The sequence below is a fragment of the Ochotona curzoniae genome, unplaced genomic scaffold, assembly GCF_017591425.1.
Source record: "Ochotona curzoniae isolate NIBS_2020 unplaced genomic scaffold, NIBS_Ocur_1.0 contig_2723, whole genome shotgun sequence".
Taxonomy (NCBI): Eukaryota; Metazoa; Chordata; class Mammalia; order Lagomorpha; family Ochotonidae; genus Ochotona; species Ochotona curzoniae.
In genome coordinates this window covers 29335986-29480164 of record NW_024465573.1, presented here as the reverse complement: position 1 = coordinate 29480164, position 144179 = coordinate 29335986, and the positions used below count along the sequence as shown (strand labels likewise).

The following is a 144179-nucleotide window of genomic DNA, read 5'->3' as shown; positions in this document are numbered from 1 at the left end:
CCACCATTCCACTTTTCATTACCTCCAAGTCACTGGTCCCTACCTTTTTTCTCTAGGACACAATGTGTCCCTTGACTCTTCCACATTTCACAGAAAGAAACTGTGTCCAATGTGAAACCTCTGGCTCATTCAAAGGACACCCAAAAAAGGGTGAATGAGGGTTGAGAGCACAAACTGTTTCCATATCTGATAGAAACAAGCACAAGGATCAGGAGCCCTCTACCTCAGCCACAGATGCACTTCTGGCTTTTTTGGACTGGAGACACACGTGCTCCATTTTTTCTGATCATCCTCAGTTGGGCAAAACCCACAAGCAACGATGTGGTTGCAGCTTCACTAGATGTACTCTTGGCTCTTCCTTTTGCTTGCCCTGGTCCCAGTGCAGAGCTTCCCAGACCTCCCCAGATCTACCTAGCAACTAAGGGTAGCGCCTGCAGCAATCCCACTGGTGTTGCAGGTACCACAAGAGAGGAGGAGATGGATGCAGAGCTGAGGGTGGGTCCTGGGGTGCGGTTTCCAGGCCACTCAGCTCCATTACAATCTAATCCATCCACGCAGGGTCTGAATGGCATGGCACTCACACTGCTCCAGGACTCTGCCTGGAATCTCACTGTGCATCGGGGGACAAATCCTGAGAAAGAGCAAAGTCAAGGAACCTGTTGAACTAGTATCTTCCCAGAAAGACCTGCCATTCAACAACTAATTAATTCATCCTTTAACTAAAAAGGCAGGTTCTACTAAATCTACTAAGACCTGCTGACTTCTAGCTACAGAGTTTGGGAAAGAGCCTCAAGGGTACCAGCTGTTGAGGTCCGGAGCACACAGGGTTTCTTGCAATGCCATAAGTCAAAGACATTTCTACCTCCTGAAGGACCTCTCTCTGAACCTGTTGAAATTCCTTCCATTCTCCAGACCATGCTTATTCCTGCAAATTCACCCAGGTGATGGAACCAGAAGTTTCTCCATCTGTCTGCCAACTCTGCTGAAATGTAGTTTTTGGCGGATCAGTGCCTGCCCTGCTCCCTAAGTTCCTGGTCTGTCCCAAGCCCTGCCCTTTTGTGCTCATATCACAGAGGCAGCCTCTCTGAAAACCAAATTTCTGGCACAATCCTCTATCTAATTTTTGCTGATACTTTAAAAGGTTTATTAAGAAAGAGAAGAAAGTGTAGAAGGCAGGAGCAGAGAAAGTATGGAGGAAGGGAAATGCTGTTGGAATTGTGTGTCAATAAGTAACTAAGGGCTGCTACAGTGACTTAGTTAGCTAATCTTCTGCCTGCCACACTCTGATCCTTGTTGGTGGAATGTGTCTCATGAAAACAGCAGACAGATGGGTTTTGTTTTTCCATCCAGTCCTCTAATGAATGGCATTTGATTGATGAGTTTAAGCCATTTACATTCAATGTTAATATAAATAGGTGGCAGTTTGGGCTTGTCGTTTTTGCAATTGGTCGCTCTTTTGTTGAGTCTTCTGTTATTCATACAGTGGGATGTTCTCCACATTTACTTTTAGTTTTGGTAGCTGCTCTTTCTTTCCTCTTCTACAAGAACATCTTTGCGTATTATTTGTTGGTAGGTTTAGAGGAGGCAAATTCTTGAATTTTTCTTTATTGTTGAAGAATTTCATTTCATTTTCAAAGACAAAAGAGAGCTTTGCAGGATACATTATTCTAGGCTAACAGTTTTCCCTTTTAGAGTGTGGAAAATGTCACTCCATTCTCTCCTGGCTTGCAGTGTTTGCTCTGAGAGGTCAGATCTGAGTTTGATTGGAGTTCTTCTAGAGGTCACTTGATTTTTATCACATGTACATTTTAGGATTTAAGAATTTAGTGGAAACTGAAGCTGAAAGTGTGGCTATAGCTATTCTTAGATGATATAAACTTTGGTGTGAAAAACATCAAAAGAGATTAAGAAGGATACCAGGATCCATTCAGCAAGAAGAGATAATCATAATGAATATATATGTGCCAAATGCAAGGCATCTAGTGATGTGAAACAACAATGGGTTTAAAGGGAAAAATAGACTCCAATAGCCTTAGTAGCCAAGTAACATCAATGGACAGATCAAAAAGACTAAAATTAAATAAAATTAAATAAAGAAAAAATAGTTTTGCTCACCAAAACTCTAGAGCAAAAGGACTCAGTTGTTATCTACCAAACCTTTCATCTTAAAGACAGAGAATACACTTTTTTTTCATCTGTACACTTTTTTTTTTCATCTGTACATGGAACCTTCTATAGAATCAGTTATGTTATAGGCAACAAAGCAAGCCTCAGCAAATTTAAAAAATCAAAATTATACGATGCATACTCTCAGAAAATCTAGGCTTTCATATATAAATAGGTTGATTATTTTCTTGATTAAGTATGATTGGAAAAAGCAACTGGAATTCATGAGGTCTCCAGGGAACATCAGATATTTGGAAACGTCTTTGATAAGATTTAAAAGTGAGGTGGCATGGGGTGATGTTTAACTGTTTTTTTTATCCCATCCTCATTTACCTCACTAGAAGATTCAGAGAAGTCTTGGGATTTTGCTGTTTTAACATGGGATTCATTAGTTTCTTTTCTAGCCACATTACAATGGTATCTCTCATTAGGGGAATCTCTCCTGAGCCTTCTTTTTCTAATTTCCACATCTGTAGTATAAGGCCTATCTGTTTTAGCTGCATTACAGTGGTGTATCCTTGTAGAATGGTCTCTCACACGTTCTCTTTCATTTTCTTCATCTGCAGTATAAGTCATTTTTTTCCTAGCCACATTGTGGTGGTATCTCCTGTTAGGGAAGCCTCTCACAGGTTCCTCTTCGCCATCCTTCTCATCTGTACCATGAAACATTTCTTTTTTAGCCATATTATGGCAGCCTTTCCTGTTAGGTAGAACTCTTAAGCGTTCTCTTTCTCTTTCTTCCTTGTCTGTATTACGAAATTTTTTTTTTACCTACATTTTGGGGGTGTCTCCTCTTAGAGGAGTTTCTTGCAGATTCCCCTTCAAAAATTATAACAACAGCTTTAATTAAAGCCTATGTAATCCAGAAACTAACTTGAATATCTTCTTCCCTTCCAGCCTTTTCATCATTTTTACGAGTAAAATTCTTAAATGCAGTTTCTAGTGTCCCTTCATCTGGAGACCAAGAGTTATATTCACAAATAAGCTCTAAATAAGAACGCAATTGCTACCTAGTTACCTTTGCTCCACTTTTCACTAAAACTTTCTGCATAAGAGGGATAAAAAGCTGTGCTCTAACTGGTTCTGGCCCATTTTCCTACGCACCACTTTCTGTGGGTGTCTCCGTCAATGCTTTTCTTCTTTCAGGTCCCTGTCCAGGCACCACTTGTAGCTGTCATGCAGCAAAGGACTTGGTGCATGGAGATGATAATAATATGCATGGACTCTGACTGATGGTCTAAAGGCAAAGTTTATTAATAGCGCCAGAGATTTTTAAAAAGGTTGTCATGTAGGCATCCAATGAAGAGGGGCTTGAGCCATTTACATCTCAACAGCAAGGTAAGTTTCCCAAAACACAGCTTGTTCCTTTAGCGGGTTGTTTATTTGAGCCTGTGAACCAGGATATTTCCTGCCCATTCATATCCATATCAATTGCTCCTGGCACCTTCATGGGAGATTCAACTGGCTATGTCTCCCACAATAGCAAAGATTCTGAATGGCCTTCTACACCCAACCATGAAGAGAACTGCGAGTTCCAAGATCTGACTGTACAGTGTGTATGTGTCAAAGCTGAGCCTCCTCTGTGGCTCATACAGAACAGTGGACAGCATATCCAGGTGCACATGGAGGATATGGTAGTACATTGGAGCCTACAGAGGACAGCTGGTATCACAAGAGATAACAGAACAATTTGATCAACAACCCCAGCCAAGTGTTGGCAGTGAAAATCTGATAAATGGAGACTCTAATGTGAACTATATCAACCAGTGGATTCTGAAGGGATTTCATTGTGCTTGGCATGGCACGATTGGCAGCAATGCAGAACAGTTCAACTATTGAAACCACTTGAGCAGGACCCTTGCAACATGCCCCACACTGGGGACCCTAGGATGGCTGGGAGGGTGTGTGGCTTCTCCCTTTGTCTCTCTCTCCCCCAGACACAGGAAGCAAAAAAGAGAATGTGAAAAAAATGGTCCTGCCCACTTTCCTATAGCTCTTGACTGTTTGAGCCCTAATGAACTTTGTAAAGATCATCAAAGTAAAAAATAAATTAAAAAAAAGAAATGTTAAGTGATGGAGAATATAGATACATTGATTTGCAATAAGTTACAAGTTTGGGCATCCATTGAAGGTTCACCTACTACAGTATATGCATCAATGTTTTTTCCGAGATCAGTTAAAATACAAACAAAAACAAGCAATGCTTTCCAAATTTTGTAGCAAAATGACAAAGGTGTGTCTTCTGAAAAGAAAGCAGGAGGGAGATATTTTGGGCTATAATTGTGAAAGAGTTGTCACTGAAATGAAAGGCAATTTCATCATTTGTGATGGTGTCAATTTCATAAACTAAGGGTGAAATACACATTGACACTCTCGAACAGAAAGCCCTTGGAGGGGTCAGTTAGGCTGTAAGCCAGACTTCTCTCATCTCTGGCAGCTGTGTTCAGGAGTACTAGACATGCTCTTGTGAGCAACAGGAAATCTAAGGCCATGTTTTATAGCCAGATGATTGTCAGGCCAGAGGAACGGGCCAGGGAAATGAATTTATGTCTGCACACTTTATATGCTTTTTGCCCTCACACAGTTTTGTGCAAGGCCCCCATCCTGGGACCTCCCCAGTGGCACAACATGCAAAACTTTCAACTGCAGTGTCAGCATCCCATACAGGTGCTTGTTCAGGACTCACATGCCACATTTCTAGAGCCAAGTAGCAGAAATCTAACTTGCAAATCTCTTAGCTGAGGTATTCAATTATGTCCTGAGTGTCTCTCTCTTTCCTGAGAAGATTCATTTATTTATTCATTTATTTAGCTGAAAGGCAGGGTTTCTGACAATTGGGAAAGGGAGAGAGAACTGATCATTTCACTGGATCACTCCCAGATGGCCACAGCAGCCATGACCGAGCCAGTCTGATGCCAGGTGTCAGAGGTTTCTTCAAGTCTCCTAGTGAGGTTGCAGAATGCCAACCACATGTACTATATTCCATTACTTTTTCCAGGCATATTCAAGACACAATCAGGCACCCATATGGATGCTGCTTATCCCAGATGGTGAGTGTACCACTACCCCACAGCCTCCTTAGCTGTACAGTGAACACTGGGACAGAGAGAGGAGAGAGTCAGGCTCTGAGACACCAGGAAAATATACCAGTAGGAGAACCATAAGGAAAGATCCCCATTCGTAGGATCCCTCCATTTTTGCAGAGCAAGGTACTTCTAGATGAGACACCTCTCTGTTATCTGGGAATATAGTAGGTTCATAATATGGACTATTAGTAAACACACACACACAATCGGGGTCGGCATGGTGGCACAGCAGGTAATATTCCATCCTCCACCCTATGTCTCTAACATTCCATATGCACGCTAATTTATGTCCCAGCTGCTCCACGTATGATCCGGCTCTCTGCTAATGCCATGACAAAGCAATGGAAAATGGCCCAAGTCCTTGGGACCCTGCACCCATGTGGGAGACCTGGAAGAAAAGACTGCCTCCCAATTCAGATCAACTCAGCTCTGCTCTGACTGTAGCAGCCATTTAGAGAATGAACCAGCAGAAGGAAGATCTCTATATCTCTCTATCCTCTCTATAAAATTTGCCTTTCAAGTAAATAAATAAATACATAAATATTTAGATAAAACAAATAAAAACTAAATAACATGATGATTATGAGCCTCAAAAACATTATACCAGTAAAAGACATTTTAAAACAAAGGATGACATGTTGCAGAATGAACATGCAGCGTCCCCAAGGCTCTTTCCTAACTTCTGCAGCTGGAAGTCTGCGGCTCACATAAGATTTGGTGGAATATGCCTTTTTCATTAAGTGGTGAATTAATCATTAGTTTTTGCCTGGCAGGTATTTCCGGGGTGATCCTAGTTATGCAGGTTCCCTGACCTTGCTCTTTTTTTGGAGTTGGCCCCTTTTGCACAGTGAAATTCCAGGCCGAATTAAAGGCACAGAGCGAGTTCCATGTAGCCCACTCTTCCCAGTGGCTGGGTTGGCTTGGGATGGAGCTGGGAGGTCTGAGAAGCACGCCCTGGACCCGCCCTCAGCTCTGCATCCATCCTCTCCTCCCTTGGACTACCACAGGCGCCTGTGGGATAGCTGCAGGAGCAGCCCTATACCGCTAGATGGAGGTGGGGAGGCCAAATTGATTATTTTGGTGATCAGATGATATTTTGGCGTGAGGGTTCTCCTTATTCCTGTATGGGCTTAGCAGAATGCCTGATCAATTTGTGACCTAAGTAACAAAAATACTACGAAAAAAAAAAAGAATAACTACATCTAATCATTCAGGAATATCCCTTGGGGAGGAAACTGCCCCAGCTGGTATTGCTGTACTATCCACTGAAGCTAAGCAAAGAACATTTCAGATGGCCAAAACTGTTTGGGCATTGCCATCTGATACTTCAAATCTAGATGCACATATGAGCCGGTAATACAAAGATCATTTGTAGACATATTTATTAAAATATAAGTGTAGCAGCAAATTAACAACATTGTGAAAGAACACACAAACCAATCAGCTGTAACCTAGACAATGATTTTGTAGGCATAACTACCATTTCATATGTACACTACACAGAGTTCATGATGTGTTTAATGATATGAGGATAAGGGCATCTGTAATCATCCAAGCTCTGTTCTTACCAGGTGGAGGAAGAGACCCACAGACGCATGAGCAATGAGATGATATTCCTCTGCACATCTGCAGAACCTGCTCCTGCTCCAATGATTAGCAGGTTAAGCTGAGTCACGCTATCACATCCCAGCATGATCCCTCCTCATGTGTGCTGTGTGAAAATAAAAGGCCTGACAGGGAAACAGAGTGAACCATCGGGATACCTCCATATGAGAGAGCTTCTAGCAACATCCACAAAACTCACACTTCCCCTCTCAAAATCAAGGAACGCACCAACTCTGCTCATAGGTTTCTCTACATAGTGAGCAAACGTGGGGGAAATGGTTAGGAGTTTGTAACTTCTCATCTCCTTCCAACAAAGAAGAAGAAATGAGCCCTCAGAATGCATCGGTGTGCCCTTGTTCCTGATGCCAGGATCCTTGCAGACCCCTAGAGCCCAGTCCCAAGAGTCATTCACGTCCAGCTCCCAGTAGTGTTTTCCACAGGAGAAGTTCTGCATTGCCCAGGCAGCAGAATAGCTATAGCCTTCAGAGTTCAGCCTTGAGCCTTGGTGGTCCAGCCCAAACATTAAATTTTCGACATGGCACAAAAGCAGGAAATGGCTGGTCATTTCATAATTGAAGGAAATTTCCACTGTAGAAGGAACAGAAGAGATCAAAGTCAGTCTTAAAATGTTTTCTAAGTTAAGAATATACATAGGGAATTATCAGTGATGATCATTATCAGGAATTGCATTCTATCCCACTCTAACAAGAATATGTGATTAATAATAAGGTATAAATACACCTTTTGAGAAATGGATTCCCTCTAAGAATGTTCTGCCTGTGTACCTTGATGCAAGTGCTCACTAGTCTTCCTTCTAATGAATGACCCTCCAGGTTGAGGTCCGCTGTGGCATTCTTCATATTGCCTAAGCAGCAACAATTTACTTTAGTGATGTTGTCCTTGGAAGGGTTTTCTATGACTGATCACTTTATGTTTCTTCATGTATTGTTACCATGTTCAGTCTTATATATGTTACAAATGCAACTGCCAATGAACAGTACATTTTTAAATATATTTTTTAAGTATACAGTTAATGACCCTGTCAAACCAACTGCGTTTGATTTTGAAACACTGCGGCTGACTTTCCAATAGTTTGACTTTCTGACAATAAACAACGTCTGTGATCATTGTTGGCTCAATGAACCCTCTTTTGAATTTCTTTCCCTTTAAGAGAAGACAATGTTATCGTGGCTGCTTAATGTTTAGTGGTACAGCAGCACTCATTGTGTCTTCTGTTAGGATCCTGAGGGCCACAACACCATATGTAATTATAAATGGCAATTAAGATTCTATTCCCTGCTCTGGATGAAGGCCTAAGAGGGGAAGATTGCTGAGAGATGGCATAAGTGAGCTGACCCTCACCTTGGAACTGCCTCAGTCAGTCTATCAGGCCGGGTATGGACTGGGCAGTGAGCTCTGGGTGCACAGGCTGGGGCATCTCTTGCTGCAATGACTCACACCTGCAAGAAAGAAGAAGATACTGTTGTTTCAGGTAGCAAAGCCTCCATCTGAACTTTTAACAAGTATACACTCAAGAGGTAAGATTGTGCCATATCCAGGAAGTTCTATATTTCTCTATTTGCTACTTCCCTCAGTGCTATGTTGGAAAATCGAATCCAATTGAAGCTACAACAAAATTGACTGTATTTCAACGTGATTGAAAGTTCAAATGTTAAAGCATGAATACTTTTCTTCTACACAGAGGAAAAAAGCTTTTTTTTTTTTAATTAAACATTTTTATTGTAAAGTCAAATAGAGACGAGTAGAGACAGAGAGAAAGATCATCAGTCTGCTGATTCACTTCCCCCAGTGTCCACAGAGATGGAGTGACTAGACTCAGAGCTAGGAGCCAGGACCTTCTCAGTGTCTCCTACTTAGCCACAGGGTTCCAAGACTTTGGGTGTCCAGCCTAAATTATCAGGACACAAGCAGGGACCTGGATGGGAATCAGGGATACTGGGATATGAAAGTGGACCCAGATTGGATTCCTGACACATGCATGGCTAAGACTTATACACTACAATTCCATGCTGAGCATGAAAGCTTATTTTTTCAAAGCAAATCTCATCAGCCAAAAAACAAATTGGAGTATCTTTGCTAAGGTTGTTTTAACTGTTAGAAACAGCTTGCTCTCTCATAATGCTGCAGTAGCCACATTTTTTTTTGAAGGTGAAACTTACCTTTTCAATAGGCCTCCAAGTTCCTGCAATGAAAAAAAGAGTTTATTAGGAAAAGGCTATTCTGCCCACCCAGGCCTTGGGTATCACAGTCTATCAATCAACTTCACCCCAAATCCGTGCTACATTCATTTTCCTTTTCATTCATAAAGATAATTCCCTTCCAATATATTATGTAATATAACCAAACTGTAATGAATTTATAACCTGCTGTGAGAAGAGAGAAAGACTTGCGTAGTAAGTGGCTTGCTGGAAACCCCTAGCTGTTTCCAGTTTCTTCCCAGTTTCTCCCCAAATGTTAACACCCTTCAGATTAATAGCAACTGGAATGTAGAACATTCTATAAGAAAGGGGAATGTTGGTCATTTGCAGATGTCTCTGATGTTCCCAATGAAGGAAATACAGACCCTCTGTGAGTAAACAATTCCTCATTCTCTTTCTCAAGAATCAGTCACAAAAGACCAATTCCAGAAAGAAGTGTCTTTTGTGATTTAGAACTGTTTTTGAAGTGTTAGACTACTGTAAGTATATAGGGATAATCAGCGGAGGTAGGGGACTTTGGGAGGGATGAAGGGAGATCCCAAAGCCTATAGAATTGTATCATGCACAAAGATTTAAAAAAAGGCAAACTTCAGAAGGAAATGTTCTTTGTAGAATCCAGAGTCACAATCTCATACTACTGGCTTGTTACAAATAGGCTGGGGTGAATAGATCTCGTTGACAAATGTTTGACTCATAATCTAAGCTAGGCTAATAAATGTGATGTGCATTCTGAAATACACATTATTCATCACTTACTATATGCATTTTTACATATAATAATGAATAATATGATCAAAGGTAAGGCACAGCACACTTCATGTCTTACCTGGAGCAGCACCATGTCTGGTTGATGGTACATTTTCATCAACTCTTTATATATTTGTATTAGTTCTTCCTTCTTTCGAACCATTTTAGCTTTGATTATCTTAAGTTGCTGGAAAATCCTATCCTGTTGCTTTCGCAGTGTGTCCATGTGTTGTTTTTCATCCTGATGTGGACCTGGATGCAGCATCTCATAAGACGCCCTGATATTCTTTCTCTGCCAAAACATACGCCACTGTGGGGACACAGATTTCCTAGGTCACATATCCAGGCCAACTTCATCCCTTTCCACTTCAGCCTCTCCGAATTAACTTTAACTAACACCTTCTGACAGTAAGCTGCTATCACTCGATTTCTCATAAGCCACACATTATTCTCCTTGTTTTGATTCATTCTCTACTAATTTTGAACTGGACAATGAGCTCATCCCACTCTTGTTCAAACCACTTTCATTTACTTGCAGTTCTTGAAAGACTTTGAGAGAACATTTCATTGCTAGTGTCTTTTCAAAGATGATCTCTCATGCCCAAAAGACTTCATGTGAATTTTTTTGATTTAGGCAACTCTCATATGCTGGGACTAGTGGGAAAATTTCATATGAAACCTTTCTGAGTCAGGCCACAATTTTTTATCTAAACATCAGGCTACTCTTAGCATCATATTCCATGCAAACAGCTATTAGAAAATCTTCCCTGTGAACCCGAGTGTTGTGGCTCTGTTGGTGAACGTCCACTGTCTATCAGGTCTGTCTCGGGCTGCTGAGAAGGAAACATGGTCTCCTACTCACCGTCCATTCAGAGAGTGTTGTGCTCTGCTCATTCAGGTTCCTCTGGTTTTCTTGCACCTGTCTCCATAATGATCTCATTTGCTTCACCAGCGTCTCCTGTAAAAGATCTCAATTTGAGCAACAAGCAAGCTATAGAGTTAGATTTGGGATACACTAGTGATTGAGAAAAATAAGACTTTTGAGATTAAAAAAAATATCCTTATATGTAGAATGAACCTATTTCCCTCAGTGCCATTACAATTATGTTTCTTGCAATGCTTCATAATTTAGATACAGCAATGTAATGCAATCATATGGAAACTAATTTAAAGAACAAACATGTTTGACACTGATTGTATGTGCTACTTTACAACAGAAATTGGTTCTGCTGATGTTGTTTCCCCATGACTTTCAATCCACCTGATTCTGTTAACCTGCAGATCTAACAAACATTATACTCTATAGCATCTTTAGGACCTAGCCTTAGTAGCCAGACATTCTTTCTGATTTTGAACTCTTTCTACTAATTTGTCCACCACTATTACGTTGAATAAAAATGTAATCATTATCAATTTAATCATTCTCCCTGCAATCTAAAGAAAGTATATTAAATTATTTAAATTATTCTTACATAAGACATGCTCATATGCATTGCTATATACCCTCAGCTGCCCAAAAACCAACAGGGCCTCATTTGGCAGCAGCTGGAAACCTGGGATTGAATCCCTCTTTCCATGTGTGTGGTAAGATTCTTGCTACTTGAGCCAGTATGGCTGCTTTCTAGTTTCATGCTAACTGGATGCTGGAATTAAGGGACAGAATAAAGAATTGTATACAGGTGCTCCCCGCTGTCATGTAGAGGTATTAATACACACCAGTAAGCACAAATGTTGATTTTGATTTCCTTGGTGTTACCTGGAACCGTTCCTGACTTTCAATGCAGAATGCATTCATCATCACCAGGATGTTCTTCATTAACAGCTTGAGCCTATGATCCTCCACTACTCAGTGGTCTCAGTCTCACTTACCCTGCTATTCTCTGCAGCTATGTCAATGGCACAGTGTTTGTGACCAGCATGCTCCTGAGGGTCAGAGCAGAGCACACAGAGCAGGCTCTTGTCTTCTTCACAGAATATCTTCCTGGTCTCCTTGTGAGTGCCACACATGCCCTCCTCAGAGTTCTGGGAGTCCTTTATGCTGGCTTGTCTGGCAATGGAAACCAAATTCTTCAAATGAACATTGGTTTCGAAGTCTTCCTTTCGTGCTGGTTTTCTGCACACTGGACATTGGACAGGCGATTTGGCTTCTTCCCAGGCCAGGCAGACACAGGGCCTGCAAAAGCTATGCCCACATCTTATGGTGACTGGGTCCATCATGTAGTTGAAGCAGATGGCACAAGAGAGTTCTTTCTGGAACTCGTGTGAGATGTCCAAGTCCATTTTCCTGAAGGAAAAGAGTTCAAAGTTGATTCTTATATTCTGCCACACAGAGGATCAAGCAATGATTTACTCAGGGATCAACTCAGTCACCAAAGACTTTGACTGTTGCCTATGGCAGAGTACCTTCTAATGCATAGGGAGAGCTGCCAGGTCTGTAAAAGCCTTGATGTTGCCTAAGAACAGGCACTGTGAATAGTACTTGTCCTCTTGATTAAAATAGAGCTCAGCTTGTTGATAAAGACTTTCCTTCTAATATCCTGAGGCTTTGTAGAGTGACCCAATGTTCAGTTTACAGAGCGGATTTAGAATGTAGCACAAGTGAATGCATGCCCACTGTCAATGTTAGGATTGTTAGGGGCTAGGAACCAAAAATTCTCTTTTTTTTTTTTTAATGTCACTTGATTACTTGATTGTTGGGACTTTTTACCTTTGTGTCATTTTCAGATTTCACAATCCATATCCCAATGCACTAAACCATTTCTGAATTTGACTAAATGATTAAGCTAAACATTTGGTTCATATATCTCATAGGATTTATTAATATGTTTATAGCAATGTGTTGAGCTTGCTTTTTTGTTTTTTTAATCAGTTGATTGATTTCTATTTTGATTTGAAAGTGAATGATATGGAGAGAAAGAGGAAAAGAGAGAAGAAATATTCTACTTGCTGGTTTACTTTTCACATTGCACCCAAACCCTGAGACTAGATCAGGCCAGTCCTGAAACAAGGATCTTCTGGATCTCCTAAATCCTTTGCTTCCATCCTGGTCATTGCCAGAGAGCTGAATTAGAGTGGAGCAGTTGGAAATTTAAGTAATGCATGTCTTGGCTATTGACATTTTTTTAAAAAGATTTATTTTAATTTTATTGGAAAGGCAGATATACAGAGAGGAGAGACAGAGAGGAAGATCTTCCCTCCGATGATTCACTCCCCAAGCGGCCACAACGGCTGGAGTTGAGCCAATCCGAAACCAGGAGCCTCTTCTGGGGCCTCCCAGGCAGGTGCAGGGTCCCAAAGCTTTGGGCCTTCCTCAGCTGCTTTTCCCGGGCCACAGGCAGGGAGCTGGAAGGGAAGTGGGGCTGCCGGGATAGAACCGGCACCCATATGGGATCCCGGGGCATGCAAGGTGAGGACCTTAACCATTACACCATCACGCCAGGCCCTTGGCTATTGACTTTGTAAATACGCTAGCAGACAGTAACTTACATATTTAAAGTTTGAGCGTTGTTGTAAAAACTAAGTATACATAGAGAAGAGGCAGAGAAAGTAATATCCCATCAGCTGTTTCTCCCCACAAATGGTCACAATCATTGGCGGTCATGTAAACCCAATCCAGAATCCAAGATACTCTTCCAGGTTTCTGTAGTATTTATAGGGTCCCAAGTCTTTGGGCCATGCTACACTGCTCACCCAAGCCACAAGGAGGGAGCTAGATGGGTAATGCAGCAGACACAGCAAAATCCAATAGCTATATGGTATGCTAGCACTTGAAGGATGGGGATTAGCCAATTGAGCCATAGTGCCAGCTCACAATACTAACACATATATTTACAAAGGCAACATTATATAGAGAGGGATAGACATAAAAATCTTCCATCTGCTGATTCACTCCGCAGTTGGCTCTAACAGCTAAGACAAATTCATAGAAGTCAAGTCAGGAACTTCCTCTGGCCTTCCATGTGGATCTTGGAGCTTAGCATTGGACCATCACCCACTATTTTTTCAGGCACATTGCATGGAACTATATCTGAAATGGCAATATAACCAATATAGGATTCTGCATTTATAGGCAGCAACTTCACCACTCTGGGAATGGGAGGTCTCTTTGGTCCCCTCTGTAGTTCTGTCTTACAAATAAATTAATGCAGTTTTCACAGAAGCTCTACGTGAGCCCGGTACAATAGATTGGAGGCTAAAGTCCTTGTTGCATGTGGCTGGATCCCATATGGGTGCCGGTTTGGGCCGAGCAGTCCCTTTTCCTTTTCAGCCAAGCCTTAGACCCTGCATCAGCATGGGAGACTTTGAGAAAGCTTCTGGCTCCTGGCTTCAAATACGCCCATCTCCACCCTTTGCAACACTTGCAACCCTTGCAACTCTTGAGTGAGTCAGTAAACTGTATATTTGAGTTTCCAATAAAAGTAAACATATCTTTTTTAAAAAAGTTCTGCACATGTGACAATCATTTCCTGAGTCATTATGCACAGAAACACCCAAGCACTGAAGTGGTAGAGGTAAAAATAATCACCACTTTAACCCCTAAGCATACGGCAATAAAAAATAAAAAGGAAAGAAAAGGTATGAAGTGAATAATTTTCCTAAATAGGCAAGCAGCATCCCTTTACAGACTCTAGCTCAGCATTTTGACAAGTTGAATTTTTGGGGGGTTTAGGGAAAGTAGCAGGGCTGTACTTACTCAGGGAGTCTCTCTGTGGTCCTCCAACTGCTTCCTGTACAAGTAAGGAGATGAAGTCAGCTCCAGGCACCCCGGCTGGTGGTGGGGACTCTCAGAAGTCTCTGGAGCTACTCCTAAAGCCAGCCTGTCACTTGTGGAGAACTGTGAGCCTATCTCCTTGTGGCCTTTATATAGAGCCTTTTAACCACATCCACACTGTCCTATTGGTTGTAATTCCAGTTAGAAAGAATGAAGAGATTGCTCTGAAATCATGCAGGAGGACTGGCTTAACAGCCTCCCTGTTTTGCTTAAGCTCATCCCATCAACTGATATTCACTTCACATTACACTCCAAAACATTAAATTCATATCTAAATTTTCAGCTTGTGATGTGTTCTTACAAATTTACAGAATTAGGTTGTCATTCATTTACTATATTCATGAAAGAATCAGAAAAGCTGGAACACTTTTGCTTAAGCTTGACTTTAATTCTATTCTGTCATGTGGATAATGGTCATTTAGTGATTTATTTTTGGGTGGAGAAGTGACAACAGCTTCTACTTCCAATACAAATATTACTGCCCCTCAAACCAGATTCTGTTTTAAAAAATTTATTTATGTATGTATGTATTTATCTATTTATTTCTCTTATGTAAAAAAGACAGATTTTACAGAGAGAAGGAAATTCAGGGAGGAGATGAGAAAGAGCAAGAAGGAGAAAGTGATTGAGAGACCTCCAATCTGTTGGTGAATTCCCAAAATGGCCACAACCACCAAGGCTGAGCTGATTCCACTTCAGGAGCCAGGAGTGTCTTTTTGGCCTCCCATGAGTGTGCAGGCAGTAAAGAACTTGAAATTTCCTCCACTGCTTTCACAGTCTGTAGGAGGACATTGTGACCCTAGAAGGTCAGCGAGCACAGGACTATGGTTGATTGGATAATATTTGCATGAGAACAACAGAATGGCTACCTTTTTAATATCTGATTGGATATCATTTGTATAAGAACAGTATGAGAACACGTGATGGAATATACAAGACAAAAGGAGTTCCATACAAAAGCATAGAAACAGTTGATGGGTTTTGTTGATGAGCTCAATACTTCCTCCCTTATCCCATATGACGCTCAGTGTATAAAGTCTGATGCCACTAATAAACTTCAGCTTTTGACCCATCAGTCAGAGTCCATGTTTGCTATTATTGGCTCTGTGCGCAAAGTCCATCGCTGTGGGACAGCGACAACAGTCCATAAGCAGTTCTGACAAGCATGAAGCTGGATCAAAACTAAAGTAGTCTGAACTACAATCAGCACCCACTCAGGGACCAGATCAGTTCCAATTTGAGGGAAAGGGTGAAATCAAAGGCAAAAATCTCCCCAAAACTAGACCTGTGTCGTGGAGTGTTGTGAAGTCAACAGGGCTCAGTCCTTGAACTCCAGGTTGGCCCTTCAGGTCCTTCCTCCTTGAGCTTTAGAATCCTCAATGGATTTGGGAGAAAGTGCTTCATCCCTGGCATCCTTGCTCAGGCAGGGTCTCTGCATTAACTTTGATCATGTACTTCTCTGCAGTCTTCCAGGAACCTTATTTTCCAACTCATTTCAAAGGAAGTTTCTGGGACCCAGCGGAGCAGCCAAGCAGCTAAAATCTTTGCCTTACATGTGCAAGGATCCCATTTGGGTGCAAGTTCTAATTCTGGTTCTAAGCCCTGCTTCCCGTCCAGCTCCCTACTGTAGCCTGATAAAGCAGTCAAGGACTGCCAAAGCCTTGGGATCCTGCATCCTCAAGGGAGACCTGGAAAAGGCTCCAGGCTGCAGGCTCCTGGCTCCTGCTCTCGGATCAGCTCAGCTCCTGCTTAGAGAATGAATCAGCAGACACAAGATCTTCCTCTTTGTCTCTCCTCCTCTCTGTATATCTGACTTTCCAATAAAAATAAATAAATCTCTAAAAAGAACTTGCAGGATCTCACTGCCTTGCTCTTGATATCAGTAGTCACAACCTCTTGCCTCCCTTTCCTAATCTCAGCACCCAGTGAGTCAAGGATTTCTGTCTCATTTCTAAATAGGCCTAAATAGGGGTGAATAATTTTCCTGCTAGTCAGGAAGATTACCCCAGAAGCCCTAAGAGTATCAGGGAAATAATTTTGACAGAATCAGGAACACAGATTCCCCAAAGAACATAACCCTGATCAGCCAGCAAACCCAAATGATCTGACACTTTTCTCATTTTCTTCCAAGGAATGATGCAGGCTCGCCTGACAATGCCCTGTCACAGAGGCCTTTCTGGGTGCCTGCCATAGGCTTCAGCAACTAAGTTGAACTGGTGAACACTTTCTGACTCTTCCCACACTGGAACTCCAGGCACACCTCCGTGCCTTTTGAGAACCCAGAGACACCTTCTCCAGCTCCTCAGAGCCTCACAAAACCCTTCCCTGCCTGTAGGACTCTCTGTGTTCCAAACATTAAAGTTCTGTTTCTCCAGTGATCTTGTCTCATTGTGAGCCATGGTAACTTGTTGCCTTGTTGGTAACTCTAGCCTCTGAATCAGTACACTTGAAAATCCCAGCCTAGACTGGCATGATAGCCTGCTGCTGGGACCACACCCTCCACAGTAGTGTGTGCACCTGCTCCTGATAGGAGCTTCTCTGAGGCTTCTCTGTTATGCAAGCATCTCCTTTTGCATGCTATGCCTGGACAGCACAGGGCTCCCTTTCTAGTAGCTGGAGAATGAATGCTCAGGATAGTACCAGGCGGAACAATATGGGTTTAAGTGGCATAGGACCCAGGTAAGTAGGTCCCAGGATTACAGCCTCAAAAGACTCTCAAAACCTTTCCTCAGTGTCTACACGGAGGGGTTCTTAGCTCTTATCAGGATCCCACTGAGCTCACGAAAGGCGGCAGCATACACCTTCTCTCTTCTGGAGCTCACCCTCCAGTCTCCAGCATCCATATATTATCAGATGCACAGGACCCCTTGTCACATCTAGGAGGAAGATTTCTAGAAAATCTCCACATGAATTTTGAGCACACCTCCACAAACCACCACACATTGGACCGTTTTCTGCACCCTCCCTTTTCGAACAACCTACCTGGCAGAGGCCAGGGCGTTCTTGGAAGAAGCCATGATGGAAATCCCAGATTTCCTCCTGCCATGCCCACCTGGTGTTCCAGTTGATGCCCCTTTCCAGAGCATCTAACTGGCCGGTCACACCCACTTTGTCTGGGCAAGTGTCCAGTGAAGTTGATTGGCCCTGCTTTGGATGCTTTGAAGCCTGCGATGTTGACACAGTGCTAAAAATGCATGGTATCCTCTCAGGAAAAGCAGGTTTCACCAAAGAAGGCTGCTTCAAACTCAGCTGTCTCAAGCCTGAAAGGCGAGCTTCTTTGTTTTGTATTTGCTGGAGCCTGGGGCAGTCAAGGAGCCTCATTGAGTACCCAGGCATTGTCCCTGAGCAGAGACTTAATCTAGAGGAACATCTGGCTGGAGTCTGTACATCTGCAAGGGCTCCAGAGGTCTGAGGTGGAACTCAACGTGTGGCTCAAACTAAGGTCCATGGACTTCTAGGCTTTGTCATGTCCCAGGACCTAAATTTGCTGTTCCTTGCTGTTATTTACTCAGTTTTATTCCAACAGTGGAGTTGGTACTTTTTTTATTACATTTATTTATTTATTTATTTATTTATTTATTTATTTATTTATTTATTTATTTCTAATGTGTTCAGATGTTGCAAATTTCCCAGTATTGATTTCGACGCATATGAGTCGCCCCTCCCCCTCCTCCTTTCCTATTTTCCTCCACCATTTTTTCTCCTAATGAGTACAATGGCAGCTTCCTTTCACTTCACAAGTTGAATACTCCAAAGGCAAACATACTTGATATAAGAAGTAAGGGGGGAAACCGGATTTAGTGCTTTCCACTAGTCTTAAAAGAGATTCAGTGGTTCCGTCCTCAGCCTGAAATGGACAGAAAAAACTAAGAAGGAAGCACTAGCAAAACAGAATCTTTGTTGGAAGCAAAGTGATATGAAAAGTGCTACGCCATGGAGAAGTAAGCAAGTGCAGTGTCGGAATGCACACTGGCTTTAGGGAAAACGGCTCGGGCTTTTTACATTTGTCTTTTTTTCCCTCATAATCATGAACAGCGGGAGGGACGTGGGAGATCCAGATGTCTGGGCTGATAGAGAGGTGTCTTGAATTAGAGCATGCAAGTGACAATCTGGTCCTGTTCTGGGAGCACAACCCAGCCTCCTCCTCCTCTCTTGTCTGCACGGAGAAGCAGAAGGGAAGCTCCCTTGCCCTGGCTTCCTTGGCAACCCTATGTTCCTGCTTTGCACTGCCAGACCATCCAGACAGTGACCTGTGAGATACGGGCCAGAAGCTGCCCCTGGCTTTGGTTCAGGCCAGCTCTGGCTATTGAAGCCATGTCAGGAGGAAACCAGCAAATGAAAGATTTCTCAGTCTTTTATTTTCTCCTCAATGAGTTTTGTTCAGATTTCTAGACATTTGTAGGACACAAACCTCAAATTCCTTAGGAAAATCTACTCTATGCAAACTACACAAAGCCGGATATAGAAAGCCATGTCAAGCTGAGCAGAAATTTCCACTTGTGTGATTGATGTGTGAAGATAAATGCCGTTTGAGCAGGAAACGTGCTCCAGCTCCCCTGTTCTTATACCATGGAAACTTCTTGACCCCTTACTACTTTACTCTCTAACAAAAAGAGTCAGTGCAATGGTGTAGCAAGCTACAGCTCTACTTTAGAGCCTGCATAACCTATGTGAGCATGCTTGTTCCTGGCTCTAGCACTTCTGATTCAGCTGCCTATTAATGTGCCTGAGAAAGCAACAGAGGATGATCCAAAAGCTTAGGCCTCCACACTCACGAGGGAGATCCAGAAGAAAAGCTTCTGACCCCTGTTCTTGGAACAGCCCAGCTTTGGCCATTGTGGCCATTTGATCAGTGAACAAATTGATGGAAATATCTCTCCCCCCCCCCCCCGATATATATATTCTTTCTGTGTCACTCAAATTAAAAATAAATTTTAGGGCCCGGCATGTTAGATCCTCACCTTGAATGCACTGGGATCCCATATGGGAGCCGGTTCTGATCCCGGCAGCTCCACTTCCCATCCAGCTCCCTGTTTGTGGCCTGGGAAAGCCTTGGGACCCTGCACCCACGTGGGAAAGAAGTTCCTGGCTCCAGGCTTTGGATCAGTGCACCACCAGCCATTGCGGCCACTTTGGGAGTGAATTATCAGACAGAAGATCTTCCTCTCTGTCTCTCCTACTCTCTGTACATCTGCCTTTCCAATAAAAATAAATAAATCTCTTTTTTTTAAAAACAATCAAATTGTTTTGTCTTTAAAAATGAATAAATACATAAATTTTTAAAAAATCATAAAGGAAAAAAAAACTTTCTTGCCATCTGCTTTTGAGTCAGGCAGTTTCTATAGAGAATTATATTTCCTTACTGTCTCCTTTAATGTCACATGTATAATAATAATAAGTATAATAACAAACAACTATTGATGTAGTTAATCCTCTTAGAGGTGATGGTGAAAGGACACCTTCTATCTGCTAACAAAATGGAGAACAGATCATCTGTCCATACTTGTGATCAGGACAACTAGGGGGTTGGAGTAAAGCACTTGTGAGTAGCAGCTCATCCAGGGCCGACTCAGTCTTAGGAGATGGTTGTCCTGTCTCACCATCATGGGAGATATTGTGACTGTGGTCCTAATTTGCTGACAAACACACAGAGTGACTGACAGGAAGCACCTGTTCACTGCACTTACCAAAATCAAGAAGTCACCTATATACCTTAGGATTGTCACCCTGATAGTTTTGGGTCGCAAAAGTGAAAGGAGGGACTATAGTTGTGTTGTAACAAGTTAGCTTGTCCATGACTGCCAGAGTCCAGCTCCAGCTGAGTTCGGAGCTCAAGAAGGGCGCGTGAAATAGGCGTAGAGAGAAAAACGGACCATTACAATTCCAGGATCATCTTGGACCATGCGAGAAAGCTGTCCACTTTATTTATACAGAAGCAGTCACAAGCTCTGTCTCAGACCTTTTACGTCATGGTGTTGCATCCACTTGACCACAGAGTGTGGCCCCAGGCGGTACAATTACAAGATTTTCTTTAAGGGCAGTTTAACATAGCTTCAGTTGGGCACAATTTACAGCAGCTTGAGAGATGAATGAGGGAGGATTACACATTCCTTGCTTATTTTGGTTTTCCAGCCCCTACCTGCTCTCCTCAAGTCTGGTCTCTAGCCTTGGCGCTGCCTGTGACAACCAGGCCCCTATCTTGAATTATGTGTGGGTTAAAAGGTCTGGGGCCTTGGTTTATGGGGATTAAGGTCATTGACATTAGTTGGCCATTAGGCCTGCAAGCCCAGCCTTTAGGGTCATAGTAACAGGATGGCCTTTAGTGTCACAGTAACAGGACATCCTTTAGGGTCACAGTAACAGAATAGCCTTTAGGGTCACAGTAGCTATATTTTTTGTCATAGCAGTTTCAGCCCATACTCCCATCACTTCCATTAGTTTCCCAGAAGGCATGCTATATGTCTGGGCCAGATTTCAGGGCAATGGGTAGGCACACAATAAGTTGTCCAGAAATGGCATGGGTTTAATTGTATTCCTGTGCGCAGTTAAAGACCCACTCACTTAGACATTATCAATAACATTGATTCTCAAGCTCATGTTGGTTGCAAAAGCCATCTCACAGGGGCAAACAATGCCTCAATAGATTACAAAAATTCTTTGTGGGGTGGTTTAGTGTCCCTGCAAAAAGGGGGTAAAACTATGTCAAGGTGGTCAGAGAGAAATCCACTGGGCCCTGCCAAACAGCTGGAAGCTCCCCGGGGCCATGCCAAGCAGGGAGCTGTTCTCTTCCCACCTTCGTGCCATCCACACCTACTGCACAGACCCCAGCACATGACCATGCTGGTATCCCATGCAGGAGTCCTACTTACAGAGTCAGCTTCTCAACTTAAATCCAGCTCCAAAGTAATGAAACAAAAATAAATAAATAAATAAATAATCAATACATGGCCCAAATACCTGGACCCATCCCAAACTTGTGGGAGAAGCAAATTAGTTACTGAGTCTTGGCCTCTACCTAGTCCAGTTACGGCGATTTGGGCCATTTGGGGATTCATGTAGCAGAGCGAACTAATTTTTCTCTATCATTTCTACTCATACCCCACACTCCTCTGTGTGTGTATGTGTGTATGTATGTGAGTGTGACTGTCTTTCATATAAATTTTTTAAAAGTGAATCTTTCACGCGAACAAGTGAAGCCAGGATAAGAAACACAATGTCAGGAAATGCACCAGACAGATAAATCTGATAAAGGCACTGAAGTGATGTGTGGACCTTCTCTCTCTCTGAGCTGAGGATACCAAACAGAGTACCTCCAGCTTGGCTGCAGCTACTGAGTGATTCCCTCTGTGTTTCGCAAGTGTTGTCCCAATAAAGTTTATACATCTGTACTAGGAACAAGTAGGTTAGGGAAAATTACGCTCAGAAATAGATAAAATTGTGATGTGCGAGTTTTCCGTTCACGGATTTACGTTGCTGTTTCGACGACTGTGCTGCTCCTTGTTCATGCATAACAAGCTGACTCATTGTCAGTTTCCCACTTCTACCAAGTCATGAAAACACACCACATCCCCCCCACACAAACACACACTTGTTTTCACTGGTCAACACTGGAGCATCATTTTGCTAGTGGCAAGGTGTCAATGATATTGACACAAAGATTCATGAATTGTAACTTCCTAGGGATTCCTTCCAGTGCACTCTGAGATAGGTCAGGCAGCACCAAATAGAGACTCATGCCTTCCCTCATTACTGGGATTTTTGGGAGCCCGGATCTCCAGTGTGAGAAACAGGACAAACCTCCCTTCCAAGGTGAGGCCACAGGACTTGTGACGTCACTATACAAAATAAGCAATGCCTACTGAGAGAGTTAAGGCTACTTCAGACAAAGATATCTCAACTATTCTGACAACTATGCTGCAATTAATTGTGTCATGCTTTCTATCATTTTCAAAATAAAAATATTCTAAATGCTTATCTATACTGTTGGGGTTATGGCTTTACATGTGCGATGAATGTCTACTTTAAAATAAAGCAATTTAAAAAATGGAAGCTTTGTCTCTCTCTGTAACTCAGTCTTTTTGTTTTGTTGTTGCTTAAATAATTATTTATTTTTACTGGAAAGTCAGATATACAGAAAGGATGACATATTGCAGATGTCATCCATGCAGCGTCCCCAAGGCTCTTTCCTAACTTCTGCAGCTGGAAGTCTGCGGCTCACATAAGATTTGGTGGAATATGCCTTTTTCATTAAGTGGTGAATTAATCATTAGTTTTGCCTGGCAGGTATTTCCGGGGTGATCCTAGTTATGCAGGTTCCCTGACCTTGCTCTTTTTTTGGAGTTGGCCCCTTCTGCACAGTGAAATTCCAGGCCGAATTAAAGACACAGAGCGAGTTCCATGTAGCCCACTCTTCCCAGTGGCTGGGTTGGCTTGGGATGGAGCTGGGAGGTCTGAGAACCACGCCCTGGACCCGCCCTCAGCTCTGCATCCATCTCCTCCTCCCTTGGACTACCACAGGCGCTTGTGGGATAGCTGCAGCAGGAGCAGCCCTATACCGCTAGGTAAAGCTGGGGAGGCCTGGCAAGCTCAGTCCTTGGACCAGAGCAGGGATAGGAAAGAGGCAGGAGTCCAGGGAGGCTGCCCCTGTGCCCTGTTCAAAATCTTGGATTTAGAAGTTCCTTGTTCAGAGTCTTGGATTTACAGGTTCCTTATAACTGATAATGCAAATTTGATTTGCTTAAAATGTGATTCCTCAAAAGGACAAAACTTTAAAAGAAAATTATTTACTTTTATTGGAAAGTCAGATCGACAAAGAGGAGGAGAGACAGAGAAAAATATCTTCCATCCGATGATTCACTCCCCAAGTGGTCACAACGACAGGAGCTGAGCTGAACCAAAGCAAGAAGCCAGGAACTTCTTCCATGGCTCCCACATAGGTGCAGGATCCCAAGGCTTTGGGCTTTCCTCAATTGCTCTCCAAGGCCACAAGCAGGGAGCTGGATGGGAAGTGGAGTTGCCGGGATTAGAACCGGTGCCCACATGGGATCCCGGTGTGTTCAAGGCAAGGACTCTAACCGCTATACTACCACACTGGGCCAGTTATGTTAGCTTGTATATGACTACAGGCCATATATTGTATATGATGTAAAGAATAATGGAGGGGAGAAAAAGCTCTCTTCATCCATGTCTTAAATCCTCACCTTGCATGTACTAGAATCCCGTGTAGGGGCCAATTCATGTCCCAGGTGCTCCACTTCCAATCCAGCTCCCTGCTTATGACCTGAGAAAGCAGTCAAGAATGGCTCAAATCTTTGGGACTCTGCAGCTGCATGAGAGACCCAGAGCAGGCTCCTGGCTCCTGGCTTCAGATCAGCCCAGCTCCAGCCATTGTGGCCACTTGGGGTATGAACCAGCAGACAGAAGACCTTTCTCTCTGTCTGTGCTTCTCAAAGTAAATGTGCCTTGCCATTACAAATAAATGAAAGGAAAAGAAAGAAAGAAGGAAAGAAAGAAAGAAAGAAAGAAAGAAAGAAAGAAAGAAAGAAAGAAAGAAAGAAAGAAAGAAAGAAAGAAAGAAAGAAAGAAAGAAAGAAAGAGAAAAAGCGATATCTTCTACGTACTGGCTCACTTTCCAAGTAACCTTTGTGGCCTATGTTAGACTAGATTATTACAGGGAACCTGGAACTCTACCCTGGTCTCACACATGGATATCCGTGTCTTAAGCCGATATGCTTTGTTCTGCTGACCTCCCAGGTGCCTTAGCAGGAAGCTATAACAGAAATGGAGCAACCAGGACTCAAACCAGTGCTCACATGAGGTGCAAGCATCTCAGGTGATGCCTTAAACAGCTACAACATAATGCTACTTACTCATTTGTTAGGGGGTTTATTTTATTTATTTGAGAGGGATTTTGACAAACAGAGAGAGAGAAAGAGATCTTCCATCTGCTGAATCATTCCCAGATGGTTACAAAGGTCCCAACTGGGCCCAGCCAAAGTAGTAGCCAAGAAGTCCATCCTGGTCTCCTATGTGGCTTGCAGTGAACAATCACTTGAGCCATCTCTAAATGTTTTCCTATGTTTGTCAGCTAGGATTTTCATCAGAAACAGAGTAGCTAGAACTCAAAATTGCAATTCAATATAAAATGTCCATGTCACAGGCAGAAACTTAACTCACATTATCACAATGCTGGCCCCAATTCCCATTTCTTTTTAAAGTTATCTTATTAATAAATATAGCTTTTTATACATTATAGAAGTAGAAGCACTCATTTATTAATTGGAAAATAAAACCCTCAGTTTGCATTTGGCCATTGTGGGCCCCTTGAGGAGAGCAGTTGTGCTTTCAGAATATAAGATTTTTCAAAAAAGCATGGTAGTCAATATTTGCCAGTTCATCCAAATGGTATGTGTATATACATTATTTTGGAAAACTTCAATATGACACAATAATTCTGTCCCCCAAAACAGTATTCCCAAACCTCAATCTGTTTGTGTGAAACATATCAAGAAAATAAGGCATTAAGATGTAATGATCAGGCCCGGCGCGGTGGCGCAGTGGTTAAGGTCCTCGCCTTGCACGCCCAGGATCCCATATGGGCGCCGGTTCTAATCCCAGCAGCCCCGCTTCCCTTCCAGCTCCCTGCCTGTGGCCCGGGAAAGCAGTCGAGGACGGCCCAAAGCTTTGGGACCCTGCACCCGCGTGGGAGACCCGGAAGAGGCTCCTGGCTTCGGATCGGCATAGTATCGGCCCATTGCGCTCACTTGAGGAGTGAATCATCGGACGGAAGATCTTCCTCCCTGTCTCTCCTCTCTGTATATACGCCTTTCCAATAAAAAATAATAAAAAAATAAATCTTTAAAAAAAAAAAAGATGTAATGATCACCATGGGCACAGTGGGAATATGAGATTTTTGCTTTCCAAAATGCCCTTTCTCATATATTGCCATCTGTATCTCTGTTTTGTTACAATGCAAGTTTTCAGTTTTATCAACACAAGAACTGATGATCTGGAGGCTTGATCTGGAATGTGATGGGCAGGAAAAATCTCCCTCCTATGAAAGAGGCCAGGGATATTCCACTATCAAAATACAAAATAAATTTACAACCAAACCACTCTGTAAGCGACAAAATAGGACTAATGCCCATCTCAAGTAAAGCCATATGCTATTCCAAACATTCTGGCATATTTTCTAAAATCATAAAAGAAATTAAAAAAAATAAGATATAAGTATGTGCGGGTTTACTTGTTAAATAAATAGCTCTTGACAGGATGAAGTTTGTAGATGTTTGTTTATGGAAACTAGGCAAGCAGTTATCCAATCTATTCTTTGAATTTTATTTCATTTTATGACACAGTTTCATAGGCTCTGGGATTCCTCTAGCCCCTCCACCTGCCCTCCACCCATGGTGAATTCCTCCACCTTGTTGCAGTTTACAGTTCAAATCAAGTCATGATTCTTTCTTTGCAAGCATGTACCATGCATAGAGTCCAGCCTCTTATTGTCCAGTTAGATCCAACAGATTCTTGGGGTGACCATCTCTGGTCTGAAAGTAGAGCTGGCAGAGTATTATCCCATCCAATAAAAAGTCACAACATAACATTAACAACAGTTTACATCATTAAGGGGTTAATTGACATGGTTTTGAGTGACCAAATGTTAGAAAATGCAAGTTCTTAACCACAACCTGTGACTACTTCATTGACTTTTCAATTTTAGTTTATACACATCCAGCTGCTATACACCTTAAAATGGTTATAGGGTACTGTTTCAGCTGTCTCAGGTGTATTTTCATTTTTATATTTAACAGCTTGTAGTATTGAAGCATGATTTAACTGAACTTGGAGAGTTTTAGGTTAGTTCAAAGGGGTTTATAACTCTAACAAGGCATTTGTTAACAATTGCGGTGCAAAACAGTTTTAGGTGGGGTGTGCAGAGAAATCTTCAATACCTTAGTGAGGAGTAACTAATCTTTGTGACCTGCCTAGTTAGGTATATGTGAGTCCAAGTTGACCTTTTCTTGTCAGCTCTAAGCTTTCCTTATTAGTCTCTATCTAATTTGATTTTGGCTGGAGGGAGGAGAAGGGGACATCCAGAGTAACCCTGATGGTCATTGCTAGAGAGGGTGGGGATCTAAAGTTGGAACTAAGTAACGACCAGAGAAAGCTCCCCTCCTGGGATCCAAAGGAGGTTTCTCCTGTTTCTGAGGACTGCTCAGGTCTCCCAGCTGTTATTCCGATGTCATGAGATCCTGTGAGCAAGGATCAGGGCTTCTTCCATCCCGTGTGGAAGATTTGCTAGAGAATGGATGACCTCAGAGTTCTTGGACTGCGAGGGCACTCCAATTAACCAATCTATTTTAGAAAGGCTTAATCATCCAAAGTCTATCCTATGCTCTGGGAAATGCATAATCTAATTGGGTGTGGCTATTTTTTAAAAGATTTGTTTATTTTTATTGGAAAGTCATATATATGTATATATAGAGAGAGAGAGAGAAAGAGAGAGATCTTCCATTGGCTGGTTCACTCCCCAAGTAGCTGCAAGGGCCGGAGCTGAGATGAACCGAAGCCAGGGGCCAGGAGCCTCCTCCAGGTCTCCCATAAGGGTGCAGGGTTCCAAGACCTTGGCCCATCCTTGACTGCTCTCCCAGGCCAGACAGGAAGCTGTAAGAGGTGGAGCAGTCGGGACATGAGTCAGTGCCCATATGGGATCCCGGCACAAGCAAGGTGAAGACATTAATCAGTAGGTTAGCAGGGTGGGCCCTGGGTGTGGCTTTAAGAAATAGTATTTAAAACAGCAAGCGACATAGTCAGTCTTCAGAAAGGCTGGGTAGCTTTGGAACTGGCTGGACAAACTTCTGAATTCTACCACCTGGAATTGCCTGCATGACTTCGTATCCTTATTTCTACAGCAAGTAGTGGAGAGAGCACAGGCTCCTTAGGTGAGTAATCCTACTTTCTCAAAGCAAACGAAACTTCCTACATTTAATTTGTCAGTACACTAAGCTATTATCTATGAAATGATGCAACTTGCTTACTTAGAAAATGTCATTCCACCTCCTGCTTTTTTAGAAAACTTGTTTAAGTCTATGCTTTAGAATTATTGTGATAATTAATTTCAGTTCTGTCATTACTGCGGTCCTTAGATGTTAATGAATCATAAATTTGTTGCCAGATAACATGTAATACTTTATTTATTATGGCTTTAATTTTCATAGAAAATATCTTATTCTATTTGAGATGACCATGCTCTATATGTGTCCACCATACATTACATCCTTTAGAGTAGATGCTGCTTTTGAGGTAGTAAATGCTGAGCTTTCAGAAATCTCTAGCTGGTAAATTCGCTTAACCATTAGAACAAATATTAGCCATTCCTTGTAAAAATATATTTGACTTATTTAAAAACTCAGTTCAGGTCTCCTATATGGGAATCAGAAAACCCACTTACTGAAGTTATCACCACCACCTCCTAAGGTCAATGTTAGCAGAGAGCGGGAGCTGATATCTGGAGTCAGAACTAAACCTAGGCACACTGGTGGAATGTGGGCATAGAAACAGCAGGACAAATCCCCATTTTTTTTTAACATTTTATTAGTAGTATCATTTTATGATACAGTTCCATAGACTCCTGGGATTTCCCTTATCTCAGCCCCAATCTCCCCTCCCCCCCCCAAGCCTAGTTCCCCTATATCATTACTGAAGTATAGTTCTTCAGACACAGTCATATGTCCATCATTGCGGGCATGGACAATGGCAGAGAGTCCAGCATCCTATTGTCAAGGTATAGTGAACAGTTTCATTGTAGTAAATCTTTCTCTGAAAGTAAAAATGCAAACTGTGCCAGCTGGGATATCCAGTACAGTACTGAATTAACACAGTTATACTGAATGCCTTTCTCATGTCTGGTTTTGAAAAGAATATAAGAATCCCCCATTAGTTATATTTCTTTTCTAGAATTTAAATTCCTTAATTTAAAAAAACTACTTATCAACTTATTTGAAAAGCAGAGTAACAGATAGAAGGAGAGAGGAAAAGAAAGGAAAAGAGAGATCTTTTATCCACTGGTTCACTCCCTATATGGCTGCACTACCAAGGTTGGGCCAGGCTGAAGCCAGGAGACAGGAACTATATCTGGTTCTTCCATTTGAGTTCCAGTGGCCCAAGCACTTGAGCCATGTTCCAATGCTTTTGCACATGCATTAGCTGGAATCAGAATTGGAATAGCCAGGATTTCAGCTAGCACCCATATGGGATGCCAGTGTCACAAGTAGCGGCTTAACACACCACACCACAACATTGACTCCTAAAGTGCTATATTTGTAGTTTTCAAATGTTTTCATTGTGACGTTATTTTGCTTTGTGTTAGACTTTCTTCAGTAATCCCCTTACGACTTTCATAACTGTTGAATTTGATGTCTCTTAATGTAGCTTGGTCTTCTGAATCCCTGATATTTTTGTTAATGTCTGTTGGCTTGATTTACCCGCACGATATAGTATATTATCTTCCCTTATACAAGAGTCAACTTGTCAATGTACTCTGTTTTTCTTTCAATTTTTGGCATTTAATTTTTAGGCTGCTTTTCAGGATTCTAAATGATTAGGACATTTATTATATCATATGGTATAAATAGGGGTCAACAAATTGGCCTTACTGGCTAGTCAAGCACCAGGATCCCCTATGGGCACTGGTTTGTAACCTAGCTGCTCTACTTCCATCCCCCTATCTTCTGCTTCTAGAGAGTATGTTCTGGTCATTGTTGCGCTGAGCTCCATTTAAACAGGATATGGTGAGATTGGGTAGAAGGTAGGTACTGTGACAGAGACTTTGAACAGTGTAAATATAGCATGTGATAGGCAAGAATAGATTCCATTTCAGATGTAGGCAATTTTCCAGATATATAGCAGGGGCAATGAATTGTGTGAAGGACATCTCCTGAGTGAAGTGTGAATTCTCTGCTTATCTCAGCTGAGGATAATAATGTTCCTTCTCCTTCTCCTCAGACACCCAGAAAAACACTGTGCTGATCTCGTGAGTCAAGAATTAGGAATCCTGTCAAGGTCTCCACACAATCAGCACCTGAAGATTGGATCTTTGAGCCTAAAATCAAAATGACATTACTTCATGACCAAGGATATTGATCCTAAAAACAGCATTCTGCAGATACTAAAATGCATGGAGATCAATCTGTTATCTGCTAAAATCTTAATATCAGCAGCAACCCAGTCACATCTTCAGTGAAAAAAATAATAGTAGCTTTGGAAGAATTTTGAGGGGGGAAATACGCAAACTGAAATCAAGAGATCTTCTCACTTCAGGAAGTTCCATAGACTGATAGAAATAGTCCCGGGGACAATGAAGCATGCCAAAGAGAAAACCTACAAAGGACACCCCGACTTCCCAAAGAAGCCCCTGACTCCCTATATCCGCTTCTACAAGGAGAATTGGCCTGAGTATTCCCAAAAGTTCTCCAAGATGAGCAACCCGGAGCTGACCAAAGTGCTGTCTGAGAAATACAAACAGCTACCAGAACACGAGAAACAGAGATACAAAGAAGAGTTCCAGAGGGAGAAGCTGGAATTTGAGGAGAAACTGGCTCAGTTCTACAAAGATCACCCTGATCTAGTCCAGGATGCTGGAAAATCAGCTTTGCTCAAGACGCGCCAAGCCAGGGCCTCCAACAACATTCAGAGAAATCAGAGAGAAATGAGGTCACCTCCAAAATGTGTTGGAGTTTACAAGAAGATTATCTTCCTTGGAGAGCCCAAGAAGCCCCCCATGAACGCATACCATAAATTCCACCAGGACTTGTTGTCCAGTGGGGAGCTGAGAGGCCTGCCCCACAGGGAGCGCATGGTAGAGATTAGCAGGCGCTGGCAGCGCATTCCACAGAGGCAGAGGGAGCACTTCTCCAGGCAGGCCGAGGAGCTGCAGAAGCAGTACAAGGTGAACCTGGACCTTTGGCTGCAGAGTTTGTCCCCAGAGGAATATGCCTTATATAAAGAAATCAGCTGTGGCAAGGGTAGGAATATGCGCATGACAGGCGGCCCAGACCCCAACGCCAAAGAAGCCACTGTGCAGCACTCAGCAGCAGCGAAGTGTCTACAAGAAGCACCGGGAGAGAAGCAGAGGATGCAGATCTCAGGTCCCTCTGAGCATCTTGAGATTATATCTCACACCTCTCAGGGAGCAGGAGTGGACATGAGGGAAGATGTCGAGGACACAGACAGTGACTCCTCTAACTCCAGCAGTGAAGACAAAGATGAGCATCAAGATGCTGATACTGAGGACTCTTCCTCTAGCTCATCCTCCTCAGACTCCATCTGACCCCTTCAGCGCCCAAAGGCCCACGCAGAGACAGAGAATCCTAGCAAATGACCTGAGTGTTCTTAAAGTTGTCCCTATAGACTTTCACAGTCCATACAATCAATGCCTTGTAACTTTAAACTCTGCTTTTCTGTGGGATATCCTCATTTTCCTTGAATACTTCCCTCTCTGGGCAAGTGAATCTTACCTTTGAAAATCAGCATAGATGAGGATATATAAATACTTCACTAACCTAGAAAAATACAAACATAAATACATTACTCTGCTTTTTCAAGTTCACATGGAAAATAGTGCTTTAAACTTTTATCTGTAATGGTGTTTCTGAAAACCGGTTTTAAGTTATTTCTGACCATTCTGTATCATTTTGACTATTTTGTGCTAATGAATATTTGCATTACATTTATAATTGCATCTTTTATGTATGTCAATTATTTTTTAGTGTTTTTTTATGTTCTGAGAAATCTTACTGAAGTATTATTATAGTATCTAGGTCAAAAGTGTCAGATTATTTACAATTTTTGTGACCTAAGCATTTTTTTCTAAATATGCTTACTGGAAGTGTCAAACAATGATAAATAATATTGTAATTATTTGCTTTCAGCAGCCTTTTGGCTTGGAAGTTAATGATCACAATATTTACAACTGTAAACACTGTGCAACTATGACATTTGAAATAAATAAAGTATAAAATCAATATCTGTTTATGGAATTAATTTCTTTTTCTAATATTTATTTGACAGGAAGAGTGACATGTAAAATGAGAGGTAAATCCTGCAAATGTTAATTTACTCCTCAAATGATTGCAATGGCCATGGGTGGTCCAGGTCACAGCCAGAAGCCTGGGACTCAATCCTGTTCTTCCACACGGGTGGTAGGGATCTGCTGCCTTCCCAAGCACTTCACCAGGGAGGTAGACCAGGAGCAGAATATCTTGGACTCTATCAGAGTTCCACTATGGGATGCTAGCAGCTCAATCAGCTGTAGCACAATTCTGGCCCCAGTATTAGTTGGTTTTGTCCATAATATTTAGGAATTTTGTCAAATCTCCTTTTTTTATATACTAATTTTCCTAAATGGCTTAGTTAAGAATATCCATAGAAACAAGACCACAGAAAAGTGTATTTGTGTTTCATTATGAATAAGTTTGTGGAATCGTGGAAGTGGGAAATCTCAAAATATGTCATCTGAAAGTGAAATATCAAAACATAAGCAGTGGCAAAACTCAGTCCTTGTGTGAAAGACTGAGAATCAGTGATGCCAAAGAGATAAAGGCAGGAGAAATATGAGACATTCAATCCTAATATTGAGGCAGGGAAAATGTGGGACTTATCCTATCTGCTGCTTTTTGCTCTATTCAAGTAGTCAATGGATTGGATAATGCTGATAGATTTAGGAAAGTGGAATCCACAGTAAATCCAATAGTGAAATAACAGTCTTCTAAAACCTTCACTAATCCACCCAGAAACAGTGTTTAATAGTTGATGATCATATTGAGACAGAATTTATCATACTTAGCCTTAGTAGTGAATGCATTGAATTAGTAACTACCCAATATAAAGCCCACAGAGCTCTCATCTGTAGTTTCATTCCCCAGGCAACCAGGCCTTGGCTAGGACTAATGTAGGAGCCAGAAGCATATTCCTGGATTTCCCAGGCAGATGTCAGGAATTTAAGTACCTGAGTCATCACCTGTTTCCTCCCATGGTGTCCATGATCAGCAGGAAGTTGGAATGTAAAGCGGTGTAGGGTATGTTTCCAAGTACTCCAATAGGAGATGAGGGCATTGCAGGTAGCACCTTAACTAAGCCAACAACCATTCCATATTTCCATTATTTCCTTATTTCCTTATTTCCATTATTACAAATTATTTTGTAAATATTTTTACTTGTTTTTCAGTGCACTCATTATTGTATACTATTTTCTAAGCACTGAAATGTGTAATAGCAGTATAGCAGCAAGTAAGGCTAATTCTGCAATTTCCGTCTTGGAATTTGCACTCGGTCATCAGTAACTAACACCAATATAATCTTTTGCATGTCTGATGACGTAGTATACTATGAGTCTGTAATAAGAGAAACCACTATGATCTATGTAATCATAGAGGATATCAGAAACAAATAAACAAAAAACAGAGAAACTTGAGCTAAGGTGTATTGGATGATCAGGACTTAGAGAAACGATCTCCTGTTAGCTACTTGCATCTACCCAAGAAGGTCAAATCTGAAGAACAATTTAAACAGCTTTGTGTTATTTTTTTTAGTAAAAACAGTCATAATCAAAAAACACCCCAACCAGACCGACAGGCCTCTCTACATAGAGAATTAAGGCTGAGGAACTGGTGGAGAGTATTTGACAATCACCATATTTCAGCTAATAAAGAACAAAAACATTCTTGGAGTTAATAGCAATGTTTGGATTATCAGTGTTCCAATCATTAGAGTCCCAAAACACAATTGGAGTGTGATACATCCACCTCGAAGTAATGCCTGCCAGAGTAGAAGGTCGGTGCACCCCATGCAACAAAACTCTGTGCTTTCTGGACTTGTCTAGAAGCATCATGGTGTTCTCCAAATATTACAGATCTGAGATCATCAGTAAAGTCCACATAAACTGGACAGTTCTTTATGCAAAGCACAATCCACTTCAGAAAGAGAAAATTGGGTCATTGAGGGATATTTTCATATCCTGAACATAAAGATTTTCTTCTCATGAAATTATCTCTCTTGCCCTCCTTAGAAGAAACTGAATAAAAGAAACAAAGGGACTTCAGACCCCTACATCTGCGAACCATGAAAATTATTATGACCTTGCAGAACAAAAACAATGTAAATAATGGAAATGACAAAAGAATTTGAACATATTACATACTGTGTGATATAGGTATTTTTGGTTGGTATCTAGAGTGTAATTTTTTTCAATGCTTTTGAATATATATTTCTCTGAAAGGTGACATAGACAGAAAAAAAAAAGATCTTTCATCTTCTGGCTGGTGTTCCCAATGCCCACTTCCAGAGCTTAACCAAATCTAAGCAAGGAGCTGGAAATCAGCCCTGGTCTCCAACTTGGTTTCAGGGACCCAGGTAGCCAGGACAAAATCTGCTGCCTTTCATTGGTGGGCTGGGAGCTGAGCTATGACTAAATCCCAGGTATTTGGATGTGGGGTATCAGTGGTCCAAGTTCCTGTGCGATCTGCCTGCCTCTACATACAGTTGTATTGAGATAAATCTACACTTAATCTATTCATTAATACAAAAATTATTTTGAGTTTATACTTTAATACTGTTAATAAGTAGCTACTACTTTGAAATTGTATAGATGCCTAGTGAAGGAAATAAGCTATACATCTTAATATTTTCAACATAAAACAAAAAGAATGTTCCAACTTCATCTTATCAGTCTAAACCATAGATTGAGCCTAATCTGGATTTTAGCACTCCGTTCTACTGATCTGTAGCATAGTGAATACCAACATGGAGGGGCTGGGGGCACAAATCCCCCACCATTTAATTGCTTTCTTCTAAAAATATCGGAATGGATCTGCTTTTGACAATTTTACTCTTTTATTAAGCAAATCAAATTTTTCTGGCTTTGCAAACTAAAATAGTTATTTTTAAATATTTTAATTTATTATTATTATCATTTTATGATACAGTTCCATAGATTCCTGGAATTTCAATTATTCCTTCCCCAAACCCCGCATCTAGTTTACCTATATCATTACTGAAATATGGCTGTTCATACACAGTCATTTGTCCACCATTGCAAGCATGATCAATGGCAGAGAGTCCAGCATCCTATTGTCAAGATACAGTAAACAGTTTCATTGTAAATCCATCTTTGGAAGTAGAGATGCATACTACATTGTATCCTCACATCTGGATATGATAGTCTCCATTTCACAGCTACTGTACATCCCCTTAAATGAAAAGTCACAGTACAAAATCAACAATAGGAAGAAAAACAGAAATTTACAATGCCATGAAGTTGAATAACATGTTACTATATATGACAGTCTCCATTACATAGCTACTACACATTCCCTGAAATGAAGAGCCACAAAACAAAATCAACATCAGGAAGAAAAAAGAAATTAACAACACCATAAAGTCAAATAACATGCTACTAAATGACTAACGTGTAGCTGAAGAAATGAAAATCAAGAACCTTCTTGAAGAAAATGATGCTACTGTATGATCTATGAGTCACTGAAGAATTTAATCAGAAGTGTTTTGAAGAGATGAAACTAACAACAAAAACATTAAAATTCATGAGATGTAGTTTCTGCTGATTTTTGTTGGTGAAATGTGCCTCTTCTAGACAACAAATAGATGGGTTTTGTTTTTTAATCTAGTCTACTAATCTATCACATTTGATTGAGCTTAAGCCATTTATGTTCAGGGTTAATATGTATGGGTGGTACTTTGGTCCTGTCTTTTTAGGAATGGGTTGTTCATTGGTTTAGTCTTCTGTTGTCATTTTACAGGGATGTTCTTCCCATTTGCCTTTGGTTTTGTTGGGTGCTATTCCTCTTCTGTGTCAAGAGAACATCTTGAAGTATCATTTGTAGGTCAGGTTTGAAAGAGGCAAATTCTTTTAACTTTGCTTTGCTTTGCCAAAATTTTAATTCATTTTCAAAGACGAAAGAAAGCTTTGCTGGATATGTTATTCTGGGCAGACAATTATTTTGCTTTTAGAATCTGGAATATGTCATTCCATCCTCCTCTTGCCTGTAGAGTTTCCTGTGCGAGGTCTCCTGTGAGTTTAATTAGCATTCCTTCATATGTCAGTGATTTTTTTTCCACATGCACATTTAAGGATCTTTTCCTTATGTTCAATTGAAGAGAGCTTGATGATCATGTGTCTTGGTGAAGATCGCCTTGCATCAAGCCTGTTGGGAGTTTTGTGCCCCTCCTGGATCTTGTTGCCCAATTCTTTCTCCAGATTAGGGAAATTTTTCCTTTATTATTTAATTAAACATATTTGTAAAAACAGTTTCTCTTTCTGCACCTTCTAGGACTCCCTTAACTCTTATAATAGGCCTTTTAATAATGTCTTTCAATTCTTTTCAAAGATTTATTTATTTTTTATTATTTTTTTTTATTGGAAAGGCGGTTATACAGAGTGGAGAGACAGAGAGGAAGATCTTCCGTCCGATGATTCACTCCCCAAGTGAGCACAACGGCCGATGCTATGCTGATCCGAAGCCAGGAGCCTCTTCCGGGTCTCCCACGCCGGTACAGGATCCCAAAGCTTTGGGCCATCCTCGACTGCTTTGCCCGGGCCACAGGCAGGGAGCTGGAAGGGAAGCGGGGCTGCTGGGATAGAACTGGCACCATATGGGATCCCGGGCGTGCAAGGCGAGGACCTTAACCACTTGCGCCACTGCGCTGGGCCCCTGTCTTTCAATTCTTGAATACTGTTTTTGGCCTGATCCAGCTCTGCTTCCAGCTTTTTGTTTGCTTCTCGCTGATGACAGGAAATATCTTCCAATCCTGAGATTATTTCTTCTGCTTGCTTCATTCTACTTTGGAGGCTCTCCACTGTACTTTTACTTTGCTCTACCATGTTCTTAATTTCTGATATATCAGTCTTGATCTTTTATTGCTTTATTGCTGATATTGCTTGTATAAAATATTGCTTCCTCAAATTCTTTGAACTCTTATATATGGTTCTCATTGTTGATCAGAAGCTTCAAAATGAGTTTTCTGCATTCTGTGTCCCCCATTTTCTTGATATTTTCCTCAGTCAACTCTGAGATTGGCATAGGGTTTTGCTCCTTTGCAGGGGAGTTTTCAGTAATATTCATTGTGCCTTTGTCTCTTGTTCTTGGTCATTGTACTTCTGGCTAGCAGAGTCTTCCCCTTGGGGAAGGTTTCTAAGCTGTGTCACCCACAGGTCTACAGTTTCATTTTACTTATTGCAGTTGGTACCCAGCTCTTTGCTTGCAGCCACTGTGTCACTCCCTCCAGCAAGTTCCAGATCTGGGTTCTTATGTTAGATTTCCACAAAGAATTCTGTAGCCCCAACTCCTGGCTAACCAATCTCTACCTCCTGTGCTATTGTGCTGAGGCTGCACTGTTGCCTCTGCAACCTTTCTCCCACTTATGGTTGAAGCAAGTCCCAGGATTGGAGAGACACCAAGTGTCCTATATAGCTAGGTTGTTGGTTGTGCTGATCTTTCCAAAACCTGTTGAACATTAGGTCTAGTGCCACATGGACCTATTTTAACCCATACGATGCCACAGTCGGTATTATTTTCCTGTGGGACCAGTGCAATCCACTGAACTCAGTGAGTTCTCATGAGCTCAGCACATGTGCTGTTCACTGTTGTCCCCTGCAGTCCTAAAACTTTTGCCACAGTGTACACAATGGCACCTACCGTGCCTCTACTAGAGCTCTTGATCTGATGGCCATCAGGTCTGAGGGCTATGCAGACCTGTCTTGGGTGGAACCTGTAGAAGGCCATGTTGCTGCGGTTCACTGAGTTTAAAAAAAAAGTGTTTACTCTCAGTTTGGCGTATGCTCAGTCCTTTCTCTTGTCTTTGCTTAAGCAGAATGGCTCCCAATATGGCTCTAATGGGCTGACTGGGCTGTGAAACCCACCCTCTTCTCACACTGCCCATCTGGGATCTGCTGTTCTCTCTCTGCTCCTGGTCAAATCAAACGGACCAGCAGGACGGACAGTTCTTTGTCTGGGTTTACCTCCTAAGCTCCTAGAGAAAGTCCCTTCCACCTGGTTGCTGGTGGAGTTCCAGCTGCTGGTGGAGTTCAGATTGCCATTTGCTCAATGTCTCTGGATTATCAGTCACTGCAACACCACATCATTGTTTTTGCTGCTTTCCTGTGTCTGTCAGTCTCCAGGTACCCCTGTGCTGTTGTTCTGTCCCCTCCTATTTTCTGGAATGTGTCCTCTCTGCTTCAAACTGATTAAATTTTTCTCCATCCATTGAGACATGTCCTTACCATATTCCACCATCTTGATTCTCTATAATAGTTATTTATACAATAAATGCACTAAAATGTAGAATAAATTAAAAACCATCAGTGCCATATTTAAGCTCTAAAAATGACAGTAAATTAAGTAAACATATACTTTTGGCTGATAAGTGAGCATTGTATTAAAATAAAGTTTATGAAAGCAAGAAAAATGGAATAAAATGGAAATGCCTTACACAAAAATAACAAGGAAGGGGCCCGGCGCGGTGGCGCAAGTGGTTAAAGGTCCTCGCCTTGCACGCCCGGGATCCCATATGGTGGCCGGTTCTAATCCCGGCAGCCCCGCTTCCCTTCCAGCTCCCTGCCTGTGGCCTGGGAAAGCAGTCGAGGACGGCCCAAAGCTTTGGGACCCTGCACCCACGTGGGAGACCCGGAAGAGGCTCCTGGCTTCGGTTCGGCATAGCATCGGCCGTTGCGCTCACTTGGGGAGTGAATCATCGGACGGAAGATCTTCCTCTCTGTCTCTCCACTCTGTATATCCGCCTTTCCAATAAAAAAAATAATAAAAATAAATCTTAAAAAAAAAAATAACAAGGAAGAAGGAGATTGGGGCTACATTGTTGTAGGCTGATTTGTCACTGCTGAAGTTGTTCAGTAGCTCCAGGAATCCACTCACGCACCAAGAAGTAAGCTCTGGGTTCACTACATGGGCACTGTTCATCTGCCCCAACTTCAATCTCTGAAGAATGACACCAGTAGGCGCTTACAGAATCAGGATGGTGTGCTATTTTGTGTCCCAACCATTTTATTTTGTATCCACCTCCTTTTATGGTCTGAGAAAGCTAGAAAGGATGGCCCAAGTTCTTTAGCCTCTGCATCCACATGAGAGACCTAAAACAAGATCCAGGCTTCAGATCAACTCTGCTTTGGCCTTGGTGGCCATTTGAAGAGTAGATAAAAACTTTGTCTTGACTGAACCAAATGATGGAAGATCTCTTACTCTGTTCTCACTCTACAAAATCTGTTTTTTACATAAAACAGATGTTTTTAAAAATGACACCAGTGATACTCTAGCTTAAAGGGCAATCACACAATCAAGACAAACATCTTGAAATGTTGATCCAAGACATTTCACCAGAATTTTTCCATTTTTTGGCTAACAGTGAATAGTGGCACTTTTAAATTTTGCAACAAATACAATTTTTTTTTTTGAGACATTGTCCAAGCTCTGAAATGATTGTCATTTCCTCCCTGGCTGTCTTACCTAGCAGAAATTTCAGGGGTAATCTATGGAAATTCAGTCAGTGTCCCCAAGGGGATATCTACTAAGTAAAGAAATTTGGACCTTTTCTGCCAAACAAAAACAAAAACAAAATCCACCTTTGTGCATTCAAACATATAGAATCATGCTGCAAAGCTTGGCCAGAACTGTCCAACCTGCTCTACTTTCTCTTCTCTGACAAGATAGTTGATGCATTCTGCTGTCCTAAAAGAGCTGGTTGTCATGTCCCCCATGTGCATCTGGACATGCTATCCACCTCACAGGCATCAGCAAGAAGGAAACCCAATCCTGCAGCATGCACTCCAAGGCTATACTACACATTCTGTAATTTTCCCTGTGGCCGTGGTCTGAATCCAGTTGTCTCGTCTAGGAGTTCCTCAATAAATCTCATCTGGGGTCACCTCAGATTTGACTCTTTCATATACCAGTGCAAGAGTCAGAATCAGTTTGTTACCTGTGTCAGCCACTGTAGATAGCAGTGGATTCAGCTGCTGGATTGTTCTGCCCCAACCTCACATCTCACTCAAACCCATAGGATCTGTGGCCCAGTACAGCCAGCCTTCCACAGACCTGGTCTTCACACACCAGTGGATGTTGCTGCTTAGTGGGAGCAACCCCTAATAAACCCAACTAGACCAGCTCCCAGGCCCGATTTTCATGTATACCAGCTTCTGCTGCACTCTAGCCTGGCCCAGCCTGTATCCCATCTGATCTTATGCATGCCTGTGGATGCTGCTGCTTTGCTCAGCCTGACCTGCTCTCAGACCAAGCCCTCATGTGTGCTAACAGATACCCTCAGCTTGAGATATTAACATTAAAAGGACTTAATGTTCATGCTCAACATTAAGTTGAAATTGCCAATATCATTTCCTGAGTTGTCTGAGATGACAATATTATATATGAACATCTGTTCAAGTTCCTGTTGCTACACTTCCAATATAGCACTTCGCTAATGTCCTAGGGAGAAAGAAGGTAACCACCACAGTTGGCACTCAACCACCCATATGGGAATCTTTTTTGGCGGGTGGGGGCAGGGAGAGCGTCTTTCATCTGATGGTTCACTTCCCAAATGACCACAATGACAGGGAAGATGGACTTATCTAAAGCCAGGAGTTGGGAGCTGCTGGGACATATGGGATGTTGCCACTGTAGACTGGCTTAACTCACTATGCCTATTTTTAAGTCAATTGGCTTTATTCTACGCATTACAGTGAGTTCAGAAAGGCCCATTTTAACTTTAAATAAATAGAAGTTTAGCTGGGTAATCTGATGATGGGATTAATACATTACTGCCATCTTGTGGACATGTTTTCTTAGTATTAACTATTCCAATAATCAATGAGAATGGTGTCAAGGTTATGCACAGCTGGTTAAGTTGTTGCTTGCCAGGCTGTTATACTTTATCAGACCACTGGTTTGAATCCTGGAGAATCCACTTCAATTCCAGAACATTGCTATTGTTTTTTCTCCTAGACTTGCCAGAGAGTCCATGAGCTACTAATTCTTCTCTCCTCAAGTCAGCCTACTTAATATATGTTGGTTGCAAAACACAGCCTCACAGATGCTAACACAGAGAACAAAAATAACATAGGTTTCAAATAAGGCAGTTCTGAATGGAGTTGTCTTAAAGATTGGGGTGGGTGGGGCTTCTCCATTAATATTCCCCTTTACCTCAGATTCGCTGCCGGGCCTGATGTTCCACCTTCACTGTAGCTCCCTGCTTATGGCCAGAAAAAGCAGAAAATGACTCAAATAATTGTGCCTCTATACTTATGTGGGAGACCCAGAAGAAAGTCCTGACTCTTGACTTTGGACTGGCCCAGTTCCAGCCACTGGAACTATTTGAAGAGTAAACCAGCACATGGAAGATATATTTCTCTCTTTCTTTCCCCTCTTCTTTTCTCTGTAATTTTGTCTTTCAAATAAAAATAAATCTTAAAAAATTAATATTCACATGGCCCTTAGAAACAGAAAGTTACCCACTCCTTCCACACCTTAGATAAGTCTGGGATTTGGTTTTACCAAAAATAGGCTGGAAAAAAAATCAGAGCAGGTGATTTTTACAACGTTCTCACTGTTCTTACTCCATTTCTGGGTGTGGGTTTTCTCTGCAGGCCAACACATTGCAAAGATAAGATCTTCTCTAAGCAATCCAGAAAAGTCAGTGCTTTGATGTACTGTCTGTTTTAGAGGAAGGCTGCTTAATGACCAGATTAGTCTTTATCTTTGATTGCTGCTTAGACTTAGGTGCTTTTAAAATCTTCTTAAAAACAAAAACTAGTGGGTCTCAGGATGGGGCGTCTCATGCCTGGATCCCGGAGGGCCGCCATGGGCACATGGTGAGCCGTTCCCGGGCCTGTTGGGTTCCGGGGGCTGCTTCCTTCAGGGTGAGTAGACCAAGGGGGTAGGCCTCTGGGACTGGGCAGGTCTGGGATCCACCCGCCGCACTCATTGGGCGGGGAATGGGATTTGGGAGGGGTGTGACCTTGGGCCTGGGAATTTAAACCTCCAGCAGCCTCCAGGCAGCTGGTGGGTCTCAGGATGGGGCGTCTCATGCCTGGATCCTGGACAGCCACCATGGGCACATGGTGAGCCGTTCCCAGGCCTGTTGGGTTCCGGGGGCTGCTTCCTTCAGGGTGAGTAGTCCGAGGGGGGAGGCCTCTGGGACTGGGCAGGTCCGGGATCCACCCTCCGCACTCATTGGGCGGGGAATGGGATTTGGGAGGGGTGTGACCTTGGGCCTGGGAATTTAAACCTCCAGCAGCCTCCCAGCAGCTGGTGGGTCTCAGGATGGGGCGTCTCATACCTGGATCCTGGACAGCCGCCATGGGCACATGGTGAGCTGTTCCCGGGCGGCCAGTGCGCCATTGGTGCCAGGCTCTGCCTGCTGGCCGCCCGGCTGGGGAGCTCTGGGGATTTGGTTCTTTGAGTCACTGCTTAATTAGCTCCAGGTTGAACCCATTGTGATTCTCGGACCTGAAACAGGCAGTAACTCTTCCTTTGTAAAACTTGTAATCACTAATAATGCTGAGCACCAAATACCAGTCCATGCAGAAGCCTGGGCTTGGGGCTTGTCCTGCAAAAGTAGCTCCAATGGCTGGCTAATGTGTCAACTGGTAGGGAACAGAGTAGATCTGGTATGACTGAGCAAACCTTAGCCCACAAGTAAAACTAGAAACCAGGAGGGAGCAAAGGTCATTCCAAGCTAGGCTCTTGTACCTACTGGTCTGCGGGAGCCAGGGACACAAAGCCACAGTGTCTAAGGCAGAGGTTGGGACAGGTGAGGAGCTGTGCCAAGCTGAGTCAGAGCAACCACTGGCATGCGAGTGATCTATGGCTGGGAACAGACCCGGTTGGGGAGCAAAGGGGACAACCCTAGCTGGGCTGAGGTTCCCACCAAGAGGCATGTGGCCTGAAAGGGGGGCTGCATTCTGATCTGGATACAGTGGTAGTCTCCCTTGGCACAAGTGTGGACTGGGATTGGATGCACTGAACCGGGCTGGACCCTGACTCCCCCTGGTGTTCTGGAGGACCAGGGCAGATGTGCAATGGACTAGGCAAGGTCTCAAACCCCTACTGAGCCATGTGTGAGCCATACGTGGGTATGGACAAACCATGGCTGGGCTGGAACATCCAACAGCAAGAACCAGATTGGGTGGAAGGCCAGTCAGGAAAATCCACAGTTCCTGCTAGGACAGGAGGTGGACTGAGTAGGGTTGGCTCATGGACCCACTGGTAAGCATGAAACCTGGCATTGGGAGAGGTTCTGATGGAGGAGCCTGGGCAACTCCTCTGGCAGGACACAGACCCGGCAGGTCAGCACAAGAAACATGATAGGAAACAGCCCAGAAAAGGCCATGGAAAGCTACCCACTGGCATACAATTGGCAGACATGGGGGCAAGACCAGGCTGAATCTGTCCACGTCATCCACTGGCAAATCCAGGCACCAGTATGGGTCGAACCAGGTTCGGTCGCAACAAAGACTAGTGCACAATATGGAATGCCGAGGTGAGGTTGCCTGTACCGGAAGGGACCGCAGCGTCCAACCAGCCTGAGAACAAGAAAGGAAGTGGGCAGAGCCAGCAGGGGAATAAGGGAGGGTTCCTTTGCAGGACAGCTACTTCCGCAGGAGAGCATGGGCTGGGATGGGGGCAGACCAGACTAGGCAGAGCTACCACACCTGTGTGCCTCACGTGGACTAGATCAGGGAAAAGCCAGGCTCAGCGGATTATTCCTACTGGTGCAAACAAAATTAAAGTGGGCAAGGTTTGTTTGGGCAGCATCAACTGAAATCTGGGAGTGGGAGAGGCCTGGGAGGGAAATAGTGGGCTCATCCCTCTTGCATTACCACTTCCACGGGAGGACATAAAACTAAGACAGCGGCTGGGGTGGAATGGGGTGTGGGACAGACTGGATTACTCCTACACTTACTGGCAAACCAGGGTAGGGGGTGGGCCTGGTGGGGGTTATGTGGGTCGCTCCAACTAGGCTGCAGCTATCACTGGTTTATGTGAGGGCCAAGCATGTGCTGGGCAGAACCAGGCTGGACTGCAACACCCATTGGTTCCAGTGGAAGTCGGGAGTGAAAACAGAACCAACCCAGCAATTACAACCACCAGCTGATTGGAGCGATGGATGGTGCCAGGCCCTGTACTTGTTAGCACATACAAGAAGTTTCTTTGCAGATCTTCCTAATCTAAATGCTGGAGTCAGAACCCCAACGAAGAAAAGAGAGAAGACAGAACAGGTCAACCAACCATCTAAGCTATGATGGACTATGTCAATCAGTGGATTTTTCAAAGACCTCATAGTGCTTGGAGTGGCAAGATTGACAGCGATTCATAACTGTGGCAATATCAAAACCACTTGAGCAAGAACCTCAGAGCATGCCCTACATCCGGGACCTGGGGAGGGTGGGAAATTGGGTGGGCCTTCTCCCTTCATACCCCCCTTTAAACATGAAGGTAACAATATGGAAAACATACTAGTATTATCCACTTTCCTGTAGCCCTTGAACCTTCTTACTCTAACTATGTAAAGAATGTCAAAATAAATTTTATTAATAAAAAGACAAAGAAAAAAAACTAGTGCAAATATCTTTAAATGGCAATGAGAGAATGAATGAAAGAAGTTTTCAGCTGACCAATGGATGATATTACTTCACCCTCTGGTTGTACCTGAAAAGAGTGAAAAATATCAAGAGACAAAGGAAAGATCGGTCCATAGGGATTTGAAATTGCTGTTTCAACTAATGTTGTCTGGTACTCACAAAAAAATCAAAGCTGTAATAAGCTATCAGAATGTCCAAAGCACATGGAACTTACTAACATGAACCTTCCTCACTCCTCTTAGAGTCTCTTCTCATAAATCAACAAAACAGTCTGGAACTGGAATTTGTTCATCTGTGAAATAAGACATAGAAACAGAAGTATTGTATGGTTTAACTTTTATTTGGAATTTAGAGAAATTGAATACAATAACCAAATAGAATAGTGTCAGGGAGGAAATTGGGAGAAAAAATTACAGAGTAAAAACTTCTAATTATGTATGATGACTAAATCTACTCTTAACACATACACACACATACACAAAACTGTGGGAGGTGACAGGCTAATTTGTTTGACTGTAGTAACCATTTCACTATGTAAGTGTATATCAAAACATGACATACATCTCAAAATATATAGAATAAAATTTTCATTAAGGTAGTTCATAAATTATTTCTTCAGATAAAAGAATATGATGCTAGTGTATCTAAGTAGAGTTTACATATTGGGTGAGGTATAAAGGCCCTACACACCCAATAAATAAACCTGAGTCTTAAGTGTATAAAAATTAGAGAATGATTATAGTCATTAAAGAATAGAGAGAAGGGCTGGTAAATATCTAGAGTTTTTTTGTGTGTTTTTGTTTTGTTTTGTTTGAGGATGGTCTGAAACTTAGCAGGGAATAAGCACTGAGACCCCTGCATTCACCCTCTAGTTTAGAAACCGTATGGTTGATCTTTATTATGGATATGGTTTGCAGAACAGGGATTATATTTCCACTGTTATGAATTATATTGTACTTGATTAGTCTAGCTGCTCAGACTAGTTACTAAAGTATATTAACTCACTAGAGTATGAACATAAAATAGTGTTTAGATTTTCCAAAAGTTGCCTCGAAATATAGTTGTTGAATACTCCCTTCTTATTATATTTGCCTCATTAGGAATGCCCGGAAAACACTATAGAAGGCCAGAGGTTTTCTATATCAGCCTTGTTTAACAATGCCGCCTTCATCTGTAAACATACGGACTTAAACATCTATAAACCACCACTAGAAAAGCATAGTATTGCAAGGTCTCCCTTTGAGTCTGTCTGGTTCTTTGTGATGCTGATGATCTGTGTTGATGTGGTTTTACCTGGTCCCCATGTAATTTGTTGGCCTGTACTTCCTTGGCGGGACCATCTCTTGAAGGGAGGTGAGGTTTAAAAATTACATTATATACCCTTTGGTAGCCATTCTAACAGTTGTGGATCTTATTTTTGCATTTAAAGGGAAGGATCTTGGGATTTTAAATGATAAAATGATTTGACTGTTGCTAGAGGAATAACTATCCATTGAATTAAATATACACTGTGTAGCAGCAGAATTGGAGGGAGAGAGACTGGTTAAGAGGCTCTGAATAAATGAAGATGTGTCACGACCGTGGCTAAGGTTAGAAAAATGTTGGTCAAGTTGGAAAGCAACTGAAATCAAGATACATTTTAATGGCAAAGCCACTGATGCCTGCCTAAGTTTTTGATACAGAACATATGAAGTATCAGCAAGAAGTTAAGGGCCAAAGGATGAAGTCGGGCTCAAATCTTTGAGGAGTCTTTAAAACCATTGGAGAAGTTTGCACACTATCTTGTTCAACTAGAGACAATGATCAAAATAGGAACTAGCTGATACAATCATAAGGAAGTGTTAGAAGAGGATGCATAGTGCAGTCATGGAAGGATCACACAATTCTATCCTTCCTGTCTGACTTCAGGAGTCAGAGGAGAGACAAGAAAAGGAAGTCTACATTTAACTGATTTTCAGAGAAAGTGGAATCACCAAGACAAAATAGGAGTCAGAGAAGATAGTTATTATTACAGAGAAGATTTATCACAACCCTGCACTACTGAAGCAACATCAGAACTGTGGCTGTAGGATAAGCATTGGAGCACAAGATTAGAAGAGAAAGCATTCTGAGCGCCCTGATCCTGCCACTTTTAAACTAACACATGCAAAGCCTGATGATAAATATTGAGAGATGAGCAAGCTGAACAGGCAAGTCTGGCTTGAAGTATAATTTATAAAACTTACCAGTGTTAAGGTTTTAACTGGGGTGTCAGCACGGGGTCAGAGTATCCTCTCTCCACTTTATACTTTAATTTGGTGTGTCTTTCCTAATTTCTACATTTATGGTTGAGTAGAGTAATTGTGACATCAGAAGGAAATCATCCAATCATGGCTTCTGCTTTTAAAAAACAACTTTTTTGTTGTGTTCACTGAACTACATTTCTAACATGTTACTTTATGTTTGAAGCTAACTTCTAACAAGTTTGAGGCCCAAAATCTCAAAGCTACTAAATGTACACATCACAGCTATTATGACATCAATCATTCACTTTCGTTTCAGAAAGTAAACATTGCAGTCTTGATGATCGTATTATGTGACCCTATTATTATTTCTCTAGTAACACCACTTTGTGACATAATGTATGGCATGATATCTGCATGTATACAGTGAGCATCTTAGGAAAAACAGGGAAATATCTGAAAATGAATAATGTATAACATGAAGCTATAGGTCTAACAAATATCTATCCATTTTATCATCTTGCTAAACATTATTTCTTCTTTACTAAAATTGGGTATTACTATGCATATTAAGGAATCTACACATACATGCCCTTTAGTATATATATCATCTTTTGCTTTCAAACTCTGCCATAATTTCAGAGTTGAAGGGACTTGGAGTTAGAAGATTGCCTGTTTTATGATGTGAGAATAAAGAAGGAAAAGGTTGCATTAGAAAAATTAAACTGATGACTTGAGAAAATGATGAGTTTTGTTATGTTAAAGGCTCATTGAATCATGAACAGGTCAAGTGTACCAAACAGGTTTATAGAGAGATCAGTTTGCCAATACCAAACATTTCTTATGTCTTTTAATTTTGAAGATAAAACAAAAAAGTTAGCATAAATCAACAATGCTTCTCAAAGTACACATTGACAGTTGTAAGTATCTACCGGGCTTCTAACAATTGGGTTAGGTAGTTGTGTTTTGATAGTTGTTTTTTCACAACGGAAGGCAACAGGTGATGGCTCAGTTAATTGGGGTGGCCCAGGTGATAGAGAGACCTGGACTAAGTTCCTGGCTATGGAATGGTCCAGCCCTGGCTGACAGCAGGCACTTGAGCAGTAAACCAAAAAATGGCAGTGCCTTAGCCTACCCACCTCCCAACCTAAGAAAATAAACCAATAAATTGGTTTTTAAAGATATACTAATTATTAGAAACATTTTGATGGCAGTTTTCTATCAAAACTGTTATAATGTTAACTAAGAATTCTGAATGCTTGCAGCCTCCATATATTAGAAAAGAACAAAGACTTGCTGAATCAGCTAGCTGGTTTTCTGCAATGGATTGCCAAGACACAGATTGCAGATGCCGCCTTTTGGGGCATCGACAACGTTCCCATTTGAGGTAATTATCTGTCTTTTATGAAATATCTACATTTAATTGATTAACATTGTTTGCTTTTTCATAAGGTATTATAGGCTTCCTAAAGTTAAGGGTCAAATCCTCATAATTTCCTAGGGATGGTTCTGACCTACTTTTATATATATTATATACAAATGATCCCATGGATAGCACATTTTTTAGAAGCTACAGATCTAGAACTTCACAAATTACAAAATAAATTTTCAAAATGTTTATGTGCAACACAAATATTTGGTATTGTGTATAGCATGCAGATCCTTATTACCTGTTAATTCAGATAGTACATTATGAAAAAATCCAATATTATTTAAGAATACAACATATAAAATAACTGTGGATGCTCTAGAGAGGTCCTCTTCAAGATGTGTTGTGAGACTTATGGTTACTCCACTAACTACAGTACATTCTGAGAATTAGTTTCTTAATCGGCTAAATAAAATATTTTTTTCTAAATATCGGCATAAGAATCGAATTCGCTTCATCCATCACATGCAAACCTGTTAAAGTCTCACCTCTTAACATCTCCATCCTAGGGATCAAGTCTCTAACACTTACATTTCCTGGGAAACACACTTCAGTTATATCCAAGCCATAGCAGGATCACAACTGAAAAAAGACCTGGATTAGTTGGGGCTTTAATGACACAGAAACTATTCATGACTGCAGATACCTCGACCAAGCCACCAGGGGTAGTTGGTTAGAAATTAGAAATTCTACAAAATTTCCAAGCAATATTCATCAACAATTACACCCCAGAAAATGAAACTAGACTCTTCTCGCATCTTGCTAGGAGCAAGAAAGGTGCTCACCTAAGCCACCAGGGCTGCAGATAACACAGCAGATGCTGGAGTCTAACGCCAACTGTGTCATCTCCTTCCAAAGACCATTCAACAATTTTGCTTGGGCTGCAAAGTTTTTTGCTTAATTAAAGTAAGCCGATCAAAGATTGTTAAAAACAATTGGAGGCAGGAGTTCTGTCCAAGAGCCTTTTTTTTGTTTGTTTTCCCAAAACTGAACAGTTTTAAAGAGAAATGCTTTGTGGAAATCATGATGAGCCCAGGACAGAATGAATGCTATTTGAGTGCAAGGGCTTTCAATATTTAATTTTACTTCTTTGGGCCTTCAACAATCTAGTCAGGTAGCTAAAAGCACCAGTTCAGGGAGGCGAAGCAGGGTCATATAAATCTGAAACCTTGTTTAGGGAAAGAAGAAGCAAGGCATAAGTATTGATGCTACCTCCCTTGCCAGTGACGATCCAGCAAACAGAAATTCTTGAGTCTGACTAGTTGGAAACTGGGACAGACTAATGACAGCCAGGAACGGGGGAAAACAGTGCAGACATGTACTGCAGAGGTTCAGCGGTTCTTGGGACAGGGCTAACAGAGGCCCTAGCTGAGTTCTTTAGGAAATGATAGGACATGTTCAACAGTTCCTGCCCGCTTTTCAGAGTGAAAGTTGCCTGCCTACAGCACGAGCTCCTCCTCCCCCTGCAGCACTTTCTCTTTTTCCTGGGGACAATTCCAGCCAGGCTGAGGTTGGCCACAGCTCTCTGCTTTGCTTTACTTTCTCTGCACGGACTGGGAGGGGTGGAGGCGGGGTTGACCAAGGTCAGCGGCCTCAACTTGGGAGCTCAAGGCGTTCTGGGCGCTCAGGCTCACGCTCCTCTGCAGCCCCCAGGTTCCCGACAACAGCAGGCGCTCAAGGCTCCGCGCAGAAGAAGCCATGGCCAACTCCAGGGGCCGTCTGTACCTTTCGATGTGCTTGGCTGTAGCTCTGGCGTCTTTCCTGGCAGGATTTATGGTGGGTAAGTTGTAATCCCCCATGCTTCATCTCGGACCGAAGGCTGGCTAGCCTTGGCACAACAGCTGCAGGAGGCAGGTGAAGTAAAAAAGCGTGGAGCTGGAAGGGCCTGGGCTATGGGCTGGGTAGCAACGGCTAGTGACCTCTTATGTGGCAAACCCTGCGAATTTCAGCAAAAGTAGAAGATGAATGCACCATGTTAATGCTCCGGGAGGCTCCTCCTAGGGGCTTTTCCGAAACTGCTTTAAAACTGTCCCTCTCCTCTGGAACGGGAAAAATGGTTTCATTTCCAAACAACACTGAATCAGAATTACCAAGGTATGCGACAGAGCTACAAGAACTGAGCTTCTCTGATTCTTAAAGTTGTGGAAGGAGAAGCCTGAGTATGGGTGTGTTTGAGGGTGTGTGTGTACTAAGAACTACTGTCTTAAAAACTAGATTCACAGGAGAAAACAAGAAGGCCCTGGCTTTAATGTCTAACATGTGAGAAAATCTAGAACAATCACTCAAAGTCAAACCTTTTAATATATGCGCTGCTGGAGCAAGCACTCCAAGAAAGCCTTTTAACCAACCCAGAAAGATACTCTGTATTTAATGGGGCCCCTTTGTTTTTAAAGTCCACAGTGATCTGGGGCAGAGTGGGGGACAGGGGCTTTTTGCTTGCATCTACTTTTCAAAATATTAAAAGCAAAATCTGTGCGTGCTTACGTATCCATATATATGTTTTTTTCCTCAGGCTGGTTTATTAAGCCTTTCAGAGAAACAACCACTTCGGTGCGCTATCGTCAAAGCCTACGGTGGAAGCTGCTGTCAGAGATGAAAGCTGAAAATATTAAAGCATTTCTTCGGTGAGTTTCTGTTCTCTTATTCGTTCTTAAAAATAGTGTTGAGAACATCACTGAGTGAGAAGTTGATTGAAACTGGCTACATGCAGTCTTTGTATAAAACTATACATCACTCATTCATGTTGTTTAAAGTGTCTCTTTAACCATTAGTAGGTTGAAATCCATCCCCGTTACAGAAATAGAAATTTCTTCCCTAATTCCGTATGCCAAAAAACACCTGGTAGTCTTACTGAGCGGTGTTTCAACTTCATGGCTCTTGACTGCAACTGAATGTGACTCTTTATTCTTCATATTTTTTGAATCGGCACAGCTTTCTTAAGCACACCAAAATCTGTCAGGAAGAGTTACATGGTATTGACTCAATGATTTACTGGAAAGAAGGTAAATGCCTGCCACAAGTTAAACAACTCTGTAAAACTTACAGATATAGAGTGTTCTGGTAGATTATTCTGGACTCGGCACACATCCTCCACCAAAATGCAAATATATATTCTTTTTGAAGTTCATTCTGGAATTTATTCCTGACCCAAGGTAATCACTGATTACCTAGATCACCAGAAACATTTGTATCTTATAGAATTTTAAGTAAATGAAATCATATATTATGTACTCTTATAATGATTTTCTTTATTTAGAGTAACAGTTTTGTGATTCACTCAGGTCATTGTGTACTCCAGTAGTTCGTTGTTTTATTGTTGTATAGTCTTCCTTTGTATATATACATACATATATTACGTGTGTGTGTGTGTACACACTGCAGTGTACAGTTGAGGAATATTTGAATTGTTTTTAATTTTATTATTGTGAATGAAACTTCCATGAATGATGTCTTTAAGTGGATTTGTTTTTATTTCCAATGGAATGACTGGGTCTGAAGAGCTGAGTTGCAACAGGCATATGTGTAACATTTTTTAAAAATGAGATTTCTTAGGGAGATATAGAGAGATCTTCCTTACGCTAGTTCGCTCCCCACATGGCTGCAATGGCCAGGGCTGGGCCGGGCTAAAGGCGGAAGTGAGGAGCATCATTCATGTTTCCTAAATGGTTGGTGTGAGTTTAAACACTTGGGCCATCTCCTGCTGCTTTTTCCCAGGCCATTAGCAGAGAACTGGCTCACAAGTAGAGCAGCCAAACTAAGAAGTGGCACTGATAAGGGATGTTGGTATCACAGCCAGTGCTTTCCCTGCCATATCACAACTCTATTCCCACAATAGAGAATTCAAAAATGACTTGATGGTGTTTTTGAAAGGCAATCATTTAAACTTTTAATAAAGGCCATTTACTGTGTTTCAGTCCACCATGCCTATGAGAAGATTGCAAACATCTCCCTTCAGTTTTATTCTTTGGTGGTTTTATAATTTACATTTGTATATATAGGCCAAAGATCCATTTCAAGTTAATTTTTGTGTATGGTGTGAAGTAAGGATTGATGATACGTTAAGACATGCCCACGGACACAGAGAATAAGAGAGGGAAAGACGGGGTGGGAGAGAAGGAGAGAGAAAGAAAGAGAGAGAGAGAAAGATGGGGCCCACGTCAGGGGACCTGGGGTGGGTGGGAGACTGGGTGGGGCTTCTCCTGTAATATCCCCCTTTACCTCAGATACATGAAGGAAACAATGTGGAAATAACAGTCTTGCCCACATTCCTGTAGCCCTTGAAACTTTTTAGCCTAATTAACTATGTAAAGATTGTCAAAAATATAATTTAAAAAATGGAAAAAAGTTATACTGCTTAATAATAATAATAATAATAATAATAATAATAATAATAATAACTGCTCTACAGATTCCAATGGAAGATGGCGTGTAAAAATGTTTTTAAAAAGTATTTACCTGGACCCAGCAGGATAGCATAGAGGTTAAGGTCCTCACCTTGAACGTACCAGGGTCCCACAAATTCTAGTCCCAGTGGCCCCACTCTCCATCCAGCTCCCTGCCTCTGTGGCCTGGGGAAGCAGTCGAGCACGGCCCAAAGCTTTGGGACCCTGCACCTATGTGGGAGACCTGGAAGAGGCTCCTGGTTCCTGGCTTCAGATTGGCTCAGCTCCTTCCAGCCGTTGTGGCCACTTGGGGCGTGAATCATCAAACAGAAGATCTTTCTCTCTATTTCTCTTCCACCTCTCTGTATATCTGCCTTTCCAATACAAATAAAATTTTTTTAAAAAAGTATTTACCTGATGGAAGATGAATCTTCCTAATAAATGTGTGTATGATATCACATCAGAGCTACAAGTCAGTTACACACAGAATTGCAAGGACATTGCCCAAAGTCAGCTTAGCAAGCCTGGACACAGGCGGCAGCCTCAAGAGGAAAAATCAGCAAGTATAGCTATGGTATGAGATAAATATAAAAGTATTGTTCTGGCCCTGGAGTTAAGGTTATTTTTTTTCTTACAAACTGCCCTGTATTTGTGGATGAACAGCAAGAAGGAGCACCGTGGGGATAGTAGCATGACCTTCTTCCTGGGTGTGGTCCTGTTCAGATTTTATTTACTGTAAAATGTGTTCTTTCCTGAAGGAGCACAATAGGGAAACTGCTGTTACACTCTGAATTTTTAGAAAGGTATATATATATACATATATGTATATACAATATATAAACAATTATATATAATTATATATACAATTATATATATACAATTATTTTTACATATAATCTTTATGTAAAGATTATATCTTTATCTATATAAAGATTTATCTGTCTTTATTTGAAAGGTAGATTTTACAGAGAGAGAGATACAGAGAGGTCTTTCATCTGCTGCCTCATTTCCTAAATGGTCACAATAGCTAAAGCTGAGCTGATCAGGAGTCAGGTACCCTAAGCTTCCTTCTGGTCTCCCACATGGATATAGAGACCCAAGGACTTGGGTCATCCTCTGCTGATTTCTGAGGTTGTAAGTAGAGATGTATTGGAAGCAAAGCAGGAAGGATACAAATCAGAACCCGCATAGGATGCTTGTGCTAACAGACAAAGAATAGGTCTGTTATGCCACCATGCCAGGCCCCAAATTGGCATATATCTAAGTTGTTATTTCTGGTTGGGCTTTTATAAAGCTCTGATATGGATATGAAAGCTTAATGCTTAAAGGATCAATAATGCAATCAAAATAGGCACATCAGCTGAAAGCAGTTTTTAATTCTTACTTGTGTTTTATCTTTGTTTTAGCTCTTTTACAAAACTTCCTCATCTAGCAGGAACAGAACAAAATTTACTGCTTGCCAAGCAAATCCAAACCCAGTGGAAGAAATTTGGACTAGATTCAGCCAAGCTGGTTCATTATGATGTTCTCCTTTCTTATCCTAATGAGACACATTCCAACTATATATCAATTGTGAATGAACATGGAATTGAGGTGATATAGAATTGTTTGTACTTTTCATGTTTTATAAACACACCCTTTTATGTGGATTGGAATGTAGGTTTAAGTAAAAATAGAAGTTTGTCAATAACACAATAGATCTTAAATTCTAAAAGAAAAATCAACGAGGTTCAAACTAAATATTAGGAGTCTACCACACATTAGGCATGAGGCCATCAGTAAATTAATACATGGTTGCTTTGCTCAAGTAAGATGAGACTATCAGTGGAATGCATTTCATCCAGTTAATATGGTAAGTGTCATGAACAGTGTGAGTAAGGTAAGTGTGATAAACAATGTGAATAGGGCTGTTTTTCAAAGAAACACCACCAAGTCCAACCTGTGGGTTAGTTTAAAACTTTCTAAGAGTTAATATGTTATGAAAGCACACAAGGAGTCGATCACATGAGAAAGCAAGACAAGAATATTCTAGGCAGGAAACAAAATACTGACAAAGCCTCGGAGACATAAGCTAGCCTAGTTTTATTGATAGAACTTAAGATTTGCATTTCAAGAATGTTAAATTCAGGGTAGACTGTGATTAAAGATTACTGTACATCTGTTTTAGAGATGGCCCTAAAATGACTGACATGCTTTCCTAAGGATTTCTGTCCTCAGGAGCCAATGACAAAAGTGGCTAGAGGGTCATTTGAGATTGACAAGGATGCCTACAGATTACAGCTAGACCAGACAAGCAACTAAAGCCGCAGTCTTAAAACAACAATTCCAGTAAAAGATGTTACTTAGAATGGATTTAAGAAATAGGGAGTGTATTAGTAGAACTTCATTAGCGATTGACTGGAGAAAGAAAGTAAAATGTGAGTTTAGGGTGACTCTGGATTAGAAGCAGACCTGGGATTGGGGGTGGGGATGGAATAAATTCACATTTTAGTATGTTCAATTTGGACACCCAGTCTGAGATAACAGCCAGGCTCTTAAGTCTGAGTATAAGGGTCTTAAACCTGGGACTCATAAGCGTATCAACTGTTGGTGAAATTTTAATGATTAACCAAATGTCAGAGGAAAGGAACATAGAATGAGGGCAGTAGTGTTTTAGAGAGAAAATATGGGTGATTTTTAAATGAAGATAATAGAAAAGGGTCCCACAAAGGAAGCTGGGAAAGCAGTAAGACAAGGAAAACTCAAGAGTGTGTCACCTGCGAAATTCTGTGTTTACACTTGGTAAGGGTACTTTAAGTTTCCTAGAATCGCTAGCATTTGTAAAAGTTCTGTTATTCTGGAGAGAAAGTTCTTTATCATGCTCTACCTAGTTCCAGAATGTGTCAGTGCCCAAAACTGAATTAAGCTTTTCTAATAACCTGAAATTATTCTCTTCAATTTGAGTCTTTCTATTTTTGCTAGATTTTCAAAACAACATACCTTGAGCCACCACCAGATGGGTATGAGAATGTTACAAATATTGTACCACCATATAATGCTTTCTCACCACAAGGCACGCCAGAGGTAAAACAAAGTTGTTTGCTGGTTCTAGTGTTTGAAACTTTCCTGCTAAGTAAAACCTGTGTGTCAGATTAAAATGAAGGCAGTTAGTGAGTCATCCACACCAATCTGTTATTCAATATTGAGTACTGTGAACACATCCCCTAAAAGTAAAACCAATATGATTTATAAGAAAAATCATACCAGGAAAAGAAAGAAAACAAATACATTGAAAACTGACCCTGATGAAGAAATACCACTCTGACATAATAAAACTAAATACGCTTCCCACTCACTAATGGCAGCAGGTGCTTTTGTAAGTTCTGTTAATTGGCTATAGTCTCAATTTTTCACAGTTCATATGTTTTGGTAGATCAGGCCACTTAAGTTCTTGAAATAACATTTCTTCATTTCTCGTTATCAAGAACATACTGGAAATTTCATGCAGAATATGCTGTTTAAATATATCTCATTTGTCACCATAATTTTTAACTTCTCTGAATCTGTAAAAATCTAAAAACTACAAAATCGGCATGAGTCTTTTATGAATTGCAAATAAGGAAAGAAAACTTTGGATGATGCAATATTGTGAAGCAAAGTTTCTTTTCTTTTTTTCTTTTTTTCTGGTTTTCTCCTTAATTTCAGCGGTCTTGCATCTTTCCCTCCTAGGGAGATCTTGTATATGTGAATTATGCTCGCACAGAAGATTTCTTTAAACTTCAACGAGAAATGCACATCAACTGCACTGGAAAGATTGTTATTGCAAGATATGGGAAAATCTTCAGAGGAAACAAAGTATGGTGTTATTTTTTGGAGGAAAGGAGAGTGGATATATCCTGAATGTAAATGATCAGCCTGCTTCATGATTTCCAAGGTTTCTTTAAAAATCACCTCTTCACCAATTTTAAAATGATTTTGGAATGTGGCCATTCATTCAGCTACCGATATCGCTGGCTAGAGTCGCCATGAACGTCAAATTTACACTTGCTACACTGTTCCCCTTACCTGACAATGGGCACAGTTCGGCAAGATCTGTGGCTATTTTCTATGTATACAGAAATTCTTACTTTTATGCAGCATGAAGTTTACATGAGGGGAAATAATTTTAAATTATTTTATTACAAAGTAATATTTGTTATTAAACATTTATGAAAGGAAATTTATATAAACTAAAACACAAAAAACCCAGTCCATTATGCAAGTTTATTGTTCAAATATAATCAATCTTAGTAACTCTTTTTAGACTCAATTTCTTGAATTGTAAATATATATTTGTTGATGTATATGCATACTTTACATATAGATTTTTAAAACACAGATAATGTTTTGCATTAGGCAATTTATTTTTCACTTGGCCATATTTTTAATGTTTTTTAAAAATATTTATTTATTTTAATTGGAAAGGTAGAGAGACAGAGAGGAGGAGAGACAGAGAGAAAGATCTTCCGTCTGATGGTTCACTCCCCAAGTGACCACAACAGCTGCAGCTGATCTGAAGCCAGGAACCAGGAGCTTGTTCCAGGTTTCAGACACAGGTACAGGGTCCCAATGCTTTGGGCCGTCCTCAACTGCTTTCCCAGGTCACATACAAGGAGCTGGATGGAAAGCAGGGCTGCTGGGATTAGAACCTGCCACCATATGGGATCCAGGCACGTTCAAGGTGAGGCTATCGCACCAGGCCTGGTCATATTTTTCTATGTCAGCACACTGAGAGTGACATAATAGTAGTGAAGTTCGTTGATCCGTAGATTCTTATCAACTACCATTAGGCTAGTCCAGGATTGTTCTCTAGATTTTTCATTATAATTTATGTGACTCAATGACTATGCCAAAGCTCCCCGTGTATAACATGTAAATGGTAATGACAGCAGCCTCACAGTGTCCTGCTTAGGATTAAATGACTTTTTATCTGTCAGAGAACTTAGCATCATATCTGATGGTAGCAATTTGTTAAATACTTCACTAATAATTCAAATGATGGCATATTTAGCAGAACTGACAAGCAATGTATTCAATCACTTCTTTGTTGATGAATTATTTGCTCATCTTAAATTTACCAATATAAGTAATTCTTGTATTGGTAAATTCATGTGAACATCTATGTCCAAATTTGTGTTAATTTTGCAGAATGAAATCTTAGAAGAAGTGACTAAACCATAATGTACATTCTATCAAAAGTTTGATTGGCACAACCTAATGTTCTTTCAAAAATTTATGACAGGTTATGTTTCCACTGATACATAACAAAATTGTTCCTGAATATTAAAAAATGTGTTAAAAATCTTCAGTTACAATACTTTTTGTAATGAAGAATTCAGTTTCTCACAGAGTAGATTGTTCTTTTTTTTTTTTAACATTTATTTTATTTTTATTGGGAAAAAAAAAAGAAGAGAGACAGAGAAGATCTTCCATCCAATGATTCATTTCCCAAGTGGCAGCAACAGCTAGCGGGAGCTGAGCCAATCCGAAGCCAGGAGCCAGGAGCCTCTTCCAGGTCTCCCATATGGGTGCAGGGTCCCAAAGCTTTGGGCCATCCTCGACTGCTTTTCCAGGCCACAGTCTGGGAGAAGGATGGGAAGCAGGGCCTCCAGGACTAGAACTGGTGCCCATAGGTGATTCTGGCACTTGTAAGGCAAGGACTTTAGCCACTAGGCTACCGTAGCAGACCCCAGGCTGTCTGTCCTATTCTTATCCAATTTGGATTGTTAGGAATATTCTTATTAAAATACCCTAGGCAGTTTTTCATATAGTAAGACTCTTCTCAATAAAAATCTGTATCAGGTGAGTTTCACACATATTTTATAACATGCTTATTATTTGGTGTGTGAGATTTGGGGTAGAAAATATTTAAATACAAAGAATACATAGGGCATTGTCTCAATAAAACTGTCAGTTAGGTATGAGAAATAGACATAAAAGACTAGTAACCTATAGCATGTTTTGTCACAGAAATTTAACAAAACATGGAAGTGCAAAGAAGAAAGGAGACGTTAATTTTCAGTTTGGAAATAATAGGAATACTTCATTGAAGAGATGATAACCTGTTTCATAGAATAAATAGGCATTGGTCAGGGCACCAATAAAGGAAATTATATTCAAGGCAAAGGTAATTGAATGTGTTAATGGTATAATAAAAAAAAAGTAATGTTTGTTTCCTTACATTGTTAGGTTAGTGCTTTTAAAAACAATAAGCTAATCGTGCCATTCCTGTATTATCAGTCACACGCTTTCCCTACAGGTTAAGAATGCCATGCTAGCGGGAGCCATAGGGATCATCTTGTACTCAGATCCAGCTGACTACTTTGCCCCTGAGGTACAGCCATATCCCAAAGGATGGAATCTCCCAGGCACTGTCGCCCAGAGAGGAAATGTGTTAAATTTGAATGGTGCTGGTGACCCACTCACTCCAGGCTATCCAGCTAAAGGTAATCAATGAACTTGTCTGTTCACTGTTTTTGCAAAAGTATTTCTTGCCGTTTTGGACAGACAAAAGCAAATATCAAAAGAATAACGTTCAAACTAAAATTGTAATATATCATTTTGGCATACCATTGCTAGGAAGTTAAAAGCGTATCTCTTCCACTAGTTTAGCTTTAAATTTTTGTTTAGTGTGGGCTATGGGCTGTGGGCTGGAATTCGCCTACCTTTGGCAGAGTAAAGGTCAGACACACAGCTCCTCATACCCCAAGGAATACTGCTCTTCTCAAACTGGAATTTAGGTTTCCTGAACTTCCCAGGAATTGTCTTCATCGTTAGGTAATACACCAATTTTTAAGATGTCAAAAAATTTTCTAACAGTGTTATTTAAAAAACAAAATTGGAATTTTGGTATATATTGAAACCATCTCTTACAGCCAAAATTAAAAAAAAAAAATCCATTTCCCCCAAAATGTTTTCTCTCATCCTTTCAGAATTCTTTCGTTTCAGCTCCTCCAATGCCCTGATCCTGCACTGCAATCCACACCGTGTCTATCAGCGGTTCATTATGTCATCATTGCTGATGGGAATTCCCTTGAATGTTGACACCAAAGCTTGTCTGTCCTTCTACTTTTTGTACATTTGGATCATTCTCAGTCTGGGAGCTATTACACATTAATGTGCTATATGCATTTGTAAAAGTTATGTATGTACATATACTTCCATTTTTCCTGAGTAAATACTTGGAAATAGAATCACTGGATAATTTAGTAAATGGATTTTCAACTTTCTTTGTTTCTTTTTTTTTAAATATTTATTTTTATTACAAAGTCAGATATACAGAGAGGAGGAGAGACAGAGAGGAAGATCTTCCGTCCGATGATTCACTCCCCAAGTGACCACAACAGCTGGTGCTGTGCTGATCCGAAGCCAGGAGCCAGGAACTTCCTCCAGGTCTCCCATGCAAGTGCAGGGTCCCAAAGCTTTGGGCCGTCCTCAGCTGCTTTCCCAGGCCACAAGCAGGGAGCTGGATGGGAAGTAGAGATGCCGGGATTAGAACCAGCGCCTATATGGGATCCAGGCGCGTTCAATGCAAGAACTTGAGCCGGTAGGCCACTCTGCGCGGGGCCCGGATTTTCAATTTTCTAATAAGAAGGCTCCAAGTTGTTTCCTGAGGCAATTGAACCTTCTTACGTTCCAGCAGTAGTGCATGAGTCAACCCTTAGTACGACAATCTTTATTTTCATCATTTGTAGGGCAAAAAGACCGAGAGAGACAGAAAGAACTCACTTTTGCTGATTCATTCCCCAAATACCCACAGCAGCTGAAGGACAGACAGACTGAACCCAGGAGCTGACCGCTCAGTGCAGGAGTCCTAACAAGGTGGGGGTCTTAAACTACTGAGGTGTCATCTGCTGCCTACTAGAGCATGCATTCACAGGAAGGTGGAATTGAGATCGCATTTGAACGCAGGCATCCCTAAACCTCATCCAATGTCCTAAGCATCATCTTAGTTGTTAGGTCAAAGACCTACCCCGATGTGAGCATCATGTTGCTGGACTAGAATTCCACTGAATTCCAATCTTCTAAATTTTTTTCCAAACAGGCAAGTCTTCAGACTTACAACGTATCCCTTTTCAAAATGTTTGTGGTTATTCTTGATCCTTTCATGAGAATTTACACCAAAAAGCACCTTTTGAATTTAATGGATTAAATTAAATGTCTAGCTAAATTTACTGAAAATTGATCTCTCAGAAACATTGATTGGAATATACTGGATCAGAAGCAGAGCCACCAGGACTCAATTCAGAGCTCAGTCATGGGATGCAGGTTTTGCAAGCTGTGGTTCAATCTATGCATGACATAGATCCAGCAGCCAGTTATAAAGTTGCTTATGGGGCCTGGCGCGGTAGCGTAGTGGTTACGGTCCTCACCTTGCATGCATCAGGATCCAATATGGGCACCGGTTCTAATCCCAGCAGCCTTGCTTCGCATCCAGCTCCATGTATGTGGGCTGGGAAAGCAGTTGAGGATGGCCCAAAGCATTGGGACCCTATACCCACATGGGAGACCCGGAAGAGCTCCTGGCTCCTGGCTTTGGACTGGCTCAGCTCCAGCCGTTGTGGTCACTTGGGGAGTGAACCATATGACGGAAGATCTTCCTCTCTGTCTCTCCTCCTCTCTGTATATCCGCCTTTCCAATAAAAATAAATAAATCTTTAAAAAATAATAAAGTTGGTTACAACCACCTTTCTGTTGATATGCTTGTAAAGGCGGCAGAAGATGGTCCAGATGAGGGCCCCCCTGCCACCCCGGTGCCCACTGTGGGACACCAGGATGGAATTCCAGGCTCCTGGAAGACCTGGCCTAGCCAGGATGATAGCAACCATCTGGGGAGTAGGTAGATGGATCTCTTCATCTTATTATCTGTCTCTCTGACTCTCCGTTTCTATTACTCTGCTTTCCAAATAAAAACCAAAGAAATACATATCTTATGTAAAACTGCAGTTTCATATTTTCTATCATTACTATAATTGTAGATTGCTGCAAATGTGAAGCTAAATCCTGTCTGTTTTATCCCTCTTGGTTGGAAGCCAAAGCCTCAATGAGATTTTAAGGCTGAAAATACTTCCCAATCTACATTTAAAGAGAACACTGTATGATTGTGAAAAATATATTTTTCATTAGTTTCCAAATCTCACAAAATCCTTTTGGTTACTGTTTTCATGCATTTCTGTTTTCAAAATCTGGTACACATTTTGCAGGTGTCCAACTGAAACTTCTTTAAAAAGGCTATAGATAATCTTGAAGAAATAAAAGACTTTTAAATTTTAAGAGAATTATGTGAATTGTCAAAAATTTTGGAAATTGTAATATCTCTAATTGATTTCATCTTAACACCAATGATTCAAAATTTACTAAATCACATTTTTAAGAAGTAAAAACAACTGTTGAGCTTTTTAGCAAATTTTTATTTACTTGAAAATGTGTAGCAAATATGAAACAGTATTAAAATAAATTCCTGTATACATCTTATTTAGATTATTCAATTGTTTTCATTTATGGGCTTGCTTTTGCAGAATATACTTTCAGACTTAATGTTGAAGAAGGAGTGGGAATTCCCAAAATACCTGTTCATCCCATTGGATACAATGATGCAGAAATACTATTACGGTATAGTCTTCTACGTAGATATGAAATTAAGATATTTTAAACAAGATGTTCTACTTCTGATTTTTAAAAATTAACGTTATTTTGACCTTAAAGAAATTCTGGAAGTAGCAATGAAAGAACATATCAATTTATTTTTTTTTTCAAAAGTAAGCATCCTAAGCAAAGTTTAATGAAGATAAATAATAAAGAGGGCATACATGACAAACCAAGTGGAAAGTTCAGTAAAGAATTGAGAGCCATTTTTAAAATTAATTTACTTAAGAAGCACAGAAACAGAGTACTCCCATTCACTGGCTAACTCCCAAAGCCAGGGACTGAATTCAGGCCTCTCATAAGGCAGAAACTCTCAGGACTGGCAATAGCTGTAGCTGTTTCCAACCACAACACTGTGATAGGACGTAGCATCTTTCACTGGCATCCAAACCACTAGGCTAAATGTCCTCACTAATACCATCTTTTCTCTCCAGAGATTAAAGGTGAGTGTTGTAAATAAGAATTAATCCTACAGCATTGCTCTATTGAAGTGGTTAAATGTCAAAGGATAGAAATATTGGTTTGACCTTTCTTAAGTGGTTGGATTTTGTTAGATTCCTTAGATGTGTATTTATACTTGGCCTATAGTTTAAAATATGATAATGTTCAACAATTTACTTGATATGTGACTTTATACCAATCACATAATCTTCCTTTTCTTTTTCTTTATCTACAAGCTGAAGACAGTAACTGCCTCTCCCTGATAGGGTCACTTTGATATCATATATGTAAAATGCATAGTACACTAGCTGGAGTACAGTGTACAAGACCTGCTTTTATTGTATCCTATAATTGATGTTGCTTTATTAAATCCCAACTTCAATTTTTTAGCTTTTAAAGATTTATAATGAGAGCAAATTTCATGTATTTTATATGTAGATTTAAGAGCATAAGGATACTTCCCACTCTACTCTGCCTCCCTCACTTCTACCCTTCCTCCTTGTGTCAATTAGCACAACCTAATCATGCTTTCAAATGAGGACCTACAATGGAATTAGCAGCTTCGGTGCAAATTAATTTTTCTCCCCTAACAGTCATGAATTCTTGCAGTTGGTGGCTCTCTGTGTAAGTCATTAGAATCAAGAGCAGAGGGCTTATTCTTAAAGGAGACAAAGAGACAGGCCTTCCATTCACTGGTGCAGGGTCAGGGCTGAGCCAGGAAGAAGCCAAGAACTTCATCATCTCCTAAGCATTTGAACCATCTTCCACTGTTTTTCCTAGGCACATTGAGAGCCAGATTGTAATGGGGAACATCTGGGATTCAAACTGACACACAGCCGATGGCTTAACCCACTACATCACGACATCAGCCCCAAAGTCTGGTTCTGTCCATCTTCCTTTACTATTCTGTTTTTTTTTTTTTCCTCTCTCTCTCTCCTTCGCAGTTATCAGTAGCATGTTGTATATATCTCAGTTATGGGTGTGTCAGTAGAATGTAAGCCCCACAGGAATATATATATGTAAGTTCTTGGCTTCAGATCAGCTCATCTCTGGCAGTTGTGGCTATTTGTGGAATGAACCAATGGGTGGAAGATCTTTCTCTCGATTTCTTCTCTCTGTAATCTGCTTTTCCAATGAAAACAAATAAATCTTAAAAAAATAAAGTAACTTACTAAATGCTCAATAAGTATTTCTTAGACGTATAGATGCAATATTAGCCCCATGGCTGCCCCTTGCAAATTGTGATTCTCAGTCTTTTGCTTTTCTCTTAACAGGTATTTGGGAGGAAACGCTCCACCAGATGAGAGCTGGAAGGGCGCTCTTAATGTGGGGTATAGAATTGGGCCTGGCTTTGCCAGCAGTGAGTCTTTCAGGTAATGCCATGCTATTTTCATAGCCTGGAAAAGCTTTACATTTCCATGTAAAAATGTCAAGATAACTGTTCAGGTATTTTTTTTTGCTTATCTCCATGTCTCATTTTCATCAGTGAACAACTGATAATCTTATGAGAGTCTCATGATACTTAGAATATTGGATTCTTCCAATAGTAATATGAATATTAGTTTCATGGAGCCTCAAAATGTATTACATTTGAGTACCAATTTAACATCTGTAGTAACTGTATTTTTCTTAGTTCAGTCTTTACTGAACTAGCGTAATAGACTAAACATCCACCATAAGTGGACGTTTAAATCCCATATGATTGCTGATCCACCTCCCAGCTGCTCCACTGTGATCCAGCTCCCTGTTTATTACCTGGAAATTCAGCAGAGAAGGTGGCTCAAGTCCTTTACTCTGCACCCATTTGGGAGACCCAGAACAAGCTCCTGGCTTCTGGCTACTTTTCAGCTTAACTCTGGCTGTGCAGCCATTTGGGGAGTGAAACCATAGATGAGAGACCTTTCTGTCCTCTCTGAAACTCTGCCTTTCAAATAAAAATAAATTTTTAAAGAAGCTGAGCATGGAAAAATGCTATATATGGATTACATTAGGTCAAAGGAAGAGGTAAAAAATTTTTCTCTTGAAGATACTTTTAGTTGAATACTATTTCTCTATATAAATTCATCAACTTAATATTTTGGGGAGAAAAGGACCAAATTCTGCACTTAAAGAATTTTGGCTTGGCAGCTTACTGATGTGTACAACAAAGAACCACAAATGAGGAACAACGAGATCCTCCCACTCTTAGTATAATCAAAGACATTTCAGGCTTTTTGTTTCTTTGTTAAAAAGCAGCTTACCATTTTCACATATTATTGTTCATTCATCAAGTGAGTGGTTGTTTTTTTTTTTTTTTTGTCTGACTGAGTTTGCTCGTGTTTTTCTCTTGTTTCCTAAACTGCTGAATTGTAATTCATGAATGACGATTTCAGTTTCTACTTCAAATCAGAACTAACAATGAAGGCTCAGGAAATTTAATTATGAACGTGTTCATTTTAGCAGGAGCGTCCCAAATTTTCATCGAAAAATGGAATTCGTTGTAATTTTTGGAGTCAACATTCTCACAAGTTCTTTAACAAAGTACCTGCATTTACTATTTCCATCATCTGACAAAAATTACCTGAGCAGCAGGAATTACCATAAACACAGATCCAAGTGATAGGCTAATATAATATGGTCTCCTTTATTATGTTACAGGCTGTCTTTCTCGTTTTGTAATAAAGGATTTACACATAAGTACTTGAAAAATTTTAGAATGGATACCAAAGGTATTTTGAAAGACAATATTTTCTTTTTTTTTTTTTAAAGATTTATTTTTATTATTTTTTCATTGGAAAGGCGGATATACAGAGAGGAGAGACAGAGAGGAAGGTCTTCCGTCCGATGATTCACTCCCCAAGTGAGCGCAACGGGCCGATACTATGCCGATCCGAAGCCAGGAGCCTCTTCCGGGTCTCCCACAAGGGTGCAGGGTCCCAAAGCTTTGGGCCGTCCTCGACTGCTTTCCCAGGCCACAGGCAGGGAGCAGGAAGGGAAGCGGGGCTGCCGGGATTAGAACCGGCGCCCATATGGGATCCCGGGCGTGCAAGGCGAGGACCTTTAACCACTTGTGCCACCGCGCCAGGCCCGAAAGACAATATTTTCAATTATTAGTAAATATCAACAACATACTATCAGGAAGAAAAAATGTTAACTGTTCACCTTATTTAAAAATTCAGCTTTCATTATCTGCTTAAGACTTAGTAAATTATCTTGATATCCGCAATTGCTTTACACGTGGCACAGCAGTGCTGACAATTGTTATATTTATATGGTGAATACATGATAATTATTTGTCCTAGTGTACAATGTTTCATTTATTTTTCTAAGCACACCTGTGTTGCATTGCTTTTTTTATGATTGAACGGAGGTAACTTTTACAGTAACTTGTCCCTTGTTTATTGCTTACCATTTACTTATTTTTAATTGAAAAGCAGATTTTGGGCCCGGCGCTGTGGCCTAGCAGCTAAAAGTCCTCTCCTTGAATCCTCTGAGATCCCACATGGGCACCGGTTCTAATCCCGGCAGCTCCACTTCCCATCCAGCTCCCTGCTTGTGGCCTGGGAAGGCAGTTGAGGACGGCCCAAAGCTTTGGGACCCTGCACCCACATGGGAGACCCGGATGAAGTTCCTGGCTTTGGATCGGCGGCGCAGTATCTGCTGTCGTGCTCACTTGGGGAGTGAACCATCGCAGGGAAGATCTTTCTCTCTGTCTCTCCTCCTCACTGTATATCTGACTTTCAAATAAAAATAAAACAATCTTAAAAAAAAAAAAAAGGCAGATTTTTCAGGGAAGAATGAGAGACAAAGAGAGAAGAGAGAGAGAAAGGTCTTCCATCTGCTGGGTCACTGCCCAAATGGCTGCACAGAGCTGAGGCAAGCAGAAGACTCAGCTTCCTCCAAGTTAGCCGTGTGGGTGCAGAGTCTCAAGGACTTGAGCCATTCTCCTCTGCTTTCCCAAAGACGTAATAAGAGAACTGCATCAGAAGTGGAGCACCTGGGACATGAACAGGTGGAAGATTGGCCTGCTATGCTGCCTTGACAGTCCCCATTATTTTTTCACAATAAGATTGTTTTTCACAATGAAATGTTAAAATGTAGACATAGCACCCTATCCAAAGTAATGTATTCCTATTGAAATTCTAGGAAGGTTAGAATGCATGTTCATAACATCAATAAAATCACAAGAATTTACAACGTAATTGGAACTATCACAGGATCCGTGGAGCCTGGTGAGTTCACTGGATTTGTGTTTCTTTACATTTGGTTTCTACAAAAATTAAATAGTAACTAAAGGTGAGCTTCAGTCATGACACTTTTTTCTGGCTGGACTGAAATTACAAAATTTTGGGAGGAGAAGTGTAAAACTCTGAAGGAAGGTTTTACTTTATATTGTTGATTGTTTTCTGCGTGGAAGAAATGGAAGCAAAAGGAAGTTTAATTTTAAAACATGAATTATACATACTTCCTATGCATTTAAAGTTGTTGATTTTTGAACACATTATTTTGCAGATAGGTATGTCATTTTGGGAGGTCACCGGGATTCTTGGGTGTTTGGAGGTATTGACCCAACCAGTGGAACTGCTGTTTTGCAAGAAATTGCCCAGAGTTTTGGAAAACTGATAACTAAAGGTAAATAACATTTCTATGGTTAGGTGATGGCAACAATGACTGGTCTAGTTTCCCTTTATCTAACCACAGGTGTATCTAACCACATATATTTATAATGACTGCAGGTTGGAAACCTAGGAGAACTATCATTTTTGCTAGCTGGGATGCAGAAGAGTTTGGACTTCTGGGTTCCACGGAATGGGCTGAGGTAGGTCAGACAGAAAAGGTGCCTGTTCTCATTTATTATTATTTTTTAAAAGGTTTATTTATTTTTGTTGAAAATGCAGGTCAAATTTAAGGAGAAAAGGAGAGGCAGAGAGAATGATCTTCCATCTGCTGCTTCACTCCCCAAATGGCTGTAATGGCCAGAACTGAACTAATTCAAAACTAGGAGCCAGAAGCTTTTTCTGGGTCTCCCACATGGGTGCAGGATCCCAGGGCTTTGGCTCATCCTCTACTGCTTTCCCAGACACAAGTAGGGAGCTGGATGGGAAATGGAACAGCGTGGACATGAATTGAGACCCAGAGGGATCCTGGTACTTGATATGGAGGATTAGCCAATCGAGCCATTACCAGCATGTCATCTCTCCCAACCCACAAACTTCCTTTCTCAAACTGACCAGCAGGAGGAAGATTTATATATCCTGTAATAATCACAAAAAAATTTCGTGATTTAAAAGAATCATAATTTGATAAATGATTCAACACACGCAAGAAGCACAGTTTTATCTTCCAGGAAAATTCAGTAAAATTTAATTTTGCATCCAGTTTGGTACAAGAATTTCCCATTGCTAGGTCACAAATATGTATTCATTCCTGTTAAGATATGTTATTTTCTATGTGTATTTTATTAAAACTAAGTAGAATCAATAAATTCAGAAAACATCCAAAAGTAGGAGTCTGGGTTTTTTGTTTGTATGTTAATCAATGAACTGACTCAGTAACTTGTACAAATCCTTCGAGTTTACTTTCATATTTCTAAGTTCTCCTTGGAGTTTTTGCAGCTGAAAAATCCTTGCAGCATAAAAGAACATATTAAGGTAACAATACTTTGACTATGGCTTAACATTTATAGACTGCATAATATTAGAGCCATTGCTCTATTCACAACAGAAGTATGCCTGAGTGGTAAATGTGAGATGATGATTTCATAATTAAATTACTTTAATAAATTGACCTTCCTTTTTAATTTCAGAGTTATTTTCCTTCCTTTTCAACCTTTTTTTTTTCATTTGTCACTGCTTCTTGTTTTTTTTCTGTCTCCTATCCTTCGTTTCTTTCCTCTTTCCTTAACTTTGTATTTAGTAATCTTCAAGTTCTTAAACGTATAAGGTAAGCTCATACATTATTATAAAGATAGTTACACTGTGTAAGTGTAACTATCTCCTACCACTATCTACTATTTATCATTTGTGAGTTTATAGGGTACATGTTTCACTGTCATTAAATTCTGCTTTAAAATGTGTCTCTCCAGTACAATTTCCTCCAATATAACTTAAAAAATAATATAAAATCAAGTAAATGCAGGCATAGACTCATGCAGATACACTTGTCTGATATAATTTGTACTGGTTCCATTTACATTGCAAATTTTTACTCTTAAATTTTTGTCATGACTATGATTTTTTTTTAAGATTCATTTTTATTGGAAAGGCAGATATACAGTGAGGAGGAGAGACAGAGAGGAAGATCTTTTGTCTGATGGTTCACTCCACAAGTGGTTGCAAAGGCTAGAGCTGAGCCAGTCCGAAGCCAGGAGCCAGGAACTTCTTCCAGGTCTCCCAGGTGGGTGGAGGGTCCCAAGGCTTTGGGCCGTCCTCGACTGCTTTCCCAGGCCAGAGGAAGGGAGCTGGATGGGAAGTGGGGCTGCCGGGATTAGAACCGGTGACAACATGGGATCCCGGTGGATTCAAGGAGAGGACTTTTAACCCCTATGCTATTGTGCCAGGCCCATGATTATGAATTTTGGAAGCAGCACACTAATTTAGATTAATCAAACTTTATTCATCAAAGTAATCTGCTTTTGTAAATATATTTCTTGTGACACACACATATACACGTCTGTTTTTTAATACTTTTAGCAGGTTAAAATGAACATTTAGGGCCCGGCGCGGTGGCGCAGTGTTTAAGGTCCTCGCCTTGCACGCCTGGGATCCCATATGGGCGCCGGTTCTAATCCCAGCAGCCCCGCTTCCCTTCCAGCTCCCTGCCTGTGGCCCGGGAAAGCAGTCTAGGACGGCCCAAAGCTTTGGGACCCTGCACCCGTGTGGGATACCCGGAAGAGGCTCCTGGCTTTGGATCGGCATAGTATCGGCCCGTTGCGCTCACTTGGGGAGTGAATCATTGGACAGAAGATCTTCCTCTCTGTCTCTCCTCTCTGTATATCCGCCTTGCCAATAAAAAAATAATAAAAATAAATCTTTTAAAAAATGAACATTTAAAAGTCCTAGTTATGAAGTAATAAATATGTATTTGTTATTTTATATATGTGTGTGTTAAAAACTATTTCAAGGCCCAGGGGCGTGGCCTAGCGGCTAAAGTCCTCACCTTGAACACGCCAGGATCTCATATGGGCGCTGGTTCTAATCCCGACAGCTCCACTTCCAATCCAGCTCCCTGCCTGTGGTCTGGAAAAGCAGTCGAGGATGGCCCAAAGTTTTGGGACCCTGCACCTGCATGGGAGACCCAGAAGAAGTTCCTGGCTTAGGCTTCGGATCGACATAGCATTGGCCGTTGTGCACACTTAGGGAGTGAATCATCGGACGGAAGATCTTCCTCTCTGTCTCTCCTCTTCTCTGTATATCTGCCTTTCCAATAAATAAATAAATCTTTAATTAAAAAAAAAACTATCAATACTCCTTCCAGTTTTCTACCAGATTCTTGGTCATATTTAGCAGCAAATGTACCTACTTTAAGTACATATGAAGGAATCTTCTTTATGTCCATTGTATTTCTAACATAATGGAAATTATGATCCTCTATTTATAATGGAGGCATCTCTCATCTCTCCTGTGCAGGCAAGTGCCATAATCTAACACAGCTTTAACTGTGTTGACTGTAACATGTTCGTAAGGTAACTAGCTCTAGAGAGATGAAGGGCCCTCTGAAAATGTTCCCATCGGTGTGACTACTTTAGTCTTTCTGAATATCTGCATCTGTGTGTGTGTGTGCATGAGAGAGAGGGAGGGAGAAAAAGTCTTATCTCATTTTTGTCTTAATCTGTACTTCCTTTGTTCCCTCTAATTTTTCTCTTCACTAAGCCTTTTAATATTTGTTCACTTCTCTACTTCACAAATAAACATATGTAAGTGGAAGTTGTCTATGTATCACTTTTAAAATAATCTCTTTACTTGAATAGCCATTCTTACTGGATCTCAAACTGCAGTGCACAGAAAGATCGACTACCAGGATCCTCTGTCAAGAAACAGAGAATTCCAAGTATTATGCACAGTTCTGATTCAGTTGTCTGGATGCCAAAATCTGGGAACCTCAAATTTGCATGTTCCGATGGAGGGAATCAAGGAGCTATATTTTGAAAATACTTCCGCTTTGAGATTGTCTACTTGCTCTAAACTGTAGCCATTCTTTCCTAATAATCTGTCTTGCCTTAATTGCATTAATGCCAGTAAACAAATTTGTAACATTTTTTTTTCAGAGATTATGGTCACAAGTGGGTATTGACTCATTTATTTTTTTCTTCACAAATTTATTTTCCTTGTGTTTTACAATTATAAGTGCTGTGAGTGAAGTAACATTTTTGCTTCAACTGTAGGAAAATGTAAAAATACTCCAGCAGAGAAGTGTTGCGTATATCAACTCAGATTCATCTATAGAAGGTAACTTTCATTTCAATTTAAAGTAAAATTATAATAAAGTATTTTTTGAGTGGACATTTGCCATATTGATTAAGACACCATTTGGGATACCTGCATACCACATCAGAGTGGCTGGATTTGAGTCTTACATCGACTCTTGATTTCAACTTCATGCCAATGCATACCCTGCATATAGACAAGTGATAGCTCAAGTGGTTGTATTGATCACTCAAGCGGGTCACCCAGACTGACTTGCTGGCCTTGGCCTGGTCGAGTTCCACTGTTGTAGGCATTTGAGGAGTGAACCACAGAGAACAGATCTCTCTCTCTGCTTCCTGTCTGTGTTTGTACTCTCTGCCTTCCAAATAAGCAAAACAAATTCTAAAACCTCAAAGAATTTTTATGTCATGTGTCTTTAACTTATTAATCTGTTACATTTTATTGTTACATGTATACAGGACACATCTGAAAACTTAAATTGAATAACTACACAACTTCTGGTAACTTTGAGATAAGTGTGTTGTTGACATAGTCATAGAACTGAAAATTTGAGACTTGATTGTTCTTTCAACCTATAAGTTATAAACCATTAACTATCTCAGATATCCTCATTTCTTGAGATTTCTCAGTAATAAGTTCATGTTATGTTTTTAAAAAGATATCTGTGCTTCTTTTATAAAGATTTATTTATTCCTGTTGGAAAGGCAGATTTACAGAGAAAAGGAGAGAAAGAGAAAAATCTTCCATCTGCTGGTTTACCCTCCCAAGTGGCCACAACAGCTAGAGCTGAGCTGATCCACAGCCAAGAGCCAGGAGTTTCTTTGGGGTCTCCAACATGGATGCAAGGCCCCTAGGCTTTGAGCCATCCTCTACTACATTCCCAGGCCATAAGCAGGGACCTGGATGGGAAGTGGAGCAACTGGGATATGAACTGATGCCCATATGGGACCCCGGCATGTGTAAGACAAGGATTTAGCCACTGAGCCATCACACAGGGCCCTCATTTTATATTTTATCATAGAGAAAATAATCAATGTGACTCATAATCGAGCTCTGAGCTCATGATCCTAGTGATTTCTTTGGTATATTTACTATTGACTTGTCTTGAATTAATACTTAAAACTCTGGCATAAAGCATATCTTTTTCATAGGGATGGTAAAGAAATTTTGCTGAGATATTTCAGAATTATCACACTGCTTCACAGAATGTTTTCCACAGATATTTTTGTATCTGGATGACTTTGAAATAAACACAAAACTACGAACTTTTTTTGTAACAGACGTGCTATTTTTGTCTCTAGAGTTTCATTGCATTCTTATTTATAGTTAACATCAGAGAATTTTTACTAGTTACTGACATGTTCTTGTGTAGCATCCTGACATGTACTATTGAATTAAATAAAAGACTAAGGAAGAAATGGGGGCAGTCTTGCTTCTTTTTTTGCCAAGGTGTACATAAGCGCTTCTCTGTTCGGGGTGACCACATAATCGCCATGGGTGCTGTTGCTTTGGCAACAGGAATCCACTTGGACTGTCTCTATCCAAAATGTGTGCTATAGTCTTTCTAGCAACTGCAGAACTATTCCTATCCTGTTTGATTCCACAAGAATGGTGGCATTAAATTTAAGACAATTAAATCTTGTTGAAAATTGGAACATAAAGTTAGGATTAAATGCAGTTAGAATTTCACCTAGATGTGTGTAGTAATACTCATTATATTTTATTTATTTTCAGGCAATTATACTCTCAGAGTTGACTGTACACCCCTTCTTTACCAATTGGTGTATAAACTGACAAAAGAGGTATATAAAGACACCTACCCTAGTAGGTTTTTTGATGTATGGATTAATGAGTAACTCTTTCCCATTTATTTAGTGGTACTTAGTTTTAAACTGATGATGGAATATAACTGTGTAAATAACAAACAGAAACAAGCCTTTAGATAGTATTATGTGACATAATTGCCAATGGTATCAATCTCATCATTCTAATATTAGTTGTTACTAATCATTGTCTAGTAGCTGTGATATATAGGGCACATAATGTTAATCTCATGACATATTTTGATGTTACAGAAAGAACGCTGAGCAAAATAGCAAAGCCTTGAGGTCATAAGTTGCTTTGAATACTCACTCATTCAACTCAACAGATCTTCATTGAGTGGTTATTATGTGCCAGGCCTGTAAAGTGAATTCTAGCAGCAACAATGAAAGCACAGGGTCCCTGAATGTAGCAATCTAGATGGGCATGTGGAATTACAGCTCACTAGAATGCTTCATACTGTATGCAGTTATATCTAACAGACACAGAATACAGAATCTAAAATTCCAGGATATACAGCGGAAGTTGTGAAGCACAAGAGAATACTTTTTTAAAAAGTTAATACTTGAACAACTAAAAGGATGTAGAAGCTAAGAAAGTGTACTATAAGTAAAATCAAACAAACAAATAACATATTTTTTAAACTGAAGGTGACTCAGATGACCTAGCAAAGATGTGGAAAAGAATCTAAGAAAAAAAGACATAACAAAGAGACCAGGGAGAAACCTAAAGATAGAGAAATTAGGGGGGGAAACACCTTGGTCTGAAAAGTAGTGAAACAGATAGAATATATCCTCCATGTACTAGTTCAATACTCAAATGATTGTTACAGCCAGGTCTGGGCCTGCCGAAATCAGGAGCCAAGAGCTCCAGCTGGGTCACCCTATGCGTAGCAGGAGCTCAGGTATTTGGGCCGACTTCTGCCTTTCCAGGAGCATTAGCAAGAAGCTCAATCAGAAGCTGCGCCTTGCTTTAAGACTGCTAAGAGCCAGTATTATCCATAAGCATAACAACTTTGTGCATATGATTAGATGGGATGAAACTGAAGCAAGGCAATACTGAGAAACATGTGCTAATACCTAAAACCTTTGTTAGAGTCAGGTCTCTGAGATTTGATTGCCATTTTCTCAGACAGGCATTCTCTGAGGACACTTCTGCCTGCCTCCTCATTCCTATCCGCATTTCTTTGTAACAATTTTTTCTTCTGTTTCAAATTGGCTTATCATATTTTGTTTTCCATGTTTATTTGCTTGGTGTATACATATCTGATTAGATTGTGCTGGGAGAGCCAAGAGGATGAAACTATATCAATTTCTCCATATCTGCACTACTAGACATCTGCAGATTTTTTAACAATAGGCGGGAAAAAATATATGAATAACTCCATATACAAGCCAGAAAAAATCTCACAAGATATTTTGCTTGATTAAAATAGGCACCAGGGGGCCCGGCGCGGTGGCGCAAGTGGTTAAGGTCCTCGCCTTGCACGCCCGGGATCCCATATGGGCACCGGTTCTAATCCCGGCAGCCCTGCTTCCCTTCCAGCTCCCTGCCTGTGGCCTGGGAAAGCAGTCGAGGACAGCCCAAAGCCTTGGGAACCTGTACCCGTGTGGGAGACCCGGAAGAGGCTCCTGGCTTTGGATCGGCATAGTATGGGCCCGTTGCGCTCACTTGAGGAGTGAATCATCGGACGGAAGATCTTCCTCTCTACCTCTCCTCTCTGTATATCCGCCTTTCCAATGAAAAAATAATAAAAATAAATCTTTAAAAAAATATATATATAGGCACCAGTATTCTCATCTTTGCAGGAAAGAACGCTATGTTTCAGAGGAGGAAACAATGCACTAAGTGGATTGCCTTGGGTTTGTTCATGAAACAAGAGCTTTGGAAACCCAACATCAAGACAAACAATCCTGCTAAGAAATGGACAAAGGAAATGAGCAGGCATTTTTCAAAAGAACAAATTAAAATGGCCAACAGGCTCCGTAGCTCTTTAAAAAATACAAATAAAAATCACAATGAGGTTTCACCTAGCTTCAGTGAGAACAGCTTACATTCAGAAATCAGCTACCACCACCTGCTGGTGTGGCTGTGGGGAAGAGAGGCACCCTACTCCACTACTGGCAAAAGTGTAAGTTAGTACCAACCACTATGGAAGTCAGTGTGAAGACTGCTCAGAACAGTGAAAAATTATCTATCACATGAGTCAGCTATTCCACTTCTGAGTATATATCCAAAGGAAGTGAGATCTGAATACAAAAAGCAGCCTGCACCCCTTCAATTATAGCAGCACAATCCACAATAATGAAGACATGGAAACAACTCAGGTGCCTGTCAATAGAGAAATGGATAAAGAAACAGTGAAATACTAGCCTGCTATTTTTTAAAAAGATTTATTTATTTTTTATTACAAAGTCAGATATACACAGAGGAGGAGAGACAGAGAGGAAGATCTTCTGTCTGATGGTTCACTCCACAAGTGACGGCCGATGCTATGCCAATCCGAAGCCAGGATCCAGGAATTTCTTCCGGGTCTCCCACGTGGGTGCAGGGTCCCAAAGCTTTGGGCCGTCCTCGACTGCTTTCCCGGGCCACAAGCAGGGAGCTGGAAGGGAAGTGGAGCTGCCGGGATTAGAACCAGTGCCTATATGGGATGTCGGCGTGTTCAAGGCGAGGACTTTAGCCGCTAGGCCATGCTGCTGGGCCCAATATAGTTGGCTATTAAAAAGAATGAAATTCTAGCATTTGCAACAAAATGGTCCCAACTAGAAAGCATTGCACTCAGTGAAATAACACAGTATCAAAAGGACAAATGAATAAGATAAATAGGTGTATAAATGAAGAAGTATATGCATATAATCTCATAGATGAACTATGTAATGGAGACTAGCATACCAGGAAGTGAAGACACATTGTGTCATGCATCTGTACCCTCAAATAAAAGACTCCCAGTGTAACATTAAATATACCTCAATAATATTATCTTTGATTTTCTACCTTTGTCTATACCTACAATGCCATCATGAACTTAAATTGCAGAATGCTTCATTTGTAAATGTTACTAAAGGACTATACTATTCTAAAAATATTTGGGAGCAAGGTGGGGGAGAAAAGCGAGGAAGGAGAAAGGGGAGGAAAAGGGGGAAATCTGTATACCCACAAAGCTGTCTTATGGAAAATAATAATTTTTAAAATTTAGTTTGTTTCCACACTTGATTTTCAGTATCAATTTGTCTTTCCAGATTCCCAGCCCAGATGATGGTTTTGAGAGTAAATCTCTTTATGAAAGCTGGTTGGAAAAAGACCCTTCACCTGAAAATAAAGATTTCCCCAGGTAAATTACTTATATACATCTTTTAAAAATATATGTATGATGCAATGTAATCAATACAAAAAGAAAAAAATATATATGTACATATTTACATTTCAAGGCAGAGTTAGAGATTTTGCACCTGCTGTTTCACCCTCAAGATGGCTACAATGATTGGCTGTTCATTTTTCATTTGAGTCTCCTGGATGGCTGATGGGGCCCACATGAGTGAAGAGGCTCAAGCACTTAACCCACCTCCCACTGCTTTCCAAGGTGCATTGGAAAGTGGAGCAGCCACAGCTGTAATCATGGCTCCATATGGGAGGCTGTATCTTCAATGTTGTCCCTTCTATAAAGTATGACGCAGAATACGGGTAACGTGGGAGAAAGCATTATCACTGGGCTTAGTTGTTTTATGACACTACCCAACTCTGTATGCAAATTTGTAAGTAATATGCAATTTGTCTGTTTTTCACAGCAATTTTCCAGTATATGATAAGAAAGTGTATCAAGGGTACTTAAATTTTTTCTAATTGCTATAAATATACTATATGATTCCTTGCTCATCTATATACTTTGTATTCTTTATTTACTTGTGCATGTGAGTGTGTGTCCATATATATTATTTATATTCTGCTAGAATCAATAAGCTGGGATCTGGAAGTGATTTTGAAGCTTATTTTCAGAGACTTGGAATTGCTTCAGGCAGAGCTCGTTACACAAAGAATAAGGTAAATTATTTTTATCATTTTGCCTATCATTCATATTTCTTTGGTGAGGCATAACTAAACAGTTTGACATCAGGCACCAGGTAGACATGTGTTCTGCAAAAAGTTACCAGGAATAGAGAAAATGCATGTCCCTTTATAGATGGATTAGGAATAACTTGAGTTACTCTGGGACTTTTTCACAATGGTTGGTCAACTGACAGTTTACAGGGCAGAGCAAGATACTTAGCTAGTTACCAATACGTAGGTAGCTGATATCCTCTCTTTTGACACAAGATTTATTGAAAAAATCTTAATCTCTAGCTTAGTCTTACAGTCTTATATGATTTTTCTGAGGAAAAATATTATTGGAGGGCATATTTTAGTTAAGGAAAAGCAAGTTTCTCTTAATGTTTAATTTGTTCATTTGCTTCATTCTGATGACATCAAATACTTGGATATAGCCAATATATACCATATTTGTCTCTTTATGATCAAATTGTGTCATATATCAATTAGGGGGCTACATTAGTAGATACAGGTTTCTCATAGATTTAAATCAATTTGTTCATTAAATTTAAGATATATTAGAGAGCTGGTTTCCTGGCATAGTGGGTTAAAGCTGTTACCTGCAATGCTTGCATCTCATTCGTATCTACTTTTTTTCCTAGCTGCTTTACTTTCCATACAACTCCCTGCTAATCTGCCTGGGGAAGGCAACAGAGGGTGGTCCAAGTGTTTGGGCCCTTGCTACGCCTATGGGACACCTAAATAATGCTCCCGTGTCCTGGCTTCTGTCTGCCTCAGCCCTGGGCATTGCTGGCATTTGAGGAGTGAGCCTGTGGCTAGAAAATTTTTTTTCTTTTCTCTTTGTAATGGATTTCCTATATATACATATAACATACATATTTAAATATAGAAATACAATGAAAATTAGGGATAGGGAGATCTAGGAACTCAAGAGCACTAATATAGGACACATCCCTTTGATAACATGTATAAAAGTAGACCTGAATTATGTAATAAATGTAAAATGAAATTGGGAAGGGAGGGAATATACATAATTAGGTCATTCTTCAGTTCCATAAAAACTTAGCTGCCTGAAACCTTTCATTCTCAATTGATAATTTTGAATCTTCCTGATGTATAATTTGAGACTGTAATCCTTAATTTTAGTAGCCAGATATGAAATCAGAAAAAATTTCAAGATCAAATATTTGAATGAAGGTTATATAAATTATAAAATGGATAGCAGTAAATTTTTTAATCAGTTAATTTTTATTATAGCATTTTATTTAAATTTTTGTATTTCATACTTCATTATTGTAAAGTCCAGGTCAAATGTGATTCTAGATGTTTCTCTCTTTAAAACAAACAGACAAAAAGATTTGTTTTACTTGTATTGGAAGGGCAGATTTATAGAGAGAAGAAGAGAGAGACAGAGAAAAGAGAGAACAGAGAAGAGAGGGAGAGAGATCTTCCATCTGCTGGTTCACTCCCCAAGGGCTGCAATGGGTGGATCTGAGCTGATTCATTGCTGGGAGCAGGGAACTGCTTCTTGGTTTCCCATGTAGGTACAGGGTCCCAAAGCTTTGAGCCATTCTCCACTGTTTTCCCAGGCCATAAGTATGGAGCTGGATGGGAAATGGAGCAGCCAGGACATGAACCAGCACCCTTCTGTGATGCCAGGAGTTGCAGTTAAAGGATTAGCTAGTTGAGCCATTGCAATGGCCCCTCTATATACTTTCATAGTCATTTTTATGATCATAATATATTGTAACTTGAATCTTCAGTGTTTTCTTATACTTGACCCCTCATTTTTCTTTTTTAGAAAACAGATAAGTACAGCAGCTACCCAGTATACCATACAGTATATGAAACATTTGAATTGGTAGAGAATTTTTATGATCCCACATTTAAAAAACAGCTTTCTGTGGCTCAGTTACGAGGATCACTGGTTTATGAGCTTGCAGACTCTACAATCATTCCTTTCAATATTCAAGACTATGCAAAAGCCCTAAAAAATTATGCAACAAGTATCTATAATTTATCCAAGAAACACGACCAACAATTGAAAGACTATGGAGTATCATTTGGTAAGAAATGATTGAGGAAATATTTTATAATCTTTAAGGTAGAGCTTTAAGATATCTTCTACTATGATCAATACATGTATACTTCATCCTTCATCTTTGCCAAACTTACTCATTCTGATCTTCTAAAAAAAGCTTGAAACACAGACCTATTGAAGAATCTTATTTAATCCGATTTATGCAGCATAGACTCAATATGCCTGAGTCTGTAGTGATATAAACAGTGGCTTGATATGTATATATTTCCTCCATTATTAGCTTTAGGATATTTTTACTATTAAAGAAATGATATTGGGAAAAAGGAACAACTATTGGTGAAAGACTGAAAAGCAATTGCTTTTTATTTTATAGTTGAATATAAATTTTAGTGTTTTTCTGTAAGAAAGATTTTTTAAAAAGACATAAGTATCCTTCCCTATCATAGTTGACCAGCTACTAGATGCCATTCTACATGGCATATCACTAGGTAAAGCAGGAGTGAAATATATTATATATTTGATGGTGAATCAGGAAGCAGCTTACCTACTTTTTAGAGTTGGCTCTGCTTTGTGGGAAAGTTACCTAACCTCCCTGTGTGTCAGTTATATATATATATAATGTATTTCAAAGATTATTGTTGAGATCCAATTAGGTAATACATGGAAGCATTGGTTATTAACACATAGTGTTCAATAAATGCGTGTATTACTGGTTTTTGTAACATTTCTGTTTTCTGGTGATCCCTATTGACAGTATTTGCTACAAGTATCAAGTACGTGGTGTTTTATGGTGTCTACTGTGTACTACACTTTGTTATTTGGAAAACCTTAGTATATATAAAACATAGTAATGTCCTCAAAGAGCTTAAACTTTTACGGAGGGAAGAAAACGAAATGTAGATGACAGAGCACCACAGGATAGTAACAAAGCCTCTTCCTGCAACTCAAGCTATGGCTACACCACTTCTGATTCAGCTTTTGCTAATGTGCCTGGGAAAACAATGTAACAGGGCCCAAACTCCATTTACCCACGTGAAAGTCTCCGAAAAAACTCCTGACCTCAGACAGAGAACCCGTGGATAACACATGTCCCCCTGAACTCTCTCCCTCTTTCAAGTAAATGAACGAATGAATGAATGAATGAATGAATTTTGTAGTATCTGAATCTTGGCTACTCTGCTTTGATCCAGCTTCCTGACAGTGTGGCCTGGGAAGCAGATGAACTGGGTCTCTGCCACCCATTTGGAAACAATATTGGAGTTCTGGGTTCCTTGCTATTTATTACTCTGTCTTTCAAGTAAATAAGATAAATATTTGAAAAACTGCAGAGGACAAGTTATAGAGCACACAGAGTAACATAAGAGCACAGTGAATAGGTAGGCAGTAGTAAGATGTGAGTTCTTCTAATTACATAAGGATTAGCAACATTTATGTTGTTATGGAAAATAACAGGTACCACGATCTAGTTATTAAATGTAGCTAAAAAAAAGGTAATACAGTGTGTTTATATTAGTGTAACTGGTGTATCTCTCTGATGATGGAGTAAATGATGAGAGTTGAACATGTAGAAATAAGCATAGCCTGCAGCAAGATGGACATTCATATTTCTGTGAAAGTGCAGCATCTGGCTGATTTTCTAAATCCTTATTGCTTTTATAAATTGCTTCTTATCGGTTTTCATTAAGTCAGCTAAGAGCCCAAAGCTATACAGTGACAGTGGCTGAATTTTCTTTTCACATAAATTTCCTTTATTTGCTTACCTTCTTAAGGTCCTTGTATGCTCTATTAATAGCTTTCTCCAAAATGTTGTTCAAATCATGTCACTCACTATACATGAGAGTAAATATCATCTCATCTTTTATAGCTTAACAACATCAATATTTTTTGTAATATATTCTTTGCCTTCATCATCAAAAATCTTCATATAGTGTATGGCAAAATCAATTCCTTGATTTATTTTATATAATCAAAAGCACAATGACAGAGATCTTGCATCTACTACTTCACTCCCCAAATATGTACTGTCCAGTCCTACTATCACGCTTATGGACTATCTGTTGTGTACCATTCCTTGTTATTTGAGTTCAACTAGGCTGGGCTGAAGTCAGGAGCCGTGAACTCATATGCATCTCTTGCAGAGTAGCAAGGGTCCAAGTACTTGGCCCATCAGCTGCTGCCTTCCTAGATGAATCAATAGGGAGCTGTATCAAAAACAGGGCAGTGGGGACTGGAACAAGCACTCATATGTTGTGGGTTTCAGATGTTAACCCACTGCACAATACCATCTCAGATAATGTTTTAGTGAAGAATTAAGGAATGATGAATAAAGGGATGAATATATTATCTACTTCTCTTTGTCTCCTGTTCTTTACCTCCAGCCAACCCATTATCTATACTGTTTTATGTCTGCTGCTTTTTTGTGGCACTAAATCCTAGAGACAAGATTCGGTTTTATCTGTCTTAAATTCCACATTGCATGAGGAAATTACAATGCTTTAACATTCATCTACCTTATTATTTAGCTACTTGATTTGTATCTGTTTTAAGACAGTAGTTAAAGGTTAAGGACAGAAAGGCTTGGACTTAAAAGACTCCATTTCTTGTCCCAAATGTAGACAGTTCTTATAGTGAATGTACCACTTATGGGCTGTATTACCTAACAGAAATGCTAAGAAATGAGCTGCATTTACTCAAGTTGTAAAATGAATATGGTCATATGTGCCTACATGACAGGATTGATGCAAGTAAAAAATCAATAATTAGTGTTAAAGTTCTGTTTAGAAATTATGAAAGACAATAGATAATTGAAATAAAATTGTAACATGTTCAGAACCTAATCATTTCCCTTACAAATTTTGTGAAGTAGACATTTGTAGCAGTGGTTGTCATACTGCATGCCATGCCTGCCTTTTGTATCATAGTTCTTGAACTTAAATGCCAGTCATACTTGGAGATCAGTTTCTGATCAGTGGGTATCATATGATGCTGGCTCAGTACTTGGGTCATTGACACATACTGGTGTCAGTTGGTTCAGTCCCAGAAGCTCCACTTTCTATCCAGTTTCCTGCATATGGCCTGGGAAAGCAGTGGAGGATGACTCAAGTCTTCGGGCTCCTGCACCTATGTGGGAGACCCAGAGGAGACTCCTGACTTCTGGCTTTGGATCAACCCAGCTGTGAATACTGTAATCATTTTGGAAGTGAATCAGGAGAGAAGACTTCTCTGTCACACTTTCACTCTGTAACTCTGCTTTTCAAATAAAACCAAAATAAATATTTAAGTAAATAAATATGCAAGACATTTTACCATCCCACACCAGATCCTCTTGCTCAGCATGGATGAGAGTTTGTCACAGGTTGCCCTTTGAACAAGATCTAAAGTACATTATTTGCAAATAGGGATGGATTTTGTTTTCTCCTGTAATAATTGTCAGGGTTATGGATTATTTCTATCCATAGCCAGGGTCTAGAGATAATAATTGTTCCAATAAATACATACTGAATAAATGAGGAAAGACTTGTTTTTTTTACTACATTATGGGTTAAATAATCACATCCTAAACTGTTGAAAATTATCTTCTTAAGCATCAATTTGGCTATTGTTAATTTTCATACAAAGTTTTCTGTTGTGATTTTTTCTCTAGTACTTACCATGAATTTGTAAAAAGCCTCAGTATAAAGATGTTTTAAAATTCTATTTAGTCACATATGTTGGAATGGAGAGGGAAGTGAAGTTATGAAATATGAAGCACTCATACTATTTTTGTTTTTCAAAAAAGACTCCTTGTTTTCTGCTGTGAAAAACTTCTCAGAAGCTGCTTCAGATTTTCATAGAAGACTTACACAAGCTGATCTTTCTAAGTAAGTTTAAGAAGTAGGTTACAGATGCCACCTGAGAAGCAATCTGGTTCCTGTTTTCACTCAGAAACATCTAGCTGCAAACCATAGTTATTATGTCGTGTCTGCAAACCCACAGCGTCAGCATCACCTGAGAACATGTCAGGAAAGCGGACTATTACACCCCACCCAAGACTCACTGAATTAAAATGCTGCATTTTAATAAGATTTATTAAAGATTTAATAAAACTTATACTATTATTAAGGCTGGGGGAGCACTGTTCTGAATGGTAGACTAAAAAACTCATGTCAAATGGAGAATCCGAGATACTTCTTTAGTTTTGTGTGATGGGAATTCCGACTATGGTTGGCAATTAATATTTTTGCAAAATATTTTACTTCCTTGGTCTTTTGCTTAAGCCAGTATGGACATTCTTATTTTGTTGATACTTTTTCTGTATTTTGCATACACACTTGCCACTTACAGGTTGAGAGTAACTTAAATGGCCATAACAAGCATGGATTATTCTACAGAATGATCTGTTATTTAGTTTTTGTACTCTTAATCAGAAAAAGTTCTACTTGTATTGACTCAAAAGTGGCAGTAATTTAGATTAGCGTCTCTCTCCATTCAATTGTAGATGAGCCCACGAATTTATTGTTTCCCAAAACAGAAGGATTGAAGAGTTTGCATTTGACAGTTGCCCACTCACTGTGTGCAGCTCCATCTGGGCTTTCTCAGCAACTCCTAAATCGATCAATCACTTTGGTGCTCAGCCTTTGCTACTTTCTTAGTAGAACTGAATGATTTATCAAGAACAAATTGATAGCTCACTGTCTATCTTCACATGAGGTCTGGCTCTCCTAGAAAAAGTCAAGAATTTCTTGCAGTTCTTTTTGCTCATCATATGGTCCTGAAAATAAAAAAAAACAATTTCTTGATGTGTCATTCCATTTGAATGGTAGAGAGATGATTCTGGTATTGTATGTAACTTACCATGTAAAAGCATTATTAAGATCTATTTTGTTAAAAATGTGAATTTAGAAGTTTATTTTGCCATCTTATCTTTATTTAATATTACTTTAAAACACATTTCCATAGTAAGAGTTGTAATTATATTATTTCTTGTTTCCCAAGTGCCATTGCTGTGAGAATTTTGAATGACCAATTGATGCTACTGGAAAGAGCATTCATTGATCCCCTTGGTTTGCCAGGAAGGCGCTTTTACAGGTAAGGAAAGATTAAAGGACATCAAATGCTTTACCATGAACAAAAACAACAAAGTTTGCTGTAAACTAATGCAATCACACAAGTGGAGGGTGAAAAAAATGTACTAAAGGGATATGGATGACAGGACACATTCAATAATATACTGTATAATGTCTTCAAAATAAATTTCTATTATTTCTATACATACGTGTGTGTATGTATAAAGACCTAACTCAATCTCCACAATTTTTGGAACATGCTATATATTATTTTCATTATTTCACACATCAAGACTCAAAAATCTCACAGTGTTAATTTTAATATATGGCAGTAATTATAAGTGATTAGCAGTATTACTTCTCCTTGATCATTGCAACTGACTATACAGAGCTCTATAATGTCTTATTCATAAGAATTACATCTTGAGTAAATTCCAGGATTTTACTATCAGACTTAATTCTTGATATAAGTATTAATATGTCTCTGCCTGGGGAGGATATTGTATGTAGCACAGTGGCCAAGCAGTCACTTGGGATATCTGGATCTAATTTCAGAATGCAGGTTCGAGTCTTGACCACTCCACTTCGAAGTGAGCTTCCTACCAATACACCAGGCAGGTAGCAGATAATGGCCTAATCGCTTGGGTTCCTTCCACCCATGGAGAAGAGCCAGAAGTAGCTTGTGGCTCCTGGCTCTAGCCCAGTCCAGCCCCTGCTGTTGCTGGCATTTGGCTGAATGAAATTAGCAGATGGAAGAGCTCTGTCTCTCTGTCACTCTGACTCTCAAATAAGCTAAATCTTAAAAGTCAAAAAGTCCCTTTCTAAAAGGCAAATTCCTGTGTGCTTACTGAAGAAATTAGAAATTGGATCTTTTGGGCTAATTATATAATAAATAGGAAAGCAATCATAAATTCTCCTTCTAGATGAGAAATTGTTTTGGTGGGCAAACAATATGTAACTGTTTTAGTTCTGTGAAATGGGCTTCATCCTTCTTATCATTTGTATTTTGGGGATGCAAGCTGCTTTCTCCCTTTTTAACACCTGAGAAGTATTGGGAGCAACCGCCATCAGAGTTATCTAAAAACGCAACAAGTTACTTCTCTTAATCTTTTCTTATTGAAGACACCCATAAAAATATACATGTTTGTAAATGACAAAGCAGTTAAGACATTGCACACAACTTCTAAGATTAGGTTTTCCCTAGCCAATAACTGGTAACATGGTACATGATTCATGTCTTAGAAAGTGCATATTGTCAGCTCTTTTCTTAAAATTACAGCTTTGCATAAAGATCTAGGAACAATTATTTGCCTTCCAACAGCAACAAATGTCAGTAGAAATGATATAGTATATGATATGAAAAAAGAAAATGAATATATACGTACATACATGTATTCAACTTGTTTTTGTGTATATATATGTTTATTTTTCCTCCTAGGCACATCATCTTTGCTCCAAGTAGTCATAACAAATATGCTGGAGAATCATTTCCTGGGATCTATGATGCAATGTTTGACATTGAAAATAAAGCAGACCCTCGTTTGGCCTGGAAAGAAGTAAAGAAACATATTTCTATTGCATCTTTCACAATTCAAGCAGCAGCAGGAACTCTCAAAGAAGTGTTCTAAGAGTGTCTCAGCCAACTGGCTAGCTCTTAAACGTGCTGCTGAGGATAAATTCAACATCTTTCTTATTAATGACTCATAAAGTCAAAGTGCTCAACAATCTTGCTTTTCAGGTATGTTTTGACTGTAGGCTTCTAGCTTTTTCATCTGCAAAGTTTTTTTGGTTTTTTAAAACTTCATTATTACATCGCCAAAGTGTTAGTCTAACAAAACAAAATATCCCTGTTGTGTGGCACAAAGAGTAGAATTTTCCTAAAATTAATGATGGCAAGGAATTTAAATTTTCAGACATTGCCAATGGGAATGTAAAACAGTGCAATCATTTTAACTATTGAAAAATCAGTTTGGCATATTCTTACCAAGTCGAATGTATATTACTATGACTAAAGATTTCAAGCTGTTAATATCTACCGAAGAGGGGGGGGCTGCTTGCATGCATGCCCAAAAGGCTGAAAGTGGAAACAACCCAAATGCTTATAAATGAATAAGCTGTGACATATCTGTAGTGGAACAGTAATCAGCAATAAAAATGGGAGAATTGTTGATATGTGCAAATATTATTGGCAGATGTCATTGAGGGAAAGAAACCAGACAGAAACCAGTAAATGGCGTATGATTTTACTTACAAGAAGTGGCTCAATATTGTATAGTGTTGGAAACTGGAATACTGGCTGCCTGGGCAAGCAGGAAGTCAGTGGAGGAGGATGACTGCAAAGAAGCCTGAGGAAATTTACTTGGATTTTTTTTTTCCTCCCCTTAGTATCTTAATCTGAGTGGTAGTTCAACAGCAATATATGTTTACCCAAACTTCTACTTAAAATGTGTACACTGTATTGCAAAGCTTTGCTCTGATGAATTTCATTGCAAAGGACAATATACAAAATATAAAAATGCTAGAGGGTGTGGTGTGGTATCTTAGCAGCTAAAGTCCTCACCTTGCATGCCCTTGGATCTCATATGGGCTCATGATCTAATCCCAGCAGTCCTGCTTCCCAACCAGCTCCCAGACTGTGTCCTGGGAAAGCAGTGGAGGACGGCCCAAAGCCTTGGAATCCTGCACCCACGTGGGAGACCCAGAAGAAGCTCCTGGCTCCTGGCTTTGGACCAGCTCAGTTGCAGCAATTGCGGCTGCTTGGGGAGTGAATCATCAGACAGAAAATCTTCCTCTCTTTTCTTCTCTGTATCTCTGACTTTCCAATGAAAATAAATAAATCTTAAAAATATGTGTATTTTTAAAAGAGCAGTAATAAATTAGACCCCAAATTCTCCATACCTCCCATTATTATTTATAAAACTCTACTGATTTCTCACAATAAAATATATGGTATATATAGTAATGACTTTAAGTCACCAAGATACATTTTAAATATGGCTTTGGGCACTTGTTGTGGTGGTTCAGATGCTGTGTAGGATACCAACAAGCATATTGGAATAGCTGGGTTTAAGTTGTGGCTCTGCTTTGAATTTCAGCATCCTGCTAATGGGCGCCTATGGGGTAAGTGATGGCCCAGGTAGGTCTCTTCTACCCACCTGGGAAATCTGGTTATGTACTAGATTTCTGGCTTCAGTCAGTCCAATACCTGGCTGTTGTGGGCATTTTCGGAGTCAATCAGTAGCACGATAGGTCAATTTTCCTCTGCTTCTCAAATAAAAATGAATGTTACTATTCTGTTTAAAGGTAAGAGTGTTTTGGAAAATTTGCTATTGGGGCTGGCACAACGCAATAGGCTAAACGTCCGCCTGTAGCACCTGTATCCAAAATGAGCGCCAATCCAGGTCCTAGCTGTTGCACTTCTAATCCAGCTCCTTTTATGGCCTGAGAAAACAGCAGAAGATGGCCTAGGTTCGTGAGCCTCTGCACCTACACTGGAGGTATGCAAGTGACTCAATTGCAACCATTCTATTTATCTAGCAAATGAACCAGCACATGGGAGCCGTCTCTCTCAGTAACTTTCAAATAATACAAAATGAATGATAAAAGGATGCTATTTATAATATCACTGATATTCAAGAATTAACATTGATTGTGGTGGACTCTCTGGGTGCCCTTTCCAACTTTGTTTCATAAACAGGATCATTATAGATTTTCTGAGTGGCATACTATAAATGTTACTATGTATGTCCAGTTAATTCTTCAGTTGTTTCCATGGCTGTAAACACTATTGCACATACACAATGGCAGGGCTTATCATTATAGTCTTACAGTTCAGAGTATCAATTTTGTATCCTCCACATTAGCAAGGTAATGTATTTGATGCATCAGATGGTCTGTTCACTTTTGACTTCCAAATCCTAAGCCCTAGACCTTACCAATAGCCTAGGCTTCTCATGGATTGTAGACATGTTGGGCTTAGCAGTCTCTAGAGAAAAGCATGGTCTCTAAAACCTCTAAATTTCCTACCTTTACACCCTTCCTCTATTCAAAAGCTTAGAAGTTACCAAAGTTCTCATTTTGTGGTTTCCATTAAAGATCTAGTATCTTAGTTTACCTATTTTATCTATTCATTTTTTTAAGATTTATTTTTATTGGAAAGTCAGATACACAGAGAGGAGACACAGAGGAAGATCTTCCATCTGCTCATTCACTTCCTAAGTGGCTGCAGCGGCCAGAGCTGTGCCAATCTAAAGCTAGGAGCCCAGAGCCCACTCTGGGTCTCCTATGAGGGTGCAGGGTCCAAAGGCTTTGGGCCATTCTCGACTTCTTTCCCAGGCCTCAAGTATAGAGCTAGATGGGAAGTGGGGCTGCTGGGATTGAAACTGGTGCCCATGTGCGATTTCGGTGTGTGCAAGGTGAGGACTTTAGCTGCTAGGCTACAGCATCAGTATATTTCATCCTAACCAGTCTCCTTATAAACCTCCAACTGCTTTTTTCCTTGAAACTGACCAAAAATAAAATGTCAGGCTCTATTATAAAATTTTGAAAAAAAATGTTTTTGGGAGTGCAAAGGGGGGCTGAGAGGGAAGTGCTTAGGTAATTTTGAGTCTATGATTCCAGAAATGATTTTTAAGACTAAAACTTAAAAAACTATGTATATAAGGGGGTCTTCAGAAGTTTGTGGAAAATGCATGAAAAAGCTGCATGGATTCTAAACATTTCTGCACCAAAATTAAACTTCTAATTCATTTTCCCATCATTTTTTTAAAGATTTATTTTTTATTGTAATGTCAGACATACAGAGAGGAAGATTGACAGATTATTTTTCGTCCACTGATTCACGCCCAAAGTGGCTGCAACAGCTGGAGCTGAGCTGATCCAAAGACAGGAGCCATGAGCTTCTTCTGGGTCTCCCACACGGGTGCAGGATCCCAAAGCTTTGGGCTGTCCTTGAATGCTTTCCCAGGCCACAAACAGGGAGCTGGTTGGGAAGCAGGGCCACACCCATATGCCATCCTGGGGCATTCAAGGCAAGGACTAGGACACTAGGTTACCACATTGGGCTGTCCTGTGAACTTAAGAAAAATGGGAAAATGGGTTAGCATGTCTGACATCAGTGAAACATGTATCCTGGAACTGGCTAAGTAAGCAAATGGACAGTAGACAGTGGGAGCAAGATTTTTCACAATAGCTTAGCCTAGAGGTAAGTGGAGATGGCTGGAATTATGTATGTGGACATGTAATACTGTTGCCTCATTTCCAAACCCACATTGCAAATAGAAGCTGCACATACCAATTTCTTGCAGGCAATGGAAAGGAGTTTTGCCGAGTAATTTTGCAATAAAAAATGGCCAATACTATTTAGGCAGCTAGTCTAAATGTTAACTCACATTAATAAGCTGTGCTTGATACAACAGAATTGCAGCGCAGCTCTGTGATTTTTCTTTCCCTGCTTACATTTAATGATTGGCTTGAGCGGTTTCCAATACCAATAGGAGCCCAGAAACAAAATAACTTACTGCAATGAGAACTTCCAGGTGGACTTGTGGAACACCAAATAGGTTCTTGGTAAGAACAATGAAAATCAGACTTAAACAGACTTGGTGTGGTAAAAACCAACCACCATTGGTTCAGTTAAAAAAAATTTTTTTTTAATTGGAAAGGCCAATATACAGAGAGGAGGAGAGACAGTGAGTTAGATCTTCCATCTGATGGTTCACTTCCCAAGTGACCACAATGACTGGAGCCGAGCCAATCCGAAGCCAGCAGCCAGGGGCTCCTCCGGGTCTCCCACACGGGTGCAGGGTCCCTAGGCTTTGGGCCATCCTCAACTGCCTTCCCAGGCCACAAGCAGGGAGTTGGATGGGAAGTGGAACTGCTGGGATTAGAACCGGCACCCATTTGGGATCCCAGTCCTTGCAAGGCAAAGACTTTAACCATTACGCTATCACGCCAGGCCAAGTTCATTAATTCTATTTAAGTGTACCTACTAAATAGTGGAAGCTACTATGTTCTTCAGTGTGGTCTATATAAACTCCATGTACTAGTGCTACGATTTTTCCACAAAGCCCAAGCTGTTCTAAAGCAAACTGTTATAAGAGATTACACTGGGGTCCAGTGTGATGGCCTACTGGCTAGATCTTCACCTTGCATGCCCTGGGATCTAATATGCAGTTCACATCCTGGCTGTTCCACTTTCCATCCAGCTCCCTGCTTGTGGCCTAGAGAAGCAGTTGAGTTCTTAGTCCAAAGCCTTGGTACTAAGAACTCAAGTAGAAGACCCAGAAGTTCCAGGCTCCTGATTGGCTCAGCTCCAGGCATTGTGGTCACTTAAGTGAAACAGTGAGTGGATGGGGGATCTTTCAGATTCTGTGTGTAAATCTGCTTTTCCAATAAAAGTAATTATGATAGAACTTTTCTTCTAAACTACCACCTTGAGTGTCAACTATCTTACGCTGCATCAGAACCTGGCAACTATTCTGCAGATTCATGGGGCGCATTTCCATCATTAATAGGACTAGGACTGGGAACCAAGAGCCCTCACTTCTAATTGTCTCCCAAATGTTGTAGATATTATTGGTCTAGAAATGGCATTCTGATGCATTCTGGTCTGGTTCAGACTATCCTTTGCTATCCAATACCTTTTCACAATTTTATTTACTTAAAAAAATTATTGGGCCCGGCGCGGTGGCGCAAGTGGTTAAAGGTCCTCGCCTTGCACGCCCGGGATCCCATATGGGCGCCGGTTCTAATCCCGGCAGCCCCGCTTCCCTTCCAGTTCCCTGCCTGTGGCCCGGGAAAGCAGTCAAGGACGGCCCAAAGCTTTGGGACCCTGCACCCGTGTGGGAGACCCGGAAAAGGCTCCTGGCTTCGGAATGGCATAGTATCGGCCCGTTGCGCTCACTTGGGGAGTGAATCATCGGACGGAAGATCTTCCTCTCTGTCTCTCCTCTCTGTATATCCGCCTTTCCAATGAAAAAATAATAAAAATAAATCTTTAAAAAAAATAAAATAAATTATTTTTATTCAAAAGCCATATATAGAGAGGAAGAGAGAGAAGACCTTCCACAAGTCGATTCACTTCAAAGTGGCCATAATGGCAGGAGATGAGATGGTTCATTGCCAGGGGTCAGGAGTTCCTTGGGGTCTCCCACACGGATGCAGGGTACCAACGCTTTTGGTCATCCTTGACTGCTTTCCCAGGCCAGAGTCTAGGAACTAGATGGAAAACAGAGCTGCCAGGATTAGAACTGGTGCCCATATGGGATACCGGCGCATGCAAGATGAGGACTTTAGCCACTAGGCTACTACCGTACCAGGCCCAATTTTATCTATTTTTTAAATTCATTTGCTCCAACTTAGGTAGTTGTTTTGATCAGTTCCCACAGCAATGTGCAAGACAAAGAAGTTTGATGCTGCTTTGGTATAGGTTTTATCTAACAGAAACACAAATTCCATGGTTGGCCAAATCACAACTCCCAACGTACTAAAAGACACAAACATTAAAAAGTTAACCAGACAAAACATGAATATCCAACTGAAAACTGAAGTGAACTTAATAAAGGATCACAGTATTTTATGATATTAATGGACTTATTCAATCTCTGATGGAGAAGCACCTCAAATTCAAGGTTTCCCTTTCTCAAGATGACTAGCATGAATTAACAAAGCACTTTGAAAATAGTTAATGTGTGGGGGTGAGCAATTTAGAGTCCTTAACATGCTAGTTGGGATACCCACATCCCAAGTCAGAATGGCCACTCCTGGTTAGAGCTCCAGGTCCCTGCATTCAGCTTAGACCTGAGGCATCTTTTCTTTCTCCCTTTTCATATCCTCTCTCCTTCCCTTTTTAAAAAAGGATTATTTTTACGGGAAAGGCAGATATACAGAAAGGAGGAGACAGAGAGGAAGATCTTCCATCCAATGGTTCACTCTGCAAGTGGTTGCAACAGCCAGGAGCCTCTTCCAGGTCTCCCACACGGGTACAGGGTCCCAAGGCTTTGGGCCATCCTCAACTGCCTTCCCAGGCCACAAGCAGGGAGCTGGATGGGAAGTGGAGCTGCCAGGATTAGAACTGGTTCCTATGTGGGATCCCAGCACATTCAAGGGGAGGACTTTAACCACTAGGCTATCACACAGGACCCACCTTCCTTTTGTTAAGATTTTATTTGAAAGACAGAGTTGCAGACAGAGAAGGATAGAAACTTATCCTTCACTTGTTGGTTTACTCCCCAATGGCTGCAACACCTGGAGCTGGGCGGGTCTGAAGGTAGGAACAGAGGCCTAAGGACTGGGACCTCACTGCTGCTTTCCCAAGCACATCAACAGGGAGATCCATTCGAAGTGGAGATCCTGGGATCAGCGCAATAGTGTATGGTTAAAGTCCTTGCCTTGCACGTGCTGGGATCCCATATGGGCGTTGGTTCTAATCCAGCTCTCTGCTTGTGGCCTGGGAAAGAAGTCAAGGACGGCCCAAAGCTTTGGGACCCTGCATCCATGTGGGAGACCCGGAAGAGCTCCTGACTTCGGACTGGCTCAGCTCTGGCCGTTGCAGCCACTTTGGGAGTGAACCATCATATGGAAGATCTTCTCTGTCTCACCTCCTCTCGGTATATTTACCTTTCCAATAAAAATAAATAAATCTTAAAAAAAAAAAAAATGGAGATCCTGGGATTCAAATTTGCATATACAGATAATCCCAGTAGCAAAACAGGTAGAGGTTTAGCTTGATAAGGCACCGTGGCCCATTTAGCTGGCATTTTGGAAAGTACCAGCAGATGAGACCCCTGCCTTTCAAATAAAATGAAAATAAACACAAATGTCTAAAGACACAAAAATAATTTGAACAGCAGTTAGTAAAAAAGGAATGCCAAATTAAACGATTTTGACAAATAATCCTTTTTAACTGATTGTTTGCTTTATTCATACACTGACTTACTGTTTGAATGTCCCTGAAGCTACATCTGGGCCAACATAAAGTCAGAAGCCTGCAAATCCAGCTGGGTGTTCACCATGTATTGGAGGACTCCAAAGACTAAAGGATGCCATCAGTGGGAAGCTGGTTCAGAAGCTGAAGGACTGGGACCCAAACCAAGTACTCTTTTGACAGTGGATTTCCCAAAAAGCACCTTGACCCACTGTACCAAACACCTGCCTTAAAACACAATCTTTAAGCAACATAGAAGTTCTACGCTGCCAGCTTTCTTTCATTTTAATGGACATGAAGTAGTTAGTCTATTAAACAGGAAAGCTAAAAATAAAATATTTTAATGAAAACACTAATTTGAAAAAACTTTACATTTAAAAGTCTGTAAAAGTTCAAAATCATGTACTAAGTGTATAGAAAACCTTCAGAAGCTGAATAATGCCAGAAGCAGACAGGTATATATGCATTTATAAAATACTGAACAGGTTATGTCACACCAAATGAACAAGTTACAAGACAATGGGGCAACAGATAAGCAGTCAGAAAAAAAAATCACAACTTCCCTCTTGTCAATTAAAATAAATGAAACTAACAAAAACAGGAGAGGGGGGCACCATGGTTTTATAGGTTTCCGATTCCGGAAACAGCATCCAGTTTGAATCTTGGCTGCTCCACTTCCAATCTGTCCCCAGATTATGGTTTGGAAAATAGAGTCTGATGGCACAATGGGGCCCAAGAACTCATGTGGGAGACCCAGAGGAAACTCTTAGAGCCTGGCTTCGATTGCCTCAGCTGGAGCCATTGTGGTCATCTGGGGAGTGAACCAATAGATGGAAGATGTCTCTCTCTCTGTTAACTCTACCTTTCAGAACGAAAAAATGAAACAGAAAGCAATGAAATCTTGGAAAGAAGGAAGGACAATTTATAATAACATCTAAAAATGAGCTGTTCTCAACTGCTTGTATTTTGGTACTAAGGCACTGGGAATCAAGATATTTTCAAAAGAGCACAAAGAAACATAAGATATGGTGTATCAGATCAAAATAATTCACGTTAGACAGTAACTTATTAAAGTGTACCTGGCTGTTGAAAATAAAGTTTCATAATACAGTTGCTTTGGTGGTACAGTGGTGAGCATAGCTGCCTTCCAGAATACATACCCCAAGAGCCTTAACATAGACACCAGATTTCATGAATGCACTTTCAAATGTTTACTTATTGTAGATTCATGCATTATACATAAATTTTCAGATAGAGGAATATCTTTTTCAAAAAGCAGATGGAAACGAAGTAATAACTCAAAGCTCCCTTAAAATATTTGCAAGAACTCTTCAATGTTCTCTTCATGGTTAAACAGCTGACTAAAGAAATCAAATATAAGAACTAATATGGTTATAGTTTTTGCCAATATATAACTACACCAAGAAGCGGTGTCATCATCCTGAAGACGCCTATTGATTCCAATTTATATTCCAATGGTTTACAAATTAATTTAAATAAAATAACAAATTAAATTAGGGCATGTTAAAGGTTTCTACAAGGAACAATGATAAAAATTTTAAATCTCTTCTAGTTAACAGTTATGCAGTATAAATTCCTTACACTTATGATTTAACACATAAGCAATATTAATCTAAAAAATTACACACTAATTGTTTTTACAAGTTGTCCATAAATCTGAAACTACAAAAAAATTTCTTAAACCTAATTTCCTCTGTGCTAGTCAATAAAAATAGGTTTTCAGGTTTCTCATGCTGGGACTAGTTACAATAATACATATCAAGCTTTGAATGCTCTGCTGTAGCAATTCGTTTAAATGCTAAGACGAAGCACGTTTCTAGAGAAAAAACTCAGTTAACAAGCATTTTTTTACTAACCATTTTTAAAGACAAATTGCTAAACAATACTCTAACTATCATTCTATCCATTTATCTATGAATCTAGATTCATTTTTATCTCGGCAACAAACTTAGAGATTTTTAGAAGCAGCAGCAAAACCAAACAAAACTGAATAAAAATGAAAAATCACTAATGAACCAGATATGTAAATATATCCAAAAAAAGTTTATGCCTTGCAACATAATTCATTTGCTTTAAACAACCATTCAACCACATATAACAAATAAGATACTATTGAGGGAAAACAGTCTCAAGAGGGAAGTCCTGATGAAGGTATATTAACCGTTAACCTCAAATCAAATCGTCATGCCCCCCCATCCCAAACAATAAGATGTCTACATAAATCTAGTCTCCAATTTAATTTTTATGAATGAAATTAAAAATTAAATACATATTTTAGTAGTAGACAATGTATTTAGTCTAATTTTTACCAGCCCCAAATTTTGGCATGTCAATTTTATGTTATCAAAGCTTATACGCTATATGAATTCCTTGTGACAGAGAGTAAATCTTTCATCAATTATATGCAATCTAATAGTTATTTGCTAAATGTACCACAATAATACCACTACTATGTTTATTAGCTAAAGAAGCATTTTTGTAGGAAAACACTCAAGGGGCTTGGGAAATAAACACCTTTTATTCCTAATATATGTGAGCCTAAGTAATACTCAAATGTCTTAAAATTCTACCAGTTTCAGCTTTCACTACATTTTCTTCTGGAGCTCTACACTGACAAAGTAGCCTGTCCTTCAGTAAAGCCAGTTAGTATAACTGATCTAATTCTGTGCTGTCTATATTTAATGCAAATAAAGATCATATGATCAACATTGTATCACTATTATTTTCAAGCTCTTCATGAAAGCCTCAAAATAAAAACTCCAAAGGAATTGAGCTACTTTATTTATTTAATATGTGATAGTTCTCAGGAAGCAATGCTCGTATACTGAGTTTTCTGACGCCCTAATGTTAAAACTTTACAGACACAGTGTTGGATCAGGTAGACCAGATGTATAACTCCTTCTTACACATAACTAAAGGTTGTAAGTGGGTACAGCTATAAAACAGGTACAATTTAGTGATAACACTATCCAAGCCAATGAATAATCAGGAAAAACATTTTTCACATTATTTAGCCATAAAATATAGAATTTAAACCAAATTGATAGCTCTATACTCTTAATTATATTTAGTCTTACATCATATTGCTTGACAAGTATAGATTCTAATTTTTCAGTTCCATTAACTGTAAACAAGTTCCAATTTATTAATCAATACTTACATTTCCCTTTACTTCACTATCTTAGGATTAGTCTTCTTACAAAAAAGTAACTCTCACATGCAAAAACAATCTCAGATTTCTCCCTTCTGAAAGGATATTCAAGTATTATAAGCACACAAATCTGTGAAAACTCATTAAAATTTTGATATTGTTTTGTTTTGCTAATTATGGGATACTAGACGAAAAAAAGTTCATTAATCTTTTTCAAATTATTAGAACATTATACTAAAAAACAATGCAAATATGCTTATGATCTATACTTTAGCTTCAAGTATAGGACATAGCTACAGTTCTATCACTATCCATAAGAGAAATGAGTAATCAGTCTTAAACAACTGAAAAGGAAGATGGGAGGCATAAAAATATAATAAACTGACTTTGGCTTTTAAAAACCTAATGTTGACCCTGAAATGCCAAGATTCAACAATAACAACAACAACATTACAGCAGCAAGCCATCACTTCACCACATTAATAAACTTCCCCCAACTCCCCACTCAATCTGTAGCATCTTTCTGCTTTTCAGGACTTTTGGTCACAGGTAGTTCAAGGCTTGCCCACTGCATAGGTTCAGCTTTTCTCATGATGATCTCAATCTTTGTTGCAGTCATAGTTACATAACTTCGCTTTACATCAATTACCTGTGATATACCAAAGAGAAACTTCATTTAATTAGTCTCAGAAGAAAGCACTATCCTTGCTATGCTAATATTTCCAAATCCAAATCACTACTGCCTTTTTCACATCATATTTACAATTTTTGCTAAAATATAATGCCAACTTATATGTTCCTTTCACTAAAGCCTACTAAAACCGTTTGGATAGTCATTTTTTTCATAAAAATTTGGTGAATTCACAATACTTACACCCCACAATTTCACATTTTGATGAAATTCCTTCTCTCTTTCAAATACAATGTGCACACTTAACTAGAAAAAAAGCACATAATGAAAATAGATTAACTCACCAAATTCATACTGAAGGCTTATATAGAGCACTTATTATAAGACATTCAAACAAATCAAACCATTTTAAGAAACTGCCAATATTAAACATTTCTATTGGAGAAAATTATTAACGAAAGAAAAAAATTAAAAAAATTACTTTGAAATTTCATTTTTTGAGAACTAAGCACATGACTTGGCGATTTTCCTAAACTATATTACTATTTATAGAATGCCTCAGGAAAAAGTATCATGCTGACATTTTCATTTAAAACATTTTTAATGAAACCAATTAAATTTGTATAGGAAAATCGTTCTTAAATCTTGAAAAACACAATATTAACAGAAAGAACAATGTGATAAAACACTTTTTACTTAAATTCCGTATACTTACTAATGTACTATTTGCTTCTACTCGACTAAGTTCTGGAAGTGAATTTTTAGCATATATTGAAATGGTAACTTCACCTCCCGTCTGATGCCAGTCGTGTCTACATGGAACAACTTTTTTACCCTGTAATTTAAGAAAAACTTTTTAGCCTACAAGTACCAAATAATTCACTTCTTTTAAGAAGTTGGTTCACATAACTGCGAAAAAATATCACCATGCACAACCTAAATATTTAAGTCATATAGGACAAAGAGCTAAAGTTCATACACAAAATACGCATATCATGATACAAAAAATCTTAGTTTTATGATTTGAGAACATTATTCTATTTTTAAAAGTCTGATCATTTGTTTCTTTCTACTACTGTTATTTAAAGACTTATTTTCCTCCTCTGTTAAAATGTAGAAAAAAGTGAGCTTTTTTGAAGCAATCTTTTTTTGCTATTACATAACTAATCAGTTAAGTCTCAGATGTGCTTGATAAAAAAGAACAATCTGGTCACAAAAGTCAGGAAACTGAGATTCTACTATTTTAAAAAGTAATGTTTATATTTTGGAAAAATGACACTGAACTGAAATCATATATTGTATTTTTGCTTTATCAGCTTAGATACTTCAGATTTGTCATTACATACATTACTACAACATCCATTAACATTTATATTCTGGACTTAATATTATACAAAATTTCACTTTTTCCAACTTTTAAATCTCAGAGAAAATACCTTTATACTAATAATTTTTTAAAAGAAGTTTTATGGTTTATGAGTTATTGTAACTTAGATGGGTATATTTATGAAACCCAATCACGTTATTAAAAAGCAACAACTGCAGAACATTCAAATGTTGAGTAAATTTCTAAATTTGAAAATTTTTAATTATAAGGCATATATTTATACATAAATATACACACAAACACACACTACAGAACTCACTAGTGTCAGTATAGCACAAAAGACTAACATATTTTAAATTAGTATCTAATAATCAAAAACTTCCTAACAATAAATCTTGGCTTTCTACAGTTTAATGACTTTTTGAGGAATTATTTGCACACTCAAGTTTATTTTAGAAAATTCATGCTTCTTTTCTCTTGATGGATTTCTCTGGAGACAGTAGAGGTATTCAAAATAATTCCACCTGAGCAAGTCAGCAATTCCTTTCTTGGCCACTGGATGGAAGCTTTGCATAGCTGGTAAACAATGAGTAAGTTTCAAGTACATAAGAAAGGAAATGAGAAGGCCTCAAATTTAACATACATGAAATACAACATGCATAATACACATGAAAATACATAAATAAAAAAAGTAATGTTTAAAAACAGAAAGTATGGGTTGTCCAGCACAGTGGCTCAATTAGCCTCTCCACCATGAAGCACCAACATCACCTGTGGGCGCCGGTTCATGTCCTGGCTGCTCAACTTCCCACCTACCTCCCTGGTTTGACTTGGTAAAGTGGTAGAGGATGGCCTAAGGTTTTATGACCCAGAAACTGCACAGGAGAGCCAGAAGAAACTGCTGGCTCTTGGTTTCAGATAAACTTAGCTCTGGCCGTTGGGCCCATCTGGGGAATCAACCAGTGTGTGGAAGAGCTTTCTCTTTATAAATCTGCCTTTCAATAAAAACAAATTTAAAAAAAAAAAAGAAGGCTAAAAGCTTGTGTAGGTAATGTTAGTGAGACAAAGATGCTTCAGTTTTGGCAGGTTTCAATACTTCACAAAATTCTACACAGCTGAACTTAACATAGATGGCTATTTTGCTCAAAAGGTAGAGCTCTGAGTGCTTTATTTAGGTTAATTTTACTTCATAGCCATGTCATAGCTTTTCTTTTCAGGGAGAACAATTTTTAAGGCAATAAGAGAATAATCTCAAGCCTTTTAAGAACGACTTAGAGGAACACAATGATATATCATTCTGAAAAGCTTACTCACATCATCCTTTTTAGTCCATATGTGTTTTCCTGTTGTGCAGCCCTCTTGGGCTAAGAATGTATTAAAGTCAGAGGTTTTTCTTCTACAGCAGCTCCAGTATTTCATCCTTGAAATTATAGATAGAATTCATAGATAAAACTTCACCATCAATTAAATAGAGAATTACAGTGATAAGTGATTTTCTTTTGAAAGCAAGAATATCAAAATTTTAACTAAGTCACTACAGTTAAAAATTGACATTTACCAGGAAGATTAATAATGTGAAGATGAGAATGATATTTATTATACTAGTCTCAAGATATTTAAAACAAAACAAAATTCAAAAATCAGTATTTGCTGATAGCAAACATTTGCTTCTTTGTGAGGTAATCATCAAGTGGTATGACTGGAGAATTTTAATTCTCATCTTTTAAAAGCCCAGTAAATGAGAACACCAAAAAAGTGAAAGATTAATGTCACATAACCCGTAGTATCTCCAAACAAGTAAAGCCAACTCTTCCTTGGGGAGAAAAAAGAAGAAAAACTCACAGGAAGCTAAAGGTGAATGTATAACTCCAGGTTTGAGTTCTGAACAATATGGAAACAGAGTGGAAGAATTTACAGCAGTATTGTGTGTCGATAAACCACCATATACTATGAGGGTTTACTTTTTTAAAACCCTTCCAGAAAGCATTTTTATTAGTCATGCAAAAGTTACCCTTCATGAAAAATAGGTACTCCAGAATGATATACACAGACTTCTTCCAGACTCTGTTGACCCTGGTATGTCTAAAAGAAAAAAAAAAGGAGGGGAAAAACATCACCTGCGTATCCCTCAATTACATCTTACATACAAGTATCTCTGTCACTACCAACTCTGAACAGTGTACAACACTCAGCAACAACTACCTAGAACACTCATAAATTCATTCCTGGCCACTTCAGAAAGCAATGACAAATTATTTCCTTTGGAATCTGGTTAACTTCCAGGTCCCTATGTGAAAAGCAAATAGAAGAGTAGGCAATAGAAAGTATCATGATACTTTCAGCATTTTGGGAACAAAGTTGCTTCCAAGCATTCAGGCGTGTGGCTCTCATCTGTCACTTAATAGGGAAATTTATTAAGCAACTCTGAAAATTCTACAGTGAGTTCTTATCCTTATGAATAAAAAACTTCAGCTGAAGATCTTTCAGTTGATTTATATATATATATAATAACTTGATTTTATTTGGCTATATATACAGTTGATTTTACAAGGTTTATAAGATCAAGATCACACTGCTATTTTAAAGTGAAAATTCTGTGTACGAACTTCTAAAAAGTTAAATGAAACATGAACAAAACCTGTAATAAATTTTCTCTTTGTGCAACTTGAAGTAAGGAATACAAAATTATGTGTATTTATTTATTTACGAGAGACAGATATTCCATTTGTTAGTTCATTCCTCCAAAGAGCCACAACTGTGGAAGCAGGATCAAGCATGATCAAGACGCAAGAACTCCATTTCTCTCATAGGTGGCCAAAACTCAACTGCTACAGCTACATCTGATACTTCCTAAACGCATTAGTAAGAAGCTGGCTTGCAAGTGGAGTAGCCAAGGACTGGAACTAGCATTGCAATATGGAACGCGGCTGTACCAATTCAATGTAACACAATGCCTGCAACAAAGCATTTACTTTTTAGAAGTTAAAATAAAAAGGTACATATATTTTAAGATATTACATAAGCACATACCTCTTAAATCTATTAAAATTCGATGCCATTTCCCTCTGAACCTAATCTTCCCATCTCCCAAAGCAAAATTTTCTTAGTTCTTTTCAATTCAGTTTTTCTTCTCCCTATGCTAGATGTAGTCTACCATAGAATTGAGTCAAGTTGATTTGAAATTATCTATCAATTTAATTTGTTAACTTTCCTCATGAACTAGCACATTTTAGGCAATCAGACTGTATTAAGTTTTCTACTACATTTCTCAGTCTTTAACTTCTCTCTTCTATTATCTAATTTCTATCATTATCTTTCTTATAATCCTTTAATTACATTTATATAATAATTTCTAGGTGGCATACAACATAAATGTGTCTCTCTGTAAGAAAACATTCATGGCCTTGGAGTAAGAAACATTTCTCAAACAGGACAGAAAAAGTACTGGTCACAAAGGGAAAGATGCACAAACTGGATCTCTCAAATTAAAGCGACTATTTATCAAAGCCATTCGTGGAGACAACGAAAAAGCATGTCTAGACAATGGATCTGTCGATCTATACAGAAGCTTCCTAAAAATTGGTAATAAAATGAAAAATCAGAGATAAACATTTTGAACCTTTCACAGAAGAAGATATGTAACTGTTAATAAACCTACAAAAGGGTTACTTCAACATCAGAAAAGTGTAAATTAAGATTGTTAACAAGACCACTTTTCACTCAACTAGAATGGCTAAAATATAAAAGAGTGACACTGCAAAGTGTTATCTAAGTGCAGGTTAACTCTAACAAGTATTATGTACAGCAATTCATCAAGTCACAATCATTTTGGAAAAATGTCAGAATATCTGTGAAAGGTGAATATATATGTTACTTCAAATAGTTCATGAAAAACAGAAAAAATAAATATTTCAGTGCAATAAAAAACATAGTTTTCATATTGTAAACTACACTCACAGGCTTTCTGAAGGAGCTCTATACATACTCTATGATCAGGCAACTTCACTACTAGTCATATATAAAATAATGGAAATGTGTATGAGTCCAAAAGTCAAGTGCAACACGGGTTACAGTACTATTATTAAAAAATTCGTATTTATAAATGTAACAGAATATAAAGATAAACTATTAGATTTAAACAATGCCATTATGTAACTACTACGAAAAACAACAAAACCAAGACTGCTTATAGGAAAGGTAAAACAAGCAAACGCACGGAACACATGTCCTAAAATTCCTTTCACATTAAATTACAAAACATGCATATTTCATCTTTAAATCTATGGTTACCTTCAGAGACACAGTATACAATAATGCGGATACGTTTTCTTTGTGAAAATCCCTGTTTCTACATATTTTAATACTGTACTTTAATGAAAAAAGTAAAAACCTTTAAATTGCCATCATAGTAATACTGAGGTCTAATTTCCAAGCACTATGAAGCCTTTCAGAATCTTTTACAAACTGAGACAGACTGACCCATTACGAAACCACACCTACAGGTTCCTTCTCCAGGTGTCCATGATGGCCAAGGCTAGGCAGACACAAAATCCCAGAACTCAATTTACACAATTTGGCCATAGCCCAAATTATTCAAGCCCTCACTCCTGCCTCAAAGTTCACATTAAGAGGAAACTGGAGTCAGGAATCCTTAAATACTGAATCTAGGCACTATAAAATGGGATGCTAGTACCTTAATAGACCAAACTCCTGCCCTTCTTGTACTGTTTAATCCCAATTCCACACCAGCACATTTTGTACCATTCCTGTTAACTATTTTGTTGACTAGTACTATAACCATTACTAAACATATCCTTTACCCTTTTGCTCATATTCAGAATGAAGCTCATCAGATTTTTCTTTGCTCTCTGGCACTATTTCACCATTTGCACAGTTTTCCGTACTTCAAGAATTAATCATGCTTTTACTTAACTACTTCTGCCTCTCTATTTTTATATAATCAGCTCTTTAATGACCAAGATGATCCAATATTTAAGATGGAAAAACACAAACTTGTTCTGATTTTCACTTTCTCAATTACTGGTGGCACAAATTCCTTAGATGCTTCAACCCTAAGTTCCCTTCATATTCAACCTAATACCAATTTCTGTCAAATACTTTCAAACTGTATCATATATTCTATGTGTATTTGCCATGTGCTGGGCACTGTTCCAAGGATTCAAGATTTAATACAGAATAAAATGAACAGAATTGTATCCTCATAAACTCAGCGAAAGTTAAATGGGACATATCTTAAGCAAAATAAACATAAGTCAGTAGGGGTGGATATTGTGTCCTAATAATCCCTTGAGACACCCACAGCCAATGTCACAGTGGCAATTCAAGTCCTGGATACTCCACTAACAAGCCGTCTTACTGCTATTGCACCTAGGACACAGTAGACTACAGCCCAGCTACGAGAGTTCCTGTCATCTACACGAGCGACCTGGACAGAGTTCCTGACTCTTGGGGCTTTGGTCCAGCCAGGCTGTTGAGGGCATATTGGCAAGTGAACCAGTGAATGGAAGATCTCTCTTCATTCTTTCATATAAGTAAACTTTATATATATGAAATGCACACATTCTCAATCCTAGAGGATGATAAGTACTATGAAGAAAAGAAACTGAGAAGAAATGTAATAAGAGATGGAATTTTATATTCACAAAAGTAAGAAAAGGCCTCAATAACACATGTCATTAAATCCCATATTTAACTACTTCTTAGCAAATTTCTATCTAATCTCGCTGGATGGTCTTCTAAAATAAAAGAAATCTGTTTCTGCTCAATTCTACTAGTATTCTATTCATAATACATTTACAAACGTATATTTGCCAGCTAAGAGCCAAATTTTTTTTCTCAAAATTTTTTTTCATTTTCAATTATTTGAAAGGCAGAATGACAGAAAGAGGGAGCAAATGAGGGAGAATAAAATCTTCCATTCACTGGTCCACTCCTCCAACGAACGTCAACAGCCACAGAGGATCCAGGCTAATGCCAAGAACAGGGACTCTACCTGGGTCTCCCATGAGTATGGCAGACTCAGTAGTCTGAGCTATCACCAGCCGCCAGCCAGGCACTTTAGCAGAACTTGAGGTTGGAAGCAGACACAGACAAAACTCTATTCCTCAAGCACTGTTATGGGCAGTAGACATCTTAAATGGAGGCTTCATCTGTTGAAACACAATGCCCATCAAAAAATCTTTACAAAATTCCCCCCAGAGTAGGTAATGACTTTTTATCATATCAAGAAAAAAAACTAATCCCTCAGCATGGATGAAGCAGACCTCACAATCTTGCCTATCTCTTTTACTGGCTACTTTGACTGGTCTCCAGCATATATTGCTCTGATTATTTTTTTTAAAATCCAAGCTCCCTCAATCATGCTGCTCCTTCTATAGCATTTTTTACTTTAGGCTTACATAACCCAGGGTATTTTTCTCCTAGACTTATGTAACTTGTCTACTGTACTATTCAGATTTTAGATTCAGTCACCCACTCAAAAAGAACATCATTGAAGATCATACATAAATAGCTACTAACCCAAACCCCTTCAGTTCATTACTGTCTTATCCTCTTCATATCTGAATTCATGATACTTAATTGCCCCACCAATGTGGAGCACATTACAAATGCTCATTCAATGACCAAATATTTATTCCCATATTTCTATTAGATTTGACACTCCTCAATTTGTGGTCATAATCCACAGCATACTGTCCAACAGAAAAATATTCAAATGTTTGCTGTTAAAGAAAAAAATCACTGAATTGTACTTGCTTTCTTAAAATATAAAATTTTACTTGTAATACAAGTTTTATAACATATACCTTTGAACAGCCTCCATTTTTACATGAGGTTCCTATCTTAATTTCATCGCCGTCTTCTTCTGAAACAAAGAAAAACTTAATTTTAAACCTTAAAACGTAGCTTCACTTCTACATCATTTTTAATGTTTCCATAAAAATATTATTATAAAAAAAGGTATTATCATTAGGTTTTGCATGTATTCTTTAAGTAATATGATGCATTTCTATTTTATAACTCTATGGTTTATCTACTATATTAACCTTGTAAAGGTGACTCATAAGAAGTACTTTCTTTTAAAAGAATCTTGTGCCTTCTGCTTCACTCTCCGCCTGGCAGCATCAGTGACAGCTGGGCCAGCTGATTCTAGGAGCCAGGTGTTCCATCCTGGAATCCCATAGGGGTAGCAGGGTTCCTTTCCTAGGTACATTAGCAGAAAGGTAGAATAGAAATCGAGTGGCTCAGATGCAAACCAGCACTCAAGCATGAAATGCTGGAAAGGTAGCTGGTAACCTGACCCAAAATACAATAATACCAGCCCCATGAAGAGGTACTTTTACCACCATGGTATCAAGTGTACGTCAAAGACTGAAGACGCTCAATGATCAAAGCAATTTACCTCACTGTTTAAAAATAATAAACCCCATGGCATTGTTGTAGGGCAGCATGTTAAGTGACTGCTTGTGAAGCCAGAACCCCATAAGAGCACCAGTTCACGTTGAGGCTGCTCCACTTCTGATCCCAGCGCCCACCTAATGCACCTAGGAAAGCACTGAAAGATGGCCAGAGTGGTTGTGATCCTGTACCCACATAGAGGACTTAGATGGAACTTCTGGCTTCAGCCTAGCCCAGCTGCAGCACTGTGGACATTAGAGGAGTGAACTCGTACACTGAAGATCCCTGTCTTTCCTCTCTCTATAACTCTGCTTCTCAAATACATCTTTAAGTGAACACAAATAATAAGCCACAGGAGAAAATATTTTCAATGAAAAGTTATCACTTTAAATAAAGACATAAGGAAATAAACTGATATTCCTTCTGTGGTATTAACTGACATTTTGAAAAAAAAATTAAATAAATTCCTACTGTAAAATATGTTACATAGGTACATAACTTACTGCTACATATTTAAAATAAGTAAATTCATGCTGTTTTTAATGACTATTTCGTTAGTCAGGAAAAAGTTACTATGAACAAAAAGCAAAAACAAAAAAGAAAAAAAACCCAGAAAATCTTACCTTTCTTCTCTTCCTCATTTCCTGATGATAATTTAAGCTTATCAAGTGCTTGTTTTAAGGAGGCAGATATTTTTAATTCCAAATTTGTCATTGGTTCATCTGGGCTGGAGAAGTTTTAAATTTCCATTATCATAATGCACCAAAACACTTCTTTGTATTTGAAATTAATCATTTTAAATAAAGCCTTTTCAGAAGATGTCAAATGCATTGTGAATCAAGTTACTTCCATGAAGAGTATCTTAGAAAAATGGTTATAATGTATTTACATCCCTGAACGAAAAAATGTCTTCATAATGAAACCAGAACATTCAGTTACTCATCAGGATACTTAAAAGGAAGAAAGACAAGCAAAAGATATGCCAGCATACAAAACAATGAAGAGCTCCCATACTCTTACAGCTCGTGTGTCTATACCCATAATGGCACAAAACAAAAATGCCTTACTGTCCACATGCCCTCAAGTTTATCAGGAACAAAAACTGAAGGTTTAGCTAAAATACAAATCAAATAGTCAAAAACTTGGCAGCCTCAACAGAAATACCATGCAAAATCATAAAAAGAAAAACTCAAACTGATACTATTTATGTGTGACAGAAAAACAAAGCTGAATAAAGTATACCTTGGTCTTTTTATTGCTTCCACTGGTTTAGGGGCTTGAATGATGTGCTCCTGAAATCTGGGTTTCAATTCAGACAGTTCTTTCTTCTCTGTAGTCTTGACTTCAGGCTTGACTGGCTCAGGTGGCTTCTCATTATTATGCCTACCTTTAGTACAGCCCTGTTAGTCAAAGGCATTTATTAGGAGTTATCCTGTCATCTATTTTAGATGTCATGATATAAACTCTTTCATTACATCAGTTTAAGAAAGTAAAAACTCCAAATTGCTTTTATTTGCAAACAAACTCTTACCTCTGAGGAAAACACTTTCAAAAAACCATAAACTTAACCATAAACTTCTTGTTAAGAGAAAATGAATTCAGGAGAACTTTACAAAGAATATTCCATAAATTATTTACATATGAACGTTTTCTAAGCAAAAGACTTGCTATATGATCCTGAACAAGACAATTGTTTTCAAGCTCAGTTTAACACTGTTGTCAACCTGATTCCTTCCTAATATTCTTTGAAGCATTAAATATCAGAAGAAACCTAAGAGAGGGGAGACCAGTATCCTTGCAGAGAGTGTAAAGCTGCCAGCCCAGGGCTGGTGTGGTGATGTAGAATACTAATCCTGCATCTATAAGCACCAGCATTCCATATAGGTACCAATTTGTATCCTGGCTGCTCCACTTCAGATCTAGCTCTCTGCTTATGGCCTGGGAAAGCAGAAGATGACTCAAGGCCTTTGGGCTCTACCCTCATGCAGGAAGCAGGGAAAAAGCTCCTGGTTCTCATCTTCAAGATCAGCTCAGCTCTGGCTGTTGGGACCATCTGGTGAGATGGAATACTGTTCTCTAATTTATATAAAGTTGCCATCTGAGATGCCAATATCCCATGTGGCTGCTCGTTTGAGTCTGGCTACTCCATTTCTGACCCGGCTCCAGGTTAATGTGCTTGGGAAACGGGGGAGGACGGCCCAAGCACTTCGGCCTGTTATACTGATGGACACCTGGAGGAAGTTCCTGGTTTCAGCTTGGCTCCCTTCTGCATGTGTGACCATCTGGGGAGTAAGCCATAGATCGACCATCTTTTTCTCTTTTTAACTCTTTAAAATAAATAAATCTTACAGGGGAAAAACCTAAAATAACAAATGAGGCATTAACATCCTAAAACCTTTATCTCTAAAAGCATGCTTGTTTTAAAAATATATTTACAGGCTTGGCAGATGAAATGAACTCCTTCTAAAAAGTAAGTTGCTGATAGTTGACAGGAAAAATCAATAGATACCAGATATCAGAAGTCCCTAATCTGAAGATTTCTGCACAATGCATTTATAGAGAGATACTCAAGAAAACGTAGTACTTGGGCCCGGCAGCATGGCCTAGCGGCTAAAGTCCTCGCCTTGAACGCCCGGGATCCCATATGGGTGCTAGTTCTAATCCCAGCAGCTCCACTTCCCATCCAGCTCCCTGCTTGTGGCCTGGGAAAGCAGTCGAGGATGGCCCAAAGCTTTGGGACCCTGCACCCGCGTGGGAGACCCGGAAGAAGTTCCTGGATCCTGGCTTCGGATCGGGCCAGCACCGGCCATTGCGACCACTTGGAGAGTGAATCATCAGAAGGAAGTCCTGCCTCTCTGTCTCTCCTCCTCTCTGTATATCTGACGTTCCAATAAATAAATAAATCTTAAAAAAAAAAAAGGAAAAAATAGTACTTACTACAATGCTTAAGAAATCAGAAAAATCAGTTGTCCTTCTCTTACAGCAAGACCAACCCTATAAAACAAAAGAGGAAAAAAACCCAAACTTTACCAAAGTAACTCAACAGTCAACATTATTTTCAGAACACAGTTAACACGGCAGCCAAAGCATTAGGCCTTTGGAGGGGAAATGATCTTTTCAGTGAGAAGTGTAAAAGAGAAATCACAAAATATCAAGTAGTTCAACAAAAAATTGTTTTAACTGAACACGTCTGGCTCCAAATGTACCACTGACAACAGTGACACAAAAAATACAGCACTTTAGAAACATAAGAGGCCGTTAGATTTGAATGAGGCACAAATTAAGCACATTTCAAACTTGGCCTTCTTGTTTCCCGATATGCTGCATAAAAATCTGGTAGTGATTTTTTCACATCTACCTTCAAGTTTGTATTTTTAAGCAAATCTTTATCCTAGAATTCAAATTTTCCCTTCTTTTATAATTTAAGTTTTCTATACTTTAATGCTGATTAATATATAGATGAACCACAACTTTGAACACAGCCATCCAAACAGCACAGATAACACAGTCATCAGAAAAGTCCATATGACTAAAATCTTTACTTTCTTAATTGTATATACAGAATTATCAAAAATAACATATATGTAAGATACATATACACACAGGTGAGCTGTTCCCAAATACCAATCTATTCTATGATGGTGTTAGGTAAAAAAGAGAAAAAAAGGATAAATCTAAGTATGTGAGCATAAGGTTAACTTTCCTTGAGAAGCACTGTCCTTTTCTCTGAACATGTCCTCTTCCAATACAAAAAATTTTCTTTCAAAATTGGCATAATATTTATCTAATTGCTTCAGGGTCAAATAAGAGGCTAGTGACCTTATGCTGATGTACATACTTTCTCTGAAATTTACTGGGCTACAAAATGTAATAGTCCAGGAAAGTCTACATACTCAAGAAACGTACTTAGAGACAATAATAAGTAGAACACACAGTAAAGAAACAAGAAAATTAAAATGAAGTTACTAAGATTTAGGATGATAAAGAGTAAGATAGCAAAAAAAAAAAGTCTTGGATGAAATATTTAGAAAGTCAGTGGTATCCAAGTTGACAGGCAGACTATTTTTGGAATAAGAATTAGTTCACTTTGGAAACTGGCTTGAGGCTTCCAACAAGACACATAAATGGAAAACACATTGTAACAGTCATTGGCACAGAGGTGAAATTTCAAGAAATAACTGAATGAACTCAATGAGACAAATTAGCAACCCAATTTCTGAGAACTAAGTGATCTAATGACAGAAGAAAATAAGGGAAAGAGGAGTTATCAATGAGGAAAATATCCAGAAAAAATGATAGCTTAGCAAAGCCACAATTTCCAGAAGAAGAAGAAAAATATTCAGATGGGCTTCAAAGTTTCAAACCCATCAAGGCAGGGGAAAAAAGATTTAAAAATAAGGGGAGGAGCCAAGCAGCACCTGCCCTACTGAATGTTCTGTATTCCATAAACTTGTCAGCTGTTACACAACTTTGTTTAGCCTTGTTTGTACAAGAGTGAAATACCAAAAGTCCAACCACCCTCTGAAAGATACAATTAGAAACCCAAAGGGCATTATAATATGTAAGCATGTAAGGCTATCTTTGCTCCTGAGAACAATAGTGGTAGTACACACCTAAAAGCAAGACAGCCTGACTGTAACTTTTTTTTTTTTTTGGAAGCATACAAAGGAAACCCCTCAAATATACCACAGCATCATGAATTTTAAAGAGACCATTACTGCAACCCTGGCTAAACAGCATTCTATTATTTTTCTAATTCTCTAGAACATCAAGGAAATACAGGTAGAAATCCTGGAACATCTCTTTTATCAGTAAAGTTATTATTACATGTCTGACCCAGAACACTACTGTGAAATATTTACAATAATCTAAAATTCATTGCTGGTCTTAGGTGCCAGAGGTGGCAGAAAAAATTGAGAAACAACGTAACTGCTCTACTTTCCTTCAAAATCAGGAAAGTGAAGAAAGGGATGTAGCAAGTAACATAAGTTTACACTGGAAACAAGATTATTATCTATTGCCTTCTTTTGCTTAACCATATCCTATACTTACCATGCCATGATACATTTAAGTATCAGAATGTTAAACTTGTAGCTAGTATTGGGGGATACTACTGTAGCAACACAGGAAAAAGTGGCAGTTAGGAACTGGGGAGGTAAGGGAAGTAGGGGACGAACCCTTAGACCTACAAAACTGGATTGTGGAAAACATTACACAAGTCACAAAAAAAGATGTATTTAACATTATATCTCTAAATGTGACATATAGATACAATGAAACTAAAAATATACCTAGATCCTACCTTCAGTGCATCATGAAAGACGGGAACACCTGGGTGGTATGTACACGCATCTGGTCCAAAAAACAAAGAAAAAATAAACATTAAAATAACAGCTACAAGTTCCTTTTTTTTTTTTTTTTTTAAGAATTTAATTATTTCACCTGAAAGGCAGAATTACTCAGAGATCCCTTCTGTCTGCCGGTTAACTTGTTAAATGGTTTCTGCGCCAGTGCTGTGAACCAAGAGCTTCTTCCACATCTTCCACACAGGTGCAGGCACCCAGTGACTTGGGCCATCCTCCACTGCCTTCCCATGTCATTAGTAGGGAGCTGGGTCAGAAGTGGAGCACCTGGGACAAGAACTGGACCCATATGGGATGCTGGTGTCCCAAAGCAAAGGTTTAGCTTGCTACACTACCGACAGGGTCAATTTCTAGGTACAGATCTCATCAGCAGAGGTTAAAGCTACGCAGCGTATTTACAGGCTGTCACTGAGGTCATTCTGTACTTCTGCCCTCCCTGTGGAGCTATGCTATCAGTCGTAAGGAAAAATGCATGTGTTAAAATTTACACAGTGGGTATTTTATTTTAAAAAATTAGATAACAGAAACAGTTATTCCACACTACATACCATGAGCTTAGAGGAAAAAGGTCAGCTCTTTTTTTCTGGACTCTGCTTACAAGGTTACCTCACTACACTGTCTGATTTGTTTTCAACTGTCTACAGCTTCTGCGTCCTGGCACTGCCTTAAAGCGAGTAATTCCTAGTACCCAGAGGAACTTTTCCATAGCACTCTAATAACTAGTATGCTTCCTTTAGTAACCATTTGTTACACAAATGGTGTTTAGTCAACACTCTTAAGTGTTGAGTGTTTTCCCGGTACAGTAACTAAAAACACAGATTAAGAAGAGCCTCTTTAATAGCCGAGTGTGATTAAATGCTAACAAACAAAGTTGTAAATAAATTGTGTAAAAACACAATAAAACCCAGAGTGAACAGAGATGGAGAACAGATACAGTATTTGCAAACTGCAGACATAATAATATACAGTCAGAAACATAAAATAAGGGGCCAGTGTTGTGGCTCAACAGGCTAATCCTCTACCTCCAAGCAACAGGATCCTATATGGGTGCTGCTTCATGTCCTGGCTGGGCTGCTTCACTTCTCATTCACTGCTCTGCTTATGACTTGAAAAAGCAGTAGAGGATGGCCCAAAGCCTTGTTGTTCCTGACTCCTGATGAACTCAGCTCTGTTGCTATGGCCATTTGGGGAGTGAACCAGTGGACAGAAGATCTTTCTGTATCTCCTTGTCTTTATAGAGCTACGTTTCCAATTAAAATAAATCTTTATGAAAAGCATAAAGTGTATAATGTCAGTTTAGGTAACTTCTTGCATTTTATAAAGCTTTTCTCTAGCCAGGCCCACAGTTTGCTATTATTGCCTACTCTCTGTATATTCATTTTATTCAGTCATCCAGCCAGTTTACTAAAAGTCTCTCATTTTGTTAAAAAAGAAACTTGCAGCACCCTTCTAAGAGTCCTGTGCTGCATCTGGTATTGCTTACCAACATTCCTTAAGACTGTTCTTCTTAAGTTCTCCTGGCTGCACTCATCTTTCCTAGATCCTTCATCATTTAACACACTGGCACAACGCTTCCCACAAAACGCTCCATCTCCCTTGAATTATGGGCAGGTTCCCAATTCCTCGAACAAATGTGTCACACACCCAAGCATCAATCTTCCCCTACATCTGATATTAAGTGAGATTATGTACAGGTATAAATGCAGTACATTTTTGCATAGGTTATCACCATCAGATTGCTTTAAAGTCTTCATGTGTTGATATTAGAATCCACTGAATCTTCAGTTTCAGTTAGTGACGTTGAGTACTAACAGTTATGTCAATTTAGTAGCTAACTGGACACACTAGATTGACATTTTCTCTTCTGCTTCCTTAAAATCTTGCATCAGTGATTCTATTACTTTTGAACATCTCACCAATTCACAAATATTCAAATTATCACAGAGGTGAAAAGGACTCAACAATCAATATTTAATTGCACGACTCCGAGGTCATGCTCACGAAAAACTGCGCATTTCTTCTAAGCAGGCCTGACGTTGCCAGCTTCAGGGCGCCGCTGTGAGCTTGGCAGGAGACTAGAAAGTGACACAACAAGCTCCTGGTCTACCACGCATAAGCAACAAAAGCTGGCAAGATTTGAAAAAGCGGCCTCATTTCTCACCATAGGAAATCACCCCTCTGAAAACCAATCAACATTTGAATTCACTGCTGCTTTCCCCCAAGGTTCACGTAGCATGCTTTCACTTAGCGTCCTTAACTGTACTTACCTGTCTCAAAGGACACTTGCTCACCTGGAGAAGACCTCAACAACAGATAACAAAATCAAAGATAAAAGGGCTGGAGGCATCCAAACCGCTTAAACATACACAGTAACTTGTTTCCTGCCCAAGAAACCCTGGCTCAGAAACAAAGTCCCTTTGCTAACAGCAAGGTTCACGGCTCTCCACAAACTTCTCTAAGGAAACAACTTAAAAAGCTTGGTTCACTCGCGGGCCCTTCCTCCTGGCCTCTGCACACCGCAGAGGTCTAGCCTACTATCTCCTGGGGAACCGCAGAGCGAGCTCAGGGCTGTCTCGCTAGTTTCTGCTTCCCCCCGGAGATCTAGGGGACTGGGGCCAAGGGTTTCCTTCCAAATCTCAGAAGAATAAGGGGTTGGGGACGGGGGTGGTGGAGGGGGTTGGAACCACGTGGGTCCAGGGGACGCAGAGAGGCGGCCCAGCCAAAGCAGGCCCGGGACGGAGGGGTGCTGAGCCGGGGCACCCGCGGGACCCCAGGCGTCCTGCAGCCCATATAGGGCCTCCTTCCCAGGGAGGAGGAGGAGGTGGCAGGTAGAGGGGCGCCTGCCGACGGTTTCTCTTACCATCGGAATTGGTCTCGGGATCGAAGCGCTGGCCGCAGCCCCGGTTGTAGCACAGCAAGGCCATATTCCTTTCTCAGTGCTGCAGGCGAAACCCAAACGCCGGGAACTGCAAAGGAGTGCCTCTGCAACCCTCAGGTCAGCAGAACCGGCTCCACGACTAGGGCGGCTGCCGGCTTCCGGAAACGGCCGGTTCCGCTTCAGGAACCTTCGCGAATTTTCCGGTCGCGCAGGCGCAGAAGAGATGGAAGGAGGCGGAGAAGGAGGAGGAAGTGGCTAGAGGCCGGCGTTCATAGGGCGGGCCTAGGGGTCGGGCTCTGGCTGCGGGCCGCGCGTTGGGAGACGGCGCCCTGGCGTTTGTAGGTGAGGCACTTAAAGAGCGGAGAGTAAAGGTACTGACCGACCGCCGTACCCGGCTACACTGAGCAAGCTCCCCCGGGCATGGGTGTCTCGCTAGCCAAGTGGCTGGGTGCCCCGTGTTGCCCCGCGGCCCTGCATCCTTGTCTCTCTTTGGAGCGCTTTAAAGCGCGCGTTCTCCGAGTCCCTGTGTCCCTAGCGGCACTGGAGAAAGTTAAGAATCGGGTTGTTTGCATTTCTGCGCGGAACGCAGAGCCTTAGTGCCTGAGGGGAGGCTAGGTGGCCGAGTCTCCCCCTGTGTTTTGCTTGGTTTAGCCAGAAGGCCGAGAGGCGAGTCGAGCTTACTGAACAATTTCCATAACTGAACAGTCGTGGTTAAATCACATTAAACATGTAAAATACTCCTCTGGATATAGTAGGGCCTTGGATATCGGACTAAAGAATATTTTGGGGTACATATGGTTCTATTCGCCCTAAAAGCCTGGATTCGTAGTTAGTATTTCATGTTAACTTCTCTAAAACCAACTTTTTGGTACTTATTTCCCATCCTGGGACGTCCGGTAAAAATTGCGTACGGTGCAGCAAAACAGAATAGGGGCAAGTACTTAAGCCTCCATAATCAGTGTGGGAGACTCAGCTGGCATTCCTGGCTTTCCTTGTCTTTGGCCTCACTTATGCTTAGCTCTCTGCGTTGTTCTGTTTTTCAAATAAATAAAATAAGTCAATAGGCATTAAAAAAATCAACAATAATTCCACCACCCAGTAGTAAATATTAGATTGTTAAAGTAACTTTTTGGCTAATTTCCAGTGCTTCCTTCAGCTTGTACTCATGTTTACGTAGATACAAATGTTTAGAAAGGAAAAATTGTTTACAAGACTATGAATCTTTTCCAAATACTTTAATAAACGAGTCACTGTTATGCTTACCAAATAATAATAATAAGACTATAGGATTACTTCATCCCGTTCCCATCTCCACTTGCAGTTCCTTTCCGACACTGGTGTCAACTACCGCCAAATGTTTGAGAAATTTTCCTGCAGTTGCATGTACAATATAAACCTAAAATCTAGCATCCCTTCCTATCCTGGATACATACATATCAAAAGATGCTTTGACCATCTTACTAACTAGTTAAAATACATGAAAACTGTTAGGTGACAACCGCCGACCACCAGCCTGCTGGTGGAATAATATCCGCAAGTTATCCATAGTTGAAACAGAGGCTTTATTGGCCCGCCTTTATGCAGAGCAGAAGGAAGATGGAGGTGAAAAGGACAGCTGAGATATACGTCTGGGAGTTTTATACTCCTCTAGACACGTGGACTGGCAAAGGGGCTGTCTATGCCCCAATTATGTAAGGAATGTCCGTTCAGGTGTGCCATTCATCGGCTGGAATCCCACCACACTGGTGCCATAACTGGCTCTTGGGAATGCTTATACTGAGCCCCAATATCCTGGCCTTTTGTTGTATGGAATTAATGGGGAGGCTTAGGCAGGAACATGTGTGAAAACTGGTTAAGATTATCTAGTGAGGCCTTGAGAAACAGACAGGAGGTATAGTCTGGCCTGCTTCTAATTCTATATTCTTTCCCTCCCTCTGTTCATGGGGACTCTGGCTGCTAGCAGGAGCTAAGTAAGGGCTTATGGTAAGGCCAGAGCTCCAGTAGACAGTGGCCTTCAAGGTTACAGTGCCAGCTAGTAAAAACTGTTTCTAAGGTCTTGCACACATGGACACTGGAGTTTCAAGTCTAGATGCACCCAGGAAAGTTCTACTGTTACCCAAACCCAAAAGTTGGCCAGGTGTATGTAAGGTCCAGGACCATCTATCTCTTCACGTGGGGTACTGGAAGAGACATCATAAAGGAAGTGTGAAACTGGGGAGACATCCCATTGACTCCCATTACCTGGCTAGACAGAAGAGAGCTGGCCTGAAAGGGAGGCTTGGTACAGAACAGGTGGTGTCTCTGGATGGAATATACAGCTTTTCCTGTGATGTTGCTGACCCCAGGCCATCCCTCCATAGTGACGGATGCTTTGGGAGCAGGGCCGAGTGAAGGGCTTTCTAGGTGTGGCCCACCATGGTTCTGACCCAGGAATACTTGGACTCCCAGGGCAGTTCCATTTCTAATGGCCAGGCTCTTGGCAGAGCTAACAAGTTTCTTTGAAAGCCACTTCTATCAGTGGCAGCTGGTTGCCTGATCTTTTGGCTTTCCCTATTGCAAGCAGGTGCTACTTGAGGGTAGACTAGGCTTGCTGGGTCTCCTGGAGAATAGGTTACTGTATAAAGCCGCATTAATGAGCCTCCTGCTGCCTAGCTCACTGCTCTTCCTCTGGGCCCTGATTAAAGTGGGCCACAGAGGCAGCCTTGGGATGTCAGCTAAAGGGATGCTCAATTCTATCCCTGAATTCCTTAATGGACTGATCTAGGAATTTGTAGTTACAGGCATAGTCCTAACAGTTTTAAGGTAATGCCTATGAGAAGATAATTAGGCTTCTTGGTCTGACAAATTAGCCATCCCTTTAAGGTCTGGAGGCCAAACTGTGCAGCCTGAGTCCCTCAGTGTCAGCGAGAGAGAGAAAGAAGAGTGAAGAAAGCAGCTGCAGCTGCAGCAGCAGGGAAACGGGCATTATTGGGGTTAAGTCAGAAGAACCCAAAAAGGGAGAGCAGGTTAGGCAGCTGGTGAAAATGGAGAAAGACAAGATGGCAGATAGGATGCTGCCATGTGAAAAAAGGCAAGATGGTGGGCAGGGTTCCGTCAGGTGGAGGAGAAAGGCATGATGGTGGATGGGGTCCTACCACATGAAGGAGAAAGGGAAGATGGAGTACAGGGTCCTGCTATGTCGAGGAGAAAGGCAAGGTGACGGATGAGATTCTCCCACCTGGAGGAGAGGAGGGGAGCTGGGAAGATGGCGTCAGAGCAGGAAGTGGAGAGAAGGGGCTTGGGAACCTGGTGTCCGTGCAGGAAGTGAAGGCTATGGAGGAGGAAGGTTCTGAGTGGGGGAGGGTGAACCGGGGAAAATGGGAGGTAGAGAGGTCCTGGGGCAAGGACAGGGACCCTCTGTGCAGCAAGGATCCTCCTCACAGTGGGAAAAAAGAACAAAGAAGGATGGGATTAAGTGGAATAAGGTTTACTTTTTAAGTTTCATTTTGTTTACTAAATAAAGTGTGCTTTTGCTTTTTAATTTTCACTATGTTTTCTAAAACATATATGTTAATTTATTTTAGCCAAATAGCTAATGTGTGTTGGTACTACACAAGAGTCAGGGAACCAAAAGTGATATTTCACGTGTATATTCTCATTGTTAAAGTTTCATGAGAAAGATTAACATGAATCAAATACTTGAAAATGCAAATTTATCTCTTGTTACGTACACATGGAAAATACATTATGCTCCTCACAGAACTTTCCTTCATCTGGATGGCATGCTAGACATAGGTAATCTAGACAAGAGTTCTGAGATGAAGGATATTACATTGGATAAACAAAGTTTTCAGATAGGCTGGGGCTCACAAAAATAGCAGTGCCAGATGAAGCTGAGGCAGACAGAAACTTGGACCAAATAACAGCCTGCAGTGCTGTCAAAGGGATGTTCAGTTTTTTCCTTTGGGGATTAATTTAAAGGATTTTGCTATGAATGTAGCAGTAATTCTACTAATTATTACCTGTAACATTTTCAAAAGTATTCTTCATTGCATTTATTAAAGCTACTGGAGGCAGTAAATTACAGGCAGGAAAATGATAAAAATGAAACTGTCCCAATTATTAGAGAAAACCCAATGAAGGAAAACCTCAAAGAGAAGGTAAAAATTAAAAAAAAAAAATCTAGAATGGTCAAGTAAGGACCTCCAAATCCAACATATTCATCTATTAGAACAATGACATAAGTGAAATCTGTCAGATTTTACAAAATTCTAGACATTTACCAGAGGATTGCAGTACTTTATTATTATTATTATTTTTAATTGAAAAGTCAGATATACACAGAGAGGGAGAAACAGAGAAAAAGATCTTCCATCCAATGATTCACTCCCCAAATAGCACAACGGCTGGTGCTGTGCTGATCCGAAGCCAGGATCCAGGAATTACTTCTTGGTCTCCCATGCAAGTGCAGGGTCCCAAGGCATTGGGCCGTCCTCAACTACTTTCCCAGGCCACAGGCAGGGAGCTGGATGGGAAATGGAGCTGGTGGGATTAGAACTGGCACCCATATGGGATCCCAGCGTGTTCAGGGTGAGGACTTTAGCCGCTAGGCCACGTCACTTGGCCTGATTGCAGTACTTAAAAACACAGGTTTTTCAGCTAACTTGATGGTAAACAGAATTGGAAGTGGTGTTGGCAATAGCTATTCTTGCCCTTCTTTATATTGCTGTTGAAGATAGAAACTTGGCAGAAGAAACTGGCTGCCATGTTTGCTGCTATTGTTCTGCAGCCTGCACAGTGTTGAATGACAGGTGAGAGAAACTCAAGAGACCCCACTTCCAACAGTGCCAAGCTGTAATAGAAGCTCTCAGTAGAATCCGGATTGCCTTAGAGGAACTCAAGAAAAAAGGAAGTTTTAATTGGTAACATAAGAAGTTTAGTTTTCTGGGCCTGGCAGAGTGGCCTAGCAGCTAAAATCCTCACCTTGCACGTGCTGACATATTATATGGGCACCAATTCTAATCCCGGTAGCTCCACTTCCCATCTAGCTCCCTGCTTGTGGCCTGGGAAAGCAGTCGAGAATGGCCCAAAGCCTTGGTACCCTGCACTCGTGTGGGAGACCCGGATGAAGTTCCTGGCTCTTGGCTTTGGATTGGCAGAGCTCCAGCCATTGTGGCCACTTTGGGAGTGAATCATCAGACAAAAGATCTTCCTCTTCGTTCTCCTCTCAGTATATCTGACTTTGTAGTAAAAATAAGTAAATCTTTAAAAAAATTTTTTTTCTGATGATGTGGCAGAGGTCAGAAGAATGGGGGAAGGCCATCTTCCACTGTGTTCCCAACTCCCTGTTCACTTAGTATGAATTTTTCAATGAAAAAGAGGAAAAGGTACATTAACTGGATGAGGCAAGGCTGCTATGGGCTCTGCATACCTATAGTGGGAACATAAGGCTAAGATCACCACCACCAGCAATGACTGCATCTTCTTGTTCTTCGAATGGAAACCTGACTTCCTTTGCTTCATCTTACATCTTTCCAGGACTTTAAAACAATCAGGCTCAGTGTAGTGGTTAAAGTCTTCACCTTGCACGCACCGGGATCACATATGGGCGCCGGTTCTAATCCCAGCACCTCCACTTCCCATCCAGCTCCCTGCTTGTGGCCTTGGAAAGCAGTTGAGGACAGCCCAAAGCTTTGGGACCCTGCACCCACATGGGAGACCAGGAAGAGCTCCTGGCTTTGCATTGGCGCAGAACCGGCCATTGCTGTCACTTGGGGAGTGAACCATCAGACAGAAGATCTTCCTCTCTGTCTCTCCTCCTCTTTATATATCCGCCTTTCCAATAAAAATAAATAAGTCTTAAAAAAAAAACGAATAAAACAATCAGTGTACCCACACACTCTATCACATTCATGATAAATGATTCTAGTCTTGAAGGCTGGGATCTTGGCATGTGTTTCTCATAGACTGGTATTAGAGTAGTGTAATGCTGAAGGAAGAAAAGATGGAATTTTCTTTCCATCCATCATCTCTTATCATAGCCTATCCCTAAGCCAGGAGCTGTAAACAGAACACTTGGGTTCATACAGGTAAGTACCTAAAGCACTTAAATGCATCTTCACAAACTCATGTTTCTACCTTTTCCTTGCTGTGACCTCCATCCTCAGGCTGATTCTGCCTTTTTCTTGCAGAATGAAAGAACCCCTAACTTCAAGCAGTGTTCAAGCTTCAGAAACATGCCTGACAATGATTTATACTAGTAATATATCAACTCCTGTACTTAAAAAATGAAAACAGGTATTCAGCAAGAGCTAAAGGTTGGCAAGAACAGCTGGCTGTTTAACTTGCCCCATCCCCCTAGCTTCTCAATAGCTAATTATGCTGCTGAAATCCAGCAGTGTTCCAATGGCAGTGTAAAGCACTAGTCCATAGGGGCAGAATGGTTTTAGAGTTCCTGAAAATGTCCCATTCCCAAACAGTTGGCAATAGTAAACTGACAGCTCCTTGCGTTGGAATTTTGGGAAAAAAAAATCCTGAGGAATTCCAAACCACCTGAGTGGTCATGACTAGGTACATGTGATGGGATGTTTTGAAAAGGTCCCAAACTTTCACATCTAGCTGACTTTAAACCTTGTGCATAAGTAGACAGAGGACTACTAGGGGTATGTCATGAAACCTGTAAAGCCCATCATCAAAGAACGTTAAGTCTCATTTGTGGTGTATAAGGAAATGTTTGATCAAGCAGGAGCTATCCACAAAGCTAAGTGAGCAGGGCACTCCGTGGTCATGAAACAAACCAACAAAAATGAAATAAAGAGTAGAACCAGTCCAGGAGAGAATATTAACAATGAATGTGAACCAAAAACCAATATCCAGTTCAAAATTACAGGATGTGAAAATCAGTACAAAGAGTCCTATAGAAGTATAGAGCTGGGACCATATGTATTAGATTTTGTACCTGAGGAAGACATTGCTCTTACCCTAGAATTTAAATCGACTATTGAGATGGGGTAAAATGGCAACTGAATAAGAGACCTCAGCGATTGTCTCCCCAGAGAGCTATCACTGTGAGCAGCTGATCATACATTGAGCCACCGAGGTTACTAGCCAGGTTAGAGAAAACAGTGCCTCATTTTAGTATAAAATTGTGAATAGACGTACTGAAGGAGTTGGGAAGGAACAAGCTGCCTGTTACCTTTGCAGCAGCCCCAAGCATGGCATAGAGACAGATCTCCCGATTGGGAGAGAGTGAATTAAACCTAGACTCTAGACTGAAACAGTGCTGGGCTGGCTCTCATGGCCTCTGTTCCTTAGCCTCGCATCTGCAAAGTAACTCTTTGAACTCTGCTGAGCCATTTCGCAAAGGACCTCTTTCTCTCATCATTCCCCATTGTAGCCATTTGGAGAGTGACCCAGTGGGTGTATGACATCCATCTTTCCTTTTTTTTTTTCTTCTATAAAATCTGCCTCTCAAGTAAGCATCATAACCTTTTTTTTGTTTTAATTGATAAAACTTCAGCTAGGTTATCCAAAGAAAATGGAAAATACTAAAAAAAAAAAAAATCAGAGATTAAAAAGAGACTATTTCACAGATGCAGTGTGGCATCAGGCTCGCCTTGTGTCATTATAGGTTAAACATGTCTACAGTGTGCATATGTGTGCCAGTTAGAGTCCTGAATGCTCCACTCTGATTTAGCTCCCTGCCAATTCTTGAGGGAAAGCATCTGAGGTTGGCGTAAGTGGAAGAAGCTCCTGACTTCTGGCTGTGTCCTGGCCCTGGCCCAACTTAGTCATTTAGAGCATTACCTGGTGAAGGGAAAACCTGTCTCTATTTCTTCTGTCTGTAACTGCCTTTCAAATAAAATAATTCCTGAAGTAATGTTTTAACTGATATCATAAGAATACAAAGGATCATTGCAGAATATTATGAACAATTATATAGCTACAAATTGAAAATATCAGAAGAATTGTATATTTCTACACATAATAACACCAATATGGGACTATGAAGTTATAGAAAATATGAACAGACTGATAATGAATAGTATTTTAAAGCTTTCTACTGAAGACAAGGCTTACACAAAATGGCTTAATGGCTAAATTCTCCCATATGCTTAATGATGAATGCCATTTCTAAAAATGAAAGGAATCCTTCCAAAATCATCCTGAGACAACAGGTACTTTGAACCCAAACCTGGACAAGAGCGCAACAGAAAAAGAAAAAATGTAGACCAATCTCCTTGATGAAGCTAGGAACAAAGACGCTCAACCAAGGTATTAGCCAGGAAATTGTGCTTACTTCGGCAGCACATATACTAAAGTTGGAATGATACAGAGAAGATCAGCATGGCCCCTGTGCAAGGATGACATGCAAATTCTTGAAGGTCCTAGCCAGGGAATCATCATGTTATTCACTACAAGTGAAATTTATCTAAAACTTGCAGGGATTGTTCAATATATTCAAATGAAAAATGTCTCAAAAATGTATTCTATTATATTTGTAGTACAAGGTATTACATCATTAATACACTACATCGTAAATGTAACAACAGAAGGAAGGATGGAAATCATGAATGTCTCGATAGAGGAAATATATTTGTTAAAATTCAACATCCATTTATGAAAACTCTGAGCATGCCTCAGCATATGAATGGTAAACCCGTAGGCGATGCCATTTTGAATAGGGAAAGGAGAAAGCATCACCAGTAATATTTAGAACCAGACAAGGATATACATTCTCTCTGTTCTGGTGAAATGTAAAAAGTTGTACAACTAGAAGTTGTAACTGGATCCTTTTGGGAACATAAATTTGTTTATTTTTATTGGGAAGTTAGATTTACTGAGAAAAGGAGAGAGAGGGAGAAAGATCTTCCATTTGCTGATTCACTCCCCAAGTGGTCACAACTGCTGGAGCTGAGCTGATCTTAAGCCAGGAGCCAGGAGCTTTCTCCAGGTCTCTTACATGGATGCAGAGTCAAAAGGTTTTGGACTGTCCTCCACAGCTCTCCCAGGCTACATCAGGGAGCTGGAAGGGAAATGGAGCAGCCAAGATATGAACCAGAGGCCAAATGGGATCCTGTAGAATGATACTAGGTTACTGCGCCTGACCCAACAGAAATAAATTTGAGGCATATAAATAAGAGAAGGAAATAAAATTATTCCTTACAGACAATGTAATCCTTTACAGAGAAATGAAAAATTTGCTTTAAGAATTTATTATGAATGAATGTCAGTGACACTGCAGGATACAAATGTGGTACACAAAAATCAATACAATTTTTACACAGCATTTAATGACCTCAGAAATTGTAGGAGCCATCTGTTCACAAAAACTATAAAACATGCAAGTTGGAATTCATTTTACTATGGATTGAAAAGATGCCTACAATGAACATTAGAAAATGCTTATGAAAGAAATTACTGACTCAAAATATGCAAATAACGTGTTCTCAAAGTAATTTAAATAAAAACACACTAACAGGTGTATGTATGAAGGAAATGAGATAAACATTTACCTGAACCCCCATGTTCATTGCAGCATTATTCATGTCAGCTAAGACATGGAGCCAGTTGAGGTGCCTAATGATAGGAGAACAATGCAGTCATATACATAGAGTAGAATATAATTAAGCCCACAAATGAATAACTTTTTTACGTCATCTACATATGTTATCCTAGTTAGGAAAGTTTAAGTTTTGAACTTTTGATTAGATTTGTTTTTAAGTTTTATGATGCAGATTTAGGAGTATGTAAATACTTTGCACTTTACCCTCCCTTCTGCAATCAAAAAATGAAATCTTGACATTCTCTGCAGAAGGAATAGAGTTGGAGTTTGTTTTCTTAAGTGAAATAAACCACACACAGAGAGGCAATTAGCACATTTTCTGTTTCATATATGAAGTTTAAAACAAGAAAGATCTGAACTTAGAAAAGTAGTTACGAGAGGCTAGGAAGGGTATGAGGTGGTAAAGAGAGAGATGTTGTATTACAGGTGCTAAAATATTGTTAGATACAAGTCATACATTCTGGAATTCCTCATCACAGCGTGGCAACTTTAGTTCAAAATAAGGTTTTATATACAGTTGGAAGGACTGAAATGTTGATAGGCTGCAAACATAAGGAAAAAAGTGAGGGAATACCAATGCGAATTGCCTGATTTGTTAAGTTTATCTTGTGCATATGTGTTGAAATCTTGCACTATACTCCATAGAAAATTTGAACAATTCATAATAAATTTTAAATAGTTTAAAATATTTATACTTAAATTTTTGATTTGCTTACAATTTATGATAATTATTGTTATTATAGCAGTAGAGAAATAGAGGTCTTATCTGCTGGTTCCAGTGCTCAAAGCGTCTGAGGCTGGGTCAAGCTAAAGAGAGAACTTAATCTAGGAACTCAATCTAGGCTTCTCACATGTAATGTAGGAACCCAGGTACTTAAGCCATCACTGCTGCAACCCTGGCCCTGCATTAACAAGAGTCAGGATTTGGAGCCAGGGATTGAACTGAGGCATTCTGACATGACATGTGGGCATTTTGACCAGCACTTTAACCTCTAAGACAAATATCTGCACATTTAGGCTTTTACTCTTTAGCACATGTATTTGTACGTTCTTAGAAGCAGACATAGCAGCTATTGGAAAGAGAATAACTTTCTGAAAGTTGCCTATTTTGGAATGCCCTCTATAGATGGCAATTCTGAAGGAAATAATTTATTAAATTCTTGTATCCAAATTGTGATCATTTTCTCATGTTAAAAGTCAAAATTGTATTTTTACTGTTTCATTTCATCTAAGATAGGTTATTACTAATTTTAATAGCATGACCAGAAAGATAAGAATCATACACATTTTGTGTAATACTTTGCTCTCTTGGCCCACTGTTTCCTTTAATCATTGTGGAGTGTAACCTGGCAATATTTCATCTGAATCTAACCCCAGACTTCTCTGGTACCAATCTGTATATTGTGTGTGGTGCAGTGGGTTAAGCCTACGGTTGGGATATCCATGTCCCCTGTCATAGGCCAGTTTGAGTTCTGACTACTCAGACTCCATTCAGCTCCATGCTCATGATCCTGGGAAGCAGGGGATGATAATTTATCATGGTACCCATGTAGGAGATGAGGATGCAGTTCCTGACTCCTTGCTTCCGACCAGCCCTGGCAAGGCTATTGCAAACATTCAGGGAGTGAATCAGTTTATAGAAGATCTGTGTCTGTCTCTGTTTCTCCCAGCTTTTTAAATAATTGATTTTTTTTTTTGTAATATCTAGAAGAATTCAGATAGGCTTTTGGAAGTATAAACATAAGCAGTACAACATACGATCAATTTAGGATCGGGATCTTGTAAATAAATGCCTCCTGATTCTGTGTCTCAAGTGAGCAGTATGCCTGAGATGATTGTTATAGGACTTCTTAAATGGATGGGAACATAGGTACACACCACAGTAATTAGTTCAATGTTAAATAAGGGCTTGGTGTTCCTTTTTTTCACTTCCAAGCTTCCCACTCTTTTGAGATAATTTCCTCTAAAAAGGTTATTTGACTACATTGCCTTCAGTCCTGCTTTTGGAGGATCCAGACTGAAACAAATGAATGTGTGTTGAAGTACATGCATAATGCTCTGGGGTGCAGCCAGTGACAGCTAGCACCCCTTAGCAGTGGGCAAAAGGAATGTGGCTGCATCCCCCACCTCTGTTCACAGCTCTGGCGAGCCAGTGAAGTTAATGTTCTTATATTTCTGATTATGTACTCTCAAAAGAGTTCCTGAACAACAATGAAATGCTAATTCTATCCTTAGGGAGAATCCCTGAGTGTCTCCTGCCCCTCCCTTCCTGCCTCCAGTTAGTGAAGTTAATCAGAATTATTGCATTGTATGATAAGACACTGTATACTGATAACCTTTCAAATTAACTGGAGGGTGAAAGCTTAAAAACCCCTGACTTCTGCCACAGGATGCAGTGTGGTATCTGGAGCGCAGCACGAGCTCCTGTCGCCAAGCTTGAGCAATAAAGACTCCTAACATCCTGCACTGGGTCCAGCAAAACAGATCTTACTGAGTCTTCTTTTTAAAATGTTTGTTACTATAAAGAGAACAGTTTTCATATTTTTCATAGGTACAGCTCTAAGATAATCTTTAAAATTAATTGAACGTCAAAAATTGAAGTTCATTGTATCTTAGAAATTTAATGACTAAAATACCTACTTAAAAAGAAAAACAGTGACACAGCCTTAAGCTTTGAAGCTGTGGTTGCTTAGGGAAAATGACTTCCTTGCACAACAATGGCTATCGTTTCCCCCAAATAACACAGCTTTATTCTTGAAAGTGCCCATTTGTCTATTTTAAGCTGTATTTTCTCAAGGAAAAAGCCTAATTTAGAGTTAGTTTCTTCTATGTCTTCCTTTCTTCCAAACTAGGGAAATTTCAGCGTATTATATTGGAAAAGAAGAAAAGTTTTAAGGAACATCGGGGTATACAAACCTACTTTGTATGTCTGAATGAAAAATAAGTTTCTGGAACACATGGATTTTTTTCTCTTCACTATTGTTACTATATTATTGCATTCTAAATGTATAACCATAACTGCTGAAATATGAGCAGTCATTAGATACTTGCTGAAATATAAATAGATGAAATTGTTTGTATGTAATAAGAAAACAATTCAATAAGCATATTTGCTGTTACTGAACTTGAGGTTGTAGAAATTTGGAGCAGAACTGAAAAGACATAAGTAGGAAAATAGTATTAAACCCTATTAAATATACCTGAAAAAGTAGTGAAGATTGAAAAGTAAAATTTTCATGAAAGCATCTAGGTATTTAAGGGTTAAATTGAGGTTTCTTTTTTCAGATGATGAATAACTGTGGATAACTATAGATTTAGTTAATTTCACAAGGCTTTCACATTAATATAAAAAGCAAAATACAAGATAGATATATAGGTAAGCATGCCTATACAAATATTCTTACTGATGAACTGAATTATAGAGACTAGCATTCCATGTTTGCAGTATCTCCCTGTACTCCCAAATAAAAAGAAGACTTCCAATGAAGCTGTTAAATATACCTTGATGATAGGATGCTAGGCTTTCTACCATTGCCCGCATCTGCATTTCCACGATACACCTAGATAGCACAATGTTGGATATGTGAGTGCTACCAAAGGACTACACTGTTGCAATAATATGGGGGATAACAGTAGTTGGGGGGCGGATAAAAGGGGTAGAGAGTGGAATTCCTCTGCTTATGGAACTGTATCATGAGGGAAAACAAAGACTATAAAAGTAATTTTTGCATTTGTCCACAAGATGGCAGCAAAGATTTATCTTAGAATAATCAAACAGCTTCAGTCATTATATCAAATCATGAATGAAGAATGCTAGGGAATTTTACTTTTTGTAATTTACTGCTCCCTGGTGGTATGGCTTTATCAGAAAGATTTTATCATTGGCGCCTAGAGTTTTTGTCACATTTTGTACTTACCTTTTATGTTCTAAGATTTGTTTCCTTTTTGTAAGTATGGGCCACATAATCATGTTTCAGTCCATGACAGAATCAATACATAATAATAGTCCCATCAGATCATAATGGAGCTGAAAAGTTCCCTTCTCTTTTTAAAGTCATAGTCATCATACAGTCATAAAACATTGTATGACTGATGTGTTAGTGGGATACTAATGTGAGCAAATTTGATGAACCACCAATTTGATGAACCTTGTATACAAGAATAGCACAGATCATTATGCACACTGTCTTGAATACCTAATTTTATCTATATAAATATGTAACCAATTTTTGGCATGTGGTTATAGTTAAGATTTTTTTAAAAAGATATATTTGTTTATTTTTAGTGGAAAGGCGGATATACGGAGAGGAGGAGAGACAGAGAGGAATATATTCTGTCTGATGGTTCACTCCCCAAGTGGCTGCAACAGCTAGAGCTGAGCCAATCCAAAGCCAGGAGCCAGGAGCCTGGAGCTTCTTCTGGGTCTTCCACATGGGTACAGGTCCATGCTTTGGGCCATCCTTGACTGCTTTCCCAGGCCACAGGCAGGGAGCTGGATGGGAAGCGGGGCTGCCAGGACCAGAACCAGCGCCCATACGTTCAAGGCGAGGACTTTAACTGCTATGTTATTGCACCAGGCCCTATAGTTAAGACTTTTATATTAGGTTTATTGGGAGTTTATGTGGCAATATTATGGTATTGTATTCTATATTGGACTATATACTTAACTTTGATAGAGGCATGTATTTTGATATGTTTTTACGTTGTTGTTAAATGTGTCTTTGATTCCACTGGAAGGAGAGAGAATGAGAGAAAGAGACAGAGAGGGAGAGAAAGATCTTCCAGTTCCTGCTTACTCTCCAAATGTCTGCGTTGGCTGAGTGTGCCAAGCTAAATCAAAAGCCAGCGTCATCCTCCCTGTTATGTACATGCGTGCCAGGGCACAGTCATTGTGCCATCCCACAGGCACAATAACAGGGAGCTGGGCCAGAAGTGGAGCAGCTGAGATACAAACCCATTCCATATGTGCTCCTGGCACTGCAGGCTTGACTCATTATCACACAGTGCTGGCCTGGCTGATATTTTTTAGCTAATGTATACTTAACTTTACATTTTGACCCAAAGGGTCCTTTTGTTTCCTTTTCATGAATATAAAATATTTTAATAAAGATTCTTGAAAAGTTGATAAATTTCGTGAAAAAGTTAAGAAATAAAATATACGTACTACGTGTAAGCATGTCAGTTGTAGTGTTCAATATTTTTCTACATAATTATCTGCTAAAATGTCTCTAGCTTAATTTTTTTTTTGAAATGAGGAAATCCAGGGCTTTGTTTTATAAAACAAAGGCCAAGGCATGGCCCCATACCCACTTTCCACCTGTAATTTTTAAATGTATCACTCCAGAAGACCCAGCAACCCCTTCATGACCTTTTGATGACTGTTGAGCTGGGGAATTCTGCTGTTTCTCCAACAGACAGATAGCATTAAAAACAGACATTTTCAAGATACAGGCATTTTTAGAGAGATTACATACACTGGTTCAGTCTCCAAATTCTTGTGATGATCAGAGCTGGGCTAGAGCTTGAACTCTGAACGGGAATGCAATCCAGGTCTCATGTATGTGGCCAAACCCTGGTTACATGAACTATCACACTGCCTGCCAAGGTCTGTGCTAACAGGAAGCTGAAATCAGGAGCTGGACCCCAAAGTCAAACTCAGGCTCTCTGATGTGGAATGTGGGTGTCTTCATTTCTAGACTAAATGCTTTCATTTTAGATTGTGGAATTGTTTTCCTCAATATCCTTTTTTCTTATAAAACTTTGGTATAAGATTTGATTAATTGATCATTTTTGTCTTTGTAAAGTAAAATGTGTTGCATATAATGAAATATTATAATAATATATATATTTTTTGCATCTACTGTTATTGGGAGTTTTCTATACTAATCCCTGTTACTCTCAAAGCCAATATACTTTCACCAAATCTTATATATTGATATTGTACATCAAATTTTATCTGTCTATAGATGTCTCTTGTTTGCATAAATCATATTAATTAAAACATTAACACATATTTATCTTAGATGATCTCATAACAATTTAGAACAAATTCCCTCAGTTTAAGAATGAGCTGAAGTTAAAGATGGAGTTCATTGTACTGGTAGATCAAATTCTTTCCTATTTTTTCATTGTGGTTGCCCTGGCAATGTTTCCAATCTCATTTTTATGGCTGAGTATATTGATAATGTACTTTTGGTTTTTAAAAATCTGCAAAATAGCTTAATGTAAGTATATATTTAAAGGCATTTTTATACAGTTATCTGTGATTCTAAATATATGCTTGAAATTTTATCGATTTCTTTTAATAGCTGAATTAATATGATATTTTATGAGAAATGTTAGTAATAAAATATCCATTAGCCACGAAATAGCGGGATGAGGAATTGATAAAAACAAACATAAACCATTTAAGGACTGAATAGATACAGCATAATAAAAGAAATTTTAAATAAATACAGTTTTAGGAAAAATATTCCAAAGCACATGACTATGCTATGAAATATCCTCCCTTGAGAAGGGGGAAAACTTCAGTTTTTCAAAACCGGCCTGGAGACAGCATTAAAAATATGCTCTTGGGAGTCGTTTCATAGAGTAATTGAGTTGCCTTGTAGCTAATAGGCCGCTAGCATATCAACTTTAAATGGCTTAAGTAAAATGGCAATTTTTACATAGTAGTTTCCATTGGAAAGTAGAAGTTTAAAAAAATGATGTGGTTATTTTAGGTAATATCACTCTTTTAATAAAACAGTTACATTTTACTAACCTATCAAATAATAGAAGTAATGAAGAATTTCAAAGAATTTTGAAAATAAAATGTGTTATGAAGTATGTCAGGCTCTATTACATATTTTTATCATATTACTTTTATGGGAAAATAATTCTATAAAATGAAAAGAAAAGGAATGTGTTAATATAATGAAAAGGAAAAATGTAGAAAGCAGAAAGCATCTGCTAAGCACTTGAAGGATATCCGGCTTTAAGAGGAGCAGTTCAAAGAATATTTAGTAACATTAAGGAAATCCAGATGTTTCTGTTTCACATGTGGTAAAGAAGTAAAAAAATTTGATTTTGTGAATACTGGTAGTATTGTGATTTTCAATATCATGTAATGAATACCTCATTGATTGAACCTCTTAATATGTGTTTTATAGCATTTTGGCTTATTTTCCTCCTCATTTAAAGTAGCATGTCTGAATGATAGCAGTGTAAACTACCAGTTCAAAAGTTGAATAATCAGTATTAATTTCCACATATTGCTTTTCTATAATTCTTTAAAAAATAAAGTACAATGTACTTAAGAGCCAACTAAAATGTCTAAATATTTCATATTTGAGCCATCTGAGCATGATTATTTAATCATTTTTTAAAATTTCATTTTATTTATTTAGTTTTTTTATTACATTGCATTATGTGACACAGTTTTTTAGGCACTGGGATTCCCCCTACTCCTCCCCCAACCCTCCCCCCATGGTGGAATCCTCCACCTTGCTACATTGCCACAGTTCAAGTTCAGTTGAGGTTCTTTTCTTGCAAGCATATACCAAGCATAGAGTCCAGTATCTTATTGTCCAGATAAGTTCAATGGCTTCTTGTGGAGCCCATCTCTGGTTGATTATTTAATCATTAACAATAGCTGATAATATGAAAATTTTATTTTTTATTTTCATCATTATATATGATGTCAATAACAGGTTAATGGGATCAGCATTAGGAGCAGCATGTTAAGTCACCACTTAAGACACCCATGTTTTCTGTCTGTGTCTTGCTAGCTTTCAGATAAATAAAAATAAATAAATCTATAAACAAATTGATGTAGTGTTTATATTCTTGTAGGCTCTTTATACTTAATCCTTACCAAAACAAAGATGGACACCTTATTATTCTGATTCAGAAAAAGATGAGGCATTAAGAAGTCAATTAACTTGCCTAAGTTATGGTAACTCATAGGATGCCACCAAGTCATTAAAACCCAGGCGCTCTGAATTCAGAGGTCATGTTTTGAATTTTGAACGATGAAATGTGTTATCTATAAGCAGAATGAACAGCCAAGGATGAGCCAGGCTGAAACTAGGATCCAGGAGCTCCATTCTGCTGTCCCACATGAGTAGCAGGAAACCAAGGGTTTGCATCACTCCTGCTGTCTCCTGGGGACGTTGGCAGAAAGCTGGATCAGAACTGAAGGTGGGACTTTACACCAGGCACTGCACTCTGAGATGGTTTCCAAAATAATAACATAGTCACTGCACCCCAGTGTCCACCCTGTTCAGAGTATCTTAACTATGCCTGTCGCATTTTGGATTCTTACAAGTAACACAGCACAGCTCTAGTATGTTTTTTTTAGCTATTAATGCGATTAATTTGAATATTATTTCAGGTGGAAATTGGTAGATCTTATCAACAAGTGTAGCCAATATTCAGTTTTATTTTTAAGTGCTTAGCACGGCTTTATTACATAAATACTGTGGATACCTAATGCATGCATGTTGAATAAATTACATATTAACATTTATTAGAGAAAAACATGAAAAAAGAGTGCAGTGTTTGGAAGCTGCTTTTATTCTGTTTAGCAGATTAGAAATAAATATTTAATTTGGGAGTTATTAAATGTTCTCATATAGCTACAAAAAATAATAGCTATACTAATAATAGAAATCCTGAACATTCACTGTGTTCTCTAAACAGTAAGATCTTTTAAAAACAGAATGTAAATATTTTAATAAATTTGGCATGGATATAATCCATTCATACTTAGATTTTTCTAATTTTGCATCTGTGTACCTGTGTATGTGCATTCACTTTATGCAATTTTATCACATGTTAGGTTTGTTTAATTACTTGATAATTAATATATAAAATAGCTTCATCACCCAAGGATCCCTGTTCTTCATCCTTCACACCATCCGAATCCTTTCACACTCTCCAAATTACTAATCTGTTCTACATCTTTGTAATTTTGTCTTCTTGAATATTGTGTGATTTTAATAATATGCATAATTTTTTTAGGATTAGGGTTTTTTTCATTCATGTAATTCCCTGGTCAAATGATTAATAGTAAGTGTATAGTCACTCAGTTCTAGGCAACTGACTAATTTAAAATAAGTGTGAATAAATCTGAAGTGAGACATAGCCTTCAATACAATACTGAAGAAGGATTTTACCACTCAACTTACAGCACTGGACAGATCAGCTAGACAAAAAAAATCAGCAAAACCCAACAGAATCAATCTACCTTATTGACCAAATGGATCATTCAACAGCACTGGAATGCATATTTTTGCATTAATGCATAGAACCTCCTCTAGCATAGACCATATTCTAGGCCTTATAACATGTCTCAACAAATTTGGAAAAAAAATGAAATATTAGCTTGTAGATTTTCAGACTGAAATAGAATGAATTTGGAAATTAGCAGCTTAAAGAAAGTGTAGGGCCTAGCACAATAGCCTAGTGTCCAAATCCTCGCCTTGCATCCATCAGGGGCTCATATGGGTGCCCGTTTTTGTCCTGGCTGCTCCAGTTTTTATTAGCCCTGGTAAAGTGGTAGAAGACGGCTCAAAGCCTTGGGACCTGGCACCTACAAGGGATTCATGGAAAAAACTCCTGGCTCCTGGTTTCAGCTTAGCTCAGCTCTGACTATTGCTGCCACTGGAAAGTGAACAAGCAGATTGGCAATCTTTCTCTCTGTATCTCCTCTGCCAATCCAATAAAAAAAAAAAACAAAGAAATAAAAGAAGCTATTTTACTAAAAAACATGGTTCTGAATGAACAGTGGGCCACAGAAATCATCCAAAAGGAAATAAACAATTCTTTGAAATCAAGTGGTAACATAACATATCAAAATTATGTAAGACGGTCAAAGCAGTGTTGCGATGAAAGTTACAGATATTAGTGCTTATGTCAAGAAGTTATATAGGCAACAATTAAGTGATCTGAAGCTCGTCTGTGGGATTTAGAAAACCAAGAACAAACTGAACCCAAATGAATAGGTGGAAAGATAAAAATTAGAGAAGTAATAAATTTGAAACCATAAATATGTTACAAAAGGTAATTGAAATGAAGGGCTGTTTTCTGGAAAAATAAGCAAAATTGATAAGCTACTAGCTAACTAGTGGAAAAAAAAAGAGGGAGAAACCCAAATTGATAAAGTCAGAATTAAAATTGGTGTTACAGTGAATACCATAGAAATAAAGGGAATCAGGGATTATTACAGATAGCAATATACCAACAAAGTGGAGAATATAGAAGAAATTGGTAGATTTCTGGACACATTCAATGTACCAAAACTGAGTCATGAATACTTGGAAAATCAAAATATATCAATAACTGGAAGGGAGGTTGAACCAGTAATGAAGACTGTCACACTAAAGGAAACCTTGGGCCAGGTGGTTTTACTGCTGAATTCTACAAAACTTCTAGAGAACTGATCTTAATTTTTCTCAATCTAATCAGAACAATTCAAAGTGAAGGAAATTCTCCCAAAGTACTTCTGTGCAGATAACATCATCTTAATTTCAAAACCAGCAAAACATGCAACCAAGAAAACCATAGATCAATATCACTGGTGAACAAAGATGAAGAAATCCTTAACAAAACAGCGGTTAATAGAATCCAGCAACACATTTGAAAGTTCACTCACCCAGTACAAGTAGGATTTATTCCTGGGTTTCAGGGATGCTCAACATACACAAATCAGTAGACACAACACAGCACATTAACAAGAATAAGCAAATTGAGTATAGAAGTAACAGACTCCACACTATCAGGACAGGCTATGACAAACCCACAGCCAGCATCATATTGAATGAGGGAAAGGCTGGAAGCATTTTCACTAGGATTTGGAATAAGACAAAGATGCTCACTCTCACCATTTTATTCAATACACTTATGAAAGCTTTAGCTGGAGCCAGTAAACAAGAAAAAGAAACCAGAGATACAAAAGGAAAGGAGGAAATAAAATTATTCTTGTTTGCAGGTGACATAATTCTTTACAGAGTGAAATGAAGACTCCACTAAAAAATTAGTTAAATATTCAGTAATGATCAAGAAAGCATATGATACTGAGGAACTTCTAACAAATTCTTTCTGAAAATACCATGTTTAATATCCCAATATCTTGCTGTGATTTTACTTAATGTTTCTCATTTGAGTATTGCTTAGAGCCATTTTTATGAGAAAGTACTGTGTTATATCCTTAATGTGATAATCTAGTCACTAAAGTCCTCCACTTGCACACACCCAGGATCCCATACGGGGTCTATTTTCCCTTCTTCCCTCCCCATTCTTCCAACGCTTGTTTTCTCCTGTATTATTGCAATAGTTGAGTCCTTCAGCAACAGTCACAGTCCAACCTTCCGCTATTTGAGTGCATCATGGCATTGTAGGTATAGTAATGGAGGAAAACCTAGTATCCTGTTGTTAAGATGTATTTAGCAGTTGTTTGGGAGCAAATATACAAACTGCAATGTATCTTCACTTCCTGGTATACTAGTCCTCATTATATAGTTCATCCTTGGGAATATGTTTACCTCTATTTCTATGTATCTTGCATTTTGCATAAATACAATAATCCTAACCCTAACTTTAACCCTATGTCTATCAGAAAGAACGTATGTTATGTGTCCTTTTGGGATTGGCTTATTTCACTGGGTGCAACAGTCTTAGAGATTTAACAATAATGTTCATTTTTGTCATAAGGAGAATCGCTTTTGTTTTTGTGTTATTCTGTATAATTTGTGGCTCATTTTAGTTTGCTTAAATTCATTCAATTTGGTTTCACTGGTATTATAAATTACCTTGATTTCATTTTCTTCATGTGTTTTACTTTAAGCTTCTTGGATCGTTGGTCTTGTAGGCTTCATTTACTTTAATAAAAAGAATGTTTGAAATGTTGCTTTTATAGGGGGTTAAATCACAGTGAAATGGTTTTGGAGGGAATGGAGAAGTTATTGGTGTTAACAGGTCAGGGAATGCTCATGGGATTATAGTGATGAGACTGGAGCAGGCGATAGCGTAGAAAACATACTGTTACGGTGCAGTGGCCACATGGCACAATATTCACATAATTCAGGGATACAAAATATGTGTTCCATTTACTTCCATTTTGGTCATTTGAAGCAGAAAAGATGATTTAATCTTATAGAATCCATACATATATGGTTAGAAGAAAGCTCTTGCAGGTGAGAGACAAATGAATTTTTTTCCTTCTATCTCATCATCAACAAGGGAAAAATTGTGACTGGCAATTATGAGTAAATAAGCACAGACCAAAGAGGCTTCAATGTAAGTTGAGGGGTGTACATATTGATCAGGTTTCCATATATGCAGTTGATTTAGCTACCCAATATCCAACTTGATTTTTTCTCTATTTCAGGCATTGTGGTTTTCAAAATTATTATTATTTACATGTTAGCTGATTTTTTGTTTGCTTGAATGTTAAGCCAATAAAAGAAGTGATTATATTTCTCTTATTTTACAGAAAATTGACAGTGCTTAAATAAGTATCATTGTGTGTTAAGTGATGCTCCTGTGTTCCTTTCAACCCAGGACACTATATCATTCAGGGGATGGTGCCGCTTAGTATATTATGTGGAATTGCCTTGGTAATATCTGTTGTGATATAATTTTAGAAATTTCATTTATTTATTTTAGGTGGAGAGGAGAGAGATGGAGAATATTTCCATATGTTAGTCCACTCTCCAAGTGCCTGGAGTTGCAGAGACTGGGACGCTTAAAAGCTGAAGCAGTGTGTTGGGAATAAAGTACATGTCTCCCATGTGGGAGTCAAGAACAGGATAACTCCAGCCGTAAATGATGTCTTAGAGACAACAGTAGGAAACAAATCTGGTGTGAGAACTGGATATGGAACTTGACTCTCAGATGTGGGTCATATATGTCTTAGATGCTAGGCTAAATGTCTATCCCTAATATAAAATTTCACATCTGTTGTATATTTTTTAAGATTTATTTATTTTTATTGGAAAGTAAGATATACAGAGAGGAGGAGAGACAGAGAAGAAAATCTTCTGTCAGCCGATTCACTCCTCAAGTGGTCGCAACGGCTGGCAGGAACTGAGCCAATATGAAGCCAGGAACCAGGAGCCAGTAGTCTCTTTTGGGTCTCCCCACGCGGGTTCAGGGAGTTGGACAGGAATCAGAGCTGGGAGACACAAACTGGCGCTTATATGGGATCCTGGTATGTGCAAGGCGAGGACTTTAGCCACTAGGCTATCATGCTGGGCCCTGTCTTATGTTTGAAAACATGAAATAATTAATTATGGATCAAGGACTGGCCCAGAGCCTTGGGACTCTGCACCCACGTGGGAGACCCAGAAGAGGCTCCTGGCTTCCATTGGCTCAGCTCTGGAGCTTTAGGGAGTGAACCAGTGGATGGAAGACTCTTCTCTGTCTCTCAGTTATACAGAGAGGAGGAGAGACAGAGAGGAAGATTTTCCATCAGATGATTTACTCCCCAAGTGACCACAACAGCCGGAGTTGAGCTGATCTGAAGCCAGGAGCCAGGAATCTCCTGCAGGTCTCCAACAAGGGGGCAGGGTCCCAAGGCTTTGGACCATCCTTGACTGCTTTCCCAGGCCACAAGCAGGGAGCTGGATGTGAAGCAGGGCTGCTGGGATTAGGATTAGGATTCCGTATGGGATCTAGGTGGGTTCAAGGCGAGGACTTTAGGCACTAGGCTGCGTGCTAGGCCAGGAAATTTATTGTCTTAAGACCTACATTCCGTTGTTTGAAAAATGTAATTACATCTCCCTAAGTCTTCCTACTCTGTCATGAGTCAGTTGTGTTTTTAAGTAGGAAAAACAAAATTCATTCAAATAATTATTTGCTTTTATGTTTATGTGACAAGGGAGAGAGACAGAGTGAGAGAAGTTCATATAATAACCTGGACTAGGCTGAAACTAGAAGCTGAATTCTATCTCAGGGTCTAACAGATGGGTGGCAGGTGCCCAAGTACTTGAGCTATAACTTTCTGTCTCCCAGGATGCGGGAGGGCAGATCTGAATCATAGGCGCTCAGATTGATTAATGGATGTAGTCATGACTTTGGCCTGATTCATGCTAGATGAAGTTTTATTTCTCCTGAGAATTATCATTTCTGGAAAAGTCAAAGTGAAACCATTATATATTGAATTCTTATCATGTGGTTGGCATTGAGCTTGATACTTAATAATGTATTTTTAACCAATTCTACATTAATGATGTCTCAGAAGTTTCATCTTTTTTCTTTACAAAACTGCTTTTACTCTAAACTTATTATCAGAAAATCCCAATGTGTTTTCCTATTTTTAGATTATGTTTTAATAATTAGTTTTATATATTGTTCTCAAATGTTTCTATCATATACTATTTTTTAATTTGCAGTGGCTTGTCATTGCCTTTTTAATTTTTTTAAAGAGTTTTACTTATCATGTTTTACAGTCTATTATAAAAATGGGTGAGTAGGTTTAAGACATAAAAAGTTAATAAGTGTAGTGGTGTAGGATGTGATGTTTTTCTAGTCTAGTACATGATTATTAATATTTGGAAACCTATAATTCATAGAATAATTCCATGTTGGTTAGCAAGGTCTTAATTTCCTCTTCATTCCTGATCATTAGTTGGTGCTGTGTCCATAGTAGGTCTTCATTATAGCCAAACTGAAGGGTATTTTTCTGCAGAAATTTTATACTTTCATGAATGTTCTCTTTGTCTAAAATGTTTCCCTTGTTCTGATTCAGCTGAAATCAAATTGTAGTTCAGATGCTAATTACTTTGTAAAGATAAATATTTAGGACATTTTGAGTTATGAATGTAATTAATGCAATCAATGAATTAATATAGTTAATTCTGTAATTAATAAAGGAAATTTGTAGATTTATGCTGCTGGAAAACTACAGGGAAAGCTTCATGCACAATTTCTTCAATACCCAAAACCTTTACTTTGGTTCCCTGGGGTCTGTATTCTCTTATGTGACTTCAGTCCTCTGCATGGCTTCTTTTCTAGCTAAAAAAATATTTCAGCAATTTTAAACCTTTTATGATGGTGCTTCAAAAGTTTGTGGAAAAGTGAGATTATAATATGGGTTTATTTCATTGGAAAATATGAAAGAATTTCTTTCATATACATGTTTTTCACATATTATAATTTTTTACAGCAAAAATAAAGCTCATTATTTTATTTCCATCTTCCAATGAACTTTTGTGACAGTACATATCATGTATTGCAAGAAATGGAGGGTGTGTTCCCACTGTTTCCACTCGCACTCTTCCAGTTCAATGAAAGCTCTTGGCTTTCTGCTGAGTTAGATTAAATCCTTTTCTCATGCATGGTTCGGTGATCCAGAGCTTACCTCTGAATTAAGTTAGTCAGAATACTCCCCTGTGTCTTGAAGGCCATAAATTTCATGACGATTTCACAACTGAGAAATTAAAAATACTTTCAAGGGCAGCAATCACAATGTTTATTGCAAATCTTCAGTCCTTTGCTTATTCAAAATGAAGTTTTCACCTGCACAATAATTGTGATGTTTTATTTATTCATTTTCTTTTATCACATATTTGTTCATGCTGTTATGGCAGTTTCCTTCATTCGAGGGTTTAACTGCCTGAATAGTAGATATTCTGTAGGACTGTAGCCGTCTTGGTTGTAACAGCTATACTTTACATGACCCTGACAGGCATCTGAAACCCCCAAGTGGTAAAGTGTGTCATTGAAAGAATCTGCCACTCTTACTTGACACCCTGAATGTCTGTTTTCCGATGCCTAGAATGTTTGCTTACTTCTTTGTTTTGTAATACATATTTGTTTTATCCTACGCTGAAAATTTTCATTCTTAGTCATTAACGTTTATTAAAATTTATGTATTGGAAAGGCAGAGCAAATGGGAGAGAAAGAGGAGAGAGAAAGAGGGAGAAAGAGAGATCTTCCATGTACTGGTTCACTTCCCAAATGTCTAACAGCCAAGACTGGGCCTGTGTGAAGCCAGGAGTTGGTAGCTCCTCTCAGTCTCCCAAATGGGTGGCAGGGGCCTTCGTATTTGGATTATCTTCCTTTGCCTTCCCAGGCACATTTGCAGGGAATCAGATTGAAAATAGAGCAGGAGGGATTCCAACTGGCATGCTGATGTTGGAATCTGGTGTTGCAATCAGTGGCTTAACTAGCTGTGGCACATGCTTGTTCCTTGCACATTAGTTTTTTTATAAATTATTTGGTTTATTTTACTGTATATGTCTCAATTATAATTGCATTATATATATGGTTAACCTATAGAAGAATTAAATGTATGTAACAGCTATAAAACAACATCTTCATTTATAATAGTAACAATGTTATAATCACTAACAATACTATCATTAATGATAACATGTTATTACTATTACTAATAAAATACTTGGTAATCGTTACTGCCCGGTCCCAGACTGCACTCTAACACTTCTTTGTGGAAAATGCATCACTACAGAGAACCCAAATGAGCACTGCAACAAGGAAGCATTTACAGAGAGACCCACAAGCAATGTCAGCAAGTATCAATAGGATAATTTTGTAAGTAATTATTGGAAACTTGAGATGGGACATAAACAAAAAATATTTATCTGAATATTGTTTAGATTTGGGAAAGTTGTAGGTTATTATGACCACGTGGCATGAAGTAGGGTGAAGAGGGAGATGATGCAAATATCTTTATATAAAGATAGAGACAACATGAAGATGTTTAAAACAGGGGCCAGAGGTTTTCTCCGTGCATTAGGGAAAGGAACCCAGCCAAGCTCTTCAAAGCAGTTTTTGTTTTCTTAGGTTATCAAATTTCTCTGCTAATGTAACAGTAGTCATGGGTCACATCCTCATTCCCATTGCTGAGTAGCTGCTGAGACCTAGAAGAAATCACGTGCCAGAGGCAGAACAGGATTCCTTCGTGAGCAGACAAGCTTCAGGAGTTCCTTATCTTGCAGTGACGCCCCTTCTGATCAAATGCTGCCTTGCACCCAGAAAACCACATCAGAGTTTGTTCAGAACTGTCCTACTGCTGCTCAGATTGCTGAAGTCCGCCTGAACCACCAGTAGGCTGTAGAGTTAAAACAATTCCTGTCTCTGGAGGATCAAGAGGATTTAGATTTCTGTCTTTCAAAGGTACTGATGCCAATAGGTTTCGGAATGGAAAGAATACAAACTGGATGGCAAATTGTCAGAATTCAGAGAAGCCAAACCTTTCAAAAGAAAAGAACCTCATGAAAAATGTTTATGGGTAGATTAATCCCACAATCCTTGGAGATAAGTGAAAGAACATTTTGGAGCCTTTGGAGACGTTGAAAATGCTGACTTCCTATGGATTAAAAACAAAATAACAAAGAAGATTTGTTTTATCATGTAGACAATGTTAAAAAAAATGTTGGAAAGAGGGTGTTATCAGATTGGCTTGGGCAAATATGGAATTACGATTATGCAACCTATGCATGGGCAGCAATATAGCAAAAACAAAAAGGAAATTTGCTATAGTTGGTGGATGAGGCATGGCAAAGTCAACAGAGCGTTCATGGCAAGGCATCTCAAGATGGTGAGAATGACCAAAATGATTGTGCTAAGGGAACCCATCTTGTGGAACTACACTGAATTTTGACATCCTGTTGATCTATGCTAATAATTTTGTGAAAGACTATCTGGTGTGCAAAACACAGCTTATGCTTGCTTTGTCATTTTTTATAAGTGTTATGACTCAATATGGATTTGTGTATTTTTCTAATTTTGCTTGTATGTGTCATGTTAAACCACAATGAAGTGCTTTCTTGTGTGATTTTTTTTGAAGATTTATTTATTTTTATTACAAAGTCAGATATACAGAGAGGAGGAGAGACAGAGAGGAAGATCTTCCGTCCGATGATTCACTCCCCAAGTGACCAAAACGGCCGGTGCTGCGCCAATTTGAAGCCACGTACCAGGAACTTCTTTCCAGGTCTCCCACACAGGTACAGGGTCCCAAAGATTTGGGCTGTCCTCGACTGCTTTCCCAGGCCAAAGGCAGGGAGCTAGATAGGAAGTGGAGCTGCCAGGATTAGAACCGGTGTCCATATGGGATCCCGGGGCGTTCAAGGCCAGGACTTTAGCCACTAGGCCATGCCGCCGGGCCCTCTTGTGTGATTTTTTTTCAAAACTTTCTTGGGACAATTTAAGGTTTCTTTGAGTTCTTGGTATGTATAGCCTAAGTATGAATGCAAAGTCTAATTATAGTATTTAAAGTTTTTATTTTACTCACAAAGCAGAGACGAGGGGAGTAATCAACCTTCATTCTTTTAAGTAAGATTTGTTTGTTTTACTTTAACCTCAGAGTTACAGAGAAAGAGAAGGAGAGAGAGATCATCCATCTGCTACTTCACTCCCCAAATGGCCAGAAAGGCCAAAGCTAGGCCAATCCAAAGCCAAGTGCCCGGAGCTTCTTGTGGGTCTCCGATGTGGCTGTAGGGTCCAAGACTTTGGGCCATCTTCCACTGCCTTCACAGACACAGTAACAGGAACTGGATCAGGACTAGAGCAACCAGGACCAAATGGGTTGCTGACACCAACAGTGGAGAACTAGCCTATTAAACAACCATGATGGCCCCCAAGAGATCAGTTTTCTATCCACTCATTTGCTCCCCAAGTGACTACAATGGCTGGAATTACTTCAGAATTCCATCTGGTCAACATGGGTGGCATGGTCCAAGTGTTTGAAGTGTCTTTCATCTCTTTTCCCCGTGCATTACCAGGGAGCTGGAGGGAAGCACTCTTGATACCAGCTGGTGCTCATATGAACTGCTGGCATTAGCCATGGTAGTTTAGCTCACTGATCCACAATGCTGCTGGTTCCAATTTTTTTTATTAACTTCTAAAACTTATATATTTTAATGCAATATTTTGCAGTATTTTCACATATGTATACTTAATAAAGTGATCAAATTAGACAGTTATCATTTCAATCCCTTTAAATTTTCTTTGTGTTGGAAGCCTTGGAAACCTAACAGCTCCACTCTTCATTAAATTCTTTATATGTTACATGATAATGCAATTATGAACTGTGGTTATCTCATTGCACCATGGAACACTAGAAGCAATTATATTTGTCTAATTGTTTTGATATTTTTATCCAATTTTCTTTATCCCTCTTGTTCCCATATACATATTACTCTAAGAATCATTTTAAAGTTATATGATTTTTAAAGGAATGTTAACATTTCTTTTTTTCTAAAGATCTCCTTATCTGTGTCTTGAAAGTCAGTATTACCAAGAGACAAAGGTTGAGACGGACAGAGAGGGAGAGAGAGAGAGAAAGAGAGAGAGCCTTTATCTTCTGGCTCACTCTCCAAATGACCACTATGTCTAGAGCTGGACTATTCCAAATCTGGGAGTCAGGAATTCTGGGTTTCCCATTGTAGGTGCAGCGAGTCGTGATTTAGAGCATCCTCTATTGCTGTTCCAGATCATTAGCATGGAGGTGGATTAGAAATGGAGCAGCTGGGATGTGAATTGCTGCCCATATGGGAAGCTGGCAGCACAAGCGGAAGACCAGTTTGCTATGCTGCCACACCGGCCCCCAGGAATGTTCGTATTTTTTGATTAAGACCAAATGTACGCTAATAACACAGAGAATTATTTTTAACAAAATGTTTTTCTCCTGACTTGTCACAAGGGGATTCACCTGTCTGCAGCTACCCAAAATTATATCTCTCTGTTCACAAACACAAAATAAATCATACAAAATAAACCTACCTCTTTCTTCTGTTTCACAAAAGCCTGCTGTCTTAGGTGGCCATTCCCATGTATCAGATTTTCCCACTGTCTGATCCACAATTTTTATTCACCCATCCCATATCTAGTAGATATTATAGAGCTTTGTTAAGTTAGTAAGTGAATACATAAGTTACTTCTCAGTCTATTACACTACTATTCACAATAGCCAAGAAATGGAAACAATCTAAAATCAATCAACTGATGAATAGATGAAGAAAACTGAAATGCTATTCAAACATAGGAAATAATGAAATCTTACCATTGGCAGAAACATGGGTAGAACTGGGAGTCACTATGTTAAGTGAAATCGTCAGGATACAGTGAGTGCCATCTAGTACCATGAGGGACTCGCATCATGGTACAGCAGGTTAAGTTGATGGGTAGGACATTCTCCTTGCATATTGCAATCCATGGGATTAAGCTTGCTTCTGCCTCTGTTTCAAATTTGACTTCCTGCCAATGAGGGACAGAACCTATAGGCTCAAGTGCTAATGTTTTTGCCATGTAAATGGGCAGCCACAACGTAGCTCCTTGTTTCTGGCATTGGCCTGAATCATCTCTGGCTGTTGTGGGCATCTGCTTGGTAAACCTAGAGTATGGAAGATTTCCCTTTTTCCCTCTGTCTCTCTGTCACTTTACCTTTCAAATAAAATGAATAAGTAACCTTTAAAGAAGTAATACATGATCTCTTTCATGTGTAGAATCTAAAAACTTAATCTTACAAAAGTTGAAAGTAAATGGTGATTATCAGAGGCTAGAGAGAAGTTGCCAAGGGATAAGTTTGACTATTGTATCTTTAATTATAGTTGGGCAGAAATAAGAAATTCTGGTGTTATATTCCATATAAGAATAGCTGTTGGTAATAATAATGCAATTAATTTAAAAGAAACAGAATAAGTGTTTTGAATGTTTTCACCATAAAAAACTGATAAATTAGGAGTGAGCACCATGGCATGTGGGCTAAGCTACCTGTTGCATTGGCATTCTCTATAGGTGCTCATTTGTGTCCTGGCTGCTCCACGTCTGATCCAGCTCTCTGTTTATTGTGTGGGAACGCAGCAGAGGATGACTCAAGTCCATTGGGCCCCTACACCTGGCTCTTAGCTTCAAATCAGCTTAACTATAGTTGTGGCTTTTTGGGGAGTGCACCAGAAGATGGAATATTCTCTCTCTTCTCTCTATTATTTTGCCTTTTAAATCAAAACAAAATGGGTCTTAAAAATGATAATGTTTGAGGAGACAGGCATATTTACAATGATCTAAACATTACAAAATGTATACTTGTTTCAGAATATCACATGACACCCCTTAAATCTGTACAACTTTTGAATAAAGATGAAATGAAAGAATTAAAAAGTATGTCATATAATCATTATATAAAATCACTGCCCTTAAATATATAAGGTGTATTTCTTTTGACT

General features: G+C 39.4%; 3 protein-coding genes and 1 pseudogene across 6 annotated transcripts; 3 read left to right on the top strand and 1 right to left on the bottom strand.

Moving 5' to 3' along the window:
• The first annotated feature begins 29949 nt into the window (after positions 1 to 29949).
• UBTFL1 (upstream binding transcription factor like 1) lies at positions 29950 to 30921 on the top strand. The gene has a single exon (XM_040976754.1). It carries the CDS (start codon positions 29950 to 29952, stop codon positions 30919 to 30921), a length of 972 nt encoding a protein of 323 aa, XP_040832688.1.
• A 16873-nt stretch (positions 30922 to 47794) lies between these two features.
• On the top strand, positions 47795 to 85524 carry NAALAD2 (N-acetylated alpha-linked acidic dipeptidase 2). Of its 3 annotated transcripts, XM_040977307.1 has the most exons (20): positions 47795 to 47859; positions 49548 to 49681; positions 50414 to 50525; positions 53690 to 53876; positions 55245 to 55346; positions 55992 to 56117; positions 58561 to 58747; positions 61820 to 61913; positions 63662 to 63760; positions 66513 to 66598; positions 66879 to 66998; positions 67103 to 67185; positions 70750 to 70813; positions 72527 to 72594; positions 75856 to 75947; positions 76564 to 76654; positions 78462 to 78726; positions 82480 to 82561; positions 83676 to 83768; positions 85185 to 85524. In XM_040977307.1, the coding sequence occupies exons 1-20, from the start codon at positions 47795 to 47797 to the stop codon at positions 85372 to 85374; spliced, it is 2340 nt and encodes a 779-aa protein (XP_040833241.1). In that variant the 3' UTR covers positions 85375 to 85524. The 3 variants fall into 3 exon arrangements, with proteins under 3 accessions (XP_040833241.1, XP_040833242.1, XP_040833243.1); XM_040977308.1 differs by lacking the exon at positions 47795 to 47859 and having other exon boundaries at positions 49546 to 49681; positions 85185 to 85460; XM_040977309.1 differs by lacking the exons at positions 47795 to 47859; positions 63662 to 63760 and having other exon boundaries at positions 49600 to 49681; positions 85185 to 85460.
• An 8344-nt stretch (positions 85525 to 93868) lies between these two features.
• On the bottom strand, positions 93869 to 113758 carry CHORDC1 (cysteine and histidine rich domain containing 1). Of its 2 annotated transcripts, XM_040977150.1 has the most exons (11): positions 113445 to 113758; positions 110524 to 110573; positions 108159 to 108215; positions 106464 to 106621; positions 105845 to 105948; positions 104630 to 104688; positions 99814 to 99884; positions 99117 to 99222; positions 97191 to 97310; positions 96719 to 96781; positions 93869 to 96493 (listed from the first exon to the last, which is right to left on the bottom strand). In XM_040977150.1, exons 1-11 carry the CDS (start codon positions 113506 to 113508, stop codon positions 96350 to 96352), a joined length of 996 nt encoding a protein of 331 aa, XP_040833084.1. In that variant the 5' UTR covers positions 113509 to 113758; the 3' UTR covers positions 93869 to 96349. The 2 variants fall into 2 exon arrangements, with proteins under 2 accessions (XP_040833084.1, XP_040833085.1); XM_040977151.1 differs by lacking the exon at positions 108159 to 108215 and having other exon boundaries at positions 113445 to 113616.
• A 7974-nt stretch (positions 113759 to 121732) lies between these two features.
• LOC121154337 lies at positions 121733 to 121853 on the top strand (annotated as a pseudogene).
• Positions 121854 to 144179: the final 22326 nt, after the last annotated feature.

Excerpts from the sequence above, each read along its gene's own strand:
- CHORDC1 (XM_040977150.1), bottom strand. The coding sequence starts at position 113,508 with ATGGCCTTGCTGTGCTACAACCGGGGCTGCGGCCAGCGCTTCGATCCC. Across the intron at positions 104,689-105,844 it reads AAATGAGGAAGAGAAGAAAG|AAGAAGACGGCGATGAAATT; the intron begins GTAAGATTTTCT and ends TCTTTGTTTCAG. Across the intron at positions 96,494-96,718 it reads AAAATGTGAAATTGTGGGGT|GTAATTGATGTAAAGCGAAG; the intron begins GTAAGTATTGTG and ends GGTATATCACAG.
- NAALAD2 (XM_040977307.1), top strand. The coding sequence starts at position 47,795 with ATGGATTGCCAAGACACAGATTGCAGATGCCGCCTTTTGGGGCATCGA. Across the intron at positions 47,860-49,547 it reads CGACAACGTTCCCATTTGAG|CCCCCAGGTTCCCGACAACA; the intron begins GTAATTATCTGT and ends GCTCCTCTGCAG. Across the intron at positions 66,999-67,102 it reads TGGAAAACTGATAACTAAAG|GTTGGAAACCTAGGAGAACT; the intron begins GTAAATAACATT and ends TAATGACTGCAG.
- UBTFL1 (XM_040976754.1), top strand. The coding sequence starts at position 29,950 with ATGAAGCATGCCAAAGAGAAAACCTACAAAGGACACCCCGACTTCCCA.